General features: G+C 40.3%; 1 protein-coding gene across 3 annotated transcripts; it reads right to left on the bottom strand.

Annotated features, from left to right (window-relative positions):
* Window positions 1-5,245: 5,245 nt before the first annotated feature.
* Window positions 5,246-71,108, bottom strand: LRRC8B (leucine rich repeat containing 8 VRAC subunit B). Of its 3 annotated transcripts, none has more exons than XM_045801826.2 (5): window positions 70,942-71,108; window positions 29,758-29,812; window positions 20,098-20,198; window positions 16,591-18,755; window positions 5,246-8,640 (listed from the first exon to the last, which is right to left on the bottom strand). In XM_045801826.2, the coding sequence occupies exons 4-5, from the start codon at window positions 18,727-18,729 to the stop codon at window positions 8,368-8,370; spliced, it is 2,412 nt and encodes an 803-aa protein (XP_045657782.1). In that variant the 5' UTR covers window positions 18,730-18,755; window positions 20,098-20,198; window positions 29,758-29,812; window positions 70,942-71,108; the 3' UTR covers window positions 5,246-8,367. The 3 variants fall into 3 exon arrangements, with proteins under 3 accessions (XP_045657782.1, XP_087722213.1, XP_087722214.1); XM_087866087.1 differs by lacking the exon at window positions 70,942-71,108 and adding an exon at window positions 52,059-58,202; XM_087866088.1 differs by lacking the exon at window positions 29,758-29,812.
* Window positions 71,109-126,875: the final 55,767 nt, after the last annotated feature.

Below are 126,875 nucleotides of genomic sequence, written 5' to 3'. Positions count from 1 at the left end.
TAACTTGCCTGGACCTACTTCTTTTCCTATTAGATGGAGATAATGCCTACCTTAATATGTTTCAAGCATTAATGATGTTTACAAAGTCTATGGCACATGCTCAATGCGGTAACTATTGAAGATGTCTCTTTCAGAGCCTGGCTTTCTTGTAGGTGAAATGGGGACCGGAACCGAAACTGTTTTGCGCCCAGTAACGCACTGTGCACGGGAGGGCTTGTTACCAAGATACAGGAGGCAGCTCGAATGAATGCAGCTTATTAGGGAATGCACAGGACTGGAGTTAGGGAGGAGGCCTGGGTGCTAATCTCGGCTCTTCCACTCTTTGGTTAAATATAGATTTTCTGGGCTTCTGAGAACCAGCCCAGGAGAGAGCAAAGAGTACTCACCAGGGGGACAAACGGATAGGTGGCAACTCCCTCAGACAGTGGGTCTGTGATCTCAAACAAGCCAGTTAGGTCTTCAGCTTCGGAAAAGTCTACATGGTTCCTTCCAGTTGGAAAGTGCTGAAATTCTAGAATTACATTTGGGAATGAGGGAGCAAATAAAACGGACAGGAAGTGACTCATTGGCTCGGAGAAGACAAACTAGGACAAATATGGAGGAGGAAACACTGGGCTTAAAGGGAAGAGAAGAGGGCAGCGAGCTCTGAAAACCACAGCAGCATCTGTGAGTCTTCAAACTCCAAGGTGGGGGAGAGAGGATGTGGTGCTGAGTTGTATTCTTTACCTATGCCTCTGCAGAGACAGGCTTTGAGACCTGTAGGTTGAACGGGACTCCTCTTCTGAACAGTCATGAGACCTTGGAAAATGTTACAATTTCCAAGTTTGTTTTCTCATCTGTAAAATAGGAATAACACACCAAATAAGGCTGTTGGATGGCATGAGCTAGCCCACATAAACAACCTGCTACCTGGCACGTAGCGGGTGCTAAATAACATTATAGCTCTCTGCCATGTTGCTATTTCCCCTTCGGGGCTGGACACCAAGCTGAAGGAGCATGGACAAAATGATTCGATTTTTATCTTTTCTCAATTTGAAATCATTAAGGTGGTTCATGATGTACCCAGGTATCACAAGCCGGGTAGATTTTCCCTAAGCCTCTTAATGCACACCGCATCGATGCTCCTTCACGTGGCTGCATCTTCAGGCTTTTCACAGAGCAATTGCTGGACACTGGTTCTGTCTATTATGAAAAGGGTGACAGAACTGTTCCCTTCTCCCCATAATGATCTAAGTAATTTCTCTGGGAAGCACTATAGAGACCCTAAGCCAAGGATGTGAATCCAAACCCAGTTCAAGCAAAGACTAGAAGGAAACTCCCCTCAACACAGGTGGCATTTGGTCCTCCTGGGGTTTAAACATTTGCCTCGGGTACTGATTTACACAGAACAAAATATCAATGAAATAATTGGAATTAGGGGACCCATTAACTCAGGTTTCCATATGCAATTCTTTAGGTTACCAGCCTAAGGAATGCAAATTTGTCCTATTCCCATTCAGTATATTGAAGAAGTCTCTTATTTGGACTTTGAAGTTGTGACGAGAAACCACCTTCTAGGGAGAATCTTGATAAATGAAAGACATTTATTTTGGTGAGTACAAGCTAAAACATCATTCTTAGTATGACCTAATACTCTCAAAGGTGGCATTTAGTAATGGGTGAGGATATGTAAGCTCGGAGTGTGTAATTAGGAAAATGCTAAAGAGCACAACCAGAGGAGGGGCGAGGGAGAGTGATCTGGAAAGGGAGAGGGTGGGGGCCAGGAGAGTAAGGTATTTCAGGCTTTACAAGGGAAAATAGAGAGGTGAGCCCCCGCAGCTGACAGGCCTGCTCATGAGGCCTGGGAGGAGATTGTCTAGTGGGAGTGACTGACAGCAATGCTAGGAGCCGTGAGAACTCTCACTGGCCTTACAACCCCTGCCCCCGGCTTGTCTCTACTTTACTCTTGAGAGTTTTGTTATGGGAGGAGGGAATAATTAGACAGTTGACACAAAAGTTCATGTTTTTTTTTTTTAATTTTTAAATATTTTATTTACTTATTTGAGAGAGTGTGAGGGGAGGAGCAGAGGGCGAGGGGCAAGAAGATGCTGTGCTGAGCTCTGTGCCTGACACGGGGCTCGATCTCACGACCCTGAGATCATGACCTGAGCCAAAATCAAGAGTTGGCCTCTCAACAGACTGAGCTACTCAGGCGCCCCGAAAGTTCATGATTTTTACTAATAGAAGACCAATTCCCTTATCTCTACCAAATGCGTATTTAATAAATAGTCAAAGCAGGTTTTTTAAAGGGGTGCCAAATTCTCACCTGCCTCGGGCACCCACGTGTCTGGTCAGGTCCTGGTGCCAGGCACCGCATGAGGCTTTCTGAGCGCATCTCATCTGAGATGGAGTCACTGAGAGAAAGCAGGGGCGACTGAATTGTCAAGATCTTACCTCCGGGGCAGCATTTGATAAAGGCAAAGGCGAGGCAAGGAGAACTGGGATGAAGGGGGAGGAAGTCAGAGCGGGTCACCTTCTATTTGATTTATTCTCATCTCAGCGGCAGAGGGAGGCAGAGAGTAAAAAATGGTGTGTGACAGGCCCTCCCCGAACAAGCAACAGGCATGTGTAAAAAGGCACACACAATTTAAGGTATCTATGATAAATAATTTGAAAAGCTTCTGAGTAGCACACAGGCAGTTCGATAGGATCATCGGTATTTGGGAGGCAGGACTTATAATTCCAGTCCAGAGAATGAGGAGCCAACACAGTGGGAAGAGAGATTTGTAATTTAAAAAAGACCATGCATTTTATAAAATGACCTTTTTTCTGATCCTTCTTTGGTATACAGATCTCTTTTCTTCTGTAAATATGGGGCTTGAGTTCAAGGTGTGACACTTCGCCTTTGAATCAACCGCTTTTCTGCAGTGCTCAGAGAGGAGGGGGACAGAGACTGCAGGGAGGCACGGAATTTTAGAGAAGCCCTGGAAGGGGAGCGTGCCCTCAACAGCGCGGGAGCATCGATCCCCTGCCGTCAGGCCCTCACCGCTGTCACAGTCGGGAAAAGCCATGTTGCAGGGTGGAAGGAATGTCGAAGAACGAAGTCACACTTCTGCATGCTCGGTGCCCCCAGTCACTGTCCTGGAGGCTTTGGGCAGAGGTCCCCAGTGCCCCGAGGCCCCTGGCAGCCCCTGAATGGCTGCAGACATCTTAACTCAGGGACTGGCTTCCTTTCCTCGTGTGTCTCCCATTTCTCAAGCACTTCGAGGTGGGTGCATGTCTTTCTTGCAGTACCGCGTTTCCAGGGTACAACACGCCAGCTGGTGTCAGCGGTCACTTTCCTTCATAATCTGGTTCAGTATATGTCGAGTTCTGTCCTCCAGTGGAGGAAAGTCTTTGATCAGCTTTCTAATGTGCTCCTGAAAGTGTGTGTGTGGGGGGGGGGGAGCGGGTGGGGTGTGGGTATGACCTTGACAGGGAGACAGAGAGGAAAGTCTTCTATCCAGAAGGTCAAACTATCATGTGCTTATTTTTCCCCAATAATTCCATTTTCCCCCTTTTACTAAATCTCAAAATCTCATCTTGCAGTTCTTTACTTTTTATTTATCTGGTCCATATTCAGCGTTAGTGCTAAGCTAACAGTAAATGGAGAAACGAGAGCCAAGAGGAGAGGGAGAGAGCTGGGTCGCCTTGTGAACATCAGTCCCCAAAGATGAACACCATTGGAAAGGTGGACCTATTTAGAGTCACGACAGATATCACCCCTCCCCGCCCCCTGCCCCAGCATCTTCGAGGATCAATCCAACTCTTTTGGGGGGCTTATTATTTTGTGATCGTTGCCGCATATTTTGAAAACTCCTACTCTGGTTAGGAGATTCACACGTAAATCTAAAATCCATCATCTGGTGAATGACGTAACAGTATAATTGCTTGGGGACAAATCAGTACAGTCAACTTCTTCCAACATTTAATCTGTTTTTATTTGCCATTTGTTATAAAAATTGAATCTGTATTTTACACAAAAGGTACTTTAAAACAGTGAAGTTTACCAAAAACCACTGAATCTCAGGCAAAGGGGTTCACCACCAAGATGCAGATTTACATGGTAAACCTGAGGGCCGAAAACATTCAACTTACAAAAAAAAATCTTATATTTTCTAACAATTCATTACCAGAAGCAAAACCCGATTATGTACATGTTTCAAAAGAGGCGACAAAGTAAAAATGCCTGCTTTCGCCATGAAGCTAACCAAAGAAAATGTCTCTACCCAAGACTGGCCCATTATTTCACTCAGAGTGAAACATCTGAGGAGCTTTAAAAATAGTTACACAAAAATATTTAGGTTTACACACAACACATATGCACAGACGTATCCACTCTAATTCTATGCCCCTTCGTATTTTTTAAATTGCACCATCTCTGTTAGAGATAATATACAACATGCAGGAGGCATTCATCGTTGTTTTTCTCCGCAGCGGTGTATTGTACAAGCGAGTGCAAAACTGAAACATGAATTAGGTTCAACTGGAAGCCGTCTCAACTCGGACTTTAGCTCACATATTCTGTGTTAATGCTTTAGCGTTGATGAAATTGTTCATATAAAAAAAAAAGTTGAAGAGTATGTAGCCCATTACCAAAGGCACTGAGTAGAGAGCTCCCAGCGGATGTAAAAGTGATGGACCAGACACAGGAAGAAACCAGTTAAACAGGACTGCAGGTTTTCCCTGCTTTCACAGTCAACTGAAGATAAGAAATAATTATATCCAGGACATTTTCCAACAGCCATTAGTTTATACCATTTCATGTATATAATGTCTTCATAATTCAAACGAGGATACGAAAGAGCTCCTCCCCCTCCCATCAGCCTTCCTCTTGTTTCCAGAAGGAAATGAACACAGATCTTGATGCAATATACAGTTCCTGGAAACCAAGTGGACTCACGGTTATATTCTCGTGCTTGTGGTACGGATGAGAGACTATGGCTTAAATCAGCTCTCAATACTGCAGGGGTGGGTAAAGAGGAACAACTCAATTAGGCCTCATTAGAGGCCCTGGCTTCCCCCCAAATATAGACATGCTCAAGCATCACTGGGAGTTCTTTAGCACAAATATATTCTGTGATACACAAGTGCCGACCAAATTTAAGGAGGTGAGGGGAGAGGGAAAACAACACACGTACGCAGGGAGGATGAAGCTCAGAGAACGTAAGGATGGAAGGAGGGTTTTATAGAAAACACTGGGAAATAAAGCTGCCAACCCACAGAGTAGCTGTTTGATTATTTTAATGGTTTCTGAACCCATCATTACGCAATATTTTAATTAAACATACAAAATTGGAATCATGAAACGCACGAGGCACAGAAACAAATATTGTCGCTCTCAAACAATATTATTATGCAAAGAACCCACTGCAGCTTACCACAGTGCAGTAGCAAGCTTACCACACGACGAGCTGCGCCACAGCGCGGAGAGCCCACGGAGCTCTACTTACCCTGTTTAACGCAAACATTTGTTAAGTGACAGCGAAATATGGTGACATCCAGGGAGAACAATGAAGACTGAGGATGAAGAATGAAAACACAGTGTCTGTGTGCCACCAGATGTATCCTAACGTAGGTTAGGGCAAGAACACTAAACCTTAGCAGGAGTGCTCAAAACTGCCCAGGGTGTGTGTGTGTGTGTGTGTCTGTGTGTCTGTGTGTCTGTGTGCGTATGGGAATGAAATGAACCTATGCCATCGCTGGCATAAGCCCTCAGCGTTGTTCTGATACATCCACGTGTATTTTTTGGAAAATGCACTATACATTCTTGGAGATCCAGTGCCAACTAATGTGTCCTAATTCAATAAACCGCATTTGCCTCTTGGAAAATCATCTTAAATGAATATGAACACTCACAAATGAAGCTCTGCTCCCACAGTGCGGTAGAGGTGGCCTCCAACACCACATTTCCAATATGTCAAGTGGTGGTCTCGCGTTCATTGCGTCAGTGCCATTATTTCAAAGCTACCTAAACACTGGTGTGTAAGACTGAAATAAGACAGAAATCTAAAAACTATGGCATCAAAGCCCAAGGTTTGTACCAGTAACCATACCCTAGTGTTTGGAAAGCAGCTTACGATATTCAGTATTGATCCTGATAGTAAGTAATGTGCTTCCAGAAATTGAAAGAAGCGATAAGGAAAATTTAGTCAGTGACGTTTGCAGGGGAACACAACCAGTGTGACTAGCTGTGGAGAAGGTCTAGTTGGTGAGAATGGTAGCAAATCTGAAATTGGAGGTGGGATTTTTCATAGAAATTATGGCTAATGATATGGCTACAAACATTTCCATATCTCTCCATGCATCATTTTCCATAGTCCAAAAACTTAAGATAAATCCTATCCAACACTGAAATCAGTACACATGACAATTTTATTGTGAAACATTAAAACGGCCTTAACTTACATTAAAAAAAATGCAAAGAACAAAACCCTAGATAGAGTCAGAATCTGTTTTCTAAAGTCCTAGAAGAAAGTTTCATCAGTTATGCCTGGGTCCCTGAGAACTCGAATGTTCTGACTAAAGGCAAGTTTTGGTAAGAATTAACATTTTTACACTGTTTCTTCTCATTCAGAATAGAAATAATGTTTCAGGCAGCTTTTGGTGCTTATAGTTTTATAGCTCATATTATTCAAATTACATTTGACACAAGCAATTCCTTTTTCTAAGCTTCAGTTCAGGGGTGTGCAGCAGGTGAGGGGAGCTACGTTTTGCTATAATTTAAAGACTCAGTTTCATCTTTCTGGAAGGGGCAAAGCAAGAAACAACACACCGCACATCACAATTCCATGTTTACAGTACCTTACCCATAGTGTTTTCCAGTTCTGTCTAGGCGCGGTTAATAGGTTACCTTACAGCTAACACCCAAAACGAGACCGGCATCATCATGCCTAGACCCATTAGAGAAAACCGTGGTAAAAATGTGCATTTCCCAAAAATGAGTCAGCTGACTTTATTCATTTTACAATATGCATGCTAATAAAAGGCTAAACACAAAGCTCTTTGTAAAAAAAAGGGCAAAACGTATTCCAGGAAAGTGAGGCAAAGGCATGAGATGAATGTCCATTAAATAGATCTACTGCTTTGTGAGCTTTGAGAATTCTCAAATACTGAATAGAGGGGAGTGTTTCACATTATCATCATATCTAGAGATCATGCGGTGGAGAAGGAAAGTATTTTGCTCGAAGTCTTAATTTCTCCAAGTGTTTTGACATCAGTTTTAAGGACTGGAATCTGTACCTCTCCCCTCCATCACAGCTTTTGAAGTAATTAAGAATTGTACCCGTACAATAGCACAGCGACCAGGGAAGAGAGAGGTAGATGATGCGGCCATCCTCGTACAAGGAACCCCTCCAATATTTTAGGGCATGACACACAAGGCTTGTGTGATCCAAAAGTAATGAGCTGCAGAGTACAAGAACATTCCGGAGCAGGGTGCACACAAGTGTGAGGCTCGTAAGCAGCCCAAACCAAGTGTATTAACAGTCAATTCTTAAAGGAACGCAGGGGTTCTCTGTACCTAACAAAAATTATTCTCACAGATTTTGAATCCAAGATTATACCATAGAAAATAGTTGTATGTTTTACATTTAATATAAAAATGATTAGCAAATAAAAAAGGTTTGGTGATATGTAAGAAGACAATTTAGGAAATGAGAGTAATTTTCAGGATGCCCCAAGGGTGACACGTCCTAAGTACCCTGTCCTTTTCTCTGCAAGGGCCAAAGACAGGCACTTTCTCAGGGTTCACCCTTGTTTTGGGGCCTTTTTTTTAGGGTTCACCATTGTTAAGAGAAAACAAGATGAAGGAAGACTCAAGCGAGCTGGGACAGGAAGTAAAATCAAGCCAAGAAGGAAATCGGCCAAGCACAAGGTACACCCTGCCTAAAAATATTTGAGCGCATAAATCAAAGACAGTGTTGAGTATACATCAAGGACATTTATATTGATGAATTTATAGTCTAGGTGATAAATATCAAGACAGGAAGTCAGGTAAAACAAGTGTGCAAATAAGTAAGTAATGGGGACTGGGGGAGGGAGATGGAAGAATATCTAGTCTTCAAGGTAGAAACTGCAAGGTAGGGGTTCAGCAATTTCATGGCCCCATGCCACCCTCGAAGTGTACTTCTCACATCTTAATAAGTTAAAGATCAGTTATTCACAAAACTTAAGTTCAGTGTTAACACTTTTTACCTGTTTAATTTAGGGCTAGACACTGAGTTGCTTTAAAGACATTTGGTTATAGTTAGTCATAATTATTACCCATTTTTCATCTTTATAACTTAGAAAATTTTAGTTCTCGTTTAAAGCCCTGGGGCAAACTTTAAAAATTATTTCCTCCTTAGGTCAACATTTATCTAAGCACGTCTGCAAACGTTCTGTTATCGGGAGAGGAAGCGTGTTGAGCAAGTTCTCCTCTACAATCAGACAGCTCCGTTTTAGGGACTGACATCCTTCCAGTTCGGGAGGAAGTGTTTCCAGGTAATTACCGATGAGCTCCAGATGAGTAAGGTTCGACAGCTCACCCACGTGAGGGGACAAACTCATCAGGCTATTTTTCCCCAAAAGTAAACACTGCAGCTTTTTGCACTGAAACAGCCCATCTGGTAGCGTCTCAATCTGGAAAGGGAAAAAAAGAAGCCAGTAAAACTGGTTTCCTACGGCCTCTGACAATGCATCTGCTTATTTATACCCCTACCTTCTTCCAAAACACTTCCGGACATTTACAGGAATTCATAGAACAAGGATGATAAATGTGAAGGAGACGGAAAAGATAAAGGAAAAATAAGAACATCCTGACTTGAAGTCGGCGCTGGGGCTACCATGAACTTCTAAACCCTTGCCGCATATGTGGGTGGGCAAAAGATGTGATTCTAAGCATTCTAACAAGCAATTCTCAAACAAAACCTAATTAGTCACCTACTCATGGTCCCTAAGATAAAACAAACTACAACAGTATTTTAGGAAAATCATAATTAATCTTGAGGCCGAGGATCAGAAATAACTTGTTCTCAAGAGTCCTTATAAAAAGTTACTGTGTGGGGCGCCTGGGTGGCTCAGTCGTTAAGCATCTGCCTTCAGCTCGGGTCATGATCCCGGGGTCCTGGGATTGAGCCCCACATCAGGCTCCCTGCTCAGTGGGGAGTCTGCTTCTCCCTCTCCCACTCCCCCTGCTTGTGTTCCCTCTCTAGCTTTCTCTCTCTCTGTCAAATAAATAAAGAAAATCTTAAAAAAAAAAAAAAGAGTCACTGTGTAATGTGATGAGTAATACCCTCAAAAACACTGTGAGCACAGACACAAGGCTATTTCTAGGGGTTTCAAACTAGAGACTGAAAACTTCATTCTGTTAAAAGACACACGTCAACAGAAGCACTGACAAGAAGACATGCTCAATTATACGTACGCAGCTCACTTCCCTCTCCATCTACACTCCCTTCTACCTGCCCTCTGGCAGTTTCAATTAAACCATGTAACATGGAGAAATAATTTAAAATATGATAAATAGCCTGAAATTAGGTCAACTCCTAGGACTGCTCAAATGAGCTGCTCCCCCATGTGGTGGGTGGGTTGCATGTGAATTTCTAAGGGAGCCCCCATCCGCAGAAGAGCTTAGAGAAGCATCCTCCACTCCTGTCATACCACTGAGAGGGGAGTTTGCACCAGGCAGTGCTGGACAGCACACACCCCGATTTATAATGCTTCCCATATTTATGTGCCTGTGGAGGCGGCACCTTTGCAACTATGAAATAGTGCAGGCTCCTTCCTTGGTTCAGGATGTGGCTTTGTTAGACACAGGCATGAAAGGGGCACTCAAGGGCTCAGCCTGCTCCTCTGATGGGCTAACGCAGTCCCACTGAGCCAGCTCTCTGCTGGCATTTCTGGGGCCATCCAGAACTATCTCCTCTATACAAACTAAAAAATGGTCAAACTGCATCCAAATGCTCACTATATTGGAAATTCCCCTCTCCTCCATCACCTGCACATACACTCGGTACCGGCTATCCTCGTAAAAAACTGAAGGATCACCATTGTTAAGCATGGCATTCAGTAAAGCTCATCATTGTACACCAAAATACTAGCTATAAGCAAAGGGAAAATATCTACCTTTCCACGTCATTCTCTTCTCAAGAATGCAGATGCAAAACCACACGTATGCAGATTTCAATGTAGAGATGTGGCAGAGAGATAAGAGACAGGAGAAACGTAACCCCTTTCTAATGCACCCCCTTCTGGTCATACACCTGCAGCTCAGAAGTGGGGTCACTGAGGTACAAGTAGAGTAAACAGTCCGTCCTGTGCAACCCAAGCTCAACCCTGAGAGTGCCTATTCGGGTCTACGCAATGACTTAGGCAAGCCAGCTGAGAAAAGACGGTAGTCTTGGCTCATCTGTATTCCGTAAATGCATGCAGAGAGCCTACTTTTGTGCCAGGCTCCCAGTCAGGTGTTGGGGATAAAGTGCTGAGCAAGACAGAACCATGGTCTAACGCATGGTTTCTGAACCTCGGCACCGTTGACATTCTGGGTGAGATCTTCCTTTTGGTGGGGGTGCCCTGGGTCTCGCAGACTATTTAGCAGCCTCCCTGGAACTCTGCCTACTAGAAGCCAGTGCTACGCACCTCCTCACTTGTGATCATCAAAAATGTCTCCAGACAAATGTCTCCATAGGCGCAAAAGTGCCCCCATTTGAGAAGCCCCGGTCTAGTAGGTGAGAAATACTAAACAGTTATGTGAATAATCAGTCTGTAGTGGGTGCCAGGAAGGAGGGACTGTGCCAGAGACTGTATCAGGGACCCCTCCATCTCCCTACTTCAGCTAGCTTCCGGATGCCCAGCAAATACCTTGCTTAATTGGACTCATTTCCACTGGGTGAATACCCTGAAGCCACAGCCATCACTCTTCTGTCTGGCAATCAGCACTACCATGTTCTCACGAATCTTCTTCCAAATTTCCAAATTTGTGATTTCAGTGACTTCTCAGCACCCTAACACAGGAGAGGGATTTCACAAGGCAGTGGGAGTGAGCCACCAGGGCGCCTCGCTGTGCTACTGTCATGCAAGTGAGTCAAGGGCTGTGGTCAGTGGTTCTCCTTCCCGAGTGCCAAGTGTCCATCTTGGGGACTTTCTCTCGGTGTCAGCACCCAGCTGAGGCACAGGACCTGTCTTCACCTCCCCGAATTCAATTACGTTAAAGGAGGCTGGGGAGCTGTGTTAGAGATGCAGGACTTTCCTTCAATTCAGCAATTTTATCCTGAAAAATCTACTAACACCTTTATAGTTTACCCTGGGGACGCCTGGGTGGCTCAGTCAGTTAAGCATCTGCCTTCAGCTCCAGTCATGATCCCCTGGGATCAAGTCCCACATTGGGCTCCCTGCTCAGTGGGGAGCCTGCTTCTCCCTCTCCCTGCTGCTCCCCCTGCTTGTACTCTCTCTTTCTCTCTCTCTCTCTGGCAAATGGATAAATAAAATCTTAAAAAAAAAAAATTTACCCTGAAACTTATAAGAACACCAAAAACATTTTGCCTGGGACAAAACATTTTATAAAAAAATTTTAGATAGCATTTATTCCTCATGGAATTTCTTTTTAAAAATCAAAAGAAATGTTTGCAGACCATCAGGAAGATGATAGACTTCATATGCAGAATGGTTTGACAGAAAAAAACTATAAACTATACATGCAACTAGCTAGCAAATAAACTGAAAAAAGAGAGAAACTAATGCTACATCCTAGAATTCTCTTGCACAAAATGCAGTAGAGCCCCCAGAATATCCAAGGAAGGATGTATCTATTGCTGACATTTGAGAATTAAATACTCCCCCGTTTCCAGAGGCTGAGACCTTACTTCAGAATCTTTCTCAATGTCAGATTTCCCTTTTTTTCTGGCCATTGAACACATCATCTCAGAACTCGTTAACCAAATCCATCAAATCCAGTCATTTCAGGAAACAAAAATGAATACTTCCATTTCTAAGTTACGATGTCAAACACGAGCTCCACCACAGAAATGATTTTCAGAAGGAATTTCTACTTCCAGCTACAAGTCTTTGAGTTAATAAAAGAAATGCATTAAATGCACAAATGTAGAAGTTGGAAGACCTAGGTGTAAATTGGAGTGGTTTTTAAGATTTGAGACAAACTATTAAGTCCTCCCCCTTTCCTATGCTTCTCCGTTACATTCACCACCACCATAATCCCAACACGCTTGGCCACTGGCATAGAGAAGCTGCCTCGTCCTCTCCCATCTCCCACGCCATCCACACACACCCCTGCTTCCCCCGTAATAGCATTTGGTTTGACGCATCTGAGATGCAGCAGAGGGAGTGCCAGAGTGGGAGCCGGAGCTCTTGGGTTCCATCCCAGATCCATCGCAAGGAAGATTCAGACGTCAGGCAAATTGCTCTAAGCATCAGTTTCAGTATCAGTAAAATGAGGGCAGTAACTAGAGCAGGGGCTGGAAAAGTTTTTCTCTAAATGCGTAGGATAGGAAATATTTTAGGCTTTGTGGGTGAAGAAGCAAAACTGAAAATATTATGTAGGTGCGTATACAGCAAGAGAGAAAAAATTTCATATGTTTTAAAACGAGGAAATTCAAAATAGAATAACAATTGAGGATAATTCTTTTGTAATATAGGCCCACAAATGAGAACCATGGAATTTATTCATGGCTACTGAGATTTGAATTTCATATAGTTTTCATGTGAGACAAAATGTTATTTAAAGAAAAATTTTCCCTGACCATTAAAATTTTTAAAAAACCATTCTTAGGTTGGGCTGTATACAAATTTAAAAAGCATTCTTAACTCAGGCTGTGGGTGGGTTTTGGTCCCAGGCTGCAGTTTGCCGACTTGATGGTCCATGATGTTCCTTTCAGATATAAATCTTCCTTTTTGTTTTTAGTTTATATTCTACTTCTAAATCATAACTGATTAAACTTTTTCAAGGGGTTTTATTTCTTGATTGTACTCTTCCAACCCCTCTAAATGGGTTACAATTAGAGCCTCCTTTGAAGGTACCAGTTCATGCTAAATATCACTTTCAAGCTCAAGTCTGACCCCACCTACTGTCCAATGAACTTAAACCTGAACTTGACTGGCAGACTGCAAGGCATTCTCCATTCTGACCCAACTTCTAAATGCTCTCATCTCTTATTACATCTGGGCATGCCTCTGCACATGACCTCTATCCTTTTACATTTCCCCAACACTCAGTGTTCTTAGGAACACTCCTCTCAAGAGCTACTATAAAAAAAAGCATCTTGGGCTCCTGGCTGGCTCCGTCAGTAGAGCATGTGACCCCTGATCTTGTAGTTGTTAAGTTGGAGCCCCACATTGGGTATAAAGATTACTTAAAATCAAATTAAAAAAAAAAAAGAGCATCTTGCTCAAATATATTTGGCAAACATTGCATATCATACCTCCCTCTTGGAGAAGCACAATGCATATTCAACTACAAAAGGCTCTGAGGAATCCTGCAGCAAAAAATATGATAAAAAGAAATGTTTAGTGTTTTGTGTGATAACACCTATTACTATGTTGTGGAAGAAACTCTAGAGTGCCCTCCTTGTGAATGTCTGTCATTTGGGGGATGCCCAGTATCCTCAATGTTTGGAGAATTCCCTACCTCATCTCGGTGGGACTTCTGGTGGGAAGCAGAGTCCACTTCCCACTGGAGGAACTGACAACACCAGATTCTAGTGTTCCCAGATCATTTACAGCTTGAGTGTGGGGTGGGAGTTTGCAAGCTCTGCCAGTCAGGGGCTCAGACTTGGACTTTAAATTGAGGCTAGTGTCTCTAGGCATCAGAAACCATGAAGAACTTACTTTGTGGGAGGGCAAGGGCTGCAGTAGCAGCCCCATTTTCAGGGGCAGCGAGCACTGTGCCTGGTGCTGGGATGGTCAGCGGCAGGGTACCCTCACCATTTTGCTTTTGTGCTATGCTTTTGACCTTTTGGTTATCTATCTTCATGCCTGATGGTTTTCCAAGCTCAATCCTACAGCCTTTTCAGTGATAATATGAGAGACAAAACATCCTTTCAATAAATGTCTTTTCTTCTTAACCACAGAGCATTTGTTGACTCCATCCATGAACCTGGTATACTGCTGACTAGAAGAGTATTTTAAAACCTTTCCTTTCAGGAACCTTCACTAACTTTTATTCCAAATGGATGAATCAACTCACATTTCTGAGTGTATGCATATCTAAATATTTATGCATCCGAGTTGATGTTTTATTTTCTATTTAAAAAAAATATTTTGGTCTATCTCATAGAATCTTAGGAATCTCAAAGTTAGAAGGAACATTGAAGCTGAAACATGAATCCCTAATTCCCTTTAACAACATTCCTACCAAGTGGTTGACAACCTATATCTGGACAGTTTAATTAATAAGAAATCACTTCCCTCTTCTTGAAGGTCTAATTTTTGGACAGCTTTTGGGGGAATATGAGAAATCTTTCCCCTGCTTATCTTGGTTCTAACTTGTAAGAAGGTTACTTGCAAGAAGATTTCTATTTAAGTCTTCCAAATATTTAAAGACCAATATTGTGGACTATTCTTTTTCCCTTCCCTCCCCAATACTTCCTATCTTTAGGCTAACTGTTCCATCGGAGAACTTTTCACATCTCTGGCTGCTGTCTTCTGAGCGAGTTCCACTTTCTCCATATTCTGATTAAAGAAGTCTCTTCACAGTTCTGAGAAGAGTGTTCCTCACCCATTCAAAGGAGTCATGGTCATTGTTATGGCTCTGGGATGCTCCGCGACTGCTGGTTATCAGACTTCTGAGACAACTCAGCCTAAGATAGCATTCTATTTTGGCCATAAACTGCCTTCAGCATAGGACTTTTCACATGCGCCAAGTATCCTCCCCTACTCAAGATAAAATGTGGCTGATACGCACACCCAGTTTCTCTTTTAGACGTGGTCATGTCAATAAACTTGGTGTCAAAAGTACCAATGGTCTTAAGGTTTTATTACATTAAACTAGGAAAACACACTAACCCGTGTACACATTTAAATAATTCATGGCCAGCTAACAATTTAATCAGCTACAACTTTCAAAAAATTCATGTAGTGATAGAACCACATCACAACTTAGTGGAACCAATGCCTTTCAAAATAATTACTCATATTTTTTATTATTGATTTAACAATGGGAAAAGTATAACCAAAATATTAATATTAATGAACTATATGATTAAACAACACTAATCATAAATCTCTAGACCTCTAGTTTTCAAAGTATGGTCACCATTCCAGCAGAATCAGCTTCACCTGGGATTTTTTAGAACTGTCGACTCTTGGATCCTACACCAGACCTACTGAATCAGAAACTCTGTGTGGGGCCCAGCAATTGGTGGTTTACCGAGCCCCTCAGGTAATTCTGATGAACAGTGCTAATCTAGATCAACCCTTGAGGAGCTTTACAGCCTCATAATCCTTTAAGACTTGAACATTTCTCATTTATCTTAGAATGGGTTCTAGCCTTTGAACATATGAGTCAAGTCTTGGGGTTCTAAAAATCAGCAGGAATTTTGTTCTCATTCCCCAGCTTTCTGGTGTTTTCCCAACAATCCATGGTTTTTGAAAATAATGTCTGGGGATTAATATGTTTATTAGCCAACACCATGCTCATAGTCATATTTAGCATGAAATATGAATTACAAAAAGTCTAGGAGATATTACATTTTTGGGGGTGGGGTAGAAGAAAATAGCTCCCATTTTTCTAGAACAGGAAGATCACTTTAATTTTTTGGCAGACCTGATGTCTGATTTTTTTTTCTTCTTCTCATATGGGCATTGCCATCACTCTCTTGCCCTTTTGGCTAGCACGATTTTTTTTTCTTTTCCCTCCTGCTTCACATTTTAACCTAGGAAACTACTCATTTATTTTTTTTTTCTTGTTTCAGTGAAGTCAAGTTTTCCTTAACTTGGCTTTACTGTTGCAAATTATGGTTCATTTTTAAAGTATGGATGCTGGAAAAAGCTTCTAAGAAGCCCTAGTGTTGCATTATAGAACCAGGCCTTTCATTTTAAATTGTCTTTCTAGACATGCATGTAGATTTCAAGTCTTTTTTACTGCATCACAAAAAAAGATTTATGAATAATTCATGATCCCAGTATTTTTAACAAAAAGTTCTTCTCCTATGACAGATCTGGAAAGCTAAAAACTTTTATGAAGCTTTCTAACTACTTAAGATCTTTCCAAAATGAAAAGTAAGCTCTGTTATAACTAATTAGTTTAAAATACTTCAACTGTGAGGTTTATGTAAAAAATGGGGAAAAAGAATAAAGAGAACATTCGTTGAGCAATTACTATGTGCCAGGAACTGTGCCCAGTGCTTATATACATATTTTTCTCATAAAATCTCCATGACAACGTGTAAGTTAGATTAAAAACTGATGCTCAGTGTTTTGGTAATTTACTCACATTCACGCGTCTAGTAAGTGGTAGTCAGGCCAGGCTCAGGGGATGCTGCTTAGGACTGAAAGCCCATTTTCTTTACCCACATTACACACTGCAACAGCAGATGCTCCAAAGACTGGCTAAATGAAGGGAAGAATGGATTTACTTACGTTGTTGTTGGTCACAGCAAAGTACTGCAAATTACTCAGATACTGGATTTCTTCTGGAATGAAGGTCAGGTGGTTATAGCTTAGATCCAAATAATGTAGTTTGGTGCATAGGAAAAGCTGCAGGGGCAGATTCTCAATATTATTATGGTTCAGAGAGAGCTGCTCTAGATTAGACAGCGCCCCAATCTGGGCAGGAATATAAGCAATGTTATTGTGCCACAACTTTAAGCAGGAAAGATTCTGGAGATGCTGAAAGCTAATGATCTCTTCCACAGTTTTAAGGTTATTTTCTTTTAGATCTAACTCATGCAAATTGTTCAGGCTGAAAATGGAGTGTGGGATGCGTTCCAGGTCACAGCTGATCAGCTCCAGGCTTTTCAGATTGACCATCTTTTTCAAGTTGTTTAGCACAACCAGTTTGCTCCCCTCATTATCGAGGGACAGCTTCTGCAGCGAAGGCAGGAGGTCTGTGATGACTTGCGGGATCCGGGAGAGGCTGCTCTTCAAGTAGAGGGCCCTCAGGCTTTTTAAGTCCTGAAAGCCCTCCAACTGCACGGTGCTCAACTGCTCGGGTAGGACGCAGCCCGACAGATAAAGTTCCTTGAGGTTCTTCAGGCGAAATACCCAGCGTGGGATTTTCCCCATTTCAGTAAATTTCAGGCGGAGGATTTTTAAATTCTCCTCCAGAAATCCCAGCGCCGGGTGGTCCACCACCAGGGAGGAATGGTACACGTGAAGCTCCTTGAGGTTGACCAGCTGCGAGACCGCAGAGGGCAGCTTGACCTCCGGGATGAGCTCCAGGCTGAGCACTTCGATTTCTGTCAGCTCAAAGACATTGTCTGGAAGACCGCTGAGCATAAAAAGACGCAGCTCTACCTTGTCCTGGGAATTTTTCACAAGCTTACTTTTCAGTTTCTCAACTGTCCATTCGTTATTGAGGTTGATCTGTTTCAGTTTGTTCTCACTGACCTCCGACAAGAATATGGAGAAGCGTTTGGAATAAAGAGGGTCATACTGGTCGGCCAGATGGAGGATGAAGGCGAAGTCATTCTTGACGTCAGGGATATCGCTGTAGTTGCTCTTTTCTCTCAACGCCTCAAAGGAGTATTGCTTCAGAGAACTCCTCAGCATCCACCATAAGCTGTAGGAGGAAGTGAGACCATAGAGTATAACCAAAATCACGTAAAACGAAGCCAGGACCTTAAATATTTCTGCCAGGGAGTAGACGCACTGGTAGCGCTTGTAGCCCGTGAAAGCCTGCACATCGACCGGACAGTCAATTTCAAGAGTGATGTAGCTTAGAAAATACGGAACGTAAGTTATGATGAGGACAAACAGAACGACTTTCACGATGATCTGCTTCAGATACACTCTATAAATGACGTCCTTCTGCTCCACGTGCATGCGGAACCTCTTCACTTTTTCAAAGATGGCTTTGGCCTGTTCGCCCTCCTTCTTGTCCAGGACACTGGAAGTTGGGCCTTCGATGCCAGCTGACTCCAAGCCAGGCTGTGGGTAGGGCAATGACTGCTTGCTGGATTCAACGTCGGCTGAGCACCCTGAGGACGAAAGCAGAACCTTGGACTTGGAGAGTGTCAGGGGCCTCACCGATTGCTCGGCCACCGTTTCGGACAGGGCACGGGTGGTCCACGGAGAGTCGAAGCACTTGTGAAGGATGGCCACGAAATGCTCGAGCCTGGAGCTAGTACTGGGGTAGTGAAGCCAAAAGTTGCTGCAGGCCGCAAAGATGAGTGTGTGCAGGAGCACCAGGTAGGGGAAGAACTTGGCGAACCAATGGAGCTGCTTCTCGTAACAGACGGCGTCGATGTAGGAGTACTGCTGTCGGTGGAGGTCATTCTGGATTCTGAGGGGGAGCGGAAGCGGGGTCCCGGGATCAGAGGAGGTGTTGGCGCTGGCTTTCAGGAGGTCCCAAGGCACAGCACAGTGATTGTCAAACTCCACCTTACATGGAAGACAGCACAGAACCCTGCTCTGTGTGAGCTGGAGAGCTCCGGCCAGCACGGCCACCAGCAGCATGATGAGGGTGATGTAATACCAGAAGACGTCCCACCATGGTTTCAGGATGTGATATGATGACTGGGCATCTGCTAAACACTTCAGCTCTGTGAGTGTAATCATGACTTTCTTTTGTAGGAGTATAGGAACTGGAAGAGGAAAAGGAAAGAAAAGCCACTGAAGCAAGTATCCAAAAAAAAGCATTTAACTCTAATGGCTTGTAGGTACCCAAGTAGGATTTAGCTCCGGGACAAAACCTGGGAGGCGGGGCTGATCAAAGGCTCTAACTGTCTTCTGGTTTCATTTGAAAACTTTGGCCCTCCCAGCTGTGCACTCTAAAGTCCTTCCGATGACAGACCATTTGGTGGTAGCCAGACTGGCTCTCTAGAGATACGTGGGGCAGGTTGTAAAGCAACTATCTAATTTCCTCCAGATCTTGACTCTCGGCCAAGCTATTAAAAACCAGAAGCCACGTTTTCTTCAATCAACATTAGGAAAACTTATTCTTCTGCTACCTGTTTCTTATAGCCACATTTTATACCTTCCAAATGGTCTGAAATAAGCTCTTTTTCACATCCTACCCCATGTCTGGACCATCAGTTAGGGCTTAGGAGTTGTGTTTCAACCACTACGGGGAACCCCTTTTGAGCAAGCATGGCTTTATATAATTATCCCTTAGGATTAGAGGGATCTACCGGTTCTACGTTCGAAACAAACTGTGAGCTAATGCGTTATCTCCTCTCCCCGCAAGCTCTTGTTTGTAACTTAGTTCACGTCCAACTCAGAGTATTCAGCCCTGGGTCCTGGGATCGAGCCCTGTGTTGGGCTCTCTGCTCAGCAGGGAGTCTCCCTCTCCCTCTGCCTGCTGCTCCCCCTGCTTGTGCTGTCAAAAAAAAAAAAAAAAAAGAACATGCTACTAGGGGGACTCTCTCATGATTACTGTTTTGAGGGCAGAGTACTAATGGATAAATGATTAAGGGTATACTCTACTATTGAATTATTTCTGCCTTCAGAAAAACAAGAGGTAGATTTTGCATTTTTTCATATTAAAAAGTATTCAGACAATGCTCCTTACAGCAATGATTTATGTAATGTTCAACCTAAGAGAAATCAATTGTTTAAAAAATAGCTAACTAGTAAAATCCAGACCACCTATAACAGGGCACAGAGTAAGACTAATAAAAGGAAATATTTGGATCTAATAACATATCTGGTAAGAAAAAAAATTACCGTAGCATCGTCTTTTAATGGATAAAGAGAATGAACCAGATCATCTCTAAGGGCTCTGCCAGCTCAGTTTATGGCTGTATTTGTCCTCTTAAAGGTCCTGAGAGTTAAAGTCATTTAAAGACATACAACTGAAATTGCAGAAGAAGTAAACACAAATGGCCCAACCATGATAAGGGTATTTGACAGAGAGCGAATATTTATTCAACAAAGAACACAAGTCAACGTTGACCAAAATAATGTACTTTAAATATTTATACTTACTGGATGAAAAAAATGAATCCAATAAGTTGACTGTACTTCAATCAGGAGGCCGACACCTTTTGAAATTTCTTAGACACACCATCTCTGTGTTTGTCTTCATCCTATGAGAAAGCATAGATATCTTATAACAGCTGCTGTATTTCAAACGACGATGGAGATACTGTCTTCAGAGACCCTCTCCATCATAAGACATCATCATGATATGGCAAATAGATTTTCATAGATCAGTTTACTTTTCACACTGGAAGACATTTTGGCAAAGCTATATATATACACGACCCCACCCATATATGAGATCATACTCAGCCCCCAAACTCCCTTAAATTACAGAGAAGTTTCTACGGAAAGTTAGATGTTAATGTATTTAAAAATGCCATATTTACAACACTTAGATGAACACTTAGCTTTTCCAAGCAGCCTACATATGTTAATTTCTCTCATTCAGTCCTCATACACAGTTGGTCTTATTTGCATTGATCAGATGGCCTGTCAAATCACGTAATTTCTGCATCCTAATTTAAAACCACACATCCCTCCAAATAAGACTCCGTGCTCTTCAAATTTAGCCTACTGATTTCATTAGAAACAGTCACAAGTTAATAACTTTGGAAGACACAGCTCAGAAATACGGCTGAAATTCTCTGAAATTATGATATTATTAAATGTAGCTATCCTTTATATTACCTTTTTTTTAACCTTGTAGGTTAATAAATGCCATTCTTAGCATCTACTTCAAACAATGACTTGTAATAATTTAAACTACATATATATCGATCAGTTTGAAATATGGGAACATTCTAAAACATACAAAAATTTTAACTTTGTATGGAAACTGCATTTTTTTAGTGCCTATGGTACCCCTGAAATGTTGCTGGGAATGGTAATATATTTTCCCTGAAGATACGATTATTTTTTGGTTTATTAAGTACTTGAAATCCAGCTCATTGTACCAACCCCAAGTTGTTCTCAGATATTTTCAAGTAATTCTCTTGTGACCTTGTCATTTTCAAAGATCAAAAAGTTGGGCATGTCTGAAATTTATTTTGGATTTACCAATCCATGTGCAATAAAGCCTGCTTGATAACTATTATCCAGTATCAAATTATTTTGCAGGCCAGAAAGCACAGTTCGTGTGTATGACAATCTAGCTCTGTACTAATTCATACTTAGATAGCACCACTAGGGTATGAGTTTCTTATTCACAATTCATTTTTAAAAGACTTACAACATATGATACACAACTGCATTTATGTGCAGCAAGTATGATAAAGATATTTGAGGTGTGAAACATTTTACATATTCTTCCACTGCGTTGCATCTGTAATGTACCAGGAGAGAATTTATTGCATAATTCCAGAATACTATTCAGCCATCCTGATACTTCTTGTACAATACAGTTTCTTTTAAATATTGCAAACACATTTTCTACTTTAAACACAGTATTTCTATGAAAGAAGAGTCACAAACCTCCAACTACAGTAATATTTTGAAACATGTATTTTTAAATAATAATATGAGAAACTATTATAACTAATCTATTAAGAGAACCACAGCTAACTACAGGTTTACCATATTTATACTAACTAAAAATGATTTGTAAAGAACTTTTCCTGTTTACCCTCTTAAGAAATTATAAACTTTCCCTCTCATCACCTAATTCAGATTTCCATTGAGGAATGCCTTGTCAATAAGAGAGCAAATTAAAGTGTACTATTTATAAGCTAATATCTGTTTTCCTACTTTCAAAGCACTTTCATTTACAGTAATTTCTTTCATATAATAAACCATTAGATAAATATTATTATTCTTTACATTTTAAAACATGGAAAATAAAGCAGGCGCAAAGGAGCTACCCTGTTCCAGGTGACAAAACTGTCAAGAAATAGTTCCAGTTAGAACCTAGGTCCTCAGACACAAATCTCAAACCTTGTCCACGGCAGAATACACTGTCTCATTACATCCAATTAACTATACCACTAAGTTTTTTCAAGGGCTAAAGAAAAAGCTGAATATTTCTCTCTCTTCCTCAACTGCAATGGACTAAATATTTTGTCCCCCTAAAATATATATGTTGAAATCCTGACTCCCAAAGTGATAGTGTCAGGAAGCGGAGCCTCAGATTACGAGGGTGGAACCCTCATGACTGGGGTTAGTACCCTTATAAAAGGCATTCCAGAGGGCTCTCTTGCCCCTTCCACCAGGCGAGGATACAGCAAGCAGGTGGCTGTCTATAAACTAGGAAGTAAGCTCTCCTTAGAATCTGCCGGTGCCTTGATCTTGAACTTCCCAGCCTCCAGGCACTGTGAGAAATAAATGCTATTTAAGTCACCCAGTCTGTGGTAGCTGGTTAAAGCAGCGGAACAGACTAAGACATCAACTTAGCCCAACAACTGCATTGTAACTGGGTTCTATTGTAGTCTTTTGAAAAAGAAGGATGCAAATACACAGTTTTCTACAATGTCCCCCTGTAACAGTCTATATAATCTACTTTCCCAGCTAAACTTTTTCTACTAAACATCTTCCACTGAACTAAGGCTTCCCATATAAATATATAGCATCCGGATTTAATGATGTATGAAAAATCGCGAGCATTCCTATATATTAAATGATGTTAATTTTCCTAATTAAAGTGTTTAACTCAAGAACTAGAGCATAGCTGTCCTTTGTCATTACAAAATTTAATACTGTTTGTATGTCTAGAAAATTTTTTCCAGACCATATTTTTGCAAACAGTGAGGATTCAATCTAAATCAAATTTCTATTTCTAATATACAAATGCACTAAATCAGTTCAAAGAAACCATGTTAACAGTAAAGGATTTTATGGTCCTAATTCCATTCCTTTAGCTTTTAAACCTCATTAAAAAAATCATAAAAGCTCTTCAAAGCACATGAATTCATTTGACAATCTCACCCTAAAGCCTCTAGGATTGAAACAAGAGCACTCAAGTTAGGCATCTTTACTTCCCACTAGTCCCTATTTTACTTTGAAAGCATTTCCAAAACAACCGTGAAAAAATAAACAAATGCTGATCAGATGGTATTTAGAGTCATTCTATGCAGAGAACTGGACACTACTTCAAAGATCTCTGTCTCTGACCCCAGGCAGGGATATAACCAAACAATTCCAAACAGGGTTTCTCTATGCTCTCACTGCACATCGATTTAGAAATTGCCTTATATCCCTTCAAAATGTTTAGTTCCACTTCTCATCAAAAGATGTTTCTTGGGCCTAACATATATCCAACGGAAGTTTAAATTCACCTCTTTGAGTTCTCTCTCTGGGACACAGTGCATCAGTATCCTTGATTAATTTCCTCCTTTTCTTTAGACTAAATAACCCCGTGAACCATTCTTCAGAGATGCAATGATAATCACTCAGCATTTCTCAAGAACTCAAATGATCACTAGCAAGACACTTGGTATGCCAGTTTATGTCCTTTACCAATTGTTTCAGATCTTGTCAATAGAGCGACTTTCAAATAATAAACACCCTTCCCAAATTTAGTTGTAGTTTTGAGACTTCCTAGAAGGGAACTAAGATTTATAAAGTGTTTTTCTAAAATTTTTTTTTAAGATTTTATTTATTTTTTTGACAGCGAGAGAGACAGCCAGCAAGAGAGGGAACACAAGCAGGGGGAGTGGGAGAGGAAGAAGCAGGCTCCCAGAGGAGGAGCCTGATGTGGGGCTCGATCCCAGAACTCTGGGATCATGCCCTGAGCCGAAGGCAGACACTCAACAACTGAGCCACCCAGGCACTCCCAGTAAAATGTTTTTCTAACATTAATGTTCATAAAAATCACTGGAGAGCTTATTAAAACAGAAGGTGCTAGGTCCCACCTCATTGTTTCTGATTCATTAGGTTTGAAGTAGGCCCCAGGAATGGGCACATCTAAAAAACTTCTAGTTTGTTGATGCTGCTGGTACAGAGACCATTTCTTGAGAATCTAAGATAGTGGTTCTCAATTTTGGCTTCACATTAGAATAACCTGGAGTGCTTTTAAAAAAGAACCGCAAATCCAGGCCCTACTCCTGCAACTGATTAAGCAATTCAACTGGTCTAGCTGAGACCAGTACTTTTTTTTTTTGTTTCCTCCAAATCTCTGCAGGAGGAGAAAACTCATGAGACAGATTAGCAATAAAATATCTGGCAAAAGTGACGACCTTTTAAATCTTCCTGGAAGTTTCACTAGATGTCTAGAGTGCTGCCCCTCTCCACAGACTACCAGTAACCACGACAGCCACTCCGTGAGCCCTTCAGAGACCCGAGACCCAGGTGTGCGAGGCAGCAGAACAGGGAGTCACTGAGCTGTAGAGACTTGTAGGGTGGTTTGAGGAGGAATCAGAGACAACGGGGTCCAGCTGAAAGGTTATTTCAATCACGTGGGCTGAAGTAATGAGGGAAAGGGTTTGCACACATTTGAAAGGAAAGCAATGAACGAAATAGTCACTGTAAATGAAAATTCAACACCACTTAGCAACAGCAGATAGAGGGGTCCATGGAGAAGCAGGAGTCAAATGGATCCAGATCTTGAGTCTATGGTATTATATAGTATCTTCCACAGTTTCTAGCACGTGGTGTACAACAAATATTTGTACAGTAAATAACTGAGCATATCAGAAAGCAGAAAGAAATACGCTCAGATGTTAGGCAGGGTGTAGCTAAGGTAATAGGGCCATTCCTGGGAGAGGCCATCACTCAGCTCATGAAGAACGGAAGGATTTTGGCTAACTATTCTGCTTATTCTAAATATTAACGGCTTAAAAAAACAATAGGGCTCTATTTCTCATGATTCTGTGATGGTTCTTTTACTTCATGGTATCGGCTGCCACAAGAGTGGCTGGAAGATCCAGAATGCCCTCATTCATCAGGCTGGTGGTTGGAGTTGGCTGCTGGCTGGCACTTCTGGTGAGACCCCTCATGGCTGTCTGAGGGTCCTCACATAGCGTGGTTGGGTTCTAAGACGGTGCCTTCCAAGCACAAAGGTGAAAACTGCAATTCTGTTATGGCCCAGCCCTCAAAGCTACACAGTGTCATGTCCACCACATGTTATCAGTCAAAGGAGTCACACAGCCAGCCCAGATTCTAGAGGACAGAGGAGGGGAAACGTGACTTCTCAATGGGAGGAGTGTAGCAGATATACAGCCAGGCTTAACTTACCCGCTCTCCCTGCTCCCAAATGATTTCTAGTCCTTCCTCCTACATGCAAAGCAACACTCACCTTCTTACAAGCCCCTCAAAATTTCATCTGACTATGGCTCAAGTTCAGGCTTGAAGTCCAGGATTTTGTCATCTAAATTAGGTCTAGGAGGCTGTGGAACAGCTTTCTTAAGGTCCTTAGAAGCCCTGTTATCTAGCAGAGAAGATCCAGGAGGCATGGCCTTAACATCTTTTTGAAGTCATCATACAGGGTCTTAACAGCGAGAGAGGCCCTGGTTTTTGTTTGCACCGTGAGATTAAGTTTTACTGGCAGTGGTACTCTGGATCTGATCTTTCAACCTGAGGCCATTTCTTACTTTGTGTACCTTTTGCTGGGTGGAAAAGCTGGGAATGGAGAACAGTTTTATTTAAAACCCTAGACAATTCTGGATTGGAAATATATCCTCTAAAGTCTGTTTAAAATCTGAACAGTCTCTTCTTTAATTCATCTCTCTCTTGCAATACTTGGGCATGGTTAAAAAAAGTCATTTGGCACTTCAAATATTTTTTTTTTAAGTAGGCTCCATGCCCAGCATGGAGCCCAATGCAGGGCTTGAACTCATGACCCTGAGATCACCCGAGCTGAGATCAAGAGTTGGACGCTTAATCCACTGAACCACCCAGGCGCTCTGGCACTTCTGATATTCTGCTGGAAAATCTCCTAAGCTAGATACACAAATCCATTAGGTTCATTTTCCATCTTCCATGTTACTGGAGGTGTCAATCTTGTCAGTGTTTCTATCAGTAGGAACAAGGGTATCGTTTTATATCCCCCAATAGCAATTTCCTCACTGCCCTTCCAGCCACCATTAATAGTCATCTTACTTCCCTTCGCACCTTCATTGTCCCCTGGTCTCCAAGCCAATGCCAGATGTTTTGTTATGGAAGCACCTCACTTCAGGCACCAATTTTTGTTTTAGTTCTTTATTGCTATGCAAAAAAAAATCATTCTAAAACTTAGTGGCTAAAACAACCATTTGTCATTTCTCATGATTCTGTGGGATGATGAGGCAGAACTTCTGTTTCACATGGTGTTGGCTGGAATGGTGGGATGGCTGGAAGGTCTAACGTGCCTCAGTCACAGGACTGGCATTCGGGCTGTCTGCTGGTCCTGCAGCTCAGTTTAGGCTAATGACTAGGGGCCTTGCCACTGCTCCACATACATGGCTGGTTAGGCTTTCCCACGGCAAGGTGGCTAAGTTCCACGGAACACTGCAAGCACACGATAGTGGAAGCTACCAATCTCTTTAAAGTCCAGCCTCAGAAATTACTCCACATCACTTCTGCCAGACTCGAGGATTCGAAAAAGGTAACCAGGCTAGTCCAGATTTTTAAAGGGAAGGGAAACAGACTCCAGCTGGAAAAATCACAAAGTATTTACATCCATCTTTAATTCGCCAAAGGAACTCAAGAACATTTAAGTAGTTGATCCTGCCAGAGAAATGAGTTAGTCCTTTGAGAGAAAGAACTGAGTGAGTGAAGAACAGCATCTCTCCCCTGGATAATATATCACATGAAGAAGAACTCTGAGATCAGGAAGAACAAAGTGGGAGAGAGAAGCAGGGTCAGTGAGATAAAGGAGGAGCACGGTGTTTCTGGAAAGGAAATCAGTTTCAAGGAAAGAGTGTGACATCATGGTCAATAACACAGAGAAACCAAAGGAGAGAAGTGATGTGTAACTACCATTCGGCAGTTTCTGACCCAAAGCTGTACAGCGGTAATGGGTTTCCAAAATAATCATAAATAATATTCTAAATATTAGGAAAATTAATCATCTGAAGCCCCAGAAGATAGTTACTGAATATGACAATTAACACCATGGGAATAACTCTAGAAATCCTAATTAAATCTGAGTTGTTCTGAACTTAAAAACAAAACAAAACATTGTTTTACTTTTCCTTGTTTCTGACAGATCTGGAACACAAGATTTATTTAATGTAGCTGGTAATTGTCTTTTTAGGAAAAGCATTCTCAGTTCTTTGATGCGTTTAGTAAGCTACCAAATTACCTAGAATACATTTAAAATGAAAGAAGTTACAGTCACATTATAATATTAATACTGGCAAATAAGCCACCAGTGGCTACATGACTCTTCGAATATGTAAGCAGAAGGCAACCTCAGACCCTCCTCCACCGTCTTCATTGTTCCTAAAAATATTTTCTTGACTCCCCCTCCCACCACCCACAGTAAGCAAGCCATCAAGTGGATCCAAACTCAGTTCCTGTGTCGTCTCTTGTGAATCTACATGCTCTCCTTTCAAATGTCTGGCTGATAGCAGAGATCATCATTCCATTTGCTTCTGCTACTTCTCCCATAGGTGACCTACTTTGCACAAGAGCAGAATCATATGGGCTATTTAATTCAGGAAGAAACCATGGAGATTAGACTCTACGAGTAAGAAAACTAAAGCGTAGAGATGTTTAAGCTACTTCTCTAGGGCATGGAATTATGGACAAATTTCCTAATTCGAAAAGAAATGGGAAGTTGATAGCCTTGACTCTGCCCATCTAGTCTAATTAATAATAGGCCTTCTTAATGAAATAAACAGAGTTTTGTAACATGAATTTGCAAATGTAGTCAGAATATTTCTATGTTACAATTTTTAAACTATAAATCAAAATGGGATTTTTTTTTTTAGCTTTGTGGCAAACCAGAAACATTACTCTAGAAATATTAAAAATATGGTTAAGCTACTAGTCTTAACCCTTTCTCTAAAGTTAACATTTAAATGCACTCAGTTAGGGAGGCTAGGACTACAAAGGCATACCAAGGAAATATGAGACCTTGTTTCTACTTTCATGGGATTTACAATCCTATTGTAGAGAGAAGACATGCATAGTTGAAAGCACCACCATGTCATGCTGTCACCAGGGCCAAATGGGTGGCATGATGGCTAAACCTAATAAGTACTACATTTGATTCTATACAGAGAAAATACCCAAGAGAATGGGTGGAACATCCCTGAACAGTAGCACTTCTCAAAGAGAGGTCAGGACTTTAGTCTGTAGGATACCTATTACACGCCTCATGGAGGTTGAAGCATTCAGGAAATACGGTTGTGCAAGACAGAAAGATCCCTGCTCTCAGGGACCTTACTGAGGAAGAAGGAAAGAAAGACAACCAAATATATAAACACAGTAGAATCATAAATGCCATGAAGAATATAGAGCTCCTTTAGATTGGGCAGTCAAGGAAGACTTCTTTAGATCTGAATAAAGCTGGCCATGCAATTATATTGGGGAAGCTCATTCCAAATAGAAGGAGCAAGAAGCTTAGAATGGGTGCAGATCAGAAGGGAGGCCACCCCGCTGGGATGTTAGGAGCCTGGGGAAAGCAGAAGAATGAGAGGGCCTGCAGCCAATATACAAAGTTTGGATAATAAATAGTCCAGGAGGAATGGAAAAGCCACCTAAGAGCCATAAGTAGAGAAGGAGCTGATCTGATATTAATTTTCTTTTTTTTTTTTTAAGTTATTTTTTTAGAGAGAGGAGGGGAGGGGCAGAGGGAGATGAAGAGAGAAACTTAAGCAGACTCTACGCAGAGCGCGGGGGTCAATGGGGGGGTACATAGGCCTACACAGGGCTCCATCTCATAACCCTAAGATCACAACCTGAGCCAAAACCAAGAGATGGACACTTAACCAACTGTGCCACCCAGGCACCCCTGATACTAGCTTTTAAATATTCATAGTCAACTCAATGAATCAGCAGGGATATGTGGATATACTCAAGAAATCAAAGGATCTATACTTTCATCTACAAAAGAAGGGTGTTCACAATACACAGAGGATAGACCCAATGTATTAACCACTGCTTCACCTGGATTATATATGTTCAGAGCTGGGCAACACACTTTTCAAGACATCTGTCGTATTCACAATATTAGAGAGTCATGCTACTTAATACAGTGTTCAAATTAATTGTTCATTATGTCAAAGTCAAAAGCTCTCCCACAGAGCTAATTTAAGATTAATCTTCCACAACTATAAAAGATAAATGATGTTTGTAGAAAGCAACAGATATGGGGCTTGCTTATTTCTGACTTATGTAATCTGGGAAAGGATGGCCATTGTTTATTTATGGAAACATGGCAAACCAACTCCACGCCTAAAAAACACTACCTTAAACAAAAATCAGAAAAATATAGACATGGAGTCTAAATCTGTCATAGACATTATACTCTTCAGATCTTTAAGGTTTAAAAAAAACGTACACACACACACATATACTCTGCAACATACAAGACCAACGAAGGACGGGAAGAGGACATTTTACCAAAATGTATACAGATTTAATTTTTGTTTATTAACTGGTTTAAAAATATCAAAAGGATTTTATGCAAAAGGTCTGTAGGAATAATAATCTCTTTTTACATACTAAGTATTCAGTATTTGCCCCAAGCTACTAATGTAATAGTAATTATCTTTACCATGTGTTCACAATTCAGAATGTTAATCTTACCCTATGAATGCTGGTCAACCGGAAACTCTGCAATTAGTTTCTATTTGAAAAATTCCTAAAGAGAAATCATAAACATATTGTTACATTTTACTCATCACAGGACTGCAAGGCAAGTTATCCATTTGGTTCTAAGATTTCCAAAATCTATAATAACTTTATGAAACATACAACTTAAAAAGTGAGTGTTATTATAGAGGTCACCTTCTGATCGCCTGCAAAGGCAGTCAACTAATACCCAGGGGGAGACAAAAATCACTGTCCCACGTTACACATTTAATGTCATCGCCACAGCAATTTATATGGCATAAAATACGAACATTCGATTTTTAATTAAGAATGAGATAAGCATTATATCTCGGTACCACTCATTTTATAAATAATAGAAAAACCTATTGGAAATATCTGTGTTTCTTATATAAAAAAGGGGGATAATGTGGGGGGGAATATTTGGGATAGTTTCTTTTTCCAGTTTTTATTGTTGTTTTTGTTTTGGTTTTTTTGTTTGTTTGTTTTGTTTTGTTTTTTGGTTGTTGTTTGCTGTCCTGCTGTTTGACACAATTATGCCATTGTAAAATTCAATAGCACAATATTTTGGCCTCTTATTATTTATCATAGGCTTTCTTAATGTTGTTACAGTTTCTCTAAGCAGCATTTTTTAAAAAGGATTGTATTTTTAAGTAATCTCCATACCCAACTCACAACCCTAGGTTCAAGAGTTGCATGTTCCACTGACTGAGACAGCAAGGCGTCCCTCTAAACATCATTTTTGATGGAAGCATAATAGTTCATACATAGATATGTCATGGTTTACAAAATCATTTCCCTATTGAATCTTAGATTTTCCCTTTTTATCACTAATAATAATGTAAACATCCCTGTACTCTGTTCATATGATTTCCTTTGCAAAGATCTCTAAAAGAGTGTAATGGGCCAGAGGGCATAAACATTTTAAAAGCTCTGATACATAACAACAAATTATTTCTCAAGAAGGTTATACGAATTTTCTTTTCTATAAACAGTATATGAGTAGTACCCTTACCAGATGTGGGAATCATCATTAAATAACAAAAACAAAAAAAACTTGGCTAATTCTATCCCAAATTATCTTATTGTTTATTTTGCATTTCTTTGATGGGGTTGAGTTGAATGCTTTTCAACATGTTTTACTAGCGAGTTTCATTCTTCTTTTCTTTCTTTTTTTAAAAAATATTTTATTTATTTATCTGAGAGAGAGTACAAGCAGGGGGAGCAGCAGAGGGAGAGGGAGAAGCAGGCTCTCTGCTGAGCAGGGAACCTGACGTGGGGCTCCATCCCAGGACCCTGGGATCATGACCTGAGCCAAAGGCAGACACTTGACTGACTGAGCCACCCAGGCGCCCCTCATTCTTCTTTTCTACTACACATCTACCTATACCAGAGGAATATTTTGCTGAGAAGATATAAGTGTAATGAAAGCTCCCTCCGAATGATAACTTGTCATCTCAGTGTGAGACGTCAAGTTAAAAAACAACAAAATGTAGCTCGGTCTCTTTATCTAGACTAAAACCAAACCACTCAAACTAATTTTAGAAATTATAGCACAAGTTATCACCTTTCTTTCTCCCCAGCAGCAAACAAAAGTACAAGGTAGAAAAATGCAATGTGAACATACTAAATGACAGTGCTTGTCAGAATATAGTAACAGTCCACCTGAGGCAAGAAAACCCAGGACTGGACTGTCAGGGCAACACTGGTGGGCCCAGCGGCTGACACAGGCTGTGGCATCAGTGGCTTCTCCAGCTTGCAATGCTAATGAGTGTTAGGAAACCCCCTAACTACCCCCTCAAAAATATTTTCCCTCCCCACTGGCAGGACATGACAGATGTTCATTTTCACTTAAAAAGTCAATTCCGAGACAATCTTAAAAAAAATCTATTCTGGAAGATTTGGAGATGACAAACATAACATTAAGAATTCCCTTTCCCAAAGAAGAGCTCCCTTCAAAAGGTTCCCAGTGAAGGACATTCAAGGGAATATTTCCAAGTGACTGTGGATTAAAGAACAATAGGCGACAATCAACTATGATAGAAAAACAAGAGGCCCCACGCCTTTTGCTTTGAAAACTGAGAAGTCTGGATGCTCTTATTTCCTTCTGGTCAGTAGAGATAGGGGAGATTGACAAAACGAACTCCTTTGTAGTTAAGCAAAGAACTGCTCTAAAACTTTGGAATCTGAGAATGGCTTTCCATTGGCGTGAATTTGTGTCTTAGAGATGGTTAAAAAAAATCTTTCCCTTTAAGGCTCAGCAAGAAGTCAAGAATCTCTGCCTAGTAACTTGATCTCATTTTGTAAGTCAGATATGACAAGAATTACTGCAATATCACATTCACCCTGCCTTGAGCAGTCCCATAAGTTTAAGGCTTTAGGTTCTATAAAATTAAAGTAGCCTATTTCATCAGTTTGAAAAGTTCAAACCAGGAATACCAGATGTACTTTAAAGAGGGACATTTCATTTCACCATCTGGGGGCGCCTGGGTGGGTCAGTCGTTAAGCATCTGCCATTGGCTCAGGGCCTGATCCCAGGGTCCTGGGATCAAGCCCTGCATCGGGCTCCCTCCTCCGCTGGGAGCCAGCTTCTTCCTCTCCCACTCCCCTTGCTTGTGTTCCCTCTCTTGCTGGCTGTCTCTCTGTCAAATAAATAAATAAAATCTTTAAAAAAATTTTTTTTCACCATCTGTCCCACCCTGGCGTCACCTCCATGAATCACCTCCACAAGCCACCTTGACCTCCACAGCCTGAATTCACTGCTCCTCCATCTGGGTTCCTACTACATTAACAGTCTGTCATGCTGTTTGATAGCATAGAATAAGCTATTGCCTCAAGTTCCTGGAGTGCTGAGGCAGCATCTCAGTTATCTGCATTTCTGGGATCTATCCCAGTGCCTCTTTCCAGGGCTAGATTAAAAGCCTGGATGTTACGGCAGTTTCCACATACAGACTCATCAATGGGGTGCTGAAAACATCTCTGGAAACTTAACTAGATGAAACAAAAATAGTACCCACTAGAACTTTTCTCAGGGATTGTAGAGAATATGCTTGGAAGGAAAAAGAAGGGGTCTGCTATTTTTCTTCCGGTCATTGAGATCCTAGGAACTGGCAGAAGGGGGATTTGAGGGATTCTTTGCCTACCCCCTTCCCTCTCATCCAGGGCTTGGCTTTTCCTCTTAAAAATGTTGTGAACAACTATTTAGAGGACAACAGTCTGAAGTGGCATCAAATCATCAGCCTGCCCAGGGTAACAAATTATTAGCCTATCTCTTGGACCCCCATATCTCAATCCCTACCATAACTATTAAGTAAATAATGACTGAGTGAACCAATAATACTAGATCAGGGTTTACCAGCCAGTTAGAAACCACGGGTACGGGGGAAGAGGCCTGGCTCTCTGAATGATCTATAAACACAACTGGTGTACACACACAATGGGTCTGGAAAGGTGGGAAAGCAGAGCAGAACCTCTGGCATTTCCATCACCCCATGAGAGGTGCAGAGATTCAGAAGCAGAGGCCAAGCCTTCACCCTTCTGGAAGAACGGAGAAAAATTAATACTTTTCAGTGTAGCCACCAAAGATGACATTTCACAAATCTGAACGGAGAACTGCTGTCAAATTTAGCATGACTGGCTGCATTCTAATGACGGTGAGTCATTTTGAATCAGTGATGGATCACCGGATAAATGCCACAGCACTCCTAAATGACCTTAATATTTTATCAAATTATGATTTCACAATTCCTTTGTACAAGTTAAAAGTACAATGCAACAGAAATAATGCCAAGACCAGGGGAAGTACCAAGTTTTCACCCCAACAAGGATGGTGTGTATCATGCTGTGCTGGGAGCGGATTCCCTCTCCAAGCCCAATGCCAAGACCACAGGCTCGGGGAAGGCAAGGACATTTCCTGCCTCCTCGGGGTCTGCCAGATACTGGGTGCTCCCTCAGTATTATAATTCCACAATTCCTGTGAGCTATGATCAAGCCAAAAATATTACATGTCTCTGGATGGTTTCAGTCTCCTAAAATCAATTACTTCTGATAGTGATCACTGTAAAGAATGCTGTAATCCAGGAGAACATTTTCTAAACCCAATGACAAATAGCAAATTGCCGTGCGCTGAAAATCAACCTAGTATTTAGGTCGAGTTAACTTCTGACTCTAAAACATAAAGGTTTAATGTTCACCAAGTATTAAATGACCGTTAAATACAAAAGATGTTTAAAATGAATGCTGCTACCCACTCTACCCCTAAACAAGTAGTTGCTCCACCCTTCAGGCTTCCGGAGCACTTAGGGAGCGCTGATAGTTCTATTATACTGCCATTAATCTACATCGCAAAGAGCACGTTAGATGCCTTTCCTGCCTCTTGCTTTGAGCTCTTAGAAGAATACAGTGTCCTGAAAAGGACCTAACACACAAGACATCCTTTTAACAATTATCTGCTGAATTAAAAAGGTAGAAGGAGACGGAAATGGGAAGGCTAACATTGACTGTGTATTTAGTGGGGTAGATATTATAATCTCAGCTCTAAAGGTGAGAACGTTGAGGACTGAAGAAATTTAGAAACTTGCTCAAGCTCCCAAAGCGAACCCCGAATTCACAGCAACCAGCACTATGAGCCATCTGCTATACCGCCTCTTCCGTGAACTATATAAAAAGGAGTTTTATATAGAATGTGGCATCTCTCTTTAAAAAAAAAATCTACAATCTATCTCTTAGAGGAACCAAAAGACACAATCAAAAAATCAGTTCTGTAGAGGTTTCCTAGCTCATTACTCAGTATTCCAACTCATGAAACAGAATCAACAAATGCTCCCTCCACCCTGCTTGCCTCTATGACATAATTGAGATTGACATGTTGGAGAGCAAGGGCGCGTCCTGCAGGCACAGCCCCCTGCACAGAAACAGTCCCCCAGCAATATAGTGACAAGAGGAATAACTGAGGTTTAATCTGTATTTAAATGATATTTTACAAGGTTTTTCTTCTTGGCTTTCCTATTAAAATGTGGTTAAAATAAATTAATAGCATATCCCCTACATACGACATTCTTTCTGAATGACTTAATAAAGAAGTATCACATGCCTTCAGTATGTTAGTTACTTTTAATACGTTATTTATGTTGTTAGGCCTAGTTATTATTACAAAACTCTTACAAATGTTTGAGAAATCTGGAAGGGAATGCAGCAGAATGGTTAAGGTCTGATCGAACTCTAACTTTGTCATTTACCACCTGCTTGACATTGGATAAGCTAAGTACCAATTTTTTCATTTGTAAAACAGGGACAATGGAGTTATTTCAAAAATTAAATAAGGTGGAGGCACCTGTGTGGCTCCGTGGGTTAAGCAGCTGCCTTCGGCTCAGGTCATGATCCCAGGGTCCTGGGATCCAGCCCTGCCTCGGGCTCCCTGCTCAGCGGGGAGCTTGCTTCTGCACCCCCCCCCTCATGCGCAGGCGCGTGCGCTCTCTCTCTCTCTCTCAAATAAAAAAAATAAAACCTTAAAAGAAAGAATTAAATGAGGTAACCATCAATCAAATGTTTAGCACAGCAGCAGGTAGGAAGTAAGCACTCAAAAATGCTCATTTATTAACAGAGTAGCAGCTTTATCTAAAATTAATCCTTTAAAGATTGGCTTTAAAGTATTAGCCTGTAAAGAGAAACCAGATTGGATGTCAGGGGGTTGCGTTTTCCACCTAAATGAGTGATTTTCACGCCAGATTTGCAATATATCACATGACTACTGTTACTAGAAAATGTTGTGAAATAGAAACATAACTTACCCCAATTATTTAATATATGGCCCACAGACAGAGTGTTGGGAGGCCAAAACAATACAAGCCCATGCAAAAATAAGTTACCCCCACTTTCTGATGCAGTGAGTGTCTTCCCAGTCAAGAATCATGCTGCAGGCACGTCAGATATCGCCAACGTCACCCAAGCAAAGGTCATGTTTTGAAATCCATAGTTGCACAACAGTGTGCATGAACTTAATGTCATAGAACTATACATCTAAAAATGGTTAAGATGGTATATTTTTGGGGGGCCCCTGGGTGGCTCAGTTGTTAAGTGTCTGCCTTCGGCTCAGGTCATGATCCCAGGGTGCTGGGATCGAGCCCTGCACTGGGCTCCCTGCTCAGCAGGAAGCCTCCTCCTCCCTCTCCCATTCCCCTTGCTTGTGTTCCCTCTCTCACTGTCTCTCTTTCTCTGTCAAATAAATAAATAAAATCTTTTAAAAAATGCTACTTTTTTGTTATGTATATTTTATCACAAAATATACCGATAATCATGTAAAACAAAAGCCATTCTGCTTTGAAATGAACATAAATGGATTACACAAATTAAATATACAGTGGGTCCTGATGTACTAGAAGGCATATCGACACAGAAAAAATACATTTACTGTGTCAAATTTACTTTACCCATAACCCCTAAATTATAATACTGTTTATCAGTTTTGTTTGTCACCTTGAATTAGAAAGATCTAGCTGCATGAGAGAATATGATCTTAGTAATTTGTCCAGAAAAGGCATAGATCTTCTTTTCTACTAGAGAAACAGCCATATATGAACACATTCAAAAATGTCCTAGTGAATAGGTAAATACACATATGAGATCTTCTTTTTCTCCCTAAAATAACTATTGAAGCACCCACATGTTTACAAAAACCACCAATAACTTTATATGGGTTTGAAAAGTATTTGAGCCTCTTATTAATCTTTTATTAAGAGGCCAATCTAGCGAAAGGCATCAAGGATAGCCTAATATGAAGGAGGGCTGGGGAGAAGGGCAGATGGTGGATGGGGGGTGGGAGCGGGGGAGGGAGAGATGGCATGTGTATTGGGAGGTAATTAAAGAAGAGCAATCATAAACCTTTGCATGAGTGATGGCAGACATACTTACTGGGCACTTAACACTCATCAATCAATCAATCAACCAATTCCTGAGATTCTCATAATTATGAACTCATTTTTGTAGGATTGCCTTGTTACTTCTTTGGGCTCTGGATATGTGGGGTGGAAATGACCATCCAAGGCACAAGAGGGTAGAGGTAATGATCCATATCAAATGAGAGCTAATTTAATAAGAGAAATCGCTGCTCTGCCTCTCTGTAGGGCTATACTGGAGGAGGATGAGGGAATGAGACTGGATGTTTAAGTCACCATCAAGGTGGCAGAGGGAAGAATCAAAATCACAAGGCAGTGTGGCTTAACAGAAAGAACCCCTGCCTAGGTGTCAGGAGACTCAATCTGACAGTATAACGTTGAGTGAGTCACCTGGCCTCATTTGACCTGACTTACCTTACTTGTCACATTGGAGAGAAAGCCAAATGATCGATAGACCCTCCGCTTCCATCATCCCACTGTCCTCTGAGTTGACTAATTGCAGCTGGAGCTGGGGGACACTTAATCTGAAAACTCTTCTGGAGTGGCAAGAATTGAACAGGGACTTAAAAGAAAACGGTGACAGCACCAGGGAAAACATGAACTCAAAGACAAACAGTGTAGGTTTTCTTAGAGAGCAATGAATGGTCTATGATTGACAACTAATAAATCAATCTTGCTAAAAAGAGAGTAAAAGTGGGTCCATAGCAAGAAAAGAAGGTCATTGGGTCAAGCATAGTAACAAAAGCACTGATTTTAACTGAAGGTAAAAGGTAACTGGGAACCATGCAAGGGTCCTAATACAAACCCATCCCTTAAGCACTGGGGTTCACCGGGATTCAGCTCTTGGCCGGTAGCTTCTCTGCTACTGGCACAGGTGTTCCTCAAGCGATATCCTCTATTCTAAAGGGTCATCCACCACCTCTGTGTAGGTGATCCCCAAAACTACATGGTGAGCCCTGCTCTCTAACTTTGAGCCTCAAAATCATCTCCCTAACTTCTTCCTGGCTATCTACTGAGATGTGCAGAAGCAACTCACACTCAGCACATCCCAGACTAAATCCACCATTTCTGGTCACACCCACACCAAACCCACATTTCTTGGATCCCTGAATGTTGGTAGCAACATCAAGACTGACAGCTGAAAGATGCCGAAGGTTGATAGCAACATGAAGAGCTCAGGCACCTGCCCCCAAACCTTCTTTCATTCTCTTTCCACAAATCTACCTGTTCTTTTCTTAAACTAGCCCCTTCTACATCCCTGCTACCACTGTCTTGGGGAGAGCCTCCTGAATCTTTGAACTGAAACGTCTTCCTCTCTTGCCCTCCTTGGCCCCATGTCCAAACTGCAGTCAGAGAGCACTTTCTAAAACATATTAAACCCTCCTGGTTTTTGTTGTTGTTGTTGTTGTTGTTTTAAAGTCAAAATAGGGGCGCCTGGGTGGCACAGCGGTTAAGCGTCTGCCTTCGGCTCAGGGCGTGATCCCGGCGTTCTGGGATCGAGCCCCACATCAGGCTTCTCTGCTATGAGCCTGCTTCTTCCTCTCCCACTCCCCCTGCTTGTGTTCCCTCTCTCGCTGGCTGTCTCTATCTCTGTCGAATAAATGAATAAAATCTTAAAAAAATAAATAAAGTCAAAATAATATCACAAGGAGGGGTCGGGAAGCCTGGCAATGGAACGTGATGGGAATAAATGCTATCTGGCTTCTCTTGCTTTTTATTGGCTCTTGCTATTTCCTTCCCAGGAATGCAAGGTCTTGACTCCAAAAGGCTGGGCAGATTGGGTCATATATTCCGAGATCATCACTCACTTGAGACTAGCTGGACTAGGAAGAAAGGATGCTTCACTCTATGGCTCACTGTGGGCATTCATTCAACCTGACAAGTCAGGTATGCCCCCCAACCCCCCCAACTCCAGCTCTCGCTGCCTGTGTCATGGATTCAGATCCAGTTGGGACTAGTGCTGAGAAGGGATTTTTAAAGCCTTTAGCTCTGTTTCTACCTACATGTTACTGGTGTCTATGCTCCCAGATACTGGGCATTTTTACAGAAGTATTCTCCTCCGTGGTCAGCAGCAGTCATTGCTATGGCCATCAATTCTGGGAGTAGAGAGTGATTGCTCGTCCTGCTGGTGTGTTGCCCTATAAGTGTTCTGGAGTCACTTTAGGTAAGTGCAAACTGTCCAATTTTTATTTATTTTTATATCTCCTATTCCCCCAACCCTGGGGTCCTGTTGCTCATCAAGTGAGGCCTCACTTCTCCATTCCCCCCACAAGCAAGAATTAGAGGCAGGGGCTGGCTTTCCATGACTGCAGTGTGGAAAATGTGCACTTCAAAGTCCCCGGCCTGCCTCCACCACGATCTGCATGGGCTTAAGCAAATCAACTCATCCAGTCCAGGCCTCCAGTCCTCGCCTTTACAATATGGACAATCATACAGGCCCCAAGGGTTGATATTGGTGGTGAAATAAATATTGTAGAAGTGCTTTGGAATCATTAAAATGGCATATAAATGTAAGGGTGAACTCTTATAAAGAAAGCCATTTTTTTTTGCCAGTAAACTAATTTTGAAAGAGGATGCTTTTGGCCTTGGAATATTATCTTAAATTGAAACAAAACAACCCATGAAGTGAGCTTTATTTATACCACTTTGGTTCCAAGGAAACAAAACAGCGAGTGTTACAAGGTCATTGACACCTCCTAACATTGAAGTCCCACTACAAAAGTCAAAAGGAATTTTTCCAAAAGGCCCAGGGGTCCATGTAGAAATATGTAGCCCAAACAAAGAGTTGCACAGTGGGAAGACAACAATGAAAGTAAAAACTTCTTTTCCACATCAACCTTGCAATCATGGGCTGATACTGGACCATTTACATTCTGTCCATTGGAGAAAGAAAAGAAGAAAAGAGGACACAACCCCCACTACCTCTGGCTCACAGAGCCTGAGAAGTGCAGCCACGCCTACCTGCCCAGCCCAGAGAAGGCCTTTGGAAGCATTCCAGTGCACTGACATTGCGTATCTCTTCCCTGGAAGAAGGTGTGGGAAGAGTGAAGCATCCAGCAAGAGCACAGAGACACAGGTCAGTTTCGAAAGAGCCAGCTCCTCTGGCATCTATGTTTCAGGTAAAAAGTCCACGTTCACCTGGGTGTTAAATCAGTGCTTCATGTTTGCAACGTGGCTATGGCTCCTGGTCAGAATCACTGATTTCCATTTGCTCCTCTGCTGGAGCAGAAACACGTCTGGTTTACATTTAGAGTAAACCTGATGAGATGTCTTTTTTCTGACACCACGTGGGTGCCCTACTATGCAGTCCTATTCTGACACTACCTGGAGTCAGCGTTGAGACTCCAATGGGTTTAAGGGCTCAGTCCCACAAGACTGCCCCCACGCCTCAGACACCAGTCATAAGTCCCAGGACCCCGACAACCCACTCTTCTGTCTGACTTGGTTATCAATCCAAGGGTTCCCATAACCCCCTCAGGTCTGATAATTCACTTGAATGACTCAAAGAACTCAGGAAAACACTTACAAACCAGCAGGCTCATTGTAAAGGATACAACTCAGGAACAGCCAAATGGAAGAGGAAGTGATGCTTCGGGCATGGTATTTGGTGGCAGTCTTAGTGCGGGAGGGGGAGGTGGGTATGGAGCGTCCATGCCCAATCTGAATATGCCAACCTCCCAAGCACCAACTGGAAAGCTCCCAAACCTTATCCTTGAGGAGTGTTTGCGGAACTTTCATTACCTAGGCATGGTTGATTAAGTCACTGGCCATTGGCAATGAAGACTCTCCAGTCCTTCCCCCGTCCCCAGAGGTCAAGGGTAGATTGAAATTTCCAACCCTCTAATCACATGGTTGGTTCCTCTGGTGACTAGCCCCCAACCCGAAGCTCTCAATGGGCCCACCCAGAGTCACCCCATTAGAATAAACTCAAGTATGGCTGAGAGGGGCTCATTATGAGTAACAAAAGATGCTCCTGTCAGGAAATTTCAAGGGTTTTAATGCTGTACCAGGAACCAGGGGCAAAGGCCAGATACATATTGTACCACTTGTAGCACAGAACTGCATAGGAACAGTCACACCTGAGGGCTAATTCTCCTGCAATTTGAAAGAGTGCAAAGCAGTTCTCCTAGAAGTTCAAGCTCACCTTCAAAGCCCAACCACGATAGTCATTTAAGCCACTGATTTCCTGAGTCCATGACTTAACATTCTTCCTAAGGAAAGCCTTTCCTGACCACTCTGACCAAGCCCATCACAATGAGCCCTTAGTTTTCTATCCCTCGGTTCACAGTGCTCATCACACACCTTCATGCAGTTGTTCAATTAAAAGTTTATTTCCCTCTAAACTACAAGTTCTATGAGGTCTGGTCTACATGTATCATGCTGTATCCCCCTGTGTTCTTACGGGCAGAAGCTGCTATTAAACATTAAATGGATGGATAAAAGAATCAAGATTAGATCCCCTTGCTTGGAGCAAAGACCACAGCAACTTTCTACGATCACCACATCATCTTGTCTTCAAGTCTCCAAATTCCATTTGACATGCAAAGGCCCCTGAGTCATTTAGCAGATTCAAGCCCTATCAGCAAAGAAGAAAGATTTAGCTCAGCCATGGCATTAAGAATAATTTCAGGTCATTCAGGGCATACTGAAGTGAGAAAGTAAGGTCAGGCTTCTAAAAGAACCCACAAATAACGAATAGGAATCAGGTAGAAGGCCCACATTACAAAGGTGACAGACAGTGTTTCTGCACACTGGCTTGGCTTTGGGCTTCAGAACTCGGCAGGGCTCTGCAGCTTCATTTGGTGTTAGCAAAGCAGAGAAACCACATTCCCTCTGGGAATTTCAGAGTTTTGATGGCTTCTCAGGAGACAAAAGTCACATTCCCCAAATGGAAGTTTAACACATGACTTCTAAATCAGGGTGGGGCTTTGTCTGGCTCAGTGACTAATTCAGCTGCATAAGAAGCATAATCTCTGGGTTAGTGACCTAAGTTTCTCCTTTGTACACAGCAAATGAATCTACGGTTATTTCTTAGCAACCAAACTTGAAAGGCAGATTGTGCCAAGAAAGCTAATGGTGTGTTTGTTCCGCCCTCTGTTCTTTCTTCTTCCCCTTGCCACACACAAGAAATAATGTTTTTCCATTCATATTTGACAACACCATCTGTTTTTATTGTGGAAAGTCTTACCCATTCAAGGAAGGCCACAATTTAGCTGCTGCTAGTTGAATGGATGTAGAAATAAAGAGGACCCTATGTACCACCAACTGTGTCATGGCCAGAGATGGGACCCCAACAGAAACTGTTACAGGATGTCATATCTTATATCCACTCTGACACTAGGTGCATTTGACAATCATGACCTCGCCTCTGCAAAGGTGCAAAGCATCATCCCTGATGTTGAAGGGAATAGAAGGGTGTGTGTCAACCTCAGACTAGACCCTCAAAAGGAGCTCATGCTTTCGTGAAATAAAGCATGAATACAGGAAAGCTCAAATGGATTACAGTTGCATCTTAGGGCAATATACACAAAGGGAATAATAGTTTCTGCATAGGAGTTATGAGTGGTCAAGAAAGATGCAAAAGATTTATCTAGGTGGGAGGCAAAGGGATAAGGAGGTTGAAGGGAGGAGACTTAATAATAGGGCACATAGTATTTTATGTGGAGGAATGGAAGAACAAATAAAGAAGGTAGGAGAATGCCAAGGTGAATTTTAGGAGTTAGTGAAGAAACATATACTGATGGAATGGAATTTTTGAGACACAAATAATGGAGATAAGTAGATGACAGTTAAATAGTAAAGAATGGAATGGAATTTTTGAGACGGAAATAATGGAGATAAGTAGAGGACGGTTAAATAGTAAAGAAAGTCTCCAGTGTCAGGCTAAGAACTTTCCAAGACATAGCTCAGGCCTTATTAGTGCATGACAGGCACCGAGAAATGATTGTTTCAGAGTCACTTAATGTCAGTTTAATTTCACTTTTAGAATCAATAGCCAAATATTTTTATGAGAGCAGAAAGTAATTTAGATTTGATCATATAACCAGTAGGGAACCATTGATGGCATCTGAGCAGGGGAATGATGGAAAAAATACACTTATAGGCATATTAGTGTGTATCAGGGAAATTAATTTGAAAGCATCAGGAAGAATTCATTGCAGGGGGTTTGACAACAAGAGCAGGAGGCCTATTTCTGTATTAGGGTAGATATCAGATCACCTCATAAAATAAAACATAAATGGACTGAAAAACTAAAATCTCAAGTAGAAAAATAGTTATGCTTAAAACAATTAAACTTTCAGGGGCACCTGGGTGGTTCGGTCGGTTAGGCATCCGACTCTTTATCTCAGCTCAGGTCTTGATCTCAGGGTTGGGGGTTCAAGCCCCATGTCTGGTTCCACACTGGGTGTAGAGCCTATCTAACAAAAAATTTAAACTTTCAGGGTAGCCAGTCAAATGATGCACCTGGACAAAACAATTAGATTTTGAGGGAGCAGACTTTTTCGGTTTCACTGGTGCTTTCAAAAGAAATGGATTTGATCAGTTGTTTTTTTTGTTTTGTTTTTTTTGACATTAGATGGTACCTGAAAACCTTGGTGAAATTAGATGCTTTGGGGTAAAAATATCACTTTTAGAATTAACAGCCAAATACTTCATGCAATGCTGTAACACACAAGAACAGTCATTTAAAAAACACACACAAAATGGTGCCAGACAGACTAGTGGCCATGTGAAACACACCATAAGTAAGCCATCAGCTTAAGAATATCCTGGGCCCTTCTTTTGGAAAAATCCTTAGGCATTATGTCACTCACCATGCAATCAAGCCTCTGCTTAAAATCAAGTTACAATTACTCTAATTATGGGCCAACATTTCATTTGTTTCACAACTGGTACCTCATCAAAGAGCTCTGTAGACAACTGCACCACAAGGTAACTTAATTAACTGCAGTGCCAAAGGTTTTTTGGGGGTTTTTTTGTTGTTGTTTTTAAAGTTTTCTTTGGGCAACCGATTTGCCAGTTCAGGCGTCAGAAATCTTCCTACTATAAAAATTACTCCACGAACTAAATCAAAATCAAACCCAAATGCTTTCATCTATTACAAAACAATATTCTTCTTTCATAAATGCTTTATTTAAATATTTCCCAGCAACAACAGGCTGGTGTGGACAAACCAGGAAGTGAAACCAAGTATGATCACATTGTGAAAGCTGAGGAAAATGAAAGAATACGTTGGAATTAGCTGAGGCGCTATTAAAATTTCATTTGAAAGTCCATTCCTTTGGAAACTTCAATTTAATTAAAGCAGCAATAAGAGGAATCTCAAAAGCATAAGTCTTCATTTTGTTGTTTGGCAATTTCCCTGATATTCTATGCAAATGTCTTGTCTTGCAGCCAGGCTGGGTCATCTCAAGAGTGAGCACTCGCCCAGCCTGCCTGGTGAGTGGAGAACACAGTTTCAAGCTAGCATTTTCCACGCCACTAATTCTACTCTGAAACAAAACAATCGCAAATCCTTAATGACCTGCTTTGGAGAAACGTAACCCTGGCTTCTAAGGTAATGAGCAAATCCCGCGTCTTGTAACTGTTTTGCAGGGGTTCCTATCATTCCCTTACCCTCCACAAATTATGAATTCCCTGAAAACAGGAACTGTATTTTACTGTTTGATTAGTTTGTTTTTTAACTGAGTACTAAGACCCTGTGGCGCAGGCATAGTAAGAGTTGTGCGTACCCAATGGTTATTCTTACTGGCCAAGGACAGTGTTATCCAGGAAGAGTGGCCAGTTGGTATTTTTCTTCGAAGGTGGACACTAAGCAGAATGAGAAACTCCTGCACTCCACTACCATATCTCTTGTTCCCAGGAAACTGCCTGTGGGAGAGGGGCGAGAAGACAGCCTTGCAAAAATGAGTTCTTATTTGCTGATTATTATTCTTTATTCTTATCAATTTTAAGTATGATTTGAATAAGTTTAATATTATAATGCTATATTTTTGGATATTTCTTAGCAATTTAAATAAATAGTTCCTGGAGGTACCTATGACTTTCTCAAGGGATCAGGCACCCCCGTCTCTGCACAAACACATTGCAAATGGATCAGCGTCACTCTGCAGAGGAAGCAGACACGCTCCTGCTACATGTGACAAGGAAATTTAAAGGGAAAGAGAAATGTGAATAATTACAAGCAGTGATAGACAAATCCACTGGCACGTACACGTGTGCATAGAAACATACTGTGTGTGCGTAAGGATGCGTCACAGCAGGAAAATTATGCGGGTAGTGAGTCCAACAAACATTGCGAGCCTACTCTGTGCGAGAACTGTGACTCCTATGCAAGTGAGGCAACTCTACTGCTGGGGTATAAAAAGGGTGCAGAGACGGCCTCTGAGCTTGTCCATGGACCCATGAAAAAAGTCAGTATTGAGGGGGCCAATTCCCTAGATGGGCTTTTTCTCTCTGGTCACCTTGTTCTCTTCTTGCTGCTCTCTCACTCCCTGTACAGTTCTTTCCTATCGCGCCTGAAACTTTACACTTTTATTCATTGGATTCTCTTGATGGGAAAACTTATTAAATGTATGCTATGATGTGGGATGGATAAGACAAGAAGGAATAATAGTAACTGAGATTCATTTTATTTTTGTATTTCATCTTAGATCAACCCCTAAAATATGCATAAATTTAGGAAGATGAGAAATACACTCTAAGTGATTAGGCAACGGGAAAATATATTATCAACATCAAACATCAATATCAAAATATATTATAAACAGTATGTAGTTGAAACAAAAATGAGATACAGCTGCATGATGCTTTAAAGTTTATGGAGCATTTTTTCCCCATAAGTCATTTAAATCGTTTGCTCAATTTTATGATAAGGATACCAGTTCAGAGAGGGAAAAACAAGTTGTCTAAGCCACATTTTGTGAACATGAGCTTGATCCCATAACTGATACCAACCATCGTGTTCTTCCTACCATCCAAAGCTGCCTCGTACAAAGGTCAGCAAAGGGACTAAAGAAAGCAGCCTGGGCGATATGCATCTGAGCCTGTAGGGACAGGCAGGAGCTGGATCAGAAAGAAGAACTCCAGCTGTAGAAGAACAAGAACAGAGAGATCTGGAAGTTACGAAGAGCAACAGGCAGCAGGTCCCACTGAGGAGAATGTCCATAGTCAGAGGGAGATGACTTCACAAACAAGTGACGTAGTGAGGACAGTTAGGATTAACATTCCAGAATGAAGAATATGGCTTGACTTGACTCACAAAAGAGAACCATGAGAGATTCTAAAACAGAATGCAAGCCATGTTTCAGGAGGACTAACCTGGGGGTGGGGGACACAGGAGATACAGGGGGCAGGAGAAGAGAGTGAGACAGAACGAAGGCAAGGGAACCAGGTAGGATCCCACTGTAGTAATTCAAGAACTAAGTAGTGAAGACCTGAACGGGGGATGTCAGTGAAAACGACAAGGGATGAAGGAATTTAAGTAGTATTATGAGGGAAAAACCTGACAAATATTGGCTGGTGAGAGAGATGGGGACAGGAAAGAGGAATCAAGCCGGGCTGGTAAAAGGCTTTATCGTAAAGTGCTAGTTAATATTCCAATGTTCACTGGAAGACCAATGAGCAAGCCCATGAATTTTGCTCTTTCGCTCTAAATCAAGGATAATTTATTAGCCTAATTAAGGTTTAAAACCTTTATAAGGAGTCAGGCATAGCTAAGTTTTGACTGAGTGTTGCTCTCAAGAGTGAAGCTAGTAGGAAAGCAGAGCAAGGTGAGATGAAGGGACATTTAGGGTCATGTCATAAAGAGACATGGGCACCATGTCCATGGAGTCAACAAGGGGTTTTATGCAAGGGAGTGACATGATATGGTCAGTGTCAAATTTTAAGTTTAGAAATTTAGAATTTGCACCTTTGGTGGTAGCAAGGAGGATTCATTAGAAGGGGAAATATACAACATAGGTAGAGAACCAGATCAATAGTCCAAGGGGAAAACAAGAAAGAAGGTTTGAACTAAGATGTGCCTAGATGGGAGGAGAAAAGGGTATAAAAGCAAACACTTTTAAGCATCTTCAGGCAGGTACTCTACTAAATAGCTTATGGACATGGATTCTAGGGTTTCTCAGGTATTGGTCATAGGACTTGGTGGCAGACTAGATGTTCAGGACTCCCACGGCTCAAGGCCAAGTGACCACCCTAGTCTTGGCCAAGGATCAATGGTGAAAATTTGTGGAGGAGAGTGATGAGTGTGGTTTTAAAACACTGAGTTTGCAGGATGCTCTAGGAAGAGGAGGACATATAACTGAATTTGTTATACTGCACATTTTTGGCACTGACTCTGGCTAATACTGGGTTTATAGAAGCTTGGTAACTTGGAAAAAATTATTTAAAATAAAAAACTTACGGTACCCTGGGTCCATCTCCTATAAAAAATTCATTTGTACCTTCCTTTCTAAATATTTCCATTTAAGGATGAGACTAAATTTTTATGAAGACAATCAACTTGATTAATATATAATGCCTGTATTTTGTCACACACACACACACACAACCTCTTTGCTTTGAATGGCTTCCACTTGTCTGTCCAACTGGAGGTAAACAGGATTGGAAGTAATCAAAGACACCTGACAGTAATCAAAGCCTCCTTGTTGTAGGGGCTCCATTGCCTTCCTGGTCGTGAACTGCCAACACTCTCACAAAATATGTAAGGGCATATATTTCACTTTACTTCAGTGTTAAAAAAAAAAAAAAAAAAGCTGCTACCTCTCCCACAGTACTTCAACTTTCATTTGTGCTCTAAACTTAGTGGTGGTAAAAAGAGTGAATATATTTGGTTTACCAAGAGAGTTAAAGGAAACACAAAGGAATTCCAGATGTGGTGTGTTTCGTATCTTTATAACTATCATCTTTGCTAGCTTTGATAGACTTGGAAAATGTATCCTTGGGGAATCTAATTCTGGAGAATATTTCCTGTTTTGCTTTTCTCTAATTCATCTCTGTTTAATGTACTATACAATTAGTCTATTGTCTAGATCTACCCACTAGGCAGTAAGCTCTGAGAACACGGGGCTTCTACCTGTAGGGCGCACTGAGGCATGCCCAGCACTTAGCCAGATAGGAGGAGCTCAGTACGTTATGGTGGAGTGAATCAATAATAGTCCTGCGATTCTTATACTTCAAGAATTTAACATGTGTTTTTCCTTAGCATTCATGTCTCAAGCTGCATGCTTCAACTTAATCTTGAACCATGATTTCTCTTTATAGACTCTGAAGAAATTCCTTCAGGACTTATGCTGTGGTGGGACCCAGAGGTCACTGAAGATTATGGGTACAAAGGAGTTGACAAGGGGAAAACTGCAGCCAGGTCTCAAAACGTCCCAGGTTCTCCAGGTGACACCTCTGTCTAGCTCTGTCTTAGGAGGACTAGTCATGGTTCTTGTCCTACTCGTGCTACTCTCACTTCTGGTTTCCTGATCTCGATTCCTGTTTCAGTCTAGGCTTCATTTTGTTATTCTGACCCAGGTTACCTGAGTTTGACATCTGTTGTTTTCATTGCTTGACACTGATTTTTTCCCCCTGTGGTTAAACCTACAGAACAGTTTAGGTCTGTCTTTCTACATGGACCAGAGACTCACATAACTTAAAATTACAAAACAGATATTCTAGGCTACTTTCTTACCATAAATTTAGGGAAAAAGAGATATATTCTATGTAATCTATGCTACACATTTTCCATTTGATGTCTAGACACGTGGGAGGAAATACACTGTGTTTGTGCACTCTTTGTGAAATGCAGTCAGTACGTAACCTATGCTGTTTCTGAAGTCACTGGATTGGGTCTAACTGAATTCATAGGCCAACAATTCTGAACACATCGCTTGTATCAGCAAGGCAATGTTTAGAAAGGCTCTCGTCATCTGCACAGAAGACAATTCACTTGACAGCGCTCCTTTCTTGAGCAATGACTCAAATCAGCTAGACTGAAAATAAATCTAAAGGGTACACGGCTGTCATGTAATCTGAAGTAGCCTGTTGAGCAATAACTTGATTCATTGTCTCCTGTTTGTACAACTGGTACTGCAAACAGGATTGCAATCCAGCAAATGCATTTTCCCCCACGGTGAAGAGAAAGCTTTTCAGTGTCCTAGGGAGGGTTCTCCTGGGTTCCTCTGTCCTCATGGGTATGGCAGACTGCACATTGTGATTTCTTGATTTTATTTCATAAGAAACAGCCATTTAAACTCAGTGATCTATGTGAACCAACTCCAAATAGGGCTCTACAATTAGAGAATAATACTTCATCAAAGGAATGTTGGCATCAAAGTTGAGGGACCGAGAGGTACCAGACTATCTACTGGGAAAAGGCAACTTATTTATTGCCATTGTAGCATTCCTTAATTGCTGTTTTTAACTTTTTATTATGGAAAATTTTAGACATACCTAAATGTAAGGAGAAGGGTATAATGAAGTCCATGTGCCCAGCACTCTGATATAACAATCCAATACCCACCCTCACTGGATTACTTGAAATAAATTCTAGAAATCATATTTTATCTGTTCTATTTCAGAATGTATCTCTAAAAAGTAAAGAGCCTTTAAAACATATAACCAGAATACCCTAATCATACCCAGTGTGCTGGTAGATACTCAACAATCAGTTCTCCAGGTGGAAAGAAAAGGCCCTGATTCGCAGTCTTTGCCAGTTTGTATGGCAGAACTATTCCCACCACAGCCAATTTCGAGCTACTGACATGATGGCACTGAATGTGGGGTTGGGAAGAAATGCACAGACACCATGACGTGGGACTTGCACTATGCAGATACATGAGACAGAAGTACTCTTAGGAGCATGGATAATAGCAAATTACAGTAAAATCATTAGGAAGTGATGAGTTCTGAGTATCACTTTTATTTTGATAGCTCAAGTGTCTATAATTTAACTGTTTCATGGCTGTGTTTAACAGCTGGCTTGCAGGAGTTCCTGAGAATAAACCATGGCTCTTGTCTGCTCTGGCACGCTACTGAATCACACCCAAACAATTAATAATTCCTTATAGTACCAACTCTCCAGATCTCTGACATGTCTTTCCTCTTTTCTCCTCAGCAGTAGAGAAACATTTTAAACAGGAGAAGAAGGAACTTTGCTTCAGAAAGCTACCGTAAAGCATCAGGCTTTCCAAATGGTTCAGAGCCACCACGTATAGCTCAGTCTGCTGTTAAAATCTGTTTTCAGGAGATTAGATTCCACCACGCACACGTACCTTCATATTACTGGAGAATCGTGGTAATGATTCTGTTCCCTTTTAACTGCCCACTCCTAGGCCCATGAGAGAGAAAGAGAGCGTATGGAAAGGGGTAGGAGAGGGACTTGGCAGAAGGGAAAATAAGTCCCCTCCAGGGAGACAAGCTTAAGTTAATGAATCTTCTGCTAGGAAGATTCTCAACAAGATGTGAGATACTCTTCTGTGCCTGAGGTGTCCCACCATGGAAACTCGGGTTTGTAAAAAGCTATTTTTTAACGTGCCTTCCAGGACTGAATATACCAGACGAGATGGAGTGGGACCTACACAGATTGAAGTGGGTTGTGGCCATCCTTCCATCCTCATGAGGATGCCAGGCTGCACTACAACTCCGCCTTGACCTCATGATAAGACTCAAGTCCAGTCAATGAAGTCTAGTGTCTATCAGTACTCCCCCAGACGCCACAGGATATAGTCACGAATGCCCTCTCCTACCAAATCTGATACCCAACTGCCTTCCCAACATCATTCCCCACTATGCCTGTGAAAAAAACCTTTATTCCAGGTAGGCCAGCCATACTCACTTCCTGTGCCATTTTTTAATTTTAAACTTTTTATTAGGAACATAATTCCTAACACATGCAAAAGTATCAATAATAGTATAAGGAAGTCCCAATGTCTCCTTCACCCAGCTTCAACAATTATCAACTCCTATTACACCCACTCCCAAGATTATTTTGAGTCCTCCTGGATATATCATTTCATCCACAACTATTTCAGTATTATATCCATTCCTTCCTGCACACCTCTGCTTAGACATTCCCTCCCCCCACCCCCGTCTTTCCTAATTCCATGTCGTCATGCAAGGTCTCACCTCCTACGTTGTTTCCACTGAACTTGTCACTTAGTCATGTCACATTGGGACATCTCTCTTATTGCTATTCTGTGGTTCCTTACCTCTTAAATCGTTCACTTATAACATCCTTAGCCTGGAAAGCAGGAAATCTCTCTCACCACACATACACAGCAATAACAAATGCTTAGAAGGGAAAGAATTAAAGAATAATATTTTGGTTTTAAAAAGTGCATTACATTTGGTCCAACAATTTTACACAGTATATTGACCAAATTCCTTATATGAGAAATGTCTCCTGGCACAGACCAGGGTACGATGGCACAGTATGACAAGGCAGAAATAACACTGGACGTGGAGTTGAAGAGCCTGGGTTCTCCCCAGCCTTCTGTTTGTGTGTTATTTTGGGTCTGAGTGACTTCTCAGAGCCCACCCATAAAATAGGAATTAACTGCAGTTATGCTCCCCCTTTCCCTCACTGCATTGTCAGAATCAAATGCAATTATACATGTAAAAATAGCTTTGTAACTGATAGAGCATGTTGTTGATACACACCATTACCTGTAAATACAGAAATGTTTGGCCGTATGACTTGACAACAAGGAAAACTGCTTTAGATCCTGAATGTAGGAGGGAAATTTAAGCTCTCAACAGGGAAAATGGGAATGTGATAGGTAGTATAGAGATCAGGTGGGATTCAGAATCAACAGAATTAACCCTGGGAGGAATAGAAGAGCATATCTTTCTTTCTGAGACTTCAAAAACCATGGCCTTGTAATTAAAACAGACGAATTGAAGGAGCCCTAAAAAGAAATAGCAAAGGAAGCAAGATATATTGTCAGCTACTTAAAAAGAACCCTGTTAACACGAAATAATTAAATGGAAAGGCAAAATTAATCATCCAATTCCCTCCTAACAAAACTGCAGAATTACCCAACAAAGTTGTTGTCATTCTAAGTTTATGCTCTCCTAGGACATTATCAAAGCCTTTGGCCTCTCAATTTTGCAGTCTGCTTTGCCAAAGAATAATCATTAATATCAAAGTGCAACCATTTATTGTATCACACCAAACACTGCTTAAATTACAATGGAACCGTGGTCTCTCCTTCTCCCAGTAGAAAAGAGGATAGATGGCTTTATCAGAAAAACACTGTTGTACATACCACGCTACAAGCTGCACCAGTGTCCTGGGAGAGACGTTCAGCCTACCTATGTCATCCATTGGAATGTTAATATTGTAAGTTTCCTTGCAAGAAAATGAAAATTACAAGGGTTGGAAAAAAGGCTTACATTTTATAAAACTTTAAATAATCTTGGGGCACCTGGGTGGCTCGGTCGGTTGGGCATCTGCTTTCCGCTCAGGTCATGATCCCTGGGTCCTGGGATTGAGTCCAGAGTCATGGGCTCCCTGCTCAGTGGGGAGTTTGCTTCTCCCTCTCCCTCTACCTCTCCCCCTGCTGTGCTCTCTTGCACTCTCTGTCAAATAAACAAATAAAATCTTAATAAAAAAAAAAAAAAACAACCCAAAAAATGAAATAATCTTGGTCAAGGAAGAAAAAAGAGTTTTTCAACTCTGGACATTAATGCAATTTAGCAATAGTCGGTGAAAACAACAGCTGCTAAACCTGGTAAATCCAAATGAGATTATTAGGTTAAAATCACAGAAATACGCAGAGGATATTTCAAAATTCCCAGCACACTGACAACAAAGCACTAACGCAGAATCTCATTAGGAAAGGAAACATTTTGTTTAACAAGAAGTTTTTTTATAAGACTTCACCACGTGTAACTTCTCTGATGACTTTCCTGAAGAGGAAAAATACAAGAATTGTAAGGGTAAACTAGAGAAAAAGAATGTCCTTCCTCTCCTCCCTCTTCCCCTGCACACACCAGGTAAGCCCTGTGTGGCTTTACACCTTGCTCTCCATAAACACACATACTCACAGAGATTTTTCAAATTATGCTTTGTTTTCCAAAAATGAGATGATTAGAATAATCCTTCTCTCACATAGACCCATTTAAAATAAGGAAACCACATCAGTCACTGATTCTGTTACCCTCATGTATAACAGGAGAAAACAAAACAAAACAACAAACCCACAAAGGAATTCTAGGACTTTTAGCAAATGAAAAGAATTTTATAATGTCTCAACTTGTGCGATTTTGAGTACTGTCCCTAAGATGGTCAATTTGCATGAACGATTTTTCAAGGTTAAAGTCTACCTATCTCCAAATATCCATCAAAAATGTGAAACCATAGTTCTTTGGGGTTTGGTTTTCTTTTTTACTTGTCCATCTGCTGAATAATTCAAAATTGAATTTTGGAGAATGGGAAGACTGAAAAAGTTTCAGGCTATTACAACAACTCAGAGGCGTTTCTGATCTGGTGCTGGGACAGGTCTAATTTTTCCTAATTTGTCTATAGTGTGCCTATTTGGTCAATAATTATACAAGCCTAATTTGTCAGCATTAAGCAATTTCACTGTACTTTAAAAATGACCAGGGAAAAACTCCATTTAAGCCTAGTTAAGTGAAATGACGAATTATAAATTATCCAAAGAATCAGGTAGAACTTGCCCTACCAGTTCCTCCTAGGTAAATAAGACAAAAACAAGCCCAGTGTGGGAATACTTTGCCCCACGTAGCGGATGTGAGGCTGAAGTAGTTGAATACCCGCAGTTTATGGTAAGAATCAGGGAAGCTGGTGCTCGTCACAAGGGCACCGTACCTTAACTAGTCTTCTAAACCCTTTATGTCAATTAACTTATTCAAGGCTCCCAACAACTCCGTGAGGATTGTTTTTGGAGATGAAGCAAGGGAAGCCGAGCTGTGTGACTGACCTAAGCCAGCACAACTAGTAAACTCATAATAGTACCACGAGCATGAATGGGAATAATCTTCCAAGAAATCTTTGAGAAGAATAAAAAGGAGCTTACCTAGTGGAACCAACAAAAGACAAAATAAGTGCATTTGTTCATGCCCTCCTTCATTCAGTAATAAGTGTAGCAGAAGTCGGAGCAAAATGACAGAGCAGAGTGAACTTGAATCCTGCCTCCCACCTGCCTTAACTTTAGCCAGGCTACACAGTCGGTCAGAATGCCGGCTTCTTAATTGCAAAAGGAGAAATAATTCTACCTGGCCTACTTTCAACCTTCACATTGATGATACCATCAAAAGCAATGGAAACTCCCTCCGCGTGGGAGGGATCAGAGAACAGTCGCCCACAAAGGAGTAAACTCCTCACAAATACAAGCTCTGTTCTCCTCTGGCTACAGAATATACCCAACGTGCCCACAGTTTTCAGGCCTTCTGGAAGACAAGGAGCTGTCCTGCGTGGAGTGATGCCCTGGTGTCAGCAGCCCTCTCCTGTGCAGAGTGTCCTTATTCTTGCCACAGAACAAATATTACTTCTCCTAAGTCTCTTCTCAATTCCAGTCACAGGACATCCATGCTTAGAACCTGCCTTAGTCTATAACAAACTACCATAGATGGGGGAGGGGGGCTTCATCAACAAATATTAAGTTCTCACACTTCTGGAGACTGAGAAGTCCAATATTAAGATGATTAAGATGCTATGAGACTCAGTGTCTGGTGAGAACCTGCTTCTTGGTTCACAAATCTCTTCTCCACCATGTCCTCACACGGTAGGAGGGGCAGGCAGCTCTCTGGATTCTCTTTTATAAGGGCTCCCCCCTCATGACCTCATCACCTCCCAAAGGCCCCACTTCCTAATGCCATCACCTTGGAGCTTAGGTTTCCACATATGAATTTGAGGGGGAAACAAGTAGTCTATAGCAGAAGCTATGATTTTTAAACTTCTGCTAATATAACATATATTCACCAGTACTCTGACATTTGAGGCTTTGGGGGGACCCAACAGGTAATCAGGAGAGAACTTAATCCATTCCTTCTATGAAAAATGATTGACAAGTTAGGAGTTAACAGTCAAACCAGTAAAACTTCGGTGAGCATAGTTGGCATTAATTGCCACAGGATCCTTGTGAGGAAAGGAAATGGGACTATTTAATCTTACAACTTCTTTCTCAAGTTTCTTCCATATTAGTCTCCCCTCTTCCAACCCCACTGCTCTGCTTGGTCTCCCAAGATGTCCTCTCTTATCTCCAACACATCCTCCATAGAGCTGCTGGCATTACTTCCCAAAACAAATCTGACATCTCCTCTGGTTTCAAAATCTTCCTTGTGGCTCCTCCTGATTAAGCTGTGCGCTTGTTTATTGGGTTAAAAGTGCGTCTCCAAGCGCACCCCAGGCGGAGGCTGAGCCAGAGTCAGCACTGAGTTCCAACTACCACTCCAGGGATGTCTGCATTCCACGAAGGGGGAAAGCTGCCTTTGGTGGCGAGGCATACACTGTGTAGGTATTTAAGAAAGTCATAGAGTGTGGGGTTGATTCTAAGTATATTTTCACATCAGTGTGAAAGCCATTACAGCAGATAACAAAACAGGCAAAATGCACGTTTATCAGGTAAAAAGAAAGGACCACATGGCCAAAGAAATAAGTTACAGCTAGAAGGAACTTCAGGCTCTCATGCCACAGTGCAATAGGTACATGGACCGTTCAGCTTCCTTTAGCTCCAAAAATTTGTCATGTTTGGGGACCTTATATCTAAAACACTGTGCTAAATTATTTTACCCTGTACATGCCCTTAAATATAAAAATATAAGCAAAGCAAAACCTAAAAAATAACAATAAACTAAAAAATAATTCTCCAGGGGCACCTGGGTGGCTCAGTCGGTTAAGTGTCTGATTCCTGATTTTGGCTCAGGTCATGAAAGTCAGGGTCATGAGATCGAGCCCTGCGTCAGACTCTGCACTAAGCAGGGAGCCCACATAAGATTCTCTCTCCTGGGGCGCCTGGGTGGCTCAATCAGTTAAGCCTCTGACTTTGGCTCAGGTCATCATCTCAGGGTCCTGGTATCAAATCCTGTGTCTTCTCAGCAGGGATTCTGCTTGCCCCTCTCCCTCTACTCTCTGCTCTTCTCCCTGTTCTCTGTCTCCATGTTCTCTGTCTCTCTCAAATAAAATCTAAAAAAACAAAAAAACAAAAAACATTCTCTCCCTTGCCTTCTGCCCCTCCCCTACCCCCATTTGTGCACATGCTCTTTCTCTAAAAAAAAATAATAATAAAAAATAAAAATAATTGTCCAGAAGGCGGAGTAACTGGAATATTTTACTTAATCTTTGGGTAATTCATTAGGAGCACTCAAGAATATGATACATGAAGATGTAATATATGAAAGAATAAACATGCACGTGGAAGGATAAAAAATACCTATGGGGGGTGCCTGGCTGGCTCAATCAGTAAAGCATGTGACTCTCGATCTCAGGGGTGTAAGCTCAAGCCCCACTTTAGGCAGTAAAGATTACTTTAAAAAATGTAAAAAAATACCTACGGGCATCTTCTCCCAGATCTTATGGAAAACACCAATTTCTACAATATCTAGAAAATACTTCATTGTCTTTCTTTTTTTTTTTTTTTTTTAAGATTTTATTTATTTATTCGACAGAGATAGAGACAGCCAGCAAGAGAGGGAACACAAGCAGGGGGAGTGGGAGAGGAAGAAGCAGGCTCACAGCAGAGGAGCCTGATATGGGGCTCGATCCCACAACGCCAGGATCACGCCCTGAGCCGAAGGCAGACGCGCTTAACCGCTGTGCCACCCAGGCGCCCCTTCATTGTCTTTCTAAAGCAAGCACACAACAAGCACACATTAGTAGTTTAACAACTTGTTTTAAAGAAATTCAATGGATGGGAGCAAACACTACAAACTGTTAGCAGTAATCAAGTTAGTTATTTAATTTTTTAAAAAAAATCTACGTACCTTGAAGGAAAGAAAGCTTAAACTGGTAAATCTTCTCTATTAGAAGATTCAGTCAAACAATGCAAAATCAAGCAATAGGATTAATAACTGGTAAACCTTAGAACCAGTCCAAGATTCCCTCTCATGTGATATGCTTTGGCAGAAATACTTGTCTTTTGCAGTGGGGTGACTGTGGCACTAATTTCTGTACTGCATCCTCTCTGCAGGCTCCCATTTCTCTTCCTTCACCCTCCTGACTCATGGGTAGAGAAGGGTCTGGTGAAGTACAGAACAATGGGAACAGTGAAGCCTAAATCAGCTTGTAGCCCCAGGTACCCGCCACCCCCCCCCCCAAGTTGGTTTGGTCCAGTTCTGCCACCAATAGAGATCAAGCCAAGCCTGAAAAACCTAGATCCCTTTTTAGCATTGTAAACTGTGTAGGAGATGCGCATTACATCTGCTTTGTTCTCTCTCTTTCTATGGTGCCCATCACCATAGTAACAAGGCACACAGATGGAAAAGTAGGCTAGAAATACCCCAAAATGGGGGTGGGGATGGAGAATATGGGGGAAAGGGCCTTTCACTGATTAAGAGAGAAAAGGCTAAAGCTTCTTCTATCAGAGCTGTGAATACATTAATAGGCAAGCTAACTGAAAAAAGTCGTTTTTGTCTTTAAGTGGGCCACAGCAGAGAGCAGCCTAAAAAGTCAATAAATATCAATATTTATAGGAGGTGGACTTGCTAGGTTTCTGAGGTTTTAAAGCCAGAAATATTTTATTAGAAAATCTTGTATGCAAATTGAAATTTTTACAACAGCCTGCAATTCTGGAAATCAGGTACTCCTCTCACAGTATGGACGATTACTATTAAATTTTTTTGGTTACTTTGTAGTACCAAAAGTTGTGACATCTGTTAAGGAAGCGTGGCTGAGAAGATAAGTTGATACAATGACTATTTTTCTGAAAGTGACAAGTTTATTTTCCAAGTTTTTGTATAAAATGTCCCAAAAGGAAATCACTGGGTGGTGAGTGGGGGTGACTGTTGTTTCATCTTAGGGAGTCACTGCCTCAGTTGAAACTGGGGCAAGGCCGTTACCATCTGCAGCCCCTCTGCTCTCCATAGGTTCAGAGATCTTCACACTACCAGTCCCTCTATGCTCTTTAAAGTCATGATGGGCCAAAGTTACACCTGTAAGAACTCTTCCCATTCCAAGATCTTCTTTTTCTTTTTCCTTTGCTGGGGCCTGCCTGAGTCCTCCTTTCTAGGTAGGGTATTTGGAATACCTGGGATGTTATTTACATTGTATCTGGTCAGGAAATAGGAAAAGGAGCCACACTAGCTACATAAACTACTTGTTTTACTACACAGGCTTTTTACTACATGTGTCTACTCTGTGTAAATAAAAATGGTGCCAAAAAAAAAAAAAGATGCTTTATAGACTACAATTGTTTTAGAGAATCCAACATTCTAACAACTGAGGCACCCGGGTGGCGCATGTCGGTTAAGCATCTGACTCTTGATTTTGGCTCAGGTCATGATCTCAGGGTTGTGAGATCGAGCCCCATGTCAGGCTCTGCACCGGGTGTGGAGCCTGCTTAAGATTCTTTCTTTCCCTCAGCACCTCCCTCTCCCCCTCTCTCAAAACAACAACAACAACAACAACAACAAAACAACCACCCCCACCCCCACCCAAACAAAACAAAACAAAACAAAAAACTACTCTAGCAACTTACAGATTTTAGTGGAAAAAGCAACAGACAACTTTGTGGGAATCTTGACTCAGCCACTAATTAGTTGTGACTCTGTGGACAATTTTTACTTTGCCTTTCTCAACCTTAATGTCTTATTAGGAAAAAGAAAGGAGTGAAGTAGAATGGGGATATGAACTTGAGGGGCCCTAAGGATGATCTCAAGGCATATTAAAACGTTATGCATATGAGTATATGCATATTATTCTGGAAAAGACCCTCAAGGATATCTATAACATAAAGTTAAAAATCAAGAGATACTCTGTAAGGTCTCTTCCACATGACTCTAGAATACCATGACTTGAATCAACTTACCCAAATAAAGCCAAGTCTTTGAACTCAGACTCTGGTAAGCATAAAATTCAGGTCTTTTCAAGTCCCCACTCCAGGGAGGCTGTCCCTGACCACCCCATCTAAACCCCACAACAACCACCCTCTAGCCCTTTACACTGCTTTATTTTTCTTCATAGCATTTAGTACATGACATTTTATCTTGCATTTGCTTATTATCTATATTCCCTCCTCTAGGATGTATGCTCCATGCAAAAAAAGGTTTTTTTCTCTTTTCACTGTTGGATTTATTCCCAGTGCCTGGCACAATGCCTAGCAAGTATTAAGTGCTCAAAAAAACCAAAATGAATTAATTTTTTAAAAGCCATAAAATAAAGCATGGCAGAACAAAAACTCAAATACATTCTTTTCCTTTCCTTTCCTTTCCTTTCCTTTCCTTTCCTTTCCTTTCCTTTCCTTTCCTTTCCTTTCCTTTCTTTCTTTTTTTAAGTCTGGAGGCCTACTAACAGCCATGCATTTTACTAAGCACATTGCAAGCATATCTATTTTACTTAATCTTTAAGGCAAGTTTTCCAATCCTCAGAGCCTTTTATAAAGTAACACATCTGGGAAAAGGCGCCAGGCAATATACTGTAGAAAAAGCTGCTTCATCAAGTATCAGATCTGCACTAACTTGTTGGGTTTGCCTAGACAAGCCATGTCCCCTTACAAACTCCGTTTCCATGTTTATATCCTGCAGATAATATTTGCCCCCCCTACTGCAGGTCATCAGGAGAATGAAAGCTCGAGTATGTTAAAAGTGATGTACAAACATAAGTAACGTGGTGGGGGTTCCTGTAAAGTACTTCAGGAGAGATTAGCTATAAGATTTGGGGGAAGGTAAGAGAGCAGGGGACATCTGTACAGAGTTCTTTGTTACAGGGCCAGGGCATCCAGGAACTGGAAGGACCCCAGGAAAGCCTCCTTATTCAGCAGGATGACAGCAGGCTCAACTCCTCACCCTTTGGGATGCATTACTCCATAAAGAAAAAAATATCCCAAATCTAGCCTGGGACCAATCCTTTTAGCATGCTGTAATTCACAGCCTTCTCCTGGGAAGAAATTAGCATTCTTGATAAAACTCTGAAAAATATCTTTTCCCCCAATAGGACTGAGACTTTTTCTTAGAAACCAGTCACCTACTTCCACAAAGAACTTCTCAAACTCAATACACAAGAAACAAATAAACAAATCATAAAATGGGCAGAAGATATAAACAGACTTTTCCAATGAGGACATACAAGTGGCTAACAGACACATGAAAAAATGTTCAAAATCATTAGCCATCAGGGAAATTCAAATCAAAACCACACTGAGATACCACCTTACGCCAGTTACAATGGCAAAAACAGACAAGGCAAGAGACAACAATTGCTGGAGAGGATGTGGAGAAAGGGGATCCCTCCTACATTGTTGGTGGGAATGCAAGTTGGTACAGCCACTCTGGAAAACAGTGTGGAGGTCCCTTAAAAAGTTAAAAATTGAGCTACCCTATGATCCAGCCATTGCACTACTGGGTGTTTACCCCAAAGATATAGACGTAGTGAAGAGAAGGGCCATATGCACCCCAATGTTCATAGCAGCAATGTCCACAACAGCTAAATCGTGGAAGGAGCCGAGATGCCCTTCAACAGATGACTGGATTAAGAAGTTGTGGTCCATATATACAATGGAATATTACTCAGCTATCAGAAAGAACGATTTCTCAACATTTGCTGCAACATGGACGGCACTGGAGGAGATAATGCTAAGTGAAATAAGTCAAGCAGAGAAAGACAACTATCATATGATTTCTCTCATCTATGGAACATTAGAACTAGGATGATTGGTAGGGGAAGAAAGGGATAAAGAAAGGGGGGTAATCAGAAGGGGGAATGAAACATGAGAGACTATGGACTATGAGAAACAAACTGAGGGCCTCAGAGGGGAGGGGGTGGGGGAATGGGATAGACCGGTGATGGGTAGTAAGGAGGGCACGTATTGCATGGTGCACTGGGTGTTATACGCAACTAATGAATCATCGAGCCCTACATCGGAAACCGGGGATGTACTGTATGGTGACTAACATAATATAATAAAAAATCATTTAAAAAAAAAGAAAGAAAGAAACCAGTCACCTACTGACCCAGCTCACCTTCCGTCAAGTGTCTAGTGATCTTTACCCGTGTTCTTTTTGCAATGTTCTATTTTCTAGTCTAACGGTGGGTATAAAAAATTATATACAATTTCTAACTGTTTTGGGAAAATTTGTGTGTTCTTAAAATGGATGATGGTGATTAAATCACTTTGGTGTCAAATTAACTTTCATCGGGTATATATAAAGAAGTGGTGTGCTCTAACCACTCTCTTTCCCCATTGAATGTCTCTGCCCCCCCAAGAGAAAATCTTTAAATTGGCCTATTAGGGACCCTTTCCGTTAGAGTTGACAGCTAATTTGACTGAAGAGTTTTCTGTAGCAGCCAAACCACTTGATCTGCAAACAGGGCATGAGATTTGGGTTTTTGTTTTTTGTTTTTTTTGAGAGAGGGGTACTCTGGTAGAATCTATTTGTAGATCGTCAATTAACCCTTGTTCAAAAGTATCTGCTCCAAAATACCAGACGTGATCTTGATTCTTTCTAGCCATCTCCTTTTTTTCTTTTTCACATTTATCTTTTCCCACATTCTGAAAGAAAGGCAAATATCTCACCTTTCATGAGTCTGCTTCTAGCGCACTGCCTTGGGATGTAAAAATCTCCAAGCCCCAAACAGAGGGCCATTCTGAAATGCCTGTAAAGCTTACAGATGCAGTGTAAGTAAACGACTTTCATGACTGAGAAACAAATCGTTTTGAAGTCAGGGGAAAGTTTCCATTTTTTTGCCTGAAAGCTAGAGCAAGACCTATCAACAGACAATAGAAAACTGAATAGAATAGAAAAACTGAAAATCATTTTTGGGATCAGTCACTAGCTAACTTTTGGCATGTAACTCAGGAGTTTAAAAATAGAGTTGGGGCGCCGTGGCTCAGTCAAACATATGACTCTTGACTTCGGCTCAGGTCATGATCTCAGGGTTGTGAGATCAAACCCCAGCTCTGTGCTGGGCGTGGAGCTTCCTTAAGATCTTGCTCTTCTTCTGCCCCTCTCCCTCTCTAAAAAAAAAAGGGTAAATTACACTGCCTTCATCCCCATGTACTTATTTATGTAGCAAGATTTCTTAAACAGCACATTAAAAAAAGAAACACTTGATTTGATAAAAAAGGCTATCTTACTCTACCAGTAAGTAATATTTGTGTACAAATAAACTATTTTTAAGCCCCATTAATCTCGAGAGATGATTTTCCTGTAAAAGTTTACCTATATCTAAAAGTAATTCATCAAAATTCTAATATACTTGTTCTTTTGATCAGTTGTGTACTAGTAAAAATCGTGACAACTTAATCCAAAGAGATTTTATTAAACAGAGCATTACTGTCACAAGAACTTTAAAAAAACGATATATAGTATGTATGAATGTGTGTGTCTCACAGGAGTTTGAAAAGGTAATCAATGGAAGATTTTCAAACATAAGAATGTTACAATGGGATTAAGTTTTATAGGAAAAGAGAAATGAAATGAGTTCCATAAGGGAAACAACTATGCAAAATTCCTGACTTCTGGAAGAGCTTGTTCTTATGTTTTTTAGATGATGTTATAATAGACATCAAATTACTTTGGTATTTAATTTAGTTTCCATTGGGTAGATCACAAAGAGTGTTTTCTAAAGAAATCAATATTTATAATATCAGAAATGTCACCTTTCAGAACTATCTAAATTATAAAAAAAAACTTTAGATATTAACTTTCATTTATTTATTTTTAAAGATTTTATGTATTTATTTGTGAGAGAGAGAGCGCACAAGCAGGGGGGAGGGGCAGAGGGAGAGAGACAAGCAGACTCCCCACTGAGCAGGGAGCCAGACTCAGGGCTCGATTCCAGCACCCTGAGATCATGACCTGAGCTGAAGCCAGATGCTTAACCAACAGAGCCACCCAGGTGCCCCTAGATATTAACTTTTAAAGTGTATTGGGGAGAGCACATAGTTTTTCAAAATCCTTTAAGGGGTACTGGAAGAAAAAAAATCAGAGATACTACACTAAACTACCTCTAAGCCAAGAGCTTGTGTTGACTATCTAAAGTTTTGACTTCTAATAGAGAGACGAAACCAGAACTAGTTCAGAAAAGTGCAAAATCTGTCTAAAGCATCCCCTGCAAGTTACCAAATCCATAACTCTGAACACAATAAATATTCAATAAGCACTAGTTCATTGACAACATATTTGGGCCATTCAACTGATATCTATTAATAGCATATATGCAATATCCCTTCCTACTTCCAACCTTCAAGGAGAGCTTTCAAATTTTGGTCAAATACCAGTCAAAAGTGTGTTACCAAAACAAATCCCAGGACTAGGTAATAAGTATGTGGAGTTTTATTCCTAATTCTTTCCCAGATATTCATGTACATGCCAAGTATGATGCCCGGCCCAGGAAGTCCAGGAGATAAACAAAATAATCCTTACAAGAGCATCTAGGAGGTGACAGAGGTGTTCCGTGGCACAGATATTACAATAGGTGTACAAAACTCAGAGGCAGCACAGAGGAGGGAATGCAGAGCTCTCGTGGGTGGAAGGCAGAGGGAGAGTATCTGCAATGGTTTTTCAGTATACATATGCTTGAACTGATCCTTGAAAGATGGGCAGGTGATTGACAAGAGGATACCTGCGTTCTGGGTAGAGGGAAGGAACAAAGCCATGGAGTACAGCCATCTGGCTACCTCATGCCTTCCTCCGTATACTGCTAAGAGTTTAGAATGGCTGGTGGGGAGTGTGACTGTGCACACTGTCCATGGTGCATACATCGGTGATTTAGAAATGACAGGGTGGCAAGAGGTGAAGCTGGAAAGTTGTGGAAGCAGACAAAGGAAGACCTGATTATATGGTTCACCAAGACATTTGGACTCGATCCTGTGGCAAAGCAAGTCATTAAAGGTTATTGAACTGGGCAGTCATGGTATGAGATTTGCCTGCAGTGTGGACAACAAATTTGCAGGGCGTGGAGGATACAGAAGACGACAAACCTAACTACCAGCTGGAAGACCCGTAGCAGCTGTCCTGACTCAGGGCAGTGAAAGGGCCATGGAGGGAGAGTGCGGATGGAAAAACCTGAAGGACATGGTCCCTGGACAAGTTGGTTACAAACTGTACAAGGAGCGGTTGGGGGGAATGAGGCAAGGAAAAGCCCAGAATGACTTCTAGATTTCATGGGTTATGTAATTGGGTAAATAGTATTGCTATTTCCAAAAATATGGACTCTGAGAAGACAAATAACTAGTTTTGGGGAAACAGAAGTATCTTCAGTACACTGACTCCAGTCCCTCATTTGTTCTGTGAGGCAGGCAGTGCAGGTATTATCCCCAGTCTCTGCTCAAAGGGGTAAATTTTTGTGCCCAATATCATATGCAACAGTTTGGGAAGCTTCCGATATACCAGGCTCGAGAGGAGGTAAACAAGGAAGACAAGACCCATATGTTCAGCAGAACTTATATTCTGTCGGGGGCAAGGGGAGTGGAAGACAAATAAGCAAGCAAACAATACACCAAGATCTGAAAGACCTATGATGGGGCAGGTGTGGGGGACGCGGGTCCTTTATCTGAGGAGATCAGGGAAAGCATCTCTGAAGTCCCATTTGAGCTGACCGTTCACTGAGGAGATAGAAGCATTCATGTAAATTCATAAGGGAAGAGCATTTCCAGACAGGGAACAGCAACTGAGAAGTCCCTGAGGTGGGAACAAGGTTGGTGTGCCACGGAGGGAGGAATTCCAAATACCAGGGCAAGTAGGGAGTGAAAGGAAGTCCCAGTTCCAAGGGTACTCCTGGGAGGGTGAAGGTGAAAGACCTGTGGCCCCTTAGGGCAGCACTGGCACAGCATCAACTCTCTCGGGGAAGCCTGCAAGCCACCATGCGCAGCAAACTGCATTATGACTCACAAACGCTTTGGGAAGACAAGCCATTGCTCAGTAAGGACTGCCTATTTTGGCATTGAAATAGGGCCAAGAACAAACTCATTTAGTTTTGCCTAGAGAGATGAGCTTAAAAATCTTTAGAGGAACAGAATTCATTTTATATTTATCCACTCAGGGCAAGAAACAATCTGCAGTATCACAGCAGGTGGCTCTGCCCCCAAGGCTTGGCCGAGCCCTAGCACACTGCACGCAAGCGGAGCCTCCTTGCCCACCCTCCTGGACTAGAAAGGCGACATTTCCTCCAAAGGATCCCCCCGTAGCTCAGCTGGAGGGGAAGGAAAAATGGCACCCCAAAGCCAATGTGCTGAGCTGGGTTCTTGTCTATGTACACCTGAAAGCCTTGGAGGGACTGGATGTTGGGGTTGCCTACTGGCCCTGACACAGGCCACCTGGGGCACAGTCTAGCCAGCTTCTGGAACACACTGCCCATGCCTCCCATCCCGTGGTCATTTTCTACTGCTGCTTTATGGGCTACCTAGTCTTCTGCCAACCGTCTTTCACATGGCCCTCATTCAGCCAAATGGCTTTAAATTCCACTTGCTAAGGGTGACGCAGATCAACCTGATGACCTCTCTGAAAAGATCCTACTTCATAGCCAACTTTCTTAGATGCATCTGCTCGGTGTATCAAAAAAAGTATCTGTATTGAAAGTTTGCCACTGTAGCATGAATAAATTATAAAAGAATTAAATTATTTCTGGATTATGTAGCCCCTTTCAGAGTATCACACGGAGAAGTTATAGATTATATACACTTACTTTAAAGATGGCTCCAAGCATTCTGAAATGCTTTCTTTGGAATGGTGCTGGAGATCTGTGACATGTTATGATCCATGCCTAGGGGCAGGCTCATTTCATGTCTGAGCTCATTTCAAACTACACTCCCACACCATCTCTTTACTTCAGCTCACTGGCCAATTTTTTCTTCCTAAAGTCACCATTTACCTATAACCATAGGACATCCACGTGTGCTTCCATACCATCTGTACTTCTCCTTTCTTTAAAAAAAGATTTTGTTTATTTGACAGAGAGAGTACGAGCAGGGAGAAGGGGAGAGGGAGAGGGCGCAGGGGAAGGGGGGAGGGAGAAGCGGACTCCCTGCAGAGCAGGAAGCCCAATTTGGGGCTTGATCCCAGGATCCTGGGATCATGACCTGAGCTGAAAGCAGGCCCTTAACGACTGAGCTAGAAAGCAGACCCTTAATGATTGAGCCACCCAGACACCCTTCTCCTTCATTTAATTGCAGTGATCGATTCACCTGTCTCCCCCAGTAACCCGCAACCTCCATGGGGGCAGGGACCATGTACATTTTTGCTTACCTTCTGTCCCCAGAACGTGGCACGGTGTTGGGCACACAGTAGCTGTTTACTAAGTAGATGCTTAAAAACCACTATGAAATACACTCATTGGTGGAGATGTTTCAGCTTCTGAAAGCAGATCAGCCAAAAATCATTCAAATCAAGGTTGAAGAAGGTTAAGGCTGAGCTGTTCTGTTTTTGATAAAAAAAATATAGGAAAGACTTTGCTGCTAGTTGGGTTCAAACTGATTTTGGAGACAACTCTCAAAAAGTGTAACAATTTAACAACGCTTATTTGGATATGTATGAAGATGAACAATTTGAAAACTTTTTTTTTTTAATGGAATAAGAGTTCATTCTCAGAAAGATTCACCCAGATTAGGCCAAATTTTAAATAAAGTTACCATTTACTTCATCGGGCAGTTTATTAGGCACTCCTACTTTAATCCTCCTATCCGATTCTTGCCCCATCTTGCAGATGAGGAAATTGAGGGTACAGGAGGCTAGGATTGCACAGTGAGGAAGCGGTGGAGCGGGGGTTCCCATGCAGGTCTATTCGATTACAAGAGCTAGGTTTTTAATCTAAGCCATGCATTAAGCTAAGAAGTAAACGCTGACATTTAGAAATAATGCATTGCATCTTCTTATGGAAAGGTACAAGACTACATACAGTCTGATACTACCAACTGCGGCAAATAATTTAAGTATTTAAAAAAATAGGATCTGCATGTCAATGATGTGGTAGCAGGGAAACCAGGCAATTTATGACAAAGGAATAAGGAGAAACATGAACTATCATCTACTGAAAGCTTGTTTTATGCCAGATACCATATTAGATGCTTGAAGGTTAATATTTCCTTTAATCCTAAGAATCCTGTAAAATGGGTAATAAGAGTCAAGAAAACAGAGGTGTAGAATAACAGTGGCGATTGGCTATCACAATACTCCTTCCCTCTTTCCTAAGGATATGAACCTTCCACATTTTAGTGGGGCCCAAGTTTGCTGGGAATAAGTATGACCACCTCTGGGAAACTGCCTTTCCCCTTTTTTCCTACCTTCCTTCTTTCCTCCTTTCTACTACTCGGAACCCACGTGTGACGGCTCCGTCTAGGACCATGAGGTTGAAGGCCTCTTCTGATGTGTGGTAGATCTATAAGGTGGAGCCAGCCTAGGTCTCAGAAGACTGTAATACCATTATACCAGCCCTGGGTTGTCTCTTTCGTGTGAAAGAGAAACAAATATCACTTTGTTTAAACCACTGTCCTTTGCGGTCTCTGTGACTGGCAGCTAATCTTCACTAATCCAGCAACTGGTTCATCAGGCCCTTCTGCAAAGTCCACACTCTTAGGTAGAAACTGAAGAACTCCTGTTTATAATCTGCAATTGACTGTGGGGAGGGCGGCCGTGTAAAAAGGCTGAAAAGGGATTTTACAGAAGAAAAGAAGTAAGGTTCAAGTATGCTCTCCAATCGCACACGTGAGAAGAGAGTCCAAAGGAATATGCTACTCAACAATGAAGAATTTAGTCTCCATCAGAGATGGGCGGGGGGAGAGCCCAGTCACCTGCACTGAGCTGGAAACAGGAGAAACAGAAGCAGCGCAGCTGGTAGCTTCTGAGAAAGATGCTGTTGGCTGAGGAGTAAGCGCCAGAGAATGGAGCCCTGGAAATGGCCACAGGATGAGACAGACAAGAAGAAAGAATTACAAGGAATTCTGAAATTGAAGAAGCAGGAGATGAAGCTCAAAGATACACGGTCTGGAGAGGGACAAGCAGAATCATGTGACCCATATCAAAGACACCGTAAAGGTTAAAAAGGCAAAAGGAAAGGTCAAGAACAAAGCTCTGACAACTCATTTTTATTCATTTCCTTTACACAGGTTCACAACAGCACTGAAGAAGTGAATTTAAATTGTGTTGCAATTGAGCAGAATCCTAAATGAGAGGAAGTCACAGAACAGGGAGTTTATTATTACCCTTTGCTCAATTTCTAAATGAACAGCAGTGATAAGAACTTAGCAGAGAGATTCAGTGACTGGAGTTAAGCCTCATTTTATTTAAGATCAATCTCCGTGATTCAGAAAAGGAAGAATAATTTATGTCTGCCAAAGGCACAATTTTAAACATCAGAAAAAAACTAACTCACAATAAAGGTATGTAGGAGGTATAGAGAATACAGATGGGAAATAAAATGAAAGTAGGTGATAGTAATAAAAGAAAGGACAAGAATCTGACAACACACACGACAGAGATGAGAATGCATTTTACAACTGGTTAAAAAAAAATTCTGCGCTGTAACTGGACCTCCCAGATTCCTTTTGAGTGGTCACACTCAATGGTTTGAACTGTTCGTGGAACATCCAGTATTCTCTTAGTTGGGCAAACAGAGAAGGACATGCTACGTGGAAGGCAAGGCAAACCATTCTACCAAGTCTGGAGTAACACGACAGCCTTAGCATACATTCATTTCTGATATTATCAGTGTATGCTAGCAAGGGGATGGAATAGAGAAAAAAAATAAAGTTTGGAAATTCAACTTGAAAGACACCAAATGAAAATCCAGGATTAAATACGCTATTTTTTGTATGGGCAGTAAAAAAAAAAAATTAGAAAAGCACATAAAAATACTCAGATACCATTAAAAAGGTTTGAAAAAAATTTTTTAAGTTGTTTACAAATAAAAACATTGGCTAAAGGAAGAATCTTTTAAATATTAAAATATTTGCCTGTTTCAACTTCAAGAAAACAGAACAAAAGCATCACGAATTTCAGGCCACTGCAGGAAAATACCCACACAGTCTTAAAAAACTTGTAGTGATAATGGAATATTATTCAGCACTAAAAAAGAAGTGAGCTATCAAGCCACGAAAAGGCCCGGAGGAAACTTAAATGCATAATACTAAGTGTAAGAAGCCAATCCAAAAAGGCTACAGACTGTATGATTCCAACTATGATAGTCTGGAAAAGTCAAAACTATGGAGACCATAAAAAGATCAGTTGTTGTTGGGGTTGGGGGATGAAAAGGCGGAGCACAGAGGATGTTTAGGGCAGTGCTACTGTGACATAGTATCATTGTCTGTTATTACAGTGGTGGATACATGTTACTACATATTTGTGAGTGAACCTTAACGTACACTATGGACTTTGGGTGATAATGATGTGTCAGTGAAGGCTCACTGATTATAATGAAGGTACCACTCTGGCAGGGGATGTTGATAATGGGGCAGGCTATACATGGGGGGGAGGGAGCTTTAAGAGAAACCTCTGCACTTTACTTTCAATTCTGCTGTGAACCTAAAATTGCTCTAAAAAATGAAGTCTATTAAAAAAAAACCTTGGAGATCTGGTATCTTCTTCAAGTTGTATTGATTAGGGCCCTTTTCATTTTAATTAATGTTGGTGCTTTCATTCTGAGGATTCTGAAGAATGAAACAGCAATGGGGAATGGTCTTAGAAAAGCAAATCTTAACAAGCAGTTAAATGAAATCACTCCAAATGTGAAAATATACATGTTAGGCTGGACATGTTGGAACACCTTTCCAGTCGAAGAAAAACAGAGTAAGTTTTGAAGAATAGTAAATTTAATTCTAACATGCAGATTTTTATTTTTTGCTATAAAACATTTTAGGGGGATAGTAGGTATAAGAAAAAGTGCCATGACTCAACTGTACCATCAGTAACAACTTTGCCTCCTTCATTACCTGAACTTAAAGTAGTATCAGACATGTTAAGGCTTATATTCTTAAATCACACAGGCCCAATTACTTGGAGGATTAGTCGTCATTTTATATTCTCTTCAAGAGTGGAGCTTCGGACTAGGAAAGCCAGGGGCAAAAGAAAGTCACCTTAGCACCCACAACTCAAAGGAGCATTTTGGGTTCTCAGGAGGTACAACTTGAACACATGGAGGACATTGGAATTGTTAACTAATTTTACTGCATTTTGACTTCTGTGTGCTTCAACCCTACACTTTAAGAGACAGCACAGTCTCATAAAGACACATGCCATTTAATTTTCTCCTAGAAAGCAGGGAACAAATTGAGTATTTCAAATTGGCTACATATTTGCAATTTAAAATTTTCATACTGCTATCTTTTCCAGAATTTTAAAAACAGTTTTTAGGCAAGGCTAATGTATTCAAGAAAGTTCAGGCATAGGTTTTTGTTTTTAAATTTAGGTTTGTCATTTTCTTGGGAAGGGAAAGGAGGTTGCAGAGTCTTTCTGACTACAAAGAAAAGTCTTCCACAAATGTCATCTAACCAAAGGCAACCTATGGACTTTGGGAAGTCAGTTGGGACACAGAGTAGTGTGCCAACACCGAGCCTCCTGCCTTCTGACCTCTCAGCACCTGCTCAACTGTAGCCTAGAAGGAAACTCTTGGCTTCTCTATGTGGGTATAGGTTGCCCCCCCCACCCCTTTCAAACAAACGAACCCCAATACCATTAAATGGAAGGCGAACATTGAGTAACCAACGAGTTTGTCAAAGAACAGCGCAAGGGCAGGGGGCAAAGGGGAGCGACCAAAGGCGGACGCCCTCGGGAGAGGTCTGCCCACTCTAGCCTGGGAAACCAGAACCCTGTTCCCGCACCGCGCGGAGGGCTCACAATCAGGTGCAGCGCCGAGGCTCCAGCGGCGGAGAGGGGACCGCCCCGTCGTGGCCGCCCACTTCTCTTGCCCCGAATGACCCCAGCACCCAGGAGACGTCCTCTCAGGGGTGTCGCTCCCTCTCTCCCGGAGACAAGGGAGCAGCAAAGCTGCCACTCATCTCCGGCCGCGCCACCTGCCTGCAGGCCCGGCTCGCAGGTGAGGCGCGGGCAGGTAACCGCACCTGCTCGGCCAACCCCACCTGCTGCGTCCCCTCACCCCGTCCTCCGCCTCCACCCGCGGGGTCCGCGCGGCTCCTCCTCCGGGAGCGGGGGGCGCCCCGCTCGGACCTACCTGCGCGACCCCAACCCTGGGCGCCCGCGCTCCCGGCCGCGTGCGCCCCGCGCCGCTCCGGGCGCGCCGGCGGCGGCCCCGCGCCTGCACTTTCTCGGCTGACGGCTGCTGCGGGCTCAGCGGGAAGCCCCAGCGCTGCCGGGCTCGCCGCCTCCAACCGGCTCCATTGTGACGCGGCGCGTTCCGCCGGCCAATCGCGGCGCGGCGGCGCGAACCGCTGACTAAGTTCGCGTGTGGAGGAGGAGGGGACTGGGCGGAGGCGGGAGGCGGAGGCGGCGGCCGCGGGGTGGCGGTGGCGGTGGCAGAGGCGGAGGAGGAAGAGGGGGAAGAGGCAGCGGCTGCTTCGGTAGCTGCCCCTGCTGTAAAATTTGCAGCAGCCTCGGCCCGAATGTGTGCCCAGCTTTGGGCGCGCGGGGGCCGGTGACTCACCCCTAGCCGGTGGAAACAAAGCGCAGCTGCCGTCACCCGGAGCGCGCCATGTGGCCGCCCCGGCCGGCTCGCCACAGCCTCGGGTCGGCGGGCAGCAGTGCACAGCTACACTACTCGCGGGGGGCTGGAAAGCGAGGGGGCTGTTCTCGAGAGACTGGAGGGACGGGGGCTTAGGGCCGTCCGCCGGGCGCACCGGACAAGAGACTTTGGAAGTACTGTATTCCCCGCCCCCCCCCCCCGCCTTTTCACGTGGGCACCCCTGAGTAACTTGTTATTTACATAATATGTACTGGGCCCTGAGGGAAGGCTCAGGTGGAGCACGTGGGAACCTACCTCTTAACTCAGAAGTCCCTTTACCTTTCTTTACTCAGCGGGCTTAGGAAGGCCCCAGGGCCCAGTCCCTGGACCGGAGAGTTTACAGTTGTGCCAAACCAAACGGCTTAAGTTAGGGTTCTGGGTCTCCAACATCATCCATCTCTCTCAGAAGTCCTTACCCTTGGGACGGGGAGGGAACATGGTAGAGGGGCCATGCTTTACCCATCACCACCGTTTTACTGCTAATAAACTGCTGGTCCACCCCATCTACTGCCCTACTTGGTTCCTTCTACAGTTGGGGCCCTGCCTTTGAAAAGTAACAATGCACCTTATGGAACAAACAAAAAAATTAATTCAAACCCAAGAATTCAGAGACTTAATATTGTCACCCTCATTCAGTCCCCACTCTCATCCCCCCGCCCCGGATTTATCTCGTGCTTTTTGCACAGACTATCATCTTCAACACAATGATTCAATTAGGCAACATTTATATCTCTGAGTTGCTATGGCAATCACATGCCCATTAAAAAAATTGTTTGTAGAGGGACCTCCCAAAGGAATAAAACGATGACTATAAAAAACACAGCATTTGGGGGGCAGATCTGATGGGTTTGTGTAAATGAAGTAAAGAAACGGGCACAACTAGGTTATACGAGACCAAATTGTGTCCTACAAAGACTGTTCAGGGGGCGCCTGGGTAGCGCAGTCGTTAAGGCGTCTGCCTTCGGCTCAGGGCGTGATCCCGGCGTACCGGGATCGAGTCCCACATCGGGCTCCTCTGCTATGAGCCTGCTTCTTCCTCTCCCACTCCCCCTGCTGTGTTCCCTCTCTCGCTGGCTGTCTCTCTGTCACATAAATAAATAAAATCTTAAAAAAAAAAAATTATAAAAAAAAAGACTGTTCAGATTAGGACTACAATTTGAATTACTCTGAAAGGGAATAAGAAGAAGTCTGTCTTTCTGACACTGCTCTATTCTTTCCTTGTCCCTTCCATTCTGGGTTGGCAGCTGTCTTCTTCCTGAACCTTGGAGGAAAGGTTGAAAGAGCATTTCTGCATTTGGTCATTCACAGAGTTTTTACTGAGTTTATGTGTGAGACGCTGTGTGTGTACAGGTCTATTAAGTCAATTTAGGCTCAGGTTTGCTCCTCAAACGGCTTACCACCTGCAGAGGAAGATGAAAAATATACAGAACTAAATATGAAGCAAGGAAAAAAGTGACTGTTACAAGCAATACTAATTATAAATTCATGAGATCAAAAACTGAAAATGTCTAATTTTCCATATGTATCTTTGAATGTTTGGAAAGGAATTTTCTTTTCCCTTCCAAATCCATGGACAGATAATCCATCTTCTATCACAGCAATATCACTACCTGTGTGACTGTGAGTAGTGACTTAACTTCCTTGGGAATCAGTCCCTTCGTCTATAAAATAAAAGATTATAAACCAGATGATCTGTTAAGATTCCAATTCCAATGATGGTATGAATTAAAAGCTGACTTCCATGCTTGGTAATCCAAGGTGCCATTCGCACGAAGTTAAAGTCATTGAGTTCATTAAGACTGCATTAGCTCTGGGTTAATCTCAGATATGTCACTTATAAATACATTTATTTTATTCCAATTCTCATGAACAAAGTCACCCTCCATGATGACAACATTTATTATTGTCACTAGAGGATGTGGGCTTTTGAATTTGTGATATTCTTCTGGGAACCCTCCTCTGAAATATCCAATATATGTTTCTCTTGTTTCTTCTTCCTCCTGTGATGCTTCATATAAGCTCCTGCTTGCATTAATCCTAGTCTTGGAGAACTTTAACAGTATGCACATAGTATGGGACCATAACGAAGAGAAAATATTTACTAACTGGAAACTACTGGCCTCCCAGGGTAGACCGTATAATGAGAAACACAAATACTGTTTGGCTTTTTATGTCTGTACCCAGTTTTACCACTACATTGTAATCTCTTTGAAAACAGGACCCATGGAGTCTTAGAATATGACTTAGAATATGTCAGTCCTTACAGGATTAGAGGAGTATCTGAAATTCTCTAAGGGACTCTCTGATTAAGTTATTTTGGTAAAAAAAAAAAATTCTACAAGACTCAATCACTATTTCCACAGCCAAATTAATTGAAGTCTAAAATGTTGGCAGGCTACCTCTGAGCTGATTCTCTGAAAGAGAAAAAAACAAAACAAAACCCACACATCTCTGAGTGTCATCAGCATAAGCTATGCTCCATGTGGCTGTCTTGATAAGAGTTTCATTTTTTCTGAGTCTTGAGAAAATTTTTATGATTAATGGAAGATGGAATATTATCCAATATTAACAGTACTTTTCTAATTCTGTATTCTAAAAATTATTTATGATAATGAAAAATCCTCTTTCTTTAAGTTAATTGAACATTGAATGTCTACACAGTATAAAAGAAAGACTGGGGACCTGACAGGGGGGAGGGAAATACCCAGATAAATATAGTAAATCATTTTCTTAAAGATATGCATTCTAGTGTAGAAGTTATATCCAGAGAGCATACAGCATCTTAAAGAGGAGGGTTGGTGGGCCATGCAAGGTTGAAACAGAATCATACTGAACATGGGTCTGAAGAAGTTTGGTTAGCTTTAAGATTCTAAACTGGCATATTACTTTTAAATATCGTCTCAGCTAAATACATAAATAAATAAAGACTCAGCATCATGGTTCAAGTTTGTTAGTTTTACCGAGATGTCAGGTCAAAAGAAAAGAACAAAAATTAGAAGTTATTCACAGTTTTTCATTCTCAGAAAGTTTGCCTGAATCCCCCTGGTTCAGCTGTATATGGCTGAGCACACTGTTATTGATAAAGACTTTTTATTTTTGGCGAATACTTCACCATGTTTTCTTGGCCTTTTCAATGTACTGGCTTCAGAGGTTTAACATTCGTTTTCCTGGGCCTGGGGAAAATTCTGAGAATAACCCCTGAGGATGAGTTCGGTGGTGGGAATTCTGAGGACAGGATGAGTAGGACATTGCACATGTGTTTGGAATAAAGTAGCTTGACCTAGAAATCCAGACTGCAATTGTGCAAGGCTGCTGTGCAATTCAGTGTGAGATGATCCCTTATCATGGTCGCAGTCTGAAATATTCATGACTAGTTACTCTGTGTTCTCACCACCCACCATGCTAATTGCCCCCTCTGCCTGAACTGTATGCTGCCCCTTACTTATGAGAAAAGTGCTATAGAGGTGACCTCCCAGCCTCTTCTCCGAAGGAAAAACACCAATTCCTGCAGCAGGATGCCCGACATCCCCAGCTGATCTGTCTTCTGGGAAGTTGTCCAAATATTTCTTTGAAAGTTTCCCATGCATCCCATTTAAAGAATACATACTGTCTTCTGGGTCACATATTGGAATCCACCATACAGCAGCCAGCCAGTTACTGACTTTTGTCCCTTTTCTAACAATAAAAAGGAGGTGACTTCTAAGAAAATATTTGCAAGTGAAGCCAGGCTGAAAGCCTAGAATTAAAGCAGAGTTGGTACTCCTCAGCTTCTGCAAAGTGGTTTTAAAAAGCCCTGATGAGTTCTGCTAGTGACTGGACAGTGCTTGCTGGGATCCTGCAAGGATTCACTCTGTGCCATGAACCACATTGCAATCTGGGCAAGAGGTTTCCTGGTGTTGTTACAGTGACTGGTTTCTGAGGTTCCCCGTAGTAAACCCTTCCATTTATCTGGTTGAAGGTAATGCAAGTCTAACACCAGCCAGACCTTGATTTCTCCCCCTTTTTTTACCCTTCAGCAGCTGTGTGTGCATGTGCGCATGCCTGTGCATTTCTTGGCCTGATATTAGGTCATCTGTTAATTATAATATACATTGAATACTGGACTTCAATTCTCGTCTAAACTGATTCTTCTTTTTTTAGAGAGAGAGAGAGAGGTTGGGGGAGAGGCAGAGGGAGAGAGAAAATCATAAGCAGGCTCCACACCCAGTGTGGAGACCAATGCAGGGCTTGATTTCACAACCCTGACAGCATGACCTGAGCTAAAAATCAGGAGTCAGACATTTAACTCACTGAGCCACCCAGGTGCCCCTAAACTGATTGTTTAAGGGTAGGAGCTAATATAGCTCTGTGCTTTATTAAGAATAAAAAAAATAATCATAAAAGAACAGGATTCAGAACATTTTAGAGCTGGAGAAGAAAGAGATATGTGCAAGAAAGAGCACTGGAGTTGGAGTCTTGGGTTCTACTCATGGCTCTTCTGGCCACGAGACCTAGGTCAAGCCATTAACGGTCTAGGGAGGAGTTTCTATTTTACAAGGTGTTTAATATATCTATTGTGAACTATATCAGAAGAGAAGATGGATTTAGTTCATTCATGTTTTAGAAGTCTCAGACTTCATTTCACTCATTTTTCATCCAACAAGCATTTATCCCATGCAAAATACCATACTAGTTTCTGGGGATACACTGGTCCATATGATGGATGCAGCCTTTGCCTTCCTCAGGTCCACAGTCTCTCAGCATTCCTCCAGAGAATGTTAGGCTGGATGTGATAAATCCATGAAGACTAACTAACCAAAGTCCAGTCTGTCCCCACAACTCCATCCTCTTTGGCTTGGTCTCCTGAATCCTTCGTATCTAAATGCAGACATACTTTCCAATTACCTACTTATTCTTCTACTGACCTAGCTCTGCAAACTTCTTTGCATCCAATTTACTATCTCCACCAAACTATTGTTTTTGGAGCATATAAAAGCAAAAGGACACATCCCCTCAAGAGGTGTAAAGGTTTTAAAACTTGAAAAAATAGAGGCAAATCTGTAGCCAGATAAGTGAGCAAATATGGGGCCCAGTAGAATCTCCTAACCCAGGATATTGACATGGCTCAGAGCCTATGACTCAAATATGCTTTATCATAGCTTAATAGGATCTAATTACCTTATGAAAAAGGGCAGTAAAATAATAAAGCAGATGTTCTTTTTCATTACAAAACTGGTAGGTAAAGTAGTAAGGCTTACACTAGCAGAGGAGAAGGTAGGTTAAAGGGGGAAAAACTTCTCAGAGAAATTGAGACTCGATGAGTGAATTAAAGAACTCAGGGCTTCAAAGGAACCTGTTGTTTTAGTGAGTAGAACAGCCAGCTTCTGGTGACTGACAAAGGCCTTGCGTAGCTGGGGGAGTTATGGACAGCTTGATTATAAGAAAGATGAGGGGGAAGCATCCTGGGGATGAAAACAGGTATACAGGTAGGTGGAAACTTTACACTTTCATCTTTATCTTTGAGTGAACTTGAATGTCAAAATTCCTGGATTTACTTAATTTACTTATCAGTTCAAAAAGCAGATATAGTATTTTGCTCTTCAGGGCCCAAGACAAAAAGATTATGTGCATTCTGAGTAAATAACAATCAAAATGCAAATAAAAATTTCTATTTATAAACTACTTTAAAGTTCACACAAATTACTCAGTGTATTATAGTCACTTCTGAACAATATTCTCGTACCTCTATACTCTGTATACCTAAGAGTGCTGTCATCTATTAGCAGTCCCTAGCCTTGCTGAGTCACTCTGAATCCTCCTGTAGCCCGGCCATCATTCAGAGGCCCAGAGGGTTGAAAGATGACAACTGCTTAATTGCAGATCCCTAACATCTTCTGGGGGATAAAGGCTACATCCATCACATGTACTATGCACCCCCAAAAACTGGTACAGTGATTTGCACATACTGGCCACAGAGTAAATATTTGCTGAGTGATGAATGAATAAATGAAGCAGAATGGAGTCTGTGATTTCTGAAATGCACATATTCTCTACTCTGTATATTCGTCTCAGGATTTAATCCCTAGCTCTGTCCTCTTCAGCCCCCACAGTTTAACATGTTGACACCTGCCTGAAGAATCAACACATTTAAAAGACTGGCATTTGGAAGTGCAAAGGAGTACATAGGGATGCTTTGAGAAAACGAGGGGATGATGCACAAGTGGCAACATTTTTCAAAGTTAGCTAAGAAAAGAATCACTTATTACCAGATCTCATGGCCGTGAACGTCTTCGTCTTCTCTTTCTTGGTAACATATACATCCACATTGGCATTGGGCCATTTTTTCCAACTTGAGTGGCTTGTGGCTTTGAAGTGTCATAGTATCTTGAGGTTTCTTTGATAATACTTGACCAGAGGATTGGCTCTGCAGATGCCAGAAACCATGATGATTAGCATATAGGACAGTGCAAAAATAGGAGTCAACAAATTATAACTACCTTTAGAAATAGCTACCTAAATATAGCATAGTGGCTAAAAGCATGGATTCTGGAGCAAGGCTACTTGGGTTCAAATGTTGGCTTTGCCCTTATGAGCTGTTTGAGTTTTGTTATTATTTAATTTCTCTTAGCCTTAGTTTTCTACTTGAAAAATGGGTTGTGGTAAGGATTAAATAAATAATATGGTTAGAATAGCTCCAGAAACATACTAATTTTGCTCTTATCATGATCTTTGGTAAGTGAACCACTCTGAACTAAGAGTTTCCATGCACAAAATGAGAGGTTTTGAGTAGATTATCTCTAAGACCCTTCTCAATCTATTGTTTTCAAACAAGGACAGTTAGTCTATGCATTTTTCTACATGTATGTGTGTGGTTAGAGATAGGGAAGTGGGTGATTAGTTAGTAAATGCTTTCCTTGATGGATAGAAGAAGGGGTTATTGGGAGATTAGGCCAAACTTCTTTACTAGACTCTAAATTCCTTGAGAGTGAAAAGTATATGGTTCTTCTTGCATATCCCAAGACCTAACATGGTACCTGGGGATAGTGGGTGCTCAATAAACTGCTAATGAATGTGGAATAAATGCCCTTGTGTCTTAGGTTCCTAGATGTGTGGGAATCAGAAAGGATAGTGATTGCTTCCTAAGCCTTTTCTCGTTTTAACACTACTTACACAAAATATTCAAGAAACATTAGTGCTCTCTACTGGAGATATTCATAGTGCAGGAATTCAGTTAAATGGTTTTTGATGGCAGAGTCTGATTTGAGTTCAGAAGTCCTGGATTTTAGAAATAGGATATGGCAGATGGACATATTTTACTGTTTCAAGTACATATTTGGTGTTATGTCATTGAAGATGACATTATTTGCACCAAACTTTCTTTGCCTTCTATTTCTGACCTTCCTTAAGAGCATTTGTATCTGTACATTTGTACAAATTTTGTATTCTTTCTCACTCATTGTGAATAAAAAGAGAAGGACAGCATTAATTACAATATCAATGTTGAGAAAGCAAAAAAACAACCCACAGAATGGTAGAAAATATTTATAAATCATATATCAGATAAGGGACTTGTATCCCGAATGTACAAAAACAAAACTCAACAATAAAAAAAGACAAAAACATGGTTGTAAAATGGGCAAAATATGTGTTGACATTTCTTAAAAAAAGATATATGAATGGACAATAAGCATATGAAAAGATACTCAACAAAACTATAAGGAGATACTACTTAGAACTCATTAGGATGATTAGAATAAAAAGACAATGACAAGTCTCAGTGAGGATGTGGAAATACTGGAATCCTCGTAACATTGCTGATGGGATTGAAAAATGGTGTAGCTATCTTGAAAGACAGCCTGGCAGCTTCTCAAAATGTTGAACATAGAATAACTCTATGACCCAGAAATTCTACCCCTAGGAATATACTCAAGATAAATGAAATGTCACCAAGATAAATGAAATGTCACCACACAAAAACCTATTAATGAATGTTCACAGCAGCATTATTCATAATAACCAAAAGGTAGAAACAGCCTAAATATCAATCAACCGATGAATGGATAAAGCAATTGTGGTATATCGATATAATGGAATATTTTTTGGCCATAAAAAGTAATGAGGTATAGATAAATGCTACAACACAGATGGACCTTGGAAATATGCTAAGTGAAAGAAACCAGTCACAAAAGACCACATACCATATGATTCCATTTATATGAAATATCTATAATAGGCAAATACACACACACACACACACACACACACACACACACACACATAGTGTGTTAAGGGTTGGGGGAGAAGGGGCAGAGAGTGACTGCTAATGGGTATAGTATTTATTTTTGGGGTGACATAATGTTCTCACATTAGACAATGATGATGATTACACAACTGTGAGAATAATACTAAAAGACAATGAACTGTATACCCTAAAAAGGTGAATTTTGTGGTGAATTACATCTCAATATAACCGCTATTAAACAAAATCAATGTCCTCTAAATGCACCTAGTTGCAATAACCATAGGACAAAATGTCAGGCTTTGGTGGATTTTTAAAACCTGTACTTTGCCATATAAAGATCTCCTGGAGAGCTCAGCCAGTCAAGTGATTTCTGTTTTGTTTTGTTTTCATTTAAAGAAATCATCTGAGATTGTTTTTGTATGAGGCCAAAATAACTGATTAAGAAGTAAAAAAAGCAATTTTAGTTATTTTAGTTTTATTGAATTTAAACTTTTTACCTTCTATTAGGCTAACTCTCAGGTATGTTAATTTTTTTAAATAAGAAGTATAAAAGAATGAATTCTGTATCAAGTACTCCCAAACTGTGCATTTGGACTTACAATAAATGCTGGCCAGGGCTTAAAAATGATATGGAATGTTATATATATATGTATATATTTCTCTTTTCATTGTTTTCAATTTTTGTTCCATATCTTTGGTGTTTTGTTGTTAGGTGCATATGTTTATAATTGTTATATCTTTCTGATGGATTGATAGTTTCATCATTATAAACTGTTCCTCCAGCTCTATTGTTGTTGTTTACATAATGTATCTTTTTCTATCCTTTTACTTTCAATTTATGTGTAATTTGGCAACAAACTGTATCTCCTGTAGACAGCATGTGGTTGGATCCTGTTTTATTTTTAAACCCAGTTTGACAATTTCTGCCTTGTGATTGAATTATTTAGTCCATTCACATCTGTTACGAGCACAGCTGGACTTACCCTTGCCATATGTTTTCTATATGCCTCAAGTCTTTTTTGTTCATCTATTTCTCCTTTACTACTTACGTTTTCATTACTTGAATATTTTCTAATGTTGCATTTTAACTTCTTTAATGATTTCACTGCTATATATTTTTACTTATTTCCTTAGCGATTGCTTTAGGGCTTACCATATATATCTTGTCAAAAACAGCTCAGAATTATATTAACAATTCCAGTGAGATGTAGAGACATTGTTCCCATATAGCTCTAGCCCCTTTTCTCTGTTATTGTGGTATTGTTATGTATTACCTCTATAAATGTTATAAACCCAATAACAATAATTGTTGTTACTTATATGTCTTTTAAAGAAGCTGAGAGAAGAGGAAAGAACAAGTACATAATTTGCGGCTTCTGTTGTACTAACCATCTTATTTATCATTTTAGGTTCTCTGCATTTGTTCCTGTGGATTCAAGTTAACATCTAGAGTCAATTCTTGACCCAGTATACCTTTGTCCCCCCACACCTCCTTGTGCTGTTATGAGCAAATACATTACATTTCTGTATGTTATAGGCCCAACAATACAATTACATACATATTGCTTTATGCTCTTTAGTTAAGAGAACAATGGATAAGAAATATGTATTTACATTCGTATAATTTCATAATTACCTTTACCAGTGCTCTTTGGTGTGTGTGTGTGTGTGTGTGTGTGTGTGTGTGTGTGTGTGTGTTTAGATTACTTTCTGGGGTTACAACAGCTTTCAGTTTGTTGAACTTGCTTTAGTATTTCTTCTAAGGCAGATCAGCTAGCAACAGATTCTCTCAATTTTTATTTACCCAAATGTCTTTATTTCACTTTCATTCTTGAATGATAGTTTTGCTAGATATAGGGTTCTGGTTGACAGTTTTCTAAATTTGAAGGCTTTGAATATGTTATCCCATTGCCTTCAGACATCCGATGTTTCTGATGAGAAGTTGACTGTTAATAGTAATTGAACTTCCGTATAAGTGGGGAATCATTTTTCTCTTGCTGCTTTCAAAATTTCTTTGGCATTTTTACTATGATGCATCTATTTATGGATCTCTTTGAGTTTATCCTTCTTACTGTTTGTTGAACTCCCTGGATGTGTGGATTTATGGTTTTCAGTAAATTTGGGAAGTTTTCAGCCATTAATTTTTCAGATATTTTCTCTGGTTCATTCTCTCTCTGTTCTTCTGGTACTGCCATTGTAGGTATTTTGGTGTACTTAATAGTGTCTCAAATTTCTCTGAAGCTCTGTTCATCTCTCTTCATTCTTTTTCTGTCTGTCCTTTGGATTATGTGATTTCTACTGATTATTTTTGAGTTCTCTACTTCTTTCTTCTGCCAGTTTAAATTTTCTATTTAGCCTGTCTAGAGAATCTTAAAATTTCAGTTATTGCATTTTTCAACTCCAGAATTTCCATTTGGTATTTTCATAACTGCTATCTCTCCATTAATCTCTTCATTAATTACATTAATCGATGTAACATTGTCATCACACTTTACTTCTAAAATCCTGGTTTCCTTTAGTTCTTTAAACATATTTATAATGGCATCTTTGAAGTCTTTCTGACAAGTCTGACATGTGGTCACTCTTACAGGCAGTTCTGTTGCCTTTCTTCTGGTATATGGGTCACATTTTCCTGTTTATTTTGTATGTCTCATATTTTTTGGAAACAGAATATTTTAGATCACATATTAAAACAACTTTGGGTACTGGGTCATCTTTCCCTTCCCTTGTTGTTATTAGCTTGTTTACTTGTTTAGGGACTGGTTAGATTACTTTAGTGAAATCTCTTCCCCTCTTCTCCCCTCCACCCTGCTAAACACACACACACACACACACACACACACACACACACACACACACACACACGGTGAAGCCTATGATGTTGTTCCTCGGGGGCCCATCCTTGGATATGCTCACAGTCACTCTGAAAGGACAGTGGTTTTGGTGTGGTTCTCTGTCTGGTTACGTGCCCACATCCATCTGTGTAGCGCTCCTAATGGCTGGTTGCTTGCTCTATTGTTTGTAAAATGCAGTAGGGGATAAATAGCTTCACACACTAATCCAATCAAATTCAGGCTCCTTTGGAGGCACAGTTCCTGACATCAGTGTCTGAGGTTTACTCAGACTCCAGGAAAGCTCTTTCACCTGTTTCTTTGCTGATTTTTCTCCAGCAACTCTTTGGTTCACTGTTCAGCCTATATCTTTCATGAATCTATCAATCTCCTCCCAACTGTCTTTCACCAAAACCTCTACTGTTTTTGAAAGCACCCTTAGGCTTGAACGTCATATTCCATTGCAAATGAAGTTGGTTCCTTTAGGGAAAGATCTTGAGCTTTCTGTTTTATGGCCTGCTTTTTCTCCCTGCCAAAATTTCTGAGCCACAGCTCTGGTGCTGAGGGAAGGAGCAATAGCTCACTTCTCCCTAAGTGAAAGCCCAGCTTAAAGAACTGGGAACTCGGTGGATGTGTGGGCAATAGCTTCAGGTGTCCTTGGCTTGTTTCCCTTGGCGGTATCCCTGCCCATGAGCTGAGACAAGGGCACCTGGGACCTCAGTGTTCTACTGTGCCCAAGGTAGAGCTTTGTCCCCTGAGTGGGAGCAAGTGGAAGAATGCAGTCCCCTCCTCTTGCCTGCATTTGCCCAGAAGTTTGCCTCAGCAACTAGTTGTTAGGGGCGGCATGAGAAATGCTAATGTCTTGCCCTTCCCCAGGAAAATAGCCCTCCAGTTAGAAGCTGGGGGAATTCAGAACCTTGTATTCTTGACTGTTCTAGACTGGAGTAGAGTTCCCATCTCACAGAGCTCGAAGAAGGGAGGGTATGGGTGTTGGTTCAAATACCAAGGCTCTTGCAGTTTTATGGAGTTTTAGTAAATATTCTTGAGTGAATGTTTCCTCATTTGCTGTATGCCCATAGGGCCATTTCCATTTTTTTGTATGCCCCTAGGGTTAAGCATTTTTAAATGGTTTTAGAAATGATTTCATTAGTTGTACTGAGGAATGACTCTGAGTTGCACACTGTCATGCCAGAAGTGGAACCAGGAAAGGGAAACTTTGATCCAGTACAGATCAACATTGTCTTTAGTGGAGTGCTTTGGGTGTCTATGGTTGTTAGTGGAAGGCCTAAGATCTATTTGTTGTAATAATAATAATAATAATAATTTCTTAGGCTAGTATTCCAGAAGTAAGGCTAAGATGGAAATTCCTGTAGGTGGTTTGTTGAGGGAGTCCTTTAGAGAAGTGGTGACATGGGGATACATAAATCACCAGGCATCTCCTGAGGGAGGTGGTGTGAGCCGATAGCAGCCAATACCCATCGCATGTAGGGATGGATAGTCTGTCTTAGTAAAGAGACTGGGAGTAGAGTTCAACAGAGGTAAAGAAGAGTTCAAGAAGTAAAGAAGAGAGAAACGAAAGGAGAATAAAAGAAAAAAAATAGAGAAAATTACAAAAACAAAAAGCAAGGGCGTGTATGGGAGTGCCAATGTTCCCAATGGCCATTCAGGAATATGAAGGCCCTCGGCTTTGGCCTAAGCCTTCTCAGGTCAGACTTGTCAGAGCCAAACAATTAACTCTTGGTTAATGTCATCCCAGGGTGAGAATTTGGGGAACACTGCCCATGGACCCATTTCCTACTCATACTGCTTAAATTATTTGGTTTAGCAAGGAGTAGAGCTATTTCCCTAAAGCAAGAGCCCTGCAGGGCAAATATTTTCCTTCAGGTTAATAGGCCATAGAGAGACTTCAAGTGGCTCTATGTGCCCCGAAGCCCCATTGTGGTCAAGTGCTAAATCGTCAGGTATTGTATGAACACCAACTTAAACAGCACGCTGCCGCAACCTCTTCAGAAGGAGCTGTATGTTTATAAACAGATTATGCATGCACCCCGTCTCTCTTTCGTAAGTGACAGTGTGATATCTCTTAATAAGAACAAAGAGAAGGAGGATTTACAGACTGAACCTAGTCATCGTGAGGTGTGATAAATGCTTTCTTCTTTCAATGAAGATGCTTAACGAAGTAGATTATAGAGACCATTTCAAAACCTTTGCTTTTAAGGTTAGGTTAAAGAGAAATTGTCATCCAGTAAGAATAAAATCCCACTGAAATGTTAAGTTACGTACCTTACTAAACCCCATATATGGCAGGGCCCGTGTAGTGGGGAGCTAGAAATCACTTGCTTTGTCTTGTTAATTTAAAATATATTAGCAGATAAGTAACCCTCTCAGTAGCACTCACCACTTCAAATGGTGTGTCTTTCCAATACCACAGATGTATTTCCGAGTGGTTATTTTATCACAGAACAGTACCTCCCCCATTCTCCTAAAGCAGAAGTTATAATTTCAGACCCAGAAAAACCAGCGCAATCTGACAAGTTAATAACTTCAACAACAAAATCACAAAGACCTCATTGACATATGAATATTGGGGGGAGTTATAACAAAGACATTTGGGAGAAATTTAGATATATTATATTCTAATGGGATACTTTCTAAAGTTTCCTCTAACATCTGCTTTTTTAATGCCAGCCAAGATTGGTAGTATGATTGCATATTTTTAATCTCTTGGGTTTCACATTGTTTAAATTTGTCATGCCAGAATACTTGTTTAGCAGATGGCATTTCAATTTTTTTTTTTTTTTTAGGTTTCTTACAGCAGTTTCTAGGAGAATTTAAAACTAAATTGTCCTTAGGAAATGATTCCTTATCTCTTCTCATTGGAAATAAATTCAGAATTCACAGCTGGATTAAGCAGAACAGGTGAAGCAATGGTACTAATGATCGGTATCTGCTGCTAGATGACCACCACTGATGCTGCATCAGCTGGATTAAGCAGAACAGGTGAAGCAATGGTACTAATGATCGGTATCTGCTGCTAGATCACCACCACTGACGCTGCATCAGCTGGATTAAGCAGAACAGGTGAAGCAATGGTACTAATGATCGGTATCTGCTGCTAGATCACCACCACTGACGCTGCATTCCCTACAAAATCAGACTGACCTACAATTCACTAGCATTTTGGTTATCATTTTGTTTTTATGATCCAACAATGGAAGAGCATTTTACGACAATGACAATATATTAAGACAATAATCTATACACTGGTTTTTAGTATTTCCATGTTTTCTATCAGATATATTCCATTTACACTGGATTTTTATGTTCAATGGCTTTATATTTCCCTTCAGTGCCCACAACTCCAAAGTCGACTGCAAATGGAGGGGATAAGACCCTCTCTCCATGCTTTCAATCTTCTTTCTCCTCTTACTAACCCTTGGGATTCTGCCCCATTGAGTCAATTCTAGAAGTGTCAGTGGTTGATAATAGCTTAATATTTGCTAAAATAAACAAAAAGTTATTAAACATCTACTATGTCCTAGATGGAATATATGCTTCTGTTTTATGTTATCACACACACACACACACGCACACACACACACACCCCCAGGCAGTCCCTTTCCAAGGAAGACTGAAATGTAACAATGACCCATGATTTGGAATAAATAAAATATTATTACCTTTCTGATGACAGTATGTTTTTAGATAGGAAACATAATAAACATTATACAATACTCTTTTCCAACATCTACTGACATTGATGAATAAATATGTAATTATTGGCTTACAAAGAACTAAAAAGAGATAGATCCCCCGTTAGGCAAAGTATTCATAGAGGAGACAGAAACCCAGGATTTTAAAACAGATTGATGAGGGGTGGTTATTTATTCTAAGCAAGGATACTTTACAGAATTCTTTTAAAGTGTAAACTCTGATTTAAACATTATTTTTAATAAGATTTTTAAAAATTCAATTTGTGCACTAGTGTTAGGGGTAGTATACCTGTTACCATTACAGCTATAACGATTTTAAATTTTAAAACACTGTATTTGATTCTCTTGGAACATTGGGTGTACAGAAGAAGAAAGCAGAGGTAACTAGTATTTATTTAATATTCATTTTTTTCATACTTTTTGCTAAGTTTTCTTTGTCCCATTCAGCATCAGAACAGTTTTTGAGGTGAGTGTTCCTATCCTTATTTTGTAGATCAGGAACAGAGCCCCATAAATTACTGTGATTACACAGCCGGCAAGGACTGGAAAGAAGTTTACAATCCAGTTCCATTGGACTCCAAAGTGCATGCTTCTTCTTCTTCTTTTTTTTTTTTAACCATTTTATAAACCATAAAAAAAAGCAACCAACCCCCCCCCTTGATTTTGAAAGGAAGTAATAAGTACTTTTTGAGTACAAAGAGCCAGACTGTTACACTCCAACTACATGTAAAATAACTTTTCTAGTTAGCTAGCTTTAAGCCCTTGCAAATTGTGGGTTTAGCCTCTTGAAAAACACTGAAAATTTACCATGCATGAAGAAAACAATTCATTGGACCAATTATAGCCTACTGGCATATTAAATGCTCAGTTTTTATGAGTAAGCCATGCCAAATATAGGCTCATTTTAGCTGTTGAAATCTGTCTTTATGTAAATAGATATCTGCTCTCATTGGTGCCATCCCCAGCAATACAGATGGGCTATTTGTTGCACGGTGCCAGCCTGTAGCAAGATCTCAGAGCACCACAGACTGGTTGGCTGTTTGAGTTGGAACCAAACCAACCAGCATATGATGACTCCAGTCATCTCTTTCAATAGTTAGTTCTCTTCATTAGCATTCATTTTTGCTCTGGGGAGTCAGCCCTCACACAAAGCGTGGGCCCCTGGAAGCATCTGGCTTCCCCTTTCCATGTCACCAGCTTTGGGTATTTTATTAATTGCGTGCAAGATGGCATCATTTACTAGTTTTAGCTACTCTTCAATGCCAGCAGTATATGTAACTCTTTGTTCCTTCTTTATAAAAAGATCCCGGGATTAAACATCTTCAGCTCATTATGATGCTGTAGGTTATTTCATTCTCGGTAATGGAGTGAGCACAGTCTCTCAGAATGAGATAAAAACTTTGCTGTGTGACGAAGCATTTTTCTTGTATGACTTTATTCTATAGTGACTTTCCTTTGATCCATCCTGCCCACTCCTGGCACTCCTTCTATTCCTTCTCTCCAACTTGCAATTCTTCTTCAAAGTAATAGATGTCACATCTGTGCCACTTCAGAATTTTCACGTGTTCATATTCAGGTAATGCCCTTTGCCCCTCTTTTACCACAACGTGAATCTGGACGTCGAGGTTAGTCCAGCAACTAAGGAACCTACCTTTTGAAATGACCAGTTTATCCTTTTCTCCACCCGCCCTATCTCCAGCGAAAAGCCTAGAAAAATTCTCATGAGATGTATGAAGGTTCTGAAACGGAACAGGCATGACGTGTATTACTTCGAATGAATCCTATATGCCTAAGAAAAGCAGGCGAGCACCCGAGGACAGCCTGGTGTGGCAATGGGACAGAGCCCTGCCTCAGAGCCTGCAGAATCTGGAAGCCCTGAGACCCAGAGGATGACAGAACCTTGAGGGGCACCTCAGATGCCAGGACATATGCTGCCCTCTCTTATGTAAGCACTATATTCTGGGTCATGAGGTGGAGTCACTAGGATGTATCTATTCCTTGTGTTACTCCTTTGTTCACCCAACAAATATTTATTGCTTGCCTGCTGTGTGCCGGGAGCTAGGCATACAGCTTAGAATCTTTTTCTTGGCATCATAGTGGTCTTTCCCCTTCTCTCTCCACCCATCAGCAAGTTATCATTAAATATTTGCCAAGCATTTGTGCTGTGCTCGGCACTGTGGTGGTTATTGACATACGTATCTCTCATCAACAACTTAATCTTGAATGGTAGATGCTAATATTCCCATTTTATAACTGAGGAAACTGAGACTCAGAAAAAACTAGCTGATCATCTCAAAGTCTGAGGTGGAGCCTGGATGCTGCGGACCCTCATTCTGTTGGGCTCCAAACTCAGCTATGTCACACATTCTCTCTCCTTAGATGGTAGAAAACCCTCCTGAACAGTGAATTAAAGTGCTCGACATGCCAGACCAACAGCTTCCCACAGCGCTTGGGAGAGATTCCAGCTCTTGTCCAAGCCGGGCTAAGGTCGGGCTTCCTTCCCTCTCCAGGGTTTTGGCGACAGAAGGTTCTTTTTCTCTTGTGTCTCTTGACAAATGTTGTCCAGTTGTCTAGTAGCAGTCTCAACTGTTTTTTTCCTCTTTGTAGTTTTTCTCACCTGTGTGAGAAAATCTGTTCTCACTTGTCTTTCCTTTTCGTAAAATGCACTTAGCCTTCTTTTATACAAGGTTTAAGTTTTTTTGTGTCATTGCCTGGATCAATGGAATGCCTTTTTTCCCTATTGAATGTGCATGCATTAAATTATCAAGTTTCCTAGAAACTTCCACATGGTTGAGTCAAGTCGGGCCTTTTCACTTACGAGCGATTAATATTGGGCAAGTTACCTAATTGAGTATGTGCCTCAATTTCCTCATTTGTAAAAGGCAATGGTACCTACCTCATAGGGCTGTTGTAAGACCAGACAAAAAAATACCATACTTCACACAGTGACTAGAACCTAAGGTATTAACAGATGTTAACTCATTATTATTGAGATTTGGTAGAGCATGTCAATTACTTCCATTGGAATAGGTTAAGATGAGGGCATAGGACCTGGCAATAATTCCACCCACAGGGGAGCTGGACCCTAAAGTATGATCAGCTGGAGGTTTGCGTTGTCAGGTTAAGTACACTTTGCAAAGACTACAGTCAGATTCAACTAGGCTAACAGTTGGCAACAGAATTGACCTGGAAGTAGCAGGGAACTCTGGCACTTGAGCAAGATATAGCAATGAAGACTTGAGGAAGATTTGTCAAGGGATATGAAGGCTCAACCGCCTAGGCTGATTGTTCGACAGGCCTCCGATCCTTCAGACATGACCTTCAGAAGAAATCCTGGGAAGGAAAAGGAATATAGGCAAGTAATGAAGACGGGCAGAAGCCAGCTGCAAGTGAAGGAGGTAGATGCCCAAAGTGGGAATTCAGTGAAGGCCCAGATCTCAGAAGTGGCACCTAGCACTAGAGTCAGATTCAGAACAAAGGGAGCAACAGGCAGCTCTGGGATGCGGGGCTGGAGCAGCCCTGCGTCAGGTCTAGGGATCCAGCAGCCAGGGGGGACCTGGATCCAGATCCAGTGATTCTGGGTGGGGGGAAATACAGAGGTGAGGAGCCAAGCTGAGCTGGGTCCTTTATACGTTTATTTTATTAGTGTTTATTGGATTTACAAACTCTGAGAGTTTAGATAGCTCTGGGTAGGTAGGTCTCTGGATGTGGCACTTAATTAATATCTTATCCTGCTACCACTGTGGAGGGTTGTAGAGATAATGAAAAATAAGATGTGAAGGTGATTTTTAAGTTTTTTTTAAAGCTTTTAAAATGTAAGGCATTGTGGCCATTATTTATAATCATACGTTTTCATGGTAGCAATGCAATTTTCCATTAAATTTTTTTCATGATTTAGCCCTAATAGTATTTTCATTAAAGTAAGCACAACTGGTATATTGAATAAGCATGGTTTGAGGAATGTAATAAGAAAAGCAATTTTATTTTTGCCTCCTACTGTCACTTTAAACTGTATTCAGCAAGTGAAATGTTATTCCTGCTGCTGGATAAAAGCTCAAGGGGGCTTAATGACAGAAAGTCCCATGGTTGCTTTAACTTTCAAAACAGAGCTTGATTCAGAAATTAGTGTGTCTAGTTCACATTTTAGTTTTCATTTAAAGGTAAGACTTCCTTCCCCTCTCCTCCCCCCTCCTGTCCTGGGCTGTTTCCTAGCAACCTCAGCAGGGAGGGACTAGGATGCAGCCTCAGATCTCCCCAGAACGTTACACCATAAAGCAGAGCTCAGAGAGGGACAAGGGGAAAGGCACCTGAAAGTTCCTACGTGATAGGTACTTTCATTCTATCTTTTCCCTTTCTGGGTGGCTGATGTTTAAAGCTGACTTTTTCTGAGACCGGCCTGAACTGCAGTGCTCCTCATGCTGCTGGCGACAGGCACTCCTTCTTAGCTTCCAGATTTCTAGCAGTCCAGACGCTGGGGGGACCTCGTGCTCTAGGGCCAAAGCCGTGATTGAACAGGTAAGAGCCCCTTAAAAATGATTCCAAGACGAGCTCCCATTCTCTGTTAATGAGTCAACAGTGGCAAATCTCTTAAATATTTCTGTGCTGGCCCTCAGACCAGTCGCCACAGCATCCCACCATAGTGCTCAGACTTGGGTCACATCCCAGTGCAGGGAACATGGTCTCCCAAGGGCTTCATAAAGACTTCCTCACCTCATTTGAAGAAGGACAAAACTTTCCAGTAGGTGAAATTTCTTTATGACTTCACCCTTCCAGTCTATTCTCAATGTTTTATATCATCCAATTAGGTGAGGGGTTTTATTTATTTTTTAAAAAATATTTATTTATTTGAGAGAGAGTGAGCAAGCAGGGGGAGAGGCAGACGGAGAGGGGGGAGTCCTCAGGCAGACTCCCCACCTCAGTAGGGAGCCAGACACAAGGCTTGATCCTAGGAACCTGAGATCATGACCTGAACCAAAATCAAGAGTCGGACGCTTAACCAACTGAGCTACCCAGGTGCCCCAGGTGAGGGGTTTTTAAAGTACTGGTTCTTATAACTTTATTTGCAAATGTATATATGATCTGACATCTCATTTTCTAATTAAATATCTATTGAAACAGAGTTTAAGTAACAATCACTTCACCTTCCTGCCAGCCCTCACCCCCTGCCTTATTAAAGACCCTGTGGCATCCATTAATAGCTACCTCAAGGCACTTTGGCCTTTCATCAATGTTTGCCTCAGTGCCCACTCCCCAGTTCCTAAGCCACTCCCACATTTTAGAATTTTGTTGTGGCAGCACCCCACTTCCAGACACCAAGGTCTATAGTAGCTGTCTACTTTCTAATACATTACTCCCAAACACAACAGCTTTAAACAACAAATATTGATTATCTCCCAGTTTCCAAGGGTCAGGAAGCTTGGAGCAGCTTAGCAGATTGTTCTGTTTCAAGATGTCTCATGTGGCTGCAGTTGGACTGTCAGCTGGGCTGCAGGCTATGGAGGCTTAGTTGGGGCTGGGGTTCTATTTCCAGGCTCATTTCCCTGGCTGTTCCTCCTCACATGGGCCTCTTTCCACAGGGCTGTTATGACATGATTTCTCTCTGACTCAGTGATCCAGGACAAAAGGCGCACATTCCCAATGAGGAAGCTGTAGACTCTTTACACTCTAATCTCAGAACTGAAAACCATCACATCTGCTCTACCCAAATTATCAGCAATTAGTCATTAAAATTAACCTAAATTCAAGGGGAAGGGAATTAAGCTTTACCTCTTGAAGGGAGAAGATTCGACAAACTTGTGGACATACCTTCAAAACCACTGCAGGCAACATGCTGACTGAGGAAGATAGTTTTAGATAGTTTTAACTTGTTTCCCAGTTGTCTGATTTTAAGATATAAACTATCTTAACCCCACCCTCTAAAAAGTAGTATTAGTTATTTTAGTTATATAACCATATCTTAAGTAATATTAATTATATGAAGGCATTAAAGGAATTGGTTATTAAATTCCACAATCTAGTTTAGGCAAAGAGTAAAGGAAAAAGAAATCTTGCATGCACGGCTAATTTATAAAGCACTGACATCAACGAATTGAGCATATTCTTAGCAGTGAAAATGGACAACTCCTACTTCTGGCTTTATCTTGTGGCTTCTTTCTTCAGATTTGTGGTTAAATAATATGTGGTCAAAGGGTTTTCATCACCTACCTTGTCATTACAAATACTTCCTCTTTGCTGACTTCTAGTTAACTTTGAACAATTAATGTATTACAACCTGAGTAAGACTTATACAGAGGAAATCCATGAATTTGAAAAAGATATATAAAAATGATTTAAAAGCTACAATTAAATATCACAGACATGGTATAGTCACAGCATATCTGTTCATTCCTTAGGTACAGAATTGTTATAGAACCTTGTCAATTGTAATTTTCATTTATATTTTTCATTTTTCTACATAGATGCCAAACAAGGTAGTGTTAATCCAATAAGTAGGTAACATTTAATGGTCACAAAAGGTTGGAATAGTTCTAGAACGGTTCTGTTGTCATCCATTGTTCTCGTAGGAACTGGAGTTCACTAGAAGAATTGAAGATGGGAGAAAGGAACTTATTCTAGTCTTCCCTAATATATACACATGGGCTGTTTAAATTGAGTATTCAACATCAGGTCCTAAAAAAGGAAGAGGGCTATTTATTAAGTAGAGTCAACTAACAGGAAAAGTAGTTACTGATTACCTATTTTTCTTAATTTACCCTAAGGGCAAAAAGCTGTACAGGATTTGGAATGGTTGCAGCTAGTGATGAAGGTGATGTTAGTATCTCTCTTAAGGCACTTGATGGCTGTAGATCTCTATGCCTTGGGATCAGCTTTTCTGCTCCTCACAACGCCCTCTTGTGGCCAGACTTCAATCTTCTTAGAGAATTTCTCTGCTTCTCACAGATCCCTCTTCCAGTTACATCAGAAATAAAAGATTCTCACAGATTACTTACTCCTACAACCAACTCACTAGGAGTGGGAACTTAATTATTATGAATTCACATGCTTTATGTGTTCACCAGTTATAGGAATCAAGACATTGCTGTCATCACGGACTGGCTGGATTGTTACTTTTGTTCTCTTGAACAAGGAGTCCATAAAAGAATTCAAGGTTTGTTCTCCTTTCTTTTTTCCCCTCAATGCATGATAATTATAGGCAGAAATTTAAGAAATCACTATATGTATGTTGACAAAATCATAATCTTATAGGAAATAATAATATTAACAAAAATCTCAATTTCCATGAATCATTCCATTATCATGATATTTGGGGGTAGATGGAACAACCTACAGCTATGAGGAGTAAATCATGTCATTAGAAAAGTAAAGCTCTCTGATGGTGAATTGTAATAGTAATGAAAGAGGAATTTCCTAAGCATCAAACTTAAAAGTCTGTAATGTGCTCATTGACTAACGTTTCTATGATTATTGTAGCAGATGCTATATATCATTATTAATATTTTGTCAAATAAAAATTTTTTATCAACTCATAATTTCCACTGAAGAACTATAATAAATAAAAATACAGGAATACTTTTTTTCCATATTTTCCCTATATTTTTCCATATTTTCAGTTTTTAATTGAAAAACTAGAATTAAGTATGACTTAACTCAGAAAAATGAACAAATTATAAATGTTCAGCCCAATAAACTATTACAAAGTCAACTCAGCTGTGTAATTACCACCCAGGCCAAAAGACAGGGTATTATCTTCATTCATCTTTCAATCAATGCCTCCTTCCTTCTTTCCTAGGAGTATACATTATCCTGACTTCTAGCATCATTTTGGTGGTTTTACAACTTGATATGAAAGGAATCACAAAGAATGTATTTGTTCTTCTTTTAAAGATTTTATTTATTTGTTTATCAGAGAGAGAGAGAGCACAAGCAGGGGGAGTGGCAGGCAGAGGGAGAAGCAGGCTCCCCACTGAGCAGGGAGCCCAATGGATGGACTCCATTCCAGGATCCCGGGATCATGACCTGAGCCAAAGGCAGAGGCTTAACTGACTGAGACATTTCACGTTAGCAGACATTTGAATTATTTCCAGTTGAAGTTAGTAGAGACAAGGCATTTTGAAAGCCCTTGAGCATGTCTTTTGGAGCACATATGCATGCATTTCCATTGGCTATAAATCTGGGGGCAGATCGCTGGGCAGGTCTGGCTACATGGGCATGCAACTTGTCCAGTCCCAGATGGGCCTGGGCTCACAAGGACCCTGCCCTTGGTTTAAGGCTCTGCTGTTACTGTCCTGAAATTCTTGATCTTGAAACTCAGGTTTTGTAATCGAAATTTGTTGAGATAAGGAACATGTGCATAAGCGGAGGAGAAAGGCACAATATGCACGTTCCCAGTTCCTTGTGGCTTCATTTGCATATGACCAATATCCCACAAACCCATAATTCATGGGGTTCAACAAGACTCAAAACAAGTTTAAGGTATGTCTGTTGCAGCTACAGACTGAGTAAGCGGGGCACCGCCAGACTTGCGAGGCTGTGCTTTCTTTCAAAGCGAGCTTGCATCAGATGGGGAAAGAACGCAGCGTCTTCTAAGAAACAGAACTTCCCTTTATTAGCCAACTACTTCACTCTGAAAATGCTGACAGCGCAGGAAAAGGAGGAGTGGGACAAACTCTAGCTGCTTTTCCTGTTAGTCTTTCCCTAGTCGTCAGTAGGCCAAAGGTGGAGAATGTGAGCATATGGAGAAGTGAATAGAAACAGCAGTTAGTTTTGTGCAACTTCCACAGTTTGGCAGAATAAAATACATGTGCTTGAACAGGCTATAAAATAAAAGTTGTGAAATTTTGGTGATTACATGTATGAGTTAAATGCCCTTATATCTGTGCTTAAAACTGGCATTACACAGGGGCGACGGGGGGGGGGGGCTCAGTTGGTGAAGCATCTGACTCGGGATTTTGGCTCAGATCATTATCTCAGGGTTGTGGGATCGTGGCATCAAGCCCGGCCTTGCCTCGGGCTCCACGCTGAGCATGGAGCCTGCTTGGGATTCTCTCTGTCCCTCTCCCCTTCCCCCTCCCTCTCTCACTAATAAAAAAATTGCCATTGCACAATACAGAGATCAATGGTATAATTCATACTAATAATTTAAAATTTAATTTTTCTTCTTTTAGAATGGCATTAAAGAGAAAATAAACAACATCCTGACAAAGTTGCCAAAGAGAATGTGGAAGAAAGGAAACATTTTTATGTTTTATTAACTTTAATAGCACTTTTTTCCCTGTGATTTGAACAACTGCTTGTATTTTTACTTTGCATTAGACCTACAAATTACGTAGACAGCCATGCTACATAGGGTCTTAGGGTATACGTGACTATTTTAGTAAATGGTATTTCAAAGTGGTTGTACTAATTTACACCACACTTGAAGAGGACAAAAGTTCCTGCTTATTAGCTTTGCTGGCACTTGATATTATCAGTCTTTAATTTTAGATATTCTGATGGGTGTGTTGCATTTCCTAGATGATCAGTGAGGTTGAGAACCTTTTCATATGTTCATTGGCCAATGGATATTTTATTCTGTGACAGCCTATTTAAGAGAACCATATATTCTGGATATGTACTCTTATAGCTTATGGGTTGAAAATATCTCCTCCCACTTTTTTATTACCTTAATAGAGTCTTTTTATGAACTTACATTCATAATTTAAATCTCATCAGATTCATTAATCTTTTCCTTTATGGTTTTTGCTTTTTGGGGCCTCTTTATTTTTCCCTGTCTCGAAATCCTGATATTTTCCCATGATTTCTTCTGGAAGCTTTTTCGTTTTTCCTTTCATATATAAGTCTACAATCCACTAGAATTGGTTTTTGTTTATAGTGTGAGGCAGAGGTAATGTTTCATTTTTTTTTACATCACTATCTAATTAATCCTGTATCAGCCTTTCCCAGATGCTACTTTAAAAAATTTTTTTATTGAATAATTGACATATAATACTGTATTAGTTTCAGGTGTACAACGTAGTATATTGATATTTATATACATTACAAAATGGTGGCCACAAGAAGTACAGTTATCATTTGTCACCATACAAAGTTGCTACAATATTATTGACTATATTCCCTATATTGTATATAACATCCCCAAGTCTTAATTCATTTTGTAAGTGAAGGTTTTGCCTTTTAATCCCCTTCACTTATTTTGTCCAAATGGGCAGTGCTATCTTTTTAACAGAACAAGGGTCCATGTATATGTGAGTCTGCTTTCTGTGCCCTGATTTGGTCCATTGTTCTATTTGTCTATTTTTGTTTCAATGCCATCTTACCAAGATGTCTTAGTTACTGTAGCTTTATAATAATTCTTGATATCTGATAAAGCAGGTCTTCCCAGCTGTTCTTTCAAAGTGTCTTGGCTACTCTTGGCCCTTTGTATTCTTTTTTTTTAAGTTTGTTTGTTTGTTTATTTGACAGAAAGAGAGAGAGAGAGAGAGTGAACCCAACCAGGAGGAGCAGCAGGCAGAGGGAGAGGGAGAAGCAGACGTCTGCTGAGCAAGGAGTCTGCCCAGGACCCTGGGTTCATGACCTGAGCCAGGGGGAGATGTTTAACCGACTGAGCCACCCACATGTCCCTATTTATTTATTTTTAGTAATCTCTACATCCAACGTGAGACTCAAACTCATGATCCTGAGATCAAGAGTTGCACGCTCATCTGAGTGAACCAGCCAGGCACCCTGGCCCTTTGTGTTCTGATCTAAATCTTAGAATTTGTTTGAAAATTAACATACATATACAAATCTGCTGTGATTTTTATTGAGATTGCAATTACTTCATAGATCACTTTGAGGCTTTGATCTTTACAATTTTAAGGCTTTCTATTCCTGAATATAGTATATATGATTTTATTTGGTTTCTCTCTGTTTTATAATTTTCCATGTAGATATCTTGAACATCAAAACAAATTAAATTAATTTCTAGATATCTGATGCTTATTTATGTCAATATAAGTAACATCTTTTTAAATTTTAGTTTTCACAGACATATATACCTACGGTATATTGTAAATAGAAATATAGTTGAGTTTTATAATATTGACATTGTGTATGTGACTGATAATTTTTTTATTTTATGTATGTTTTTATGCCATTTGCAAATAATGACAGATTTCCAATTATTTCATTTCTTTTTCTTCATTCATTTTACCGGCTAGAGTCTCCAAATGTGTGAAATAGAAATGGTTACATTGGAGGACCCCTATTGGCATTGTATTATTTCTGTTTTTGAAAGATCCACTAATGGCATTGAATCATTAGGTATGGTGTTTTCTGTAATTGTTTTATATGTAGTTTTTGGAAATTAAGAAGATCCTCTCTTTATAGTTTGCTATATTAATTATGAATGAGTAGTTTCTGCATTTTTGAGACAATCATATGGCTTTTTAATTTTGTTAATGTGAAGGATTATCTCAATAGATTTAAAAATTAATTGAATTAAAAATTTTTCATTCTTTGAATAATCTCAAATCAGTTGTGAATCACTATTCCTTTTATATATTGTTGTATTCATTTTGCTCTTGTTTGGTTTGGGATATTTGCATCAATGATCATCAGTAAGAAAGACATACACTTCAGTTTTCCTGTAGTGTATTTGGTAGAAATTTTTTTGCAACCCTTTGGGCCTGGAGACTTTTTTATGGTAAGTATTTTAATTATTCAATTCCTTTCATTGTTATAGTACCATTTAAATTTTCTATTTCTTCTCTTATAAGTTCTAGAAAGTTATGTTTTTCTGAAGAAATGTAGTTATTTACATCAAATTTTCAAATTTATTTGAATACTATTTTTCATAATATTCTCTTATGATATTTCTAATGTCTTTCTGTTCCATATTGATTTTACCTTGTATATGACCAATATTATTTATTTTATACTTTCCCTCTTTTTCTTAATCAGGCTTGCCCAGGATTAATCAGTACTTTCACATTCCAAATAATAAGTTTTAGGCATTGTTTATCTTCTTTGCTAATTGTTTGTTTTTCTGTTTTGTTAGTTGCTCTTATATTTTTTTCCCCTCTAATTTCTTTGGATTTAATTTGCTATTCTTTTTCTTAAGTTTTGTAATTGAGCTTAACTCACTGATTTTTTATCTTTTCTCCTTTAAAAAATATTTGTTTGTTTGCCAGAGGGAGAGAGAGAGAGAGGGAACACATAAGCAGAGGGAGCAGCAGGTAGAGGGAGAAGCAGACTCCCCACTGAGCAGGGAGCCTGATGCGGGATTTAAGCCCAGGACCCTGGGAACATAAGCTAAGCTGAAGGTAGACGCTCAACCGACTGAACCACCCAGGCATCACTAACATATGCATTTTAAGGCCAAAGATGTTTGGCTTTAGTTGAATCCTAGAAGTTTTGGTATTGACTGTTTTCATTATTCTGTTCGAAGTATTTTGTAATTTTCATTTCATTTTCCATTTTAGCTTACAGGTTATTTACAAAGTATGTTTTTAAAGTTCCAACTTTTCACTTTATCTTTGCACTATTGATTTCTAGCTTAATTCCACTGTGGTGTAAGAATATGTTCTGTATGACTGCAACTTTTTAAATCTGTGACTTGTTTTATGGCCCAGCAAGTGTTCAAAAAAATGACAGCTGTAGTTGTTTGGTGTAGGGCTGGTTTCACAATAATAATGGCTTATCAATTAAGTGATTATTATTGTGTTGTTCAAAACTTCTCTAGACTTACTAATATTTTTGTCTGATTGTTTTAGCAATGAGAGAGGCATGCTAAAATTTCCTACTATGCATAGATTTATGTATTTCTCTTTGAAGTTTTGATTAATTTTTGTTTCATACCATTTGAAGCTGCGTTATTATCAGATGCATACAGATCTAGAATTATTATACTTTCTCTACCATTAAGTGGCTCTCTTTATCTACAGAAATATTTTTTCTCTTAAAGCCTAATTTCTTTTTTTTTTTTTTAATAATGATTTTTTATTATATTATGTTAGTCACCATACAGTACATCCCCGGTTTTCGATGTAAGGCTCGATGATTCATTAGTTGTGTATAACACCCAGTGCACCATGCAATATGTGCCCTCCTTACTACCCATCACCGGTCTATCCCATTCCCCCACCCCCCTCCCCTCTGTAGCCCTCAGTTTGTTTCTCATATTCCATAGTCTCTCATGTTTCATTCCCCCTTCTGATTACCCCCCTTTCTTTATCCCTTTCTTCCCCTACTGATCATTCTAGTTCTTATGTTCCATAGATGAGAGAAATCATATGATAGTTGTCTTTCTCTGCTTGACTTATTTCACTAAGCATTATCTCCTCCAGTGCCATCCATGTTGTAGCAAATGTTGAGAACTCGTTCTTTCTGATTGCTGAGTAATATTCCATTTATATATGGACCACAACTTCTTAATCCAGTCATCTGTTGCAGGGCATCTCGGCTCCTTCTAAAGCCTAATTTCTGATATTAATATAGCTATACTAGCTTTATTTTGGTTAGAGTTTCTATGGTATATCATTTTTCCATCATTTTAATTTCAACTCTTTATTCTTACATTTTTGAATGTATGAGAAGAACAGAACATTTGAACTACATTTATATTCTCTCCCTATTTAAATGTTTTTTTGTAGTGATTTTAATTTTCTATGTAATTTAAACTCAGAGATACTATTTTCAAAATTTTTACATTTTTAATTGTGGTAAAATATACATAACACAAAATTTACTATCTCACCCTCCTTTTAAAAGATTTACTTATTTATTTTAAAAGATTTTATTTATTCATTTGAGAGAGAGATGGAGAGAGCACACAAGCAGGGGGAGAGACATAGGGAGGGGGAGAAGCAGACTCCCCGCTGAGCAGGGAGCCCGACAGAGACGTGGGGGGGGGGGGAGGCGAAGGGAGAAAGAATCTCAAGCAGATGAGGTGGGGCTTGATCTCACGACCCTGAAATCGTGACCTGAGCTGACACCAAGAGACAGTCGCTCAACCAACTAAGTCATCCAGGTGCCCCTCATCTCACTCACTTTTAAGTGTACAGTTTAGTGGTATTGAGTGGGGATTTTTCATTTATTATCTCTGCAAATATTACTTCTGCCTCATTCTCTCATGTTTTTTCCCCCTGAAAGTCAAGTAAATGTTATACATCACTATATCCCCTCTATCTCTTATATAATTTACTGTATTTTTCATCTTTTGTCTTTTTGATTTATTCTGGCTTTTTTTCTTATGATCTATTGTCATTCCCACAAATCCCTCTTCAGCAGTAATATAAGGCATTCTAATCTGGCCGTAATTTATCCACTGAGTTCTTAATTCCAGTGATTTTATTTTTTTTAATTCTACAATTTCCATGTGATTCTTTTTTCCCCTTATAGTTTTTTATTGTGGCAAAATATACATAACATACAATTTACTATTTTAATCATTATTTATGCGTACAGTTCAGTGGCATGAAGTACATTCACACTGTCATGCTGTCATCACCACCATCCATTTCTACAACTTTTTGATGTTCCCAAAGTGAAACTCATACCCATTAAACAATGACTCCTTATTCCGCCTTCCCCGGCCCCCCGCAACCACCATTCCACTTCCTGTCGCTGGTTTTGACTACTGTAGCTACCTCATATAAGTGGAATCACACAATATTTGTCCTTTTGTGACTGGTTTATTTCATTTAGCATGCTGTCTTAAGGGTTCACCCACGTGGTATCATCTGGCACAATTTCCTTCTTTCGAGATCCTTAAGAGAAAAAGGTTTCTAGTTCTTGGAAAACTCAATCTTTTAAAAAATTTCTTTAACCATGTTAACCATAACTTTTAAAAAGTACATATCTGGTCATTCATTATTTGTATTGCCCATGGACTTATTTTTTTTTTACTTCGTGTTTTTTTTGACTTGCCTCATCATTGGCTTGTTAATTTTGATTGAGTATTGGACATTGAAAATTGTGTTAGAAAATTATAGAGATTGTTAAATGTTTAGGATTATGTCATATTCTTCTAGAGAGCATTTTTGTTTGCAAACCCAAATATCTAATCAGGAATTGATTAGATTATATTATATAGATTATATTATATAGTAGATTATATTATATAGTATATATTATATAATAGATTAGATTATATTCAAAGCTGAACACGAGTCCCTAAAAGGCCTGCCCCTTCTAGATAATAGCTTATTTGTATTGTAGGGTCCTTTGAGATTCCCATAAAAAGCTAATGCGCTATCAGGGTCTTCAATCCTTGGCAGGTCCTGAACCCTAATTTTGTCCTACTAACCATGTGAATTTGTTTACATCCTGGCTCAGCTTCTGGGCCTCTCACTTGTCACTGCTGGAGTTGGCAGATATCCTTAGGAGAAAAGCAGCCCCAACTGTTGGGTTTAATCCTCTGGGTTTCTTCATCCAAAATTGGCCACCTAATTTTTCCTTACCTTCTTAGTGCTTTGATGCCCTGAGACATATGTTTGCATATTTTTTCCACTTCTTTTAGTTGTTCTATGTGGGAGGGTTGATCTGATTCCTTTGTCACTGCAAGAAGTAGAAGATAAGACTAGTGTGCTTTACTCTTTTATTCAATGTCCAAAATATGCTATACTCTACATAAAGTAACACATCTTTATAACTAAATATGCAATTTTTTTTAAAGATTTTATTTTTATTTATTCGACAGAGATAGAGACAGCCAGCGAGAGAGGAACACAAGCAGAGGGAGTGGGAGAGGAAGAAGCAGGCTCATAGCGGAAGAGCCTGATGTGGGGCTCGATCCCATAACGCCGGGATCACACCCTGAGCCGAAGGCAGACGCTTAACCACTGTGCCACCCAGGCGCCCCTAAATATGCAATTTTGATGTTGAATAAAAGAAGACTATGTGAAGAAATTAATGAATTTTGGGAGGTTGCACATTTTGTTCCTATGGAAAGTTCTTTATTTACATAACTAAATTACTCTGCCATGCTTAGAACACTTTGTAAATATATTCAGTTCATTTGTACAGATACGTTTGCATTATTTCTGTTCTACTTGTAGTTCAAAGCTTGACACAAATGCCATTTCTACCATGAAACGTTTTTTGATATCTCAAGGCAAAATAGTTGCTTCCTCTGCAGGACTTTCATATTAATTTGTACAGCTGTAAAACTACACTGTAACAGTCTATCTTTTATTTTCACTGTACATTTTAAGCTCTTAGGAAGAAGAAATAGTCTAATCAAAATATATATACCCCAAAACATCTAACATAATATTTTCCATATAATGGGAGCTTAATATATATTTGCTAAATGGGGCACCTGGCTGGCTCAGTCATTAGAGCATGTGACTCTTGCTCTCAGAATCATGAATTCAAGCCCCATGTTGGGTGTGGAGCTTACTAAAACATATATGTATATATGTATATGTATATGTGCTAAATAAATGGAGGGATGAATGAATTAATAAAGATATTGGAGTGCAGTGAAGGGAACGTCGACTGGAATAAGAAGAGCTAGGTTTATGTACCATCTCTGCCTTGGGTAAGTGTTTTAAATGTTTTCTCAGTATCTTTACTTGCGTACAACGAATGCCTACCTCAGGGAGTTCTGAGGCTTAAAAACATAATTTATCTTAATGTGCACTGCAGGACAATACACAGAAAGTGTCCATTTATAGTTTGAAAACATGTGGGAAGGGGAGAACATGTGCCTGTAAAGGCATAAAATGTCTTTAGAAGACGATATAAGAAACTCACGGCAAAGGAACAGGGTGGTGGGTAGCCAGGATGGGAATTTGACTTTTAACACTACACCCATTTGAATTTTGAATCCTATGGATATTTTAACTATTAAGAATAAAATCAATGGAATTTAAGAAAAATATAAGGTACTATTACTCTGTTTTGTGTCAGGGTAGTTGGCTCAGCAAAAACCCTTCTTGTGCTGATTGCAGTGACTGAGAGTCTTATCTAAACAATTCGTTTTAGAGATAGGAATTTAAATAATTTGTGAATTAGTTACTTTTATTTATTTATTTATTAGAGAGTTCTTACTCTTCATATGTGCTCTCCAGCTCAGAGCCTGGAGCATATACTGATTATTTCTTAAATTCATGATACAGTTTAGGTTTGTTAGATCACTGCGTAACTAGATTTGGAAGGGTCAAAAAGCTAGAGATTGCTGGCATGTAAACGTCCTTGTCACTTAATACAATTTAGAAAGGTTTCCGGAATACCCTGCTGCCAAGAGAGAGATCTTCTTTGGGGCATCCAGCAGGAAAGGGCAGCTACTCATGTGTCCTTGGTGAGGAATAGTGTCCTCCTGGGCTGGCCTTGCAGCATTGATAGGGATGCATGCGACTTACTCAGAGAGGACAGGGCCCTCAATCACCTCAATCGACCATCAAATTCGGTGATCCACGCAGTGACACATGTGCCAGACAGATGGCCTTTACCTCCAGAATTTCCATAGAGGTTTTCTGAGTCTCCTTTGCAGTCATTTACCATATTTCTTAATATCCAGAAACCTTTCCTAGCCTTTGGTTTTGTCTGCGTTCTGGCCATTTCCCATTTCACGAGATGACCAATGAAGACAGATTGGGATCTGAAATCCAATCCAAGAAAATACTGCTCTCTTCCAACAGTTCTTACTGAACTTTAGTGGAGGAAGGACTGAAACTAGTGCCTCCTTTGAGGATGAGGGTTGGCTCTGGAGCTCATTCATCTATGTTTTTCCCAGCTTGGCAGGAATTCTAAAAAAAAGTTAACTTGACTTTGTCTCCAGCTATTGTAAAATGATTTCTGACATTTTTTAAACTTCTTTTATTCTCCTTTTCAAACTCTGCAGCTTCACTAAATTTAATTTATGCCGTTTTAAACTAAATAAACTGAAAAAGACTTTGGGAGGAACATTTTCTATTTATAATTTGTTTGGATACCCCCGTTTCTTAATCGTATCTCTCAAAAGACTTAGGTTTTTTGTCTTAACCTTTCAAAATCTGTTATATTTCCCTTGAGAGGTAAATGGGATGTTTGCCCAGAGCCCTGCTATTTCCAAATCTGAACATCAAAAATAAGTCACTAGAGGCATTATATTAACAAAAGAGTCACAGCCTCCACTAAGCTACAAGTAATAAGGACTTATTGTTTAGCTTCAGCTTGATTACAAACTGAGCAAGCCATTTTACATTCATAACTTTTGGCTCTGCTGCTCCATGTAAAATATAATATGAACCAATTTTCTAGGTGTTTCAGTTACGTATTGCTTATAATTTGCAGTGGTTTGCTACACAGCAATAGGTAACTAAAACAACAGGCAGAAACGACAATTCATTTTCTCATGATTCTGCATTTGGGACAGGGTTCAGTGGGGATGGCTTGTCTTTGTTCATATGGTATTGGCTGGGTGGTTCAATTGAAAATGGGACATTTATAAGTTTCACTTGCAAGTCTACTGCCTCATGGCGGGGTGGGGAGCTGGACATCAGCTGGAGATTGGCTGGGCTTCTGTCTTTTCCTTCAAAATCTCATATTTACCAGGGCTTCTCTCTATATACATGGTGTCTATATATCTATTTATTGGTCTATCTATCTGTCATCTGTCTAACTATCTATTCATCTACCCATTCTTCCAGGCACCCACCTATCCATCCAAGTGGCTCTCTAACGTGGTGGTTGAACTTTTTTATATGGCTGCTACCTTCCAAGAGGTAAAAACAGGAACTACCATGTTTTTTGAGGCCTTGGCTTTGAATTGTCAAAGAGTCACTTCTGCCATATAATTTTTGACAAAACAAGTTACAAGGACAGTCCCTATTCAAAGAGAAGAGAAATAGACTCCGTCTCTCCAGGATGAAGTGGCCTGAGTATCCTGAGACAAGAGGATGTTGGCCATCTTTGAAAACAATTTACCGTATTAAGACAGCAACACGGTCCACTGAAATATCTTGATGGGTTCCTTTATTTTCATTGATGTATATACATATGTGTGTATGTATTTTTAGAGAGAGAGAGATATGCAAGTAGGGGTGGGGGAACAGAGAGAGAGGGATAGCGAGAATCCCAAGCAGGCTCAATAGACGCTTAACCAACTGAGCCACCCAGGCACCCTTGAGTTCTTAAAGAGGAATCAGTATATTCCCCTAACATGTGTCCTTTTATGACTCTGACATTTTAATCTTTATCTGATTATTATCAATATGCCTAGAAGGTTTTTTGTACTTTTCACATTACAGATTAAATGTTTAAGTTTGCTTTCCTTATTACATTTTTTTGGTAATCATTACGCATACTTTTATGAACACACACACACACACACACACACACACAGAAAATGGTTTCTACAAAAAGACAGAGTTAGGTTTTAATTCCAGGTTTTATCACACGTTACCTGTAGGGCCTTGGGCAAGCTATTAAAACCATGAATCTAAGTTTCCTAATCTGCACATTGGATTGACAGAAGTATCTACTGATAGCATAGTTCTGAGGTTTAAATGAGATGGGCTGTATCTGGCATACAAACCTTCAATCATTATTAACTATATCTTCTCTTATGATTTCAAGTTCATTTATAAAACAGTGTTTATTTTCACTCTTATTTTTCAAGGCTCCCTATAGTTCAAACAACCAGGTTAATGGTGGTGCCATTTACTGAGGTGGGAAAGACTGAGATAAGAATTTGTTGTGGGATAAGTAATTTTGTGAGTAAGAAATGACCCCAGGGGCTCTTAAGATGATATATGAACATATACTCAATGGTGCATCCATATCCATATACACGTGTGTACATTTAAGTGTATACAGCTACACAGCAAGACATGCAGACCCAGGGAGAGAGGGAGAGAGATGGTGGGAATAATATTGTAAACAATGATCCCAACTGATGGATGGATCACGAAGGACTATTCATTACTCTTTGCTCTTGAAGACAGAGACTTTACCTTATTTATCTTTCTAGTCCCTGCAACGCACACCACTATCATCTCCATGTGATAGAATATTCATGTAATTTTTTACTAAATTGTGTTAGCACATTCCCTGTAGAGTGAGCTTGCAAAATAATCTGGAGACAATTTTTCGAGCTCCTCAGTATTCCACAGATTCAGTTATACCCAGGTCAACTCATGACTTTCATTTGCCGAGTGTTTTAAATACCTTTCTTTGCTTTTTCAATATTGTAATAGAACAGGGAAGAACTTAAAATGTATGTTCTTTGTCTCTAAGGCTGATAACTGATAGTAGAATTTTGTTACTTATTAACATTTAATACTAATTAACATGTATAATTTATAAAACATTTTCATAGTCATGACAGATTTGATAAAGATAAACCCTTGAGGTATCATCATTATGCCCATTTGACAGAGGAAGAAACATGTTCAGAGAATTTAAGCATGCAGCTAGTATGCAGCAGAGCTAAGACCCAAGCACATGTCTTCCACCTCCAGAATCTATACAATAATAAAAGGATTGATAGAAGCAGCAGCTTTGGGGATGTATGAGAATTGAAGTCATTCCTGATTCCTATTCCCGGGAATAATTTGAAATGACTCCACATATTTCAAAATTTCTAATTAAAAATATTTCAGTAATGTCCTTTTAAAATGAGCCATCTGTGATTCTCCAGCAACTTTTCATGGTAGATCTGTGGTTTATTTTCAATATATAAGTTATTAATTCAAAATCAAAGTAAACGACAATGCTAGTCAAAGAAACTCATCAACAGGTAAATATTCCATTAAAGAAAGGATTTTTGAAAGTGTTCTTTTGACTAGTTCATTATAAGATTTTTAAAAATTAAAACTATTCCCAATATAGCAAGCTGATCCTTATTATGTCAGGCTGAGAAATTATTTTGACTAGCATATTGTCTTTACTCATAAACTCATGTAATTAGGCAAACAGAAAATCACATTAAAGAGACCTTCTTTCCCTTCAGGGATTGACACACATGATACAAAACTAGAATAAAGTGACTGGATCTATTTTTTTCTTCCATTGTTATTTAAAAATATAAACCTAGGGGCGCCTAGGTGGCTCAGTCAGTTAAGTGACTGACTCTTGACTTTGGCTCGGGTCATGATCTCAGGGTTTTGAGATCGAAGCACTCCCCCTCTCCCAGCAAGAAGTCTGCTTGAGATTCTTTGCTCCTCCCTCTTCTTCTCCTCCCCCCACCAAGTGCACGCTCTCTCTCTCAAAAAAAAGACATATACAAAAAAATACACACACATACACACATATATAAACACTTAGCTTCTAGCCAACAAGAACTAACTTGAGACATTATGGGATGTTATTAACATTTAACAAATGAATATTCAATCCCGATTCTCAGTATGTGTTTTCACAAAGCAGGGAATTATATTTGATCTGAAAGTACCATGCTGTATCTTTCCAACAGAACAGAAATATTTTAGATAGCAAAAAATAACCCCAGAGACTGTCACTCAAATTAAGAATGTATACACCATTTATTATTACAAAGAAGTGTTGAAAATAATTTCTCATTCTCACTGTTACTTCTTTTTGACCCACAGGTTATTTAAAATACATAGATATTTTTCTAGTTACCTTTTATTTTTCATTACTAGGTTAATTTCTTGTGGCCAAATATACAGTCTATGATTTCAACAACTGGACATTTGTTTGAGGATTGATTTTGAGGCTCTATTATTAATAAAATCATGGAAACATTATAACATTTTCATGAAATAAACATTTATCATTGTGAAGAACCCTCTTTATCTCCTTTCTTTTCTCTGGCCCACCATCTTCTCCTTTCACAGACTATACCATTGCTTCAGACAAAGCAAAAGAAGGTGCCTCTTTACTTACAAAAAAATTAATACAATTACTATGAAGGAAAATGTAATGATTAACAAGAACCAAGTCAATCTCATGAAAACATCCAGCTATATCTCAAGTGAGTCCATATGATGGGTACATTAATGTCATAGGAATTTGCAGATAGGACTGGTTTGCCATGACAACACAGCTCCTTCTTTGTGGTTGATGATGTGTCTGCTAACCACATCGTATCTTCATTTACCAAGATGGCAGGAAAAACCACTTTGTATGATCTGTCCTACAAAACAATTTTTCTGTTGACTTGGTTTTGGTTTTGCCATCCCACAGCAGGTTCAGTGTTATACTGGACTTCATTCTTGGCAAATGGATCTTCCTTGGCACTGAAATGCAGTGACATGAAATTGTGTTTTCAGTACCAGTTAATGGACTATTACCCTAGATGCTGTTATTGACGATCTGAGCATTTGCTAGGACTGTCTTTCTGGACAGCTACTGATTAATGGCTCTTCTCTTAGCAAACACATGTTTAGTGAGCCTGCAGCCTGTGCTAGACATTACAGAATCTTATTTCATAGAGGTATTTAGTTCCTGATGTGTCATGATTGTTCTGTCTAAACTTTCAAGAAGAGGCTAAAACAGATGACAGAAATGAACACTGCTCAGGGGAAGCTGAAACACTCCTGTCATTTGTATATTCTTAAGAGCTTGGAAAATACTTTCTCAGACTTCTGTAATCCTTAGGATGGCTTTAGGGGCAGGTATTATAATTGAGATCTTACAGTAGTAGGAATTAAAGTTCAAAGATGTTAAGTGACTTACTCAAGGTCCCTTTAGTGGTGGCAGAGGAGGGTGCTGGGGCATCGTGAAAGGAGCAAAGTGTAACAGAGACTCAAATCCAAGGTCTGCCATGTCTGCCATTTCCCAGCTCTGTGACCTTGGACAGGTTTCTGAAAACTGTCTGAGTTGGTTTCCTCATCAGCCTCAGCTCTGTCGCAGGGTTGCAGATAGGAGTGAATGGACAAAAGCATGTGGAAATGTCTACATCCTGAAAAATGTGTGTTAGTTTCATTATATACCTTTGGGGAGGAGATGGGAGATGGCATGGTGTGGTAGACCACTACATTTCAAGTCAGACAGAATCGGTTCTAACTAACACTGCTGCATGAAGTTGAGTATGTTACTTGAACTCCCTGGGTCTCTGTCTCCTCTTTTGTGGAACGTGTATCATAATATGACGTTGTGGAGCTGTGAGTATGGACTAGCAGGACAGAGGTGAAGCAAAGAGCACAGCATCAGGTTCTTAGGAGGTACCAGGTGAACATTAGGGCTCCTCTCTCTGGCCCCAGCCTGGTTCAGTTTCCTGAGAGAGCACTGAATATTCTAGCATGGAAGAGCTGTAATGGACTATGTGGGTCCTTGCATGGATAAGGAATCTGAGACCCAGAGAGGTGAACTGATTTACCCAGGTCACAGAGCTAATGGCAGAGCTGGAAGTTGAACCTAATTCTGATTTCAACTCCAACAGTCTTTTTCTTTTCTTTTTATAATATTACAGTGATCTCCATAATAGAATCTTTTGTAGCTGTCCTCACCTTGTGAAAGGGATTCTTATTAAGAACTGATGAGTATGTGCAGATAGCATTGCCACAGCAGCTGAATACAACCTGAACTGCACTACTGCACATACAGCCAAATTTGGATTTTAAGCATAGAAACATTTCTTTTTTTATCTTGGGCTATTCACTATAACAAAACCACAGGGATTATTTTGTCTCTGTGCCTGATGTTTAAACTTGTGCTCTCTTGGAAACAAGTCACACACTTTTAATGTCTGTATTTAATTTGACTCCAAATTCCATGTTGCTGTTACTCCAGACACTGAGGCGTGTCTACTGAAAGATGCAGTGGAAATAGCCTAGCACTGAGGCATCGAGAGACCCAGATGCTAATTCCACATCTGGTATTAACTAGTTGCTAAACCTTGTTGGAAACGTATCTACTACCTTTCGGACAGCTCTGAAGATCTTAAAGTGAGTCTGAAATATTTCTAATTGTATGAGTTTTCTATTGCTGCTAGAACAAATCACCATAAACGTAGTGACTTAAAACAACACAAATTTATTTTCTTATAGTTCTGGAAGTCAGAAGTCTGAAATGGGTCTTATGGAGCTAAAATCCAGGTGTTGGTTCTCTCTGGAGGGCCACAAGAGAATCCATTTCCTTGACTAGTTTCCTTGACCCTGAGATCATGACCTGAGCCAAAGGCAGATGCATAACTGACTGAGCCACTCGGGTGCCCCACTATCATTTATTTTTGAATTTCTTTGAGCAAGAGTGAAGTTAAGCATAAGTTTATATACTTGCTGGTTTTCAGGTTTCTCCTGTCAAGTTATAAACACACACACACACACACACACACACACACACACACACACACATAAATTTATATGGATATAAATTCTTTGCTCATTTCTTTTTTTTTGGCTTAACTAGATTTTTGTTGTTGCTTTTTGTTAATGTACTGCTATTCCTTGAATGTTCTAAATGCTATTTCCTTGTTGGGGCTAGATATTTCAAATGTCTTGTCCAAATCCTCATCCTTTTCTTAACTTTACCTTTGACTTATATTCTAGAAATACTCAGATATAGACAGATTAGTTATTGATGCTATAACTATCTTTGCTCAATCTCCTGTATTTTAGTAGGTTCTTTTGATGAAAAGAAACTCCATAATTTTCCTCCTATGGCATATGACTTTGGGGTCTTATTAAAAATTTCCTCCCCACCCCAAAATAACAAAGATGCTCTCCTATGTTTTCTTCTATTATCTTTACAGATTCCTTTCTACTCTTAGTTCCTTAAAGCTTCCAAGCTCACCTTTGTGTATGTTATGAGTGAGGTAGAGATCCAACTTATTTATTTCCCATCTAATGACTGGTTTTCTTAATACCATCTTACAAGCCACACATTCTTTCTCCACTTATTTTTGGGACCATATCCATCACAAGGCAAGTTTCTATATGCACATGGACCTACTTCTTAACTTGATATTCAGATCCATTGGTCTATGTGTCTGTCCCTATATAAGTACCATGTGTTTTAAAAATATATCATACATCTTAATTTCTAACAGGCAGAGTCCTTTCTTCTATACATAAAGAAATAATTTTTGGCACTCAAGAACTTTTATTCTTCCATATGCTAAATTTGCTGAGGTCCCTTAAGTTTTTTATTTTAATTTTTATTGGAATTTAATGAAAATGACAAGTGTAATCTTTGATTCTTGGCACTGGATGAGACACGAAGACTAATGTTTACAGGTACTAGAGAACTATTTCTAGCATTTACTACAAATTATTGAGGGATAAATAGTGCCTTTGTGCACAGGGACTGGGAATTATCTTTGGAATATAAACAGGCTTTTTGCTTAACCTACAATTATAGCAAAAGGTGCAGTGTTATGAGAATGTTTCTATCACCATAAAATTATAGCATCGGAATACCACTTTATGAAGTCCCTTCACATACAGACATGATTGCAAACAGGAGCTCCCAACTTTGGAGACTCTGTGGACACTGATCATTTCTACATACTGGAGACCTATGGGCTATCAAGTCCTTTCCGATATGTCCAAAGCCTTAATTCTGGAGCAAGAAAGTAAATGCACACTTTCTGGGTTGTGTATCTACAGATCTATAAACATTTACTTTACTCTAGAGGCACAGTTATTTAAATATGACCGTGTATACAAGCTCTCTGTCTCACAAAGACAGAGTTCTATCTCTAGGAATAAATATTCTGAAAAATGTGACCATGGAGAGGTATCAGCCAGAAGATTCTTTGCTCTAACTACAGTTGGCTGGGAATAACATTTTGCAGCAGCCACATCTCCCTTGAGTACTTCTGTATAGATCTGTGTCTATTTCCCATTCAGGTGCTCACTCTCCCACTCCTCCTATTCTTGATCTCACCTGCCCTAGTCAGTTGTGTCACAGGAAGTAATCTGAAATTCATCTAGGTCAAGATGTAAAGGATCCATAAGGTGTAATGGCTGCCTCTCCCAGCGATATTTGCATTAAAACAGAAATCCCAGTCTCAAGCTAAAGATGTGGCTCTGCAAGGTGGGCAGTGATCTCTTCTGAAGCCCCTAAAATTGCAGTTCACATTCCATTTATGCACAGTCTCAGTTTTAGAACTAAGGAAAGGATGCCAGCAAAAACAAAACACTTAGCTGGCGAGACTTGCCATTAATTTAATAAAAACTGTACTGTTACCAGGTTGCCCATAGTGACTATAAACTCAGTGTAATCACTCAACCTTTCTGCCGGCCCCAACAGGCGAGCTTTGCGGTGAAATTAGGAGTCTGTCAGTGAATGGTATGGAAGCTGTCACTCCTCTCCCCTTTCCCCTCCTCTGGGCCTCCTGTAGGAGAGTGAGGAGGGGTCTGAGCACAGAGCTCCAGGAAGGCTGTGTGACCCACCTGAGCACATTCTGGCCTTCCTGGCTCAAAGCCCATCTAAGACATGGGAACTCCGGGGGTCATACCCTTGGATCTGTCCTAGGTAATTACAACTGTCTATAAAAATACTTCATCTGGAAGGTTATCTGGCATTCTCAAAGGAAAATTTGGTTTTAGTCAGCCTTTCTAAAAAGTAACCAGTCACAGGAGAGGCTCCTTCCAGTCAAATTAGTAAATTTGGAAGAAGTATCACTTCACTACTATAGTAGTTCAACTGTAAGGAATATGATGGCTGTTTTGGTTGAATTTCCCTCAATATGATTCAACTTAAGCTTTGAAAAAAAGCTTAGGTCAACAATTAGTCAGCACCTTAGTTTCTGCCAAGTGTGGACTGAACTTTCCAAAGCCAAGTTGGGGTTGGAAAGAGCCAATGGGAAAAAGGAAGCAAGGGGTCATGCTGAGTTCAGCCCAGGATTTGGGGCATGCTTTCCAAAACTCTGCCATTCCATGCTACCCACGGATTAAGCAGGACAAAATGATTAATAAAAGTGTATGTATGTGTGTGTATTGGAGACACAGTCAGCCATTTCAAAAATGCCCTGACCGACAAGAATGCATTTCTTAACCACGGATCAAGAGGAAAATGATTGCACTTCATAGCAGATTTTGGACATGCCCTGCTTGCTTTTGGTGAAAATTCCAGAAAATTAACTGTGGAGCTAAATAACCTCAACTCTGTCCCTTCCTAGTTACCTACAAACCCTTAAAGATAAAAAGACAAGGGCTTATTTGTTTTGATCCCCTAACATGCAGCACAATGCCCGCAACACAGCAAACTCTTACTGAATAGTTGTCAAATGATGGGATAACGTCAACAGATTAAAGCAGGGGAGCCAGTTCATAATCTGGCTATGCTGTGAGGCTCCTCAGCATAGAAGGATGTGCAGATGTAGGTTCCCTGGAAGAAAAAACCTTGGAACTTACAGCCAAACACTCTGTGTTTAGAAACCAGAATGCAAACCACATAGAGCTACATAGTAGTTTATCAGACAAGACGGCTATCACCTAGCAGTGGATCCAGAGAAATGCCATTATTTAGGACAGAGTGGAGAGCAAAGATAGCTGGAGGGAAAGTGTCTGGGGCCTACGGGCAAAGAAAAGAGAAGGCACTTCAAAGGAAAAAGGGATCAGAATGCTTAAGAGGTCGGAAGAGATGGTTCTACCCCAGGGGATATTCAGACTTCTAGGCCTGCTACACTATGAGAATAGGTAGGCTTCGAAGACTTACAACAGTCCAGAAAGCAGTAAGCAAATGGTCTTATTTTTTATTTCAACATTTAATACACAGCAGGCATATCTTCAGTACTTTACTGGCATTAAGCAAGAAGAACGGTAAGGGAAAAAGAAAATGAAACCCACAGACAACACATCAAATTTACTTTCACCGTGATAATACTTCACCCTTTTCCCCACTAGATGTTGATAAGGAAGCTCTTGTCTTGAGTGTTCCTGTCCCACTTTTCTATCACCTCTTGTTTCTGTGATCAGGGAAATGGATGAAAGGGGTTTAAGTGGAAAACCAAGGGTCTAGGAGGCTCATACCTAGATAATAAACCTCTGGGGAAAAAATCAGAATCACATATGATTGGGGAAAGATGGGACTCTCTATCCCCTTCCCCATTTGATCTTCCCATCCTCCAGTTGGTGAGGGTCTGTAAGAGCACTCTGTAGTTACGTGACAAGGGCTGGCCATGACCAGTGGGGGAACTGTGTTGTAGATGAGCCCCACCTGAGCACCATAAGGACTCAACTTGGCCTTCGCACATCTCAGCCAGGAATGGCAGTCCTGGGCCTCACACAGACCTACGTGGGTCACTTTCGAACAGGGCAGGCTGCCACTTGTTGGACTATCACCAGGAGGGATCAGAATGGTCGTTCTTAGGTGTCCAGACTGACCTTCATTCTAGGCACCCGGGAGTTGCTGTGGGCTACTTCTGCAGCTGCATTTTTGTTTTGACCCCCCAGGGTGGGGCATACATCTTTCTTTTAATTATTATAAAATAACACGTTTATTTGTGTATGCTTTAGGGAAAGCAGGCAGTGAAGGAAAGACGATGAAAGTCACTCTCACTGCTCTGCTGTTGACAGTCTGCACTGCACCATCCCATATGCATACATATCTCCCAAAAAATATCCTATTACAGAAGTGGGTTTATATCACTCTGCTCACGCAACATTTCGCCAACCCCCTTCTACGCTATGATACATAATTTCCACCATCCTTTCCAAGTTGCGGAAACTGTCGTGCTCACATTAGTGTCTTTGCACTTGGCTTTCCTTTGTGAGGACAGGAAGATTAAGAAGGTGTCCCCCTGGTCGGTTCCTTGCTGTTGTTCAAGCCTCAGCTCCAATACTACCACAGCCACGTGGCCTTCCCTAACCCCTCCATCTGGGGAGCCTCCTTTGACGTCTGGCATTTCCTTCATGCCACGTGTCCTTCCTATCTGAAATGATCTCGCTCACTTGTTTGTTTCAGCTGCTCCCTTAGGACAATGTAGGCTCCCTGGGAGCTGAGACTTTCTCTACCTTCTTTATCATTCTGTCCTCAGGGCTTTGGGTAATAGATGATGCAAAGAATTTGCTGAGATAATATTTATTGACTGACTGAATTCATTCTATGGCTGGAGAGACTGTATGTACCAAATGAATTTAAGCAATTTCTTATTGTAGAACATTTAGACTGTACCCAGTGTTTACATATTTTTAACAGCGCTGTAAGAATGTCTTTGTTCACTTGGGCAGTTCTTTTCTCCTTCCCGACCTTAAACGGAAACATTTTAAACATACAGAAAAGTAGAATAGTGTAATGAACACCAATATACCTTTTATCAAGATTACATTTTTGTTAATATTTTTCCATTTGCTCTCTTTGCACTTTTTTTGGATGAACCATGTAAAACTAAGTTGCAGACTTCAATGTAGTTCATCCTTGAACATTTCAGCATGTATCTCCTAAGAATAAGTACATTCTCCTAAATGAACACAATGCTATTAGCACACCTCATAAAGATAATAATTAGTAATTCTCTAATATAACCTGATAGCCTATGTTCAAATTTCCCCAATTGCCTTTCAAAATACTTTTATAGCTGTCTTATTTATTTATATTTTTGAACCAGGATCAAACCAAGTTTACATTTATATATGTTTATACTTGAACTAAAAGAGTCATTCTGTGTTTTTATGATTCATTTTTTAGACACCATTGACTTTTTGAGGAAACTGGATTAGTTTTCTTATAGAATATCCCATAGAATCTGGCTGTTCATTTCATCATGGTGTTGTTTACCTTGTTTTTCTTTCCCCCATCATTCCTGTCACTAACAGTTAGATCTAGATACTTGCTTAGATTGTATGATTATAATCACTGATAGTCATGATTCTTTTTGATGTTAAAATTATCCCAATTTTGTCCACAGTATGCTCATCAAGCTAGCTTCTCTATCCTTTTTGATCTGATCTTGTTAATCTTTAAGTGCACTTTTGCTCTCTGGCATAGAAATATGTCCTAGCCACAACTTGTATTTTTCCCCTGCACCTAGAATCTGCGATTTCAACAACGAGCACGGTTTGCTTGGTTTTTTGTTTGTTTGTTTCTTTATAAGGAACAGAAATTATTTGAAAACAAAAATCTGGGTGCTGGATTTGCTCATTATTGTGAGTGCTATTGCTACAAGGAGATTTTAGTGGGCTAAACTATATATATATAAATATGAATGTATTTTAAAATTTATATATATATGTGAATGTATTATATATATATATGAATGTATTTTAAAATTTTTCAATTCTAGGGGCGACTGGGTGTCTCAGTCAGTTAAGTGTCTGACTTAATTTCAGCTCAGGTCATGATCTTGGGGTTTTGGGATTGAGCCACATGTAATGCTCCTTGCTGGGGGCGTGGAACCTGCTTCGGACTCTCCCTCTGCCTCTCCCTCTCCCTCTCTCCCTCCCTTCCCCTCTCTATAAACAAACAAACAAATAAATAAATAAATTTTCAATTACAATTTATGTTATAAAATTTTTTCTTAACTGATTTTATATTTTTAACACTCACCAACCAAAATACACCAAGGGAAAGGTTAGATTTATTTAGCTTTTTGCAGCAAGGGAAAATGCACACCATAGAACACCACAGGAGCATCTCCAAAGTGGGGCATTAGAGAGGGTGGGAGGTGTGTGGAAGTAACACAGGATAGAGTTGGCAGGGATTACTTAGATTCATGAAGTAGGTGAGTTGCTGATATAGTTGTAGTTTTGTCTTCAGAACACATGGGTTCCTGATGAGTTATTGTTAGATCAGCAGGATTATGGTCTCTTCAAAAAACTACAGGCTGAAATGACCCAATGTTAGAAGAGTTTGAGCTTAGATAATTTGTTTTGCTTGGATAATTTATCTATTTAGTAAATCATAGTACAGTTATGTAAATTGTGGTTTCTGTTTCAGTGATCGTTTCAATGATTAATATCTCCCTCTTGACCTAGGTGCCATCAGGATTATTTAAAAAAAAAAAAAAAGCTTTATTGAGGGGCACCTGGGTGTCTCAGTTGGTTAGGTTATCGACTCTTGATATCAGCTCAGGTCTTGATCTCAGGGTCGTGAGTTCAAGCCCCCACTGGGCTCCATGTGGAGCCTACTTAAAAAGAATTAAAAAAAAAATAAAAATAGCTTTATTGAGGTATAATTGATATACCAAAAACTGTATCTATTTAATGTATACAATTGATGAGTTTGGACATATGCATACAACCATGAAACTATTATCACAATTAAGGTTATAAACATCCATCACCTGCAAAAGTTTCCTTGTGCTTTTTATTTTTTTTTATTTTGAGGGTTTTTTTTCTTCAGGAACATTTAACAAGAGATCCACCTTCTTTTAACACAATTTTAAGCGCACAATACACTATTGTTAACTATAGGATCTATGTTGTACAGCTGTTTTCTAGAACTTATTCCTCTTTCATAACTGAAACTTTAAAGCCACTGAACACAACTCTTCATTACCCCCGTCTTCCTAGCCCCCGGCAACCACCATTTTATTCTCTGCTTTTAAGAGTTTGACAATTTCATGACAAGGCAGAAAACAACAAATGTTGGAGAGGATGTGGAGAAAGGGGATCCCTCTTATACTGTTGGTGGGAATGCAAGTTGGTACAGCCACTTTGGAAAACAGTGTGGAGGTCCCTTAAAAAGTTAAAAATTGAGCTACCCTATGATTCAGCAATTGCACTACTGGGTATTTACCCCAGAGATAAAGACGTAGTGAAGAGAAGGGCCATATGCATCCCAATGTTCATAGCAGCATTGTCCACAATAGCTAAATCGTGGAAGGAGCCGAGATGCCCTTCAACAGATGACTGGATTAAGAAGATGTGGTCCATATATACAATGGAATATTACTCAGCCATCAAAAAGAATGATTTCTCAACATTTGCTGCAACATGGATGGGACTGGAGGAGATAATGCTAAGCAAAATAAGTCAAGCAGAGAAAGACAATTATCATATGGTTTCACTCATTTATGGAACATAAGAAGTAGGAAGATCGGTAGGAGAAGAAAGGGAAGAAGAAAGGGGGGTAAATAGAAGGGGGAATGAACCATGAGAGGCTATGGACTCTGGGAAACAAACTGAGGGCTTCAGAGGGGAGGGAGGGGGGGGAATGGGATAGGCTGGTGATGGGTATTAAGGAGGGTACATATATCATGGTGCACTGGGTGTTATATGCAAGTAATGAATCATGGAACTTTACATCAAAAACTAGGGATGTACTATATGGTGACTAACATAATAAAAAATTATTATAAAAAAAAGTTTGACAATTTTATAATTTTAGATACCTCATACAAGTAGAACCATGAAGTATTTATTCTGTGATTGCCTTATTTCATTTACATAACACCTTCCAGATTTATCCATGTTGATGCAAATGGCAGGATGTCCTTCTTTTTTTAAAAGGCTGAATAATATTCCATTGTATGGATACATCACATTTTCTTCATTTGTCTGTCGATGGCCATGTGGATTGCTTCCATATCTTGGCTACTGGGAATAATGCTGCAATGAACATGGGAGTGCAGATAACTCTTTGAGATCCTGATTTCAATTCTTTTGGATATAAGAACCAGATGTGGGATTGGTGGATCATAAGGTAGTCTATTTTTAATTTTTTGAGAAAATTCCTTACTGTTTTTCAGAGCAGCCACTCTATTTTGCACTCCCGCCATCTGCGAATTCTATTTTTTCCACTTTTTTTTTATTTTTTGGTAATAGCCATCTAATAGGTGTGAGGTGGTCTATCAGTGTGATTTTGATTTGTGTTTCTCTGATTAGTGATGTTAAATATTTTTTCCATAGATTTGTTGCCATTTGTATGTCTTCATTGGAGAAATGTCTATTTGAGTCCTTAGCCCATTTTTAAACTGGGTTATTAGTATTTTTACTATTGAGTTGTAGGATTTCCTTATATATTTTGGAGATTAACTCCTTATCAGATACTTTCTCCCATTCCATAGGTTGCCTTTTCACCCTGTGGGTGTGTGTGTGTGTGTGTGTGTGTGTGTGTGTGTGTGTGTGTAGAAGCTTTTTAGTTTGATGTAGTCCATGTTTGTTCTTGCTTTTGTTGCCTGTGCTTTTGGTGTCCTATCTGAGAAATGAAATCATTGCTAAAACCAATGTCAAGAAGATAGCCCTGTGTTTCCTTCAAGGAGTTTTACAGTTTCAGGTTTTATATTTAAGTCTTTATTCCATTTTGAGTTGATTTTTTATACAGTGTCAGAGATCCAGTTTTATTCTTTCACATGTGAATATTCAGTTTTCCCAACACCATTTGTTGAAAAGATCATTTTTTCCATTGTGTATTCTTCCCACCCTTGCTGAAGATCATTCGACCATATATATGTGTGGCTTGATTTCCGGACTGTCTATTCTTTGCCATTGTTCTATATGTCTGTCTTTATGCCGTACCATACTGTTATAATTACTGTAGTTTTGTAATATATTTTGAAATTAGGAAGTGTGATACATCCAGCTTTGTTCTGTCTTTTCAAGATCGCTTTGGCTATTCTTGGTTTTTTTGTGGTTTTATGTGAATTTTAGGATTATTTTTTCTGTTTTTGTAAAAACTGCACTTAGGATTTTGATGAGGATAGCACTGAATCTGTAGATTGCTTTGGGTAGTAGGGACATGTTACAAATAATATATCTTTCAATACATGGACACAGAATGTCTTTCCATTTATTTGTGCCTTTTAAAATTTCTTTCATCAATACATTGTATGTTTCAATGTATAGTCTTTCACCTCCTTGGTTAAGTATAATCCTAAGTATTTTATTCTTTTTGATGCTATTGTAAATAGGGTTATTTTCTTAATTTCCTTTTTGCATAGTTCATTGTTAGTGTATACAAATGCAACTGAGTTTTGTATGTTGATTTTTGTATGTTGTATACAACTTTATTGAATTTATATATTTGTTCCAGTAATTTTTCTGTGGAGTATTTAGAATTTTGTTTTGTATTTTTTACAAATAAGGTAAGTTTTTCTACAAATTGAGATAATTTTACATCTTCCTTTCTGATTTGGAAGTCTTTTACTTCTTTTTCTGCCCTAAATGCTCTGACTAGGGCTCCCAGTACTATGTTAAATAGAAGCAGTGAGAGTGGGCAACTTGTTTTATTTCTGATTTTAGGGGTTTCATATCACTGTGGTTGAAGAAGATACTTGGTATGATTTCAATCTTCCCCAATTTGTTAAGACTTGATTTATGGCCTAATATGTGACTTAAATTTCCCTCTAAACTCTGCTTTTGCTGCATCCATCCATTTTGGTATTTGGTATGTCATGTGTTCTTGCTTTTATTCATCTCAGAGTATTTTCTATTTTCCCTTGTCACTTCTTTGACTAATCCATTATTTAGGAGCATGCTATTTAATTTCCACATACTGGTAGATCCCCAAATTTCCTTCTTTATTGATTTTGAATTTAATTCCACTGTGGTTGGTGAATATACCTCACATGATTTACGTCCTTTTTACCGAGGACTGTTTTGTGGCCTAGCATGTGACCTACCTTGGAGAATGTTTCATGTGTGTTTCAGAAGAGAGTGTATTCACTCCACTGCTGTTGGGGAAAGTGATCTGCAGAAGTCTATTAGGTCTAGTGGGTTGATAGTGATGTCAAGTCCTCTATATCCCTGTTGATTTTATGTTAGTTGTTCTATCTTGCCAACTAATTTTGAGATTTCCCTTTGTCCTTGCGGTTCTGCAGCTCAACCGTGGTGTGTCTATGTGTGGATTTTCAGAAAATATTCTATTTGATTAATTGGTCTTGAATCTTTCAGCATCTCTGGAAAATATTAGCCAATATTTCTTTCAGATTGCATTAGCCTCTCTTTTGTTCTGGAATCCCCATTCAACATAGTTCAGGTCTTCTTGCCTTATCCTCCCAGACTCCTCACTTCTTCCTTCTTTCTTCTTCCTCTTCCTCCTCCTCCTTCCCGTCCCCTCCCCCTTCTGCTGCTCCTGCTACTACTGCACTCAGGATATTTTATTCTGAATTATCTCCCAGTACATCAATTCTTTCCACAGATGTCTCTAATCTGCTTTTAATAATATATTTTTGTTATTCCATTTTCATTTAAAGAAATTTCCATTCCTTTTGGAATGCTATGTCACTTTATATAGTTTACTATTACAAATATTTCGAAGTTTGTCTTTTATTTGTTTAAGGAGTGAAAGCCCACTGTAACCATTGCCATCTGTATTTAATATTTCCCATATTTCAACTTTGTTAGTCTCCTTGTGTGTGTGTGTGGGGGGTGTTTGCTCATTGATTCCTTTAAGCTTGGTTACTTTTCTCTTTATTTCTATTTAATTTCTTAAAAAATTTCTTATAGGGATTGTATGAGAAATCAAGGAAACTATCTCCCATTGTGCAGAATTTACATTTAATTCTTCCAGGTGTCTAGATAATCGTTCAGAAAAACCTTAAACCAAGACCTTGGCTTGAGTTGCTGGACCATCCAAGAGATGTACTCCTGTAATAACTACAGACGAGATCAGGCCCGTTCAGGGTGGTATGGCCGTAGACTGTAATAACTACATTTTCTAACTTACGTGCTTAATGCCTTGGCATCGTGGGGCTTTTCTGACACTAGAGAGACTGACCATCCCAGGGCTAGCCAATTCTTAAGACAGGAAGGGACTCCCCTGTAGGTGTGTCTTTCACATACAAACCAACCAGTCTATAGTCCATACCCCAACCATCTCCTCTATCAGCTTTTACCCTCTGAGCCACTATCTACATGTGTGCTCTAATCACCCGAGGGTCAGATATCTCATATACACCAGAGCCCACTGAAATTATTCAAACTAGCCCATCCTAAGACAGGTTACTACCATGCCTCACCTGATCCTTCTTGCAAAAATCACAGTAAAGGCTCTCACCCATGTTTTACCTTGCTTCTTCTGCCTCCTGACTGACCCTCTTGCTTCCCTGTGTGGCTCTGCATGTGTGGCATGACCTGTCTGCTTGGGAACTGTGAGTAACAACTATCTTTTCAATGGCAATCATCTCTTTATCTGCTAGCTTCATCATATTTGAATAATAACAATAATAATAATATTAATAATAAAACCTATATTTAAAATAAACCCCAGGCTGCAAATATATGTGATAGCCAGCTTGTCATTATAGTTTCCCAGGGACCTTTTCTTCACTTTTATTTTTCTCTTTTTCATATTGCACCAAATCAAACTTGGGCACAATCCATTGGGAAAGAGGGATAGCAGATTTACTTCTAGTCCACGCTTTCTTTGAAATTCTACTCCAGTTGTTTTCATCCTTGACTGCAATTAGAATCATATGGGGAGGCATCTTTACAAAACATTCATACTGGGTGGCTCAGTCGATTGAGCATCCAGCTCTTGATTTCAGCTCAGGTCATGATCTCAGGGTCATGAGTGTGAGCTCCGGGTGAGGCTCTGAGCTCGGCATGAGTCTGCTTGAGATTCTCTCCTTTTGCCCCTCCCCCCACCACTGGCTCTCTCATGTGTGCACGCTCCCTCTCAAATAAATAAATCTTAAAAACCAAACCAAACCAAACCAAAACTCATGCTCAGCTCCAAGTCCAGACCAATATATCAGTCTCTGGTGAGGGATCCAGAGTTCAAGTATAAGCATCTTTTGAGAGCATCCCAGTTGATGTTCACGTGTAGCAAATGTTAAGAATTACTGAGTTAGTCTTTTAACATCTAAAGGACGTCTCCTACTAGACTCTCTTTTTTTTTTTTGTCCTCCCTACATGCTCAACTGACAAAGCTTAACCTAGTGCCATTTTGCAAAGCAAAAATACTTAAAGGGTTCAGCTCTATTTTGTAAGAACAGGAAATGGAAGGTAGATTTGGAGTTCGAGGCAATGAATTAGCACAATCATACTGATAATCACATGAAGCATGGTAGTGAATATGCTTAATATATTAACATTGAACATGTTTAGCACAGTGTCTGGAACATGGTAGATTATTAACATATATTAATAAGTATACTATTCTATTCTATTTTCCATATATCCCATTCTAATTTTATTTTTAAATGAGGCTGGGGTTCTAATTGACTCTAACAGATGTGTAACAATGGATAATGTTCAGAAGGATGAGACAGTATCTGTTTTCTGTAAATCTTAAAAAAAAAAAAAAGGAAAATTACTTATTTACCTCAATTAGGGTAAAGAGTATCCTGACCTGTGATTATTTTTTGAAACAGAACTCTAAGTGCCTAAAATAGCAGCAAGACCACTTTGACAGGGTTCTAGTATGGGAAATTCTAAACTAAGAATTTGTATTTTTCCAACAAAACATACTTCTTCATAATAAAGACACTTTTCTATTGAAGCTTCATTGCTTTCCTTTTGTATCAAATGGAACTGTGTTGTCATCCCTTTAATCCTCAGTGCTCTCGAAAGGCAAGAATATAGAATTATCCTTTCTATTTTATATTGCCTTTACTTCTCATAATTGGTTTAGTACCATTTTATTAAAACCAAGTTCTCTACCTTTTACTTTTCTTATTGATAGCAACAGACTAGCAAGTTTTGATCCTGAATCATAATATTCTGTTAATTAGGTGCATGGTTTTTTATGTGGCTTTTAAAAATTAAGATACCATTTATATATATATTTATATTGATATATCATATACTCACAAATGATATATAACATTATATTAGTCAGGTGTACAACACAATGGTTTCATATAGATACTGCAAAATGATCATCACAATAAGTCTAGTTAACATCTATCACCACACATAGTTAATAGTTTTTTCTTGTAATGAGAGCCTTTAAGATTTATTATCCTAGCAACTTTCAAATACACAAAACAGTACTATTGACTATAATCACCATGCTTACATTACATCCCCATAGACTCTCTGCTTTTAAATTCTGGCCCCTCATCTCATAACACCTTCAAAACTGATGGTACCTTCCCCCGCTTGGCAAGTACCACCAGGAAAAAGCAGCTTCAAACCTCCAGCCAACTCTTTGGGTTCCCACTTTCCCTGGGAATTTGGCCTTGTGACGTTATTTGCTACCAGTCTGCCAATTTTTTTTACTGCTTTTAAAAAGATGAAACTTTTTCTTTGTCTAGAATTTAAATTACTTTTAGCACAAAGCTTTGTCTGAAAAGACAATTCAGGTTAGGTCACCATATTTCCCAATTCCTGGGCTTCAGTTATTTCCAATATTTATTGCCTGTTCATTCTGTCTCTTGCCTCTATTCTCACACTCAAGGTGGCAGTGCAGTCATGGTACCTGTCAGCATCCTGCTATGTCCTACCTCAGGCATCTTTCTTCTCTTTTCTCTCAGGTTTTTCTTCAGGCTGTGAAAGGCAGCCCATTTTGTGCAAGCATGGTCTGTAAGTTTACGGGGAGTTAAAGACCTCTATGGCAGCGCCCGGTCAATGGGAAACATGGGTTGTTGGATAAATTGCCACAGTGCCCTTCAAAGGGACAATTCTGAAATGCAATCTATGTGGTTCTTCAGAATATCACCTTGGGACTTATCTCTAGTCTCCCACACTAGGAATCAGCTCAATAATTCACCTTTTTGACTTTCTCAATTTCCCAACTTACTCTCTCTTTTCTCCTTCTCCCATCCTCTGGCTTCTTGACATCACTTCCCAAATAAACTTCATGCATCCAAGTCTTTTTCCAGGAGAGAGAACCCAAGTAGAAACATTCTTTCCACAGGTGCTTAGGACCTTAGCACTTCACTCATTTCAATTAACCTTTCAAGAACCTACATTATAGCCAGTGTTTACATTAGGAAACATACAGAGGCAATGTTATCATTGCGTACATATATTTGTACATGTGGATTTCTACTTTATTATTATAATAAAATTTCTATAAATTCTATATTGACATCAATAAAGCCTTTTTTACAGGAAAATTCACTCATTCATATATTACTGGATAAATTATGATTTTGAGTAACCACATGATGGCAGCGCCAGCAAGCCTTTATATCTTAGGTATGACCTTGCGCTGCATTGACGGAACTCTGTTTCTTAATCTGTGCTTGGAATGAGCAGATCATGTCTGGCACATGTGGGCAGAAAACCCCCTGAAATGTCTGTATAACCTTCAGCAATGCCCAGCCCCCTCACGCTAGCTGAAATCACCTTGATATATACCCAAATGTTAGGCTCTTCACTCACTCACAGAGGCCTGTAGACCTGGGCAGATCTCCCCAGCTGCCCAACCAAAGCAGCCTCTTCCTTTTTTTTTTTTTTTTTAAAGATTTTATTTATTTATTCGACAGAGATAGAGACAGCCAGCGAGAGAGGGAACACAAGCAGGGGGAGTGGGAGAGGAAGAAGCAGGCTCCTAGCCGAGGAACCCGATGTGGGACTCGATCCCGGAATGCCGGGATCACGCCCTGAGCCGAAGGCAGACGCTTAACCGCTGTGCCACCCAGGCGCCCCAGCCTCTTCCTTTTTACCAGTGACTATAGTCCATCACCACTTCTTTCTCTTTGGCCTATCTAGGGGCTACTAGCAGTGCTATTTTCTGGGAGTTAGATAACTAGTTGTGCAGACATGTGGATGTGAGGCCTACGCACCCAGGTAGGCACTCACTTGGAGATGCTCACACAGATGGAGTAAATACACTCCTTTTCTGTATCTCTGTTCCAAAACAATCAGATTTTTTATATACCATTTGACCCAAATGTCTATAGAAGGAGATACACAGATTGAGATTCTGGAACTGGGAACTTATTTATAAGACAATAATACATGGAATGATCACTCAATGATAACCCCTAGCATGTAGAAGCATCACATTTATCTAAACCAAGGGTGAGCAAGCCATGGCCTATAGGCCAAACCTGTGCCATTGCCTACTTTTGTAATATAAAGTCTTTTTTTAACTTTTTACAAGATCCATTCATTTGAACGAGGGAGAGAGCACACAAGTAGGGGGAGGGGCAGAGGGAGAGTGACAGAATCCCAAGTAGACTTCCCACTGAGTGGGGAACCTGACATGAGGCTCAATCCCATGACCCCAAGATCACGATCCGAGCTGAAATCGAGAGTTGGTCACTCAACTAGACTGAGCCTCCCAGGTGCCCCTAAAATCTTTTTTTTTTTTTTTTAAGATTTTATTTATTTATTTGAGAGAGAGAGCACAGAGGGAGAGTGAGAAGGAGAAGCAGACTCCCTGTTGAGTGGAGAGCCTGATTGGGACTTGATCCCAGGACCTTGAGATCATAACCTGAGCTGAAGGCAGACACCTAACTGACTGAGTCACCCAGGTGTGCCCCAAAAGTCTTAATAGAATATAGCCACACCCACTTGTTTACCTACTGTCTATGGATGCTCTCACCGAATAGTTGTGACAAAGACCCAATGGCTGGCAAATTCTAAAATATTTACCATTGGTCCCTTATGAGAAAGTTTCCATAGACAAGGAGGATGGTGAGGCAAGTGGAGGAGGAAGGTTAAGAGCTCCCCTGAACTCACACAGCCCGGCTTCCACAGGACTTTCCCCGCTGCCTCTCATTTTCCTGTTATACACTTGTTCCACCTCTTTCCTTATCAATTGATAAAGTAATTTTCAACTTTAATATTTGTGGGCCCTGCACCTTGGCTCCCAGGGAAGCTGTACTTAACATTTATCAAGATCAAAATGACTTGTCAGAACCTCAAAGCATGGGCTCTATTTCTGCCCCAAGCACACACTGTATATCTACTTCATTAAAGAAAATAATCGAAAAGGAAATTTCTGAACACAAAAGATAAGAAAAAGTAAAAAACTTTCCTAGTTCTCATTAAAGTCATATGGCGCAGA

This window comes from Ursus americanus, chromosome 12 (assembly GCF_024610735.1).
Source record: "Ursus americanus isolate L20-20 chromosome 12, mUrsAme1.1.p, whole genome shotgun sequence".
Taxonomy (NCBI): domain Eukaryota; kingdom Metazoa; phylum Chordata; class Mammalia; order Carnivora; family Ursidae; genus Ursus; species Ursus americanus.
The sequence above is the reverse complement of the archived record's forward strand: the minus strand, read 5'-3'. Positions and strand labels throughout refer to the sequence as shown.

Bases quoted from the DNA above. Each gene is read 5' to 3' on its own strand.
- LRRC8B (XM_045801826.2), bottom strand. From the start codon at position 18,729: ATGATTACACTCACAGAGCTGAAGTGTTTAGCAGATGCCCAGTCATCA. The intron at 8,641-16,590 runs GTAAGTAAATCC...TTCCCTTTCCAG, and splicing joins TTGCTGTGACCAACAACAAC to ATTGAGACGCTACCAGATGG.